The sequence below is a fragment of the Hemiscyllium ocellatum genome, chromosome 28 (assembly GCF_020745735.1).
Source record: "Hemiscyllium ocellatum isolate sHemOce1 chromosome 28, sHemOce1.pat.X.cur, whole genome shotgun sequence".
Lineage (NCBI taxonomy): Eukaryota > Metazoa > Chordata > Chondrichthyes > Orectolobiformes > Hemiscylliidae > Hemiscyllium > Hemiscyllium ocellatum.
This window is the reverse complement of record NC_083428.1, coordinates 32,262,725-32,382,540: the sequence shown is the minus strand read 5'-3', so window position 1 is coordinate 32,382,540 and position 119,816 is coordinate 32,262,725. Positions and strand designations below refer to the sequence as shown.

The 119,816-nt window shown below is 39.5% G+C and overlaps 2 protein-coding genes across 4 annotated transcripts; both read right to left on the bottom strand.

The window, feature by feature from the left end:
- Positions 1-8,460: 8,460 nt before the first annotated feature.
- mrpl54 (mitochondrial ribosomal protein L54) lies at positions 8,461-13,294 on the bottom strand. Its single transcript, XM_060846376.1, has 3 exons — positions 13,158-13,294; positions 11,882-12,038; positions 8,461-9,062 (listed from the first exon to the last, which is right to left on the bottom strand). The coding sequence occupies exons 1-3, from the start codon at positions 13,261-13,263 to the stop codon at positions 8,930-8,932; spliced, it is 396 nt and encodes a 131-aa protein (XP_060702359.1). The 5' UTR covers positions 13,264-13,294; the 3' UTR covers positions 8,461-8,929.
- A 21,554-nt stretch (positions 13,295-34,848) lies between these two features.
- On the bottom strand, positions 34,849-119,148 carry LOC132829234 (phosphatidylinositol 4-phosphate 5-kinase type-1 gamma-like). Of its 3 annotated transcripts, none has more exons than XM_060846601.1 (18): positions 118,790-119,148; positions 72,017-72,048; positions 71,820-71,912; positions 70,145-70,275; positions 67,818-67,935; positions 65,341-65,493; positions 64,338-64,637; positions 63,545-63,750; positions 62,759-62,842; positions 60,051-60,099; positions 59,544-59,628; positions 58,214-58,399; positions 54,496-54,649; positions 50,494-50,526; positions 47,214-47,336; positions 44,347-44,494; positions 40,188-40,271; positions 34,849-35,286 (listed from the first exon to the last, which is right to left on the bottom strand). In XM_060846601.1, exons 1-18 carry the CDS (start codon positions 118,890-118,892, stop codon positions 35,284-35,286), a joined length of 2,085 nt encoding a protein of 694 aa, XP_060702584.1. In that variant the 5' UTR covers positions 118,893-119,148; the 3' UTR covers positions 34,849-35,283. The 3 variants fall into 3 exon arrangements, with proteins under 3 accessions (XP_060702584.1, XP_060702586.1, XP_060702587.1); XM_060846603.1 differs by having other exon boundaries at positions 58,214-58,375; XM_060846604.1 differs by lacking the exon at positions 40,188-40,271.
- Positions 119,149-119,816: the final 668 nt, after the last annotated feature.

Below are 119,816 nucleotides of genomic sequence, written 5' to 3'. Positions count from 1 at the left end.
CTAAAGGACATAAATGAATCAGATGATTAGTGAATGGACAATGGTTTTGAAGACACAATTATTTAGACTACTTTTGATTTAGACTTTGTTCATTGACTTTCATTTGTGGTGTGATTTGAATCCATGTCCCCTCGCATTAGCCTGAACTACTGGATCACTAGTCTAGTGAAATTGTCATTACACCACCATCTTCCCAAACATGCAAATAATAGATTTAATCAGCTAATTTAATTGATCTCATTCCAGGGCAGAGTGGATAGGGGAGACAAGACATGTCAAACTCAATATCCCATTGATCAGGTTTGGAAGTGTCTCAATTTGATCCCTGTTCTGTCAGGCACACATGTTGAGGATAGTGGTTTCATTTTGAATGATGTCCTGACTGAGATAATCTAAGTTTGCACAGGATATCCTCTGATCTATATGGCTCAGCACAGCATTAACCAGTTGAGTCTCTGTAGACAGATGGAAAATGAATAATAATAAACAATTTCAGAGAAACTTAATACAGGCAGAATGAATCAGGAGCTCTCAGGCACAGTTCCTTCATTGCACAATTGTGAAAAACTCAAAAATGTGGAAAAAAAACCAACTGTAACTTGTCCGTTCATTTCAGGCACTCCAATTGGCTGATAATTTGGAGTGTCCAATATGTCTAATCCACAAGTTAAAACAGAACACTTTGGATTGCAAACTTTAGGAAGTTTGTTAAAGAAAAAAGTATAGCTAAACTTGGAAAGATTACTTTACCAGCTTCAACCGGTTTCTCGGTTTGTTGAAATTTAGGTCACGTTCACACACTCAAGTGGTTGATTAATAGAATAGAATCCCTACAATGTGGAAACAGGCCATTCAGCCCAACAAGTCCACACTGACACTCTGAAGAATAACCCAACCAGACCCATTTCCCTGCGTTTACCCCTGACTAATTTACCTAATCTACATATCCCTTAACACTATGGACACTTTAGCATGGCCAATTTACCTCATCTGCACATCTTTGGATTGTGGGAGGAAACCAGAGCAAATGAGGAGAATGTGCAAACTCCACACAGACCGTCACCCAAGGCTGGCATCAAACCCAGGTCCCTGGCACTTTGAGGCAGCAGTACGAACCACTGTGCCACCCACCAATGATTTTGATGTTGAGTGGAGATGTACAGGTGGTTCATACTGCAGAGTCTTCAATGTCTGACTAATCACAAAACCTGACTTTAACCTATGGTGGGCCTTTACGGCAGATCAGAGTCAAGCCAGATACTTTCTAATAAAATCATTCAGAGATGCTATTACACACTTTTGGAGCAAGTGGAACTTGAACCCAGGTCTCCTTGTCCAGAGGCAGGGACACTACCACTGTATCACAAGATGCCACAGAGTCAGGTGAATGTTGACTTAATAATTGATTCTAGCTGTTGTTATGAGGAATTTTAAAAAAATAAATAGATGATCTGGTTATCAGCATACTGCTGTATTTGGGAACTTGCAGTGTGGAAATTGCTTGCTTGCTTTTCCAATAACATATTTCTGAATTATCTTGTTCAGAGATGTTATTTACACACCTCTGGAATAAATGTGACTTGAACTCAAATTTCCTGGCTCAGAGGTAGAGACATTACTCACCACCCCCCAACCCACACCCCCCGATTTTTAAAAAATCAACCTGATGGAGATGCTAATGACATATGACTGGGACAGGTTGGACTTGAAGCCGGATGTTTTAGATTCAGAGGTAAGAACTCTATCGCTGCGCCACAAGAGTGCAATGATTCTAATCAAGCTGCGCTGGCATACTAAAACACAACCCAGGTGCAGGTGGAACTTGAACTGAGATATCCTGGCTCAGAGGTAGGGACCCCACAACTGCGTCACAAAAGCCCAAAGATTCAGGCGATTGCTGACTTAATTTTGTTTTGTACTTCACTCATAGCACATGTGTGTAGCTGGCTGACCAGCATTTACTGACCCCTGCCTAATTGCCCTTGAACTGCCTTCTTGAACCACTGTAGTCTTGAACCTTCTGTGGACTGACCCACAATGCCATTAAGGGAGGGAACTCCAGGATTTTCACCCAGCAACAGTCAAGGAACTACAAAATATTTTCAAGTCAGGATGCTGAGTGCCTTGGAGGGGAACTTGCAGGTGGTGGTGTACCCTCATATCTGCTGCCCTTTTCCTTCCAGATGGAAGATGCCATGGGTTTGGAAGGTTCTGTGTGAGGATCTTTGGTGAACTTCTACAGAGTATCTTCTAGATAGTACACACTGCTGCTACTCAACATAGATGGTGGAAGGTGTGGATGCTTATGAATGTGGAGTTGATCAAGCAGAACTGAATGGTTTCAAGCTTCTTGAGTGTTGTTGCAGTTGCATTCGTCCAGACAAGTGGGGAGTATTCGATCACACTCCTGACTTGGGCCAGCCCTGGAGGGGAAGGAGAGGGAGAATAGCTCGGAATGCGATAGGTAGATGAACGTTGTGGGGTGATGGTGATAGGCTGGAGCAGAAAGGTGGGAAGGAAGATGGGCAGGTAGGACAGTTCAAGAAGGCGGTGCCAGTTTTAGTGTCAGCAGGTGCTGCCATCAAGGGTGCCCTCTCTTGCCACTACTATTTACAGTGGTGATCCCGCCACAGGTAGAAGCCATTCGGACGGATCCCAATATAACTGCCCCAGAGGTAGGGTCAGGCAGGAATAGAATTATCCCCTATGCAGATGATGTCCTTCTCTTTTTAACTGATTTAATGACATCGTGCCCTGCTTAATACAACTGATTAATCTATTTGGTTTGTTTTCAGGGTATAAAATTAATTTCATGAAATCAGAGGCCAAACCTATGTGGGGTCTTACTAGTATATCCAACTTTGGGGATGGAACCCGTTTCCCCTTCCACTGATCACAGGGAGGTTTTCTGTATTTAGGCATTTTTATTATCCCGGTCTTTGATCAATTATATAGAGCCAATTACGATCAGCTACTACGGAAAATCAGGCAGGATCTTCGGCGTTGGGAAGATCTTCCGATATCTTGGTTGGGCAGGATAGCTCTGGTTAAGATGAATGTTCTTCCTTGCTTGTTATATCCCATGAGAATGCTCCCTTTTATGCTGCCTACTGTGCAGGTTTTACAGCTGAAAATGTGTTGCTGGAAAAGCGCAGTAGGTCAGGCAGCAGCCAAGGAGCAGGAGAATCAACATTTTGGGCATGAGCCCTTCATCATGCCCGAAACGTTGATTCTCCTGCTCCTTGGATGCTGCCTGACCTGCTGCGCTTTTCCAGCAACACATTTTCAGCTCTGATCTCCAGCATCTGCAGTCCTCACTTTCTCCTAGAAGGCTTTACAGCTGGTTTGGATTTTTTTTTCACTCATGTTGTGTGCGTGCAGGTGTGAGACACAGTGAAAGATAACAGGTGTACAAATCTTTATTCAAATTTCCACCACTAGGAAGAAAGGAAACACCAGGGTGGCCAGTGACAAGCAGTGCCTTTCTCAGAGGGCATTGCTGCGTGATCAACCAGTGAAGGGGAAGGCAGGGATTAAATCACAATAGAGCTGGAGGGGGAAATAATACACTCCACCAACTACGGTGCCCACTTTTACCTGAAAATCTCAAAGGTGTTAGTGGACCCCACGTGCTCCTTCTCCAGGGACACCCAGGCTCTGACATAACCATGGAAGAGGAACAGGCAGTTGGCCATAATGACCCCCTTCACAGCCCACTGCCTGGACCTGTTTATGGCCAGTTTGGCCAGGCCCAAGGCTTGAATCTTTTATTTGGCATCATATTTTATTTTATTTTATTAGACTTACAGTGTGGAAACAGGCCCTTCGGCCCAACAAGTCCACACCGACCCGCCGAAACGCAACCCACCCATACCCCTACATTTACCCCTTACCTAACACTACGGACAATTTAGCATGGCCAATTCACCTGACACGCACATCTTTGGACTGTGGGAGGAAACCGGAGCACCCAGAGGAAACCCACGCAGACACGGGGAGAACGTGCAAACTCCACACAGTCTGTCGCCTGAGTCGGGAATTGAACCCGGGTCTCAGGCGCTGTGAGGCAGCAGTGCTAACCACTGTGCCACCGTGCCGCCCAGGTGTCATCATAGGTGGTCTCTTATTAAGCTGGATAAATTGCAGCTTCCGCAGGAGAGGGAGGGTGTAGATTTTCTGGATTTTAGGAAGTACCAATTGAGTTCCTTGTTATCCTATGTGGCTGAATGGGCCTGTCACGATCCACGATCAATTTGGCTCAACACTGAGGCCTCCCAGACAAAATGCCCCCTCATTAATTTGTTGTTTATGGACAAGATGAGAACTGTTATGGTTCACTGTAAAAACCCAATTGTCCTAAACACAGTTAAAGCATGGAGAATGATGCCGCAGGGCAAGAGCAATTTACAAAAAAACTTCCCCTTTCACTCCCAAAGCAGGAACGTCTGGATTCCCACCGGGTTCGATGGACTCGGGCTTTAAGCTCTGAGAGTCCAGAGGAATCTCCTGTTTGGGAGATCTATTTGAAGAAGAGGTCATGATGTCCTTGAATAGCTGAGTCAGAAGTTCGAGCTACGTAGGAAGGATCTCTTTTGTTACTTCCAGGATAGACACTTCGTACAAAAAAAGACTACATTGATGGTTAATCTCTACAAATCGGACATGGAGAGGTGAGTGCTCCGTCTATGGGTGCCCTCTCGATTAGCACATTCTATCAACTGTTAGGTGGTAACGTTGCGAAGGACATTGAACAGCTATATATAAAACCTAGACTTGAACTGGAGGTGGAAATCTCCTCAGATAATTGGAAGGATATCTGGGAAAATGTTAGGAAGATCTCGATTTGTAATAGGACCCAGGCTGTTCAACTCAAGGTACTCCATAGGGCTCACCTGGCACCAGAACAGATTGCGAAATTCAAGACAGGAGTGTCCCCAATGTGCCCCAACTGCAAAATGGAGGCTGGTACTCTTACTCACTGCTTGTGGTCATGCCACAAGATCCACAGGTATTGGGATGACATAGCAAGTGCTTTGGTAAAGGTTTTGGGAACTGAGGTTCTCGCAAGGTTTGTAGCTCAGGTTGAGGTTTAGGATGGAGGTTTGCTCACTGAGCTGTAGGTTTGATATCCACACGTTTCATTACCTGGCTAGGTAACATCATCAATGGCGACCTCCAAGTGAACCAAAGCTGTTGTCTCCTGCTTTCTATTTATATCTTTCTCCTGGATGGGGTTCCTGGGGTTTGTGGTGATGTCATTTCCAGTTCGTTTTCTGAGGGGTTGATAGATGGCATCTAGATCTATGTATTTGTTTATGGCGTTGTGGTTGGAGTGCCAGGCCTCTAGGAATTCTCTGGCATGTCTTTGCTTAGCCTGTCCCTGTATAGATGTGTTGTCCCAGTCGAAATGGTGTTTTTTTCATCTGTGTGTAGGGCTATGAGGGAGAGGGGGGTCATGTCTTTTTGTGGCGAGCTGGTGTTCATGTATCCTGGTTGCTAACTTTCTTCCTGTTTGTCCTACGGAGTGTTTGTGGCAGTCCTTGCATGGAACTTTATAGATGACGTTGGTTTTGTCCATGGGTTGTACTGGGTCTTTTAAGTTTGTTAGTTTTTGTTTGAGAGCGTTGGTGGGTTTGTGTGCTACTAGGATTCTGAGGGGTCTCAGTAGTCTGGCTGTCATTTCTGAAACTTCTTTGATATATGGTTAGGTGGTTAGGATTTCTGGCTGTGTTTTGTCTCCTTGTCGTGGTTTGTTCTTGAGGAATCTGCGCACTGTGATTTTTGAGTATCCATTCTTCTTGAATACGTCATATAGGTGGTTCTCCTCTGTTTTTCGAAGTTCGTCTGTGCTGCAGTGTGTGGTGGCTCATTGGAATAGTGTTCTGATACAGCTTCGTTTGTGTGCGTTGGGATGGTTGCTGGTGTAGTTGAGTATTTGGTCAGTGTTTGTCGATTTTCTGTATACGCAGGTTTGTAATTCTCCCTTGTCCTTTCTTTCTACTGTGACATCCAGAAATGCGAGTTTGTTGTAAGTTTCTTCCTCCTTGGTGAACTTTATGCCTGTGAGGGTGTTGTTGATGATGTTAAATGTCCCTTCTATCTTGTTTTGTTTTGTGATGACAAAGGTGTCATCTACGTAGTGAACCCAGATTTTTGGTTTGATGGTTGGTAGGGCTGTTTGTTCTAGTCTTTGCATTACCGCTTCTGCTATGAATCCTGATAGTGGAGACCCCGTGGGTGTACTGTTGGTTTGTTTGTAGTTTCAGAAATGACAGCCAGAGGACTGAGACCCCTTGGAATCCTAGTAGCACACAAACCCACCAACGCTCTCAAACAAAGACTAACAAACTTAAAAGACCCAGTACAACCCATGGACAAAACCAACGTCATCTATAAAATTCCATGCATGGACTGCCACAAACACTACGTAGGACAAACAGGAAGAAAGTTAGCTACCAGGATACATGAACACCAGCTAGCCACAAAAAGGCACGACCCCCTCTCCCTCATAGCCCTACACACGGATGAAAAAAACCCCACCATTTCAACTGGGACAACACATCTATCCTGGGACAGCTAAGCAAAGACATGCCAGAGAATTCCTAGAGGCCCGGCACTCCAACCACAACGCCATTAACAAACACATAGATCTAGATGCCATCTATCAACCCATCAGAAAACAAACAGGAAATGACATCACCACAAACCCCAGGAACCCTATCCAGGCAAAAGATATAAATAGAAAGCAGGAGACAACAGCTTCGCTTCACTTGGAGGTCACCACTGATGTTACCTAACCAGGTAATGAAACGTGTGGATATCAAACCTACAGCTCAGCGAGCAAACCTACACCCTGAACTGAGGTTCGCTTGGATCCGATATCCCTCCTTTTGAGTCTACTAAATCTCCCCTCCCTGGATGTACATGGGAAGAAATTGTTTGATATTCGTTCTTTCTGCACGAGGAAGAACCACATTCTAATGAGATGGGTGTCAGAGAATCCCCCAGGACCCTCAGGTTGGCGTAGGATAGTCATGGAACACATCCCCCTGGACTTCCTTACGAATACAGTGCTCAAGAAAACAGAATTGTTTTACAAAACATGGCGGCCCTTTTTGAACTATATTGATGTAGATATAGTGGCTACATTATCCAAGGCCTTTGTTTAGCCGTGAGGACTGTGTCTGTCAGATTGGGGGCCCCTGGAAGAATCCCTAACAAATACAGGTCTACTTGCTATTGCTCCCAGTGGTGGGCAGCTGTAGTGAGATTGCGCTGAGTGCAGTAATTTAATTGAATATCATTTAAGTTACCTTGTTATAACTTGGTTTAATTTTATTTCATGTGGTTTTTTTTGTTCTTTCCTCTTGGTTATTTATTGAACTTTAGTTTTTATGGGGTTTTTTGTGTTTCTGTAGTCTGGAGTAATAGTTTGTTTCCTATTATTATAAAGTTGTCATACTATTTTGTATTGGATTAGTAAAAAACCTAAGATATTTTTTCAATAAAAAAATACAGTGCCAAGTTGTAGGGTTGGATCTGGGATGGGGGGGGGGGGGAAATTAGGAAACTGGTAAAATGGACATTGATCCCGCGTGGTTGTTGGGTCTCAAGGTGAGGTGTTCTTCCTTCAGGCATTGGGTGGCTAGAATTTGGTGGTGGAGGCGACCTAGGACTTGCATATCCTTGAAGTGGGAGGGGGAGTTGAAGTGTTCAGCCACAGGGTGGTGGGGTTCTTTGGTGTGTTTCCCAGCGATGTTCTCTGAAATTTGTAGTAGTAGAGGAATGGGTCTGGGTGGGATACTCTTCGGAAGGTTTGTTGGACCAAATGGCCTGTTTCAATACTGCAGGGATTCTATGAGAACCGAAACTGGACATTGTTGAGCAAGTTATTTCCCAACAGTCAACAATGATTAGATTCTTAACTGTTTTCAATTCCAGATATATTGTTGAATTTATTTGCCAAGGTGGGCTTCAAAACTGCCACCCTCACCTGATCTGATTTAAATGGGACTCCAAACCCCCAGCAATGCAGTTGACTCTTAATGCACTCTGAACTAGTCTGTCAGTTCATGCAGCAATTAGGGATGGCCAATAAAATCTGACTCAGCCAGCCGAGCCCTCATTCCATGAACAAGAAAAGACTAAGTAAGATTCTTGTGGTCGTTGTAGTATCTATATCTCTGAGCCAGGGCCCAGGTCAAGTCCCACCTGCCATAGAGAAATGAAATAACATCCCTGAACAGGGTGATTAGAAAATATCTAAAATAAAGCTAACCTCTAAGGGTCAATGCCCAAAGACCCTGCACTCTTCTCAGGGTTAAAATCCAGAGTTTGTACCCTTATGAGGGTCAAGGCCAAAAGAAACTGTACCTCAGATCAGCAGAACCTGTCAGCATGAGGGTTCATGCCCTCAAAGTTAGGGCTATTGGGATTGGAAATAAAAAAAAAGAGAAAAAATACTTTTGTAAATTGCTATTTTTATTCTTCATCATTCATCAGTAAATGAAAATGTGAAGCACATTTTTCCCAAGTGTCACTGTCTGAATCACGTTACCCATGTTCAAGGAACACAGACACAATTCCATCAGAATACACTCCTGTGTGTTTGATTGTTGGTTTCAGTGCAAGTAGCTTAAAAATGTGTTGCTGGAAAAGTGCAGCAGGTCAGGCAGCATCAAAGGAACAGGAGAATCGACGTTTCTGGCATAAGCCCACCCGAAACGTCGATTCTCCTGTTCCTCTGATGCTGCCTGACCTGCTGTGCTTTACCAGCAAAACATTTTTAAGCTCTGAACTCCAGCATCTGCAGTCCTCACTTTCTTCAGTGTAAGTAGCACAGGATGTCTGTGAATTGAATTCTCTCCTTCAGACTGCAATCCTCATTGTTGGGAAATGGATCTCCGAGTCCAATATCCTTAAGATTTTTCTAGAGTTTCTTTCCTTTGTGAACTTTGTTGTGTTGCCACATGTGCTGTTTTCTAATCAGTTTCCAGTATTCCCAAGATTCCGGGTCTAGTTCATCCAAACTCTTTGGTGGACCAAGGTGCAACCTAAACAACCTACAAAACATTCATTCATTAAATAAGTCCATTTATTGTCTGTGCAAGGCAATCACAATAAACCAATGCCAGCTCAGGGGCTCCCCCTGATGGAGTAAAGAGGAGATTCATTGCAGCAAGGAGCTGAAGAAGTCAGCAAGACTAAAATTAAATATACACTGAATTAGATGATGTCAGAAAAGAAAACTTCTCAGCGGAGAGATTTTTTTTCAAAAATCTAGATTGTTTATTTGCCCCTGATCAGGGTCATGGTCCCTATAATCTGGCATAGGTTCCCTAAATGTTCTCAGAGTGCTGGAAATTCCATAACTGTTGCTAATCCCAAGATGGAAGCAAACTGAGTGACATTGTGGATCCCTACACAGGACGAGAGGCAACCAAAGAAGGCAGGGGGTGTGTAAGGGACCACATTTCTTTGAGTGAATGACATCAGTCAATCAGTTAAGTATTTTTCGTTCCCTTGATAATTAGCAGGTTTTAAGATTAACTTGATTGACTGAATTCAGGACCCAGGTTCAAGTCCCATCTGCTCCAGAAGTGTATTTTTAATTAACCTTTCAGAGATGGTAAATGCAATACCCTAGCAGTTCTCTCACCAACCTCCTGTAAAAGTCAACTTAATTGTGTATGATCATAAGTAGGAGTATGCTATTCAGTCCATTACATGGCATTTGATGACTGATCTAAGTGTGGGTTTAATGCCATTATTTTGTCTGTCCCCATGCAGTTCCCCTAGTGAATTGGAACCCACAAAGGCCAGGTTAGTCTTTAAATAACGTAATCACTAAGCTACCATATCTGTGGAAACACAAATATCAATAGATATTACAGAAAATATCAATATCACATTCTTACAAATTATATTCACATTCATGTTTCTTAGCACAGTGAGGGATATTTAACACAGAGAAACTGACAAACTAATCGGGGTCAACTTAACATATTATAAAGGCACCTACAAGAATCTTTAGTTATGAAGAGAGGTGGGTTAGACTGGGGTTGTTTGTTTTGGAGTAGAGGAGACTGAGGGGAAACCTGGTTTTGATATTTAAAATTAGACAGGATTTTACAGGTAATTACCTTACCTCTTGTGTCCTTGGTGGAGGGGGACACAAAAAGGTAAGGTAAGGGGCAGGATGTTTCGAATTCGTTTTATCGTATTCACAGGAGTACGATAACTTTATGGCAACATCTTAGGTACAAAGGTACCTAGCTACGGAATCTTAGGTACAAAACAGAAAAATAAGGAAAACAAAGTTTTAAAAGATAAACAAAAGAGAGAAAAACAAAGAAGCCCTGTTAACAGTTCAACATCACAGTCCATAAGCATCTGTGAGAGGGGACATGAGGAAAATATTTTTCACTTCGAGGGTGGTGGGAATCTGAAATTCTCTGGCTATAAGTATTTTAGAGGCAGAGACTCTCTTAACATTTAATAAGTATTTAGATGTGCACTTGCGATTGCAAAGTGCACAAAGTTATGGGCCAAGTGCTGGAAAACAGGATTAGAATTATTAGATGGTTGGTTTTCAGCAGAACAGATTTGATGGGCCAGAAGGTATTCGTCTGCTGTATAGATCTTGATGATTCCAGGGGGGCAGAATCTGAATTAGGCCAATTAAAAATTGGGAAAAACTTTTCCACATAAAGGGTTAATAAACTCTGGAAATCACTGGATTAAATCAGCCATTTAACTGAAGTGCTTAAAGACAAAAGATACACAAACAATAACAAAAGAAGCAGGAGCAGGGACTGGTCAGTTGGTATTTTCAGTCTGCTGACATTCAACACAATAATGGCTAACCTTCTACCTCAATTCTGCCTGCCACACTGTCCCCATTATTGTCCTTAGTATCTAAAAATTCATGAGCTTCTGTCTTGAATCTACTCAAAAATTGAGTATTTCTGGAAATGAGAATTCCAAAGGGTCACAAACCAGTTACTGATGTCTCATCTCAGTTCTACGCTGATCCCTCACACTGGAGATAATGGCCCTATGAATCCCTAATGGGAAACATTTTCTTAGTACTGACCTTGTCAATCCTCTGAGATCTTACGTTCCCATTAGAAGAACTCTCAAATATATTCTTCCATAACTGTACACATCACATCAATGGCCTCATCAACATCATATATAAGTGCTGGCCGAGCCAGTAACATCATATCCCATGAATTAATTTTAAAAATATGGACTTTAACCCAAACCTTCCAGCTCAGAGACAGAGATACTACAACTGCATCACAAAACAGTAAACTTCTAAAAGGTGCTGCAGAGCTGCTTCTTTCATGAAAGTGAATAACTCCCTGGACTATTTCAAACTATTTAAGATTTAAGACCATCCGATGTGGAACCATAAAAGCAGGATTGGACGAGGATTGCAGATTTCCTTCCCTGAGCACATTAGTGAGCCAAAAAGATTTTACCACAATTCGATTGTCACAGCTACTGATACTAGCATTTTAACTGAATTTAAATTGCATGACTGCTACAAAAGAGGATTTCAACTCTTGTCTTTGGATTGTTAGTTCAGACCTCAGGGTGATGAGTCCCTAAGATAACCAATATGTGGTAATTTTCACTTTGTTGAACATATTCAAGTATATATGTGGAGAAGAACAGGGATTGGATTAATAAAATGAAGTTATCACGACTAATAACAAAGAATATCCGCGACAGACAATTATTGGACAAGAGGAAAATAACCCCAAAACCATGACTATGGGCTATTACTACAGTTAGGTCCCCATACGTCCACTCGATCAAGGGCAAAAGGAAGTAAAGAAAGCACAATAAGTGTCTGGTAAGTAACAAAACTCACCACTCAGGGTATTCTGCGTCTGGCCGTAGTTCTGGATCTTTGCCTTGTTTATAAATATTGACTCCCACAGCATGCGTGGTCAAAATTTCAGGATCCTTACAAACCTCTGGACCTTGTAGAACTTCTTTAACTCCCATCTTTCCTTTCCCCTTGACAGCTGCAATGATACAAAGGAAATATCAAGATAGACAGCATCTTCAGGACCTTCTGAAGTATTAATGTAGTTAATGCACTAAGCTAGTCATTCGTTATGAAGTGGGGAGACATGGATATCACCATTACAGTGGGGACACCACCCACCACTGTCTGAGCTATCACTTTAGTTTATTAACCCTTAAACTATCTCAAGCAAGTGACTTAATGTAGTTCTGGGATTTACATATTAAATGAACCAAAACTTGCAACCCATTCTAAAAGATGAAAGACTTAACAGCAATCTAGATTTGTTCAATATATTGTTTCAGTTGCATGACACTAATTTTTTTTGCTATAAATTGTGCCGTATGATCCTGCTCCACAGCAACGTGATGAAGGAGCAGCGCTCCGAAAGCTAGTGTTTCCAAATAAACCTGTTGGACTATAACCTGGTGTTGTGAGATTTTTAAATTTGTTTTGAAAGTTGTGCATTCAAGTTGGATGGGGATTGCTTTCACCAATACATGAATGACCCAGACTGGAGAAAGGCAGAGAGAGAAATCGGTGGGCCTGCTTGGTGTCGATGTCTAATGATTCTGTGCAGTCTTGGGACTGCTCAGAATGTGGGGACATGGAGAATTTAGGCTTCGAGGCTTCATGAGGTGCTCCTGCCATGTTTATTAGTTGGCCGGGTGGCGGGGGAGGGTCTGTGGGCTATGTAGCCCAATGTGCTGCAAGGGGTGGGCACTCTGTACCCAAATAATACCCAGTCTCCAGAAAGTATGATGCTTGCTCCAACACTGAGCACCCTGGGGCAAGGCGTAAAGATGGGTAACAGCAACACTGCCCAGCCCTAAGGGACTGAGAGAGAACCCGGCACCGATCACCCGGGGAGGGGGTTGCAGGAGCATTCACGCTGTCTGAGGCCCGTTCTAGACGCTGTGGAGTGTGAGCTGGTCCCGGCTGACTGCTGGCGGGCGGATAGGGGGTACATTGCCCAGTCCGGGGTCGGTAACCTGCAGCCTCAGGACAGGCCGACATTCAGGGCCTGCAGGCTCACAGCCCGGGGCCTGCGGGCTCACAGCCCGGGGCCTGCAGCCTTACCACGGCTTCAACAGAGGACTGCGCCTCCTCTACTCACCCGCCTTCTTGGCATATCCACGAGCCACGACCGGACACGCTCGGACTGACTGCAACGCGAGCCTCACCGAGCAACACCGCCCTAACCGACCACAGGCAGCGGCCATTACTCCCCGCCGCTCCCAGTCAATCACTCACTGTCCCGCCCCCTCCCAGTCAATCACTCACTGTCCCGCCCCCTCCCAGTCAATCACTCACTGTCCCGCCCCCTCCCAGTCAACAGCGCAGTGCCCCACCCCCTCCCCGTCAATCACTCACTGTCCCGCCCCCTCCCAGTCAACAGCGCAGTGCCCCACCCCCTCCCCGTCAATCACTCACTGTCCCGCCCCCTCCCAGTCAATCACTCACTGTCCCGCCCCCTCCCAGTCAATCACTCACTGTCCCGCCCCCTCCCAGTCAACAGCGCAGTGCCCCACCCCCTCCCCGTCAATCACTCACTGTCCCGCCCCCTCCCCGTCAATCACTCACTGTCCCGCCCCCTCCCCGTCAATCACTCACTGTCCCGCCCCCTCCCCGTCAATCATTCACTGTCCAGTCCCCTCCCCGACAACAGCGCAGATGCCCCGCCCCTTCCGCCAATCACTCTGTCCCGCCCCCTCCCAGTCAATCACTCACTGTCCCGCCCCCTCCCCGTCAACAGCGCAGTGCTCCGCCCTCCCCGTCAATCACTCACTACCCCGCCCCCTCCCCGTCAATCACTCACTGTCCCGCCCCCTCCCAGTCAATCACTCACTGTCCAGTCCCCTCCCCGACAACAGCGCAGTGCCCCGCCCCTCCCCTCCTCTCCTCATCAATCACTTACTGCCCCACCCCCGTTAACAGCGAGTGCCCCACCCCCTCCCCGGCAATCACTCACTGTCCCGCCCCCTCCGCGTCACTCACTACCCCGCCCCCTCCCCGTCAACAGCGAGTGCCCCGCCCCCTTCCCGTCGATCACTCACTGCCCCGCCCCATTCCCGTCACTTACTACCCCGCCCCCTCCCCGTCAATCGCTCACTGCCCCGCCCCCTCCCCGTCAATCACTCATTGAGCGGGAGGGGGCGGGGCAGTGAGTGACTGCCGGGGCAGGGCAATCACTCTGTTCCGCCCCTTCACCGTCAACTGCTCCCTGTCCCGCCCCCTGCCCCCGCCCCCTGCCCCCACCCCATCACTCAAACGTCACTAATACATTCCACCCTGCCCTTAAATTCACTTGGAACATCTCTGAGAGCTCCTTCCCCTTCCTGCACCTCTCCATCTCCATTAATGATAACTAATGCGACACTGACATTGTTTTACAAACCCACTGACTCGCACAGCTACCTGCATTACATCTCCTCCCACTCTACCTCCTCCAAAAATGTTATCCCGTATTCCCAATTCCTCCACCTCCGCCTCCGCTGTATCTGCTCCCAGGAGGACCAGTTCTACCACAGAACAAACCAGATGGCCGCCTTCTTTCAAGACCACAATTTCCATTCCCAGGTGGTTGAAGATACCCTCCAATGCATCTCATCCACATCCCGCACCTCCACTCTCAAACCCCACCCCTCCAACCATAACAAGGATAAACCACGCCCCCCATCCTGACTTTCCACCCTACCAACCTTTGCATAAACCGCATCATCTGCTGACATTTCCGCCACCTCCAAACGGACCCTACCACCAGAGATATATTTCCCTCTCCACCCCTTTCCGCTTTCCATAAAAGACCATTCCCTGCCTACCTAGTCAGGTCCACACCCCCCAACAAACCACCCTCCCCTGCCACCGCAGGAATTGCAAAACCTGCGCCCACACCTCCTCCCTCACCTCCATCCAAGGCCCCAAAGGATTCTTCCACAGCCACCAATGTCCTTTATTATATCCATTGCTGCCGATGCGGTCTCCTCTGTAGAGTCTTTTAGGGAACATCTCCGGGACACACACCAATCAACCCCACCGCCCTGTAGCCCAACATTTCAACTCTCCCTCCCCCACTGTCGAGGAAATGCAGGTCCTGGTCCTCCTCCACCACCAGTCCCTTACCACCTGACACCTGGAGGAAGAATGCCTCATCTTCCACCTCAGAACACTTCAACCCAGGGCAGCAACGTAGACTTCACCAGTTTCCTCATTTCCCCAGCCCCTTTACATTAAAACTGACCCTCATCCTTAACAACTTTTCCTTTGAATCCTCCCTCTTCCTTCAAACCAGAGGGGTGGCAATAGGTACCCGTGTAGGTCTTTGTAGGATATGTGGAACAGTCCCTCTCCCACAGCTACACCGGCATCATTCTCCACCACATTGATGACTGTATCAGCATTGCCTCATACTCAGAGGAGGATCTCAAACAGTTCATCAACTTCACCCACACCTTCCACCCTGACCTCAAATTCACCTGGACTATCTCTGACACCTCTATCCCCTTCTTGGAGCTCTCCATTTCTATCACTTGCAACCAGCAACTGACTTAGCACCAACATCTATTACAAACCCACTGACTCCCACAACTACGTTGACTATATCTCCACCCACCCCCCTTCTACAAAAATGCAATTCCATATTCCCAATTCCTCTATCTCCACTGTACCTGCTCTCAGGATGAGCAATTCCACCGCAGTACGTCCCAGATGTCCTCCTACTTCAAGGACCATAATCTTCCTCCTCAGTGATCAACAATGCCCTCAACCACATCTCTTCCATCTCCCACACCTCAGACCTCAGACCTCAAATCCCTCCATACAATCACAAGAACAGAGTCCCCCAGTCCTCACATTCCAGTCTACTGATCTCCAAATCCAGTGCATCATCCTCTGCCATTTTCACCCCATGCAGACGGACCCCACCACCGATATTTCCTTTCCCACCCCTATCTGCCTTCTGTAGGGACTGTTCCCTCTGTGGCTCCTTCATTAGGTCCACACTCCACAATAAAATCTCCTCCACATCTGACCCTCTCCCTGCTGATGGAGGAGGTGCAACAACTGCCCTCACACTTTGGGGCTTTGGATGGAGGTGAGGGCAAAGAATCATTCTAAGTCCAGCAGAGATTCACGTGCATATCCTCGAATCTGATTTACTGCACCCATTGCTCCCAATGTGGTCACCTCTATTTCAGAGAGAGAGAGCGAAATTTTGGGGACTGATTCAAGTAACATCTATGCTCTGCACTCTCCAATCAACTCCACATCCTGGTTGCCATCCATTTCAACTTCCCCTCCTATACCCCAAACAACATGTCTATCCTGGGCCTCCTCCACTGTCAAAATAAGGCCACATGCAAACTGGAGGAACAACACCTCATCTTCCCCATTGGAAGTTTACAACCTTAGGACCTCAATATAAAATTCACCAGTTTCCAAATCTCTCCATCCCACTCTTGATCCCAGGGTCAGTCTTCCCTCTCCATCCCAACCCTTTGACCTGACCTAACCTGTCCATTTTCCTTCCCACGTATCCACTGCATGCTTCCCACTGAGCAATGTCATTCATCTCCTACCTATATCCACCTATCACCACCGCACCAACCTTCCCCAGCCCCACTCCCCTCCCCTATTTATTTCTCAGCCCCCTTCCCAATCCTGCCCGAAATATTGACTCTACTGCTCTTCTGATGCTGCTTGACCTGCTGTGCTTCTTCTGACTCCACATTTTATCGACTCTACCCCAGTCCAACACCAACACCTTCACATCAGGCCTTCACCTGTCAATCATTCCTTGCCTCGCCCTCTGTCATAAAGCTATACACTCCACTGATGTCAGCAGCCTCTTGCCAATTTGCTATTAGCAGGTGACCATAGAATAGAATCCCTTGTGTGGAAACATCATTTGGCTGAACAAGTCCACACTGACCCACCGAAGAGCATCCAACCCAAACTCACCTTCAAAGTTTGTGAGAAGATTTGTAGCTCGGGTGCTCGTTGTTGTGGTTCTGTTCACTGAGCTGGGAGTTTTGTTGCAAACGTTTCGTCCCCTTTCTAGGTGACATCTTCAGTGCTTGGGAGCCTCCTGTGAAGCGCTTCTGTGCTGATTCCTCCGGCATTTATACTGGTTTGAATCTGCCGCTTCCGGTTGTCAGTTGCTGTCAGCTGCAGTGGCTGGTATATAGGGTCTAGGTCGATGTGTCTGTTGATAGAATTTGTGGATGAGTGCCATGCCTCTAGGAATTCCCTGGCTGTTCTCTCTTTGGCCTGCCCTATAATAGTGGTGTTGTCCCAATCGAATTCGTGTTGTTTATCATCTGAATGTGTGGCTACTAGGGATAGCTGGTCGTGTTGTTTCGTGGCTAGTTGGTGTTCATGGATGCGGGTTGTTAGCTGTCTTCCTGTTTGTCCTACGTAGTGTTTTGTGCAGTCCTTGCATGGGATTTTGTACACTAACCAAACTCACCTTATCCACGTAACCCTGTATTTTCTATGGCTAACCTACACATCCCAGGACACTACAGGACAATTTAGCATGGCCATTCCACCTAACCTGTACATCTTTTGGACTGTAGGAGGAAGTCAGAGCACTTGGAGAAAACCCACGCAGATGCAGGGAAAATATACAAAATCCACATAGACAGTCAGCAGAGGTTGGAATTGAACCTGGGTCCCTAGTGCTGAGGCAGTAGTGCTAACATTGATTAGTGCTAATGCAGACATTGCAGTGCCTCCTAGAGACAGTTTCTATACATTGCAGCATTGATTAGGACAGCCACCCTAGGTCAAGAGTATAAACAGTTTGGAGAGCACAAGGGCTGCTTCCCTAACTTACTCATTCCTTTGTCTGCTTGACTTTCTTTCTCTCGGCACCATCTCCACCTATTTGCTAGCTTTCCCCCCCATCCACCATAAAATACCACCTTTACGAGATCCTGTCACATCTGAAGAACAGTCACTGGCTTAAAATCGTAACTATGCTTCCTCTCCACAGATGCTGCTGAGCTTCTCCAGCAATTTGTTTTTACTGGAGACTATTCCATTTTTCATTGCTGTAAAAGAGGCTCTTGTGGGAGTCAGAAATTCTAACTAAAAGTCTTACTCACCTTCCCCAAAAGTGTTATAATCTTTAAAAGATCATTGATGCTCACTGTGACTATTAAAGTGCGACTTATGATAATGCTGGGAGTGAGATTTTGGGGAATAAAGGAAAGTATGCTGTTCCTTGTGCTCTGAACTGTTTAACATCCAGGAACTGATCCCTATTCTGCTACAGAAGCTAATTATTCAGTTAGTATCTGGTAAATGAAGATAAAATTTATTCCTAAGGTTCATAATATTATAGCAACTAGCGAGTTTGGAGAAAATTTGTAGCTCAGGTTGAGATTCTGGATGTTTCAGATGCTTCATCACCATACTAGGTAACATCATCAGTGAGCCTCCAGTGAAGCACTGGTGGTATGGTCTGCTTTTGATGTGTTTAGGTTTCCTTCACCCTAGGAAATTTCTGTTTTTTCCCCCCTCAGAGGGTGATAGATGGGGTCAAAGTCAATATGTTTGTTGGTAGAGTTCTGGTCAGAATGCTATGCTTCTAGGAATTCTTGTGTGTGTTTCTGTTTGGTTTGTCCTAGAATGGATGTGTTGGCCCAAAGTAGTGCCCTTGTATGTAAGGATACTAGTGATAGTGGGTCATGTCTTTTTGTGGCTAGTTTTCTGCCTGTTTGTCCAATATAGCGTCTGTTACAGTTCTTGCGAGGTATTTTGTAAATGACGTTCGTTTTGTTTGTTGTCTGTATAGGATCTTTGAAGTTCATTAGCTGCTGTTTTAGTCTGGTCGGTTTGTTGGCTACCAGGATGCCAAAACATCAGAGTAGTTTGGCAGTCATTTCCAAGATGCCTTTGATTTAGGGGAGAGTGACTACGGTTTCTGGGCACGTTTTGTTTGCTTGTTTGGGTTTGTTGCTGAGAAATCGACATTGAGGATACCTGAACACAAATAGAAAGCAGGTCATAACACCAGTACTTCACCGGAGGCACACTGATGTTATCTAGTATGTTGATGAAATATCTGAAAACAAACCTTCCAGCTCAGCGAGCAAACTTACATCGAGGACTGTAATTAGTGGTAAAGTTAATAAATATATAAACTCATTTTATTCAGTTACATATTTATGAAGGTAATAGAAACTTTAAGGGCGGAGCTGGCTGATGTGGCACAGCTGCAGTATTTGAGAGTTCCTAGATGACAGTTTGATTTACTGTTAACATTTTGCCTTGCACCAGAGTCATAGAAAAGTATTTTAACATCGAGCAGCTTGGACTCACTTTATGAGCTCAAGGCTTCAGTGTAACAACAGGAAGAGAGAGTTATTTGGTACTTTATATCAGGAGACAGCCACGCCTCATGATTGGGTCGCCTTGTTTAATAGGTTTTCAGGGACAAGAGAGTGTGACTGAAATAGTTAAGGGTCTTCAAAGGGCAAGAGCCCCAGCCTTTGTAATTGTCCAAATGATTTGAGCTTCTTTCTGTGTGGGTAAGCGGGGGCTATATGTTAAAGGAGTAACTAACTATGGCACTGTGGTACAGGAAGCTATTCAAGTAGGGGAAGGGAAAAAGAAGGCATAGAAGGAAAAAGGCAGGTGTGGGGAAGTAGTAAGATCATTCCAGAATCCCAAGGCCAACGTTCTGGGAACATGGGATCAAATCCCACCATTACAATTGGTGAAATTTGAATAAAAAATCTCAATGTCATTAAGCAAAAGATTTGACTCACCAATGTCCTTTAGGGGAGAAAATCTGCCATCCTTACCTGGTCTGGCTGACATATTACTCCAGACCCATAGCAATGCCCACCAAACAATTAGGGTGGACAAAAATGAAAGATTGGGGAAAAAAAGATAGCCGGGAAGAGTATAGTCAGAGGGATTGACACTTTTCTCTTGCAGCAAAGTGCTGGAATCCAGATGGTGACATTACCTACCCAACGACAGGGTTCAAGACATCTGCTCAGGGCTGGACAGGAACTTGAGGTGGAAGAGGATCCAATCATTGTAGTCCAAGTAAGTACTGACATAGGCAGAACAAAAGATCATTTTGAATAATTACTGATGGAAGAGGCTCCACCTCAATTATACTGAGGTCAGTGATTTTGTCAGCTGCATAAGTAGGTAAGTAGAGTGGATTTTGAACTAAATCATGGGGACAAGGAATCAAATTTGGAAAGATGTCAGGAGTAGAACCAAGGACAATGAGAAAGGTATTAAAATAGGAAATGATAAAAAGACAGTAACATTAGGGGATAGAGTAGAAATCTACAAGTACACAAACAGTAAAATTAAGTTACACAAAGAAAAAACAACTCATTAATGAATAAAAATATGAAATAAACAAAAAAGATAATAGAATTAAATATCGTGATGCAGGTAGCATCCAAAACAAAACAGATGATCTGAGAGCATAAATGGAATACAGAGGCATGGCTGCAGGATGACATAGCTTAAGATCTAAATCTTGAAGGGTACAGGGCACCTGGGAAGGTCATGAAAAGATGGAAGGGTGACTCTGTTAATGATGGTGCAAGTGCAATAGAGTGGGGGCAATGATCTAATTTTAGGACACCAGCACATGAAAAATAAAACATTGTTTCAGATCTTCAGGATCTGCACAAACAACAAATTCCTCAAGAAACTCAGGTCTGACAATATCTGAGGAGAGAAAGTAGTTAACATTTCAAGTTCAGTGAACAATGGATGTTGCAGACCCGTCGAGTTTCTCCAGAAATTTTTGTTTTTGTTTGTTTCAGCACATGTAGTAATTTGGAGAGATATACTAAATGATTGATGCAAGAAATCACTTGCATAGAGTGGTGTACAGACCTCATGACTAATTACACAATAAGTGAGGGATAAAGGTAGGAATAATGAGAACTCAATGGGAAGATGCAGTGAGAATTATGAGAGATTTTAATCTACATAGTGACTGGAAAAGTCAGATGGGCAAAGTTGGCCTAGATGAGGCCTTCATGGAATTTTGTTTTGAATAGGTTCTTAGAACAGCATTTTCTGAAATCAACCCAGAAAGCAGGCTACAGTAGTCTTGGTATTGTGCAACAAGATACAATTAATTAATGATGTCATAGTAAAGACACCTTTAGGTAGCAGTGACCATAATATAACTGAATATTACATTTATTTTGAAGGAGGGGGGAGTGGATCAGAGTTTTTTTTACTTATTCAATAAAGGTATTATAAGAGCATAAAAGCAGAGTTAAGATAAATGAAGATAAATGCTTGCCACTATATTTCTATTGAAATTTAACTTTAAATGATAGGTCAGACTACACCAAATAAATACATTCAAATGAGTAAGAAAAATTCAACAGTACAGACCCTCAATCCATAGTTAACTAGAAAGGTTAACAGCTCATATCATACCTAACAATAAAGCAAATAATTGTGTAGAGATAAGTGGCAGGTCACAATGTTTAAAAAAGCAAAGACAGACCACAAAAGAAGAGGTTAAAAAAGAGAAAAAGCAATGCATAAATATAAAAAGATAGTATCAGTTTGCATATTTTAAAAGGATGGTTAACAAAGTGAATGTCAGTCCTCTAAAAAGTGAGTCTGCAACATAATTAAATGGAAAATAAGGAGTTGACAGACACACTGAAAAGGTATTTTGCATTGGTCTGCACCATATAGGATACAAATAAACATTCCAGAAGCAGTTATAGTCAAGAAATCTAAGGTGGAGGGGGACTTGGGTACATTACAATCACCAGAGAAGTCATAGGGAGTAAAATGTTTGGACCTGCAGGCTGACCAGTACTTGGATCCTGATGGACTTCATCTTACTGTCTTAAATGCAGTGCTTAAATGAGAATTGAAGCTTTGGTTTTAATTTTCCAAAACAGCTTTGATTTGGGGCATTTCCCGTTATGTTGTAAAGTAGCAAATGAAACTCCTTTATTCAAATAGTGAAAGAGACAGAAAACAGGGTACTATAAATTAGTTTACCATCTGTCATAGGGAAAATTTTAAATAAACAATGGGCAACAGCTGGTTAGCACTGCTCCCTCACAGCGCCAGGGACCTGGGTTCGATTCCTTGGGTGACTGTGTGGAGTTTGTACATTCTCCCCATCTCTCTGGTTTCATCCCACAATCCAAGATGTGCAAGTTAGGTGAATTCACCTTGCTAAATTGCCCATAGTGTTTTGGGATGTATAGGTTAGGTGCATTAGTCAGGGGAATGGGTCTGGGTGGGATACTCGTCAGAGGGTCAGTGTGGACTTGTTGGGCTGAATAGCCTGTTTCCACACTGTTGGGATTCTATGAAGTCACTTAGATAAGTTCAAGGTAATCAGAGTCAACATAGTTCTGTGGATAAAGATTAATGTTTGGATTTCGAGAATGTAGTTGATAAAGTTCCACATTGCATAAAGTAAAAGCTCCTTCTAGAAGGTAGCATATTGGCATAGTCAGATGTTTGGTTAGAGACAAAAAAACTGCAGATACTGGAATCCAAGGTAGACAAGCAGTAGGTTGGAAGAACATGGTGGCTCAGTGGTTATCACTGCTGCCTCAAAGCACCAGGGCCCCAGGTTCGGTTCTGGCCTCCGGTGACTGACTGTGTGGAGTTTGCACAGTTCTCCCAGTGTCTGTGGGTTTTCTCTGGTGCTCTGGTTTCCTTCCACAATCCAAAGATGTACAAGTCAGGTGAATTGGCCAGGTTAAATTGCCCATAGTATTAAGTGTATTAGTCAGAGGAAAATGGGTCTGGGTGGGTTACTCTTCGGAGGGTCGGTGTTGGGCCGAAGGGCCTGTTTTCACACTGTAGGGAATCTAATCTAAAAAAATAAACAGCAAGCCAGACAGCACCAGGAGATGGAGAAGTCAACCTTTTGGGTGTTACATCATAAACAGAAGTTTGGCTGGCTAGGAAGGGTTTGGAGGGATATGGGCTAGGTGCAAGCAGTTGGGACTAGATTGGGTTGGGATATCTGGTCGGCATGGACGAGTTGGACCCAAGGGTCTGTGTCCGTGCTATACATCTCCATGACTATGACTAACAGGATTTGGAGAGTAGGCACAAAAAGGTTTTTCCTGGTTGGAAATATTAAATGCATGATGTGCCACAGGAATCAGTACAGCGACTGCAACTGCAAGGACAGAAGGTATGTTTGCCAAACTGATGGCACAGATACTGAAGGTGATTGGACAAAGATCTGGCAAATGGAGCAGAAAAGGCAGAGTGAAATTATCCATCTTGACAAGAAACAAAAAAAAGTATTATTCAAATTTTGAGAGATTGCAGTGCTAAGATGGAGAAAGATTGGGGTTCTGGGCATCCTCATCTATATACAGATGGAGCAAGTAATTAGGCAAGGTAATTGAGCGTCACTGTTTATTGTGAAGGAAACTGAATACTGTAGGAAACTGTAGGAAGGTTATGCTTCAGTTATGTAGAACACTAGTGAGACCATATCTTGAGTGCTATACACGGTAGTCAAACATTTAAATGGAAGATGTAAATATTGGAAGCAGTTCAGAGAACATTTATTAGACTAATATCTGGAATAGGTGTGTTTTCTTGTGAGGTAAGGTTGCACAAGCTAGGAATCTGCTTTTTGCCCAATCCTATATCATTAAGAATTTCCTGTTAATCACCATTAGGCTAAGTGAACAGGTTGATTTCAGAGAATATTTAACTGAAAATATTGAATTCAAATTTCAGTTAAAAGACATTTTAAAACAGAACAGTAGACATTCAACAATGTAGTGTTTTATTGTAACATTGACATTTCATAAGAAAAAAACAGCAAGAACAAAGAGCTATCAAATAAGTTCCATCCACTTCACCAACCTAATTGTTTAAATTAGGGTTAAAAATATGCATAAGGAACACAAAGGCTCCATTTTAATACAGTTCATATCAGGTATTCATTCATTTGCGAATATAAATGACCTGCAGTTTAAAAAAAATGCTTTGAGCTTTCAGAACAGACTTCAGCTGAAATCAGGAGTACAGAACAATTCTGAGTGTTAATAAAGACAGACAGAAAAAGAACACTCCTGTGCAGCAACATGATGGCTTAAACACACTACCTGAAAATTCCTGAACTCAAAGAAAGACTATTGTTAGGTCATTGTGTGAATCCACTTCACACTGCTTATCACTTATAACAGGGAATCTGATTCAACCCATTGCATACTACTTGCCAGCTGCCAGGCACTAATTAATATCAAATAGTCTTTGATTTAGAAATACATCAAAGTGGGGGAAATATTTCCATGTATTCTTATGTACAATCATTAACAAATATATACAAAAACTGCATATGTACAGAAAAGAAATTATTGAGCCACTGGCCTGCGATTTAATAAACAATACTATCAGAAACAAAAGGACAACAGCACATCATAGATACTTTATTAATCAGGAATTTTTTGTTGTCAAATAAACATTATGCTATTCATTTAGAATTGCTTCCCTGAAGATTTAAAACCATATTCCATAATTTTAATGTATAAATGCTATATTTTTGCTGCATTGCTCTGATAATGAATAAATCAGAGGCAATGACATTTCTTCGTAGTAACCTTATCCTTCCCACTGAAGTAAAACATTGGTACCATGTTTCAGTGTGGCAATACAAGTAGGAGCTCTTCCACTTCACTCTGTATAAAGTGTGAATGCATAAAATCATTGTGGATAAGGTACAAACCTGTTAATAAGTCGGCCCTATCTGCCTGGTAATGCACATGGACATCATCTGCTATTGTAAAGCTACAGCATCTCTATATACATACAATTTTCACAGATAATTCAAATTTAATTTGTTGAAACATTTAAGAGTGTCAGAAACACTGGAATGTATTAATGATATCTGATTTGCAATATTTAACAAAAAAGGTCCATTAAAGCATTTCAAGTATAGAGTTTCACCACAAAACTCACTCTTTTCACCACCTCTTATAAGTGCTTCTTAATGTGGGAAACAGTTCCACAGTAGTTTTCTGGTAGTTCAGTGTGGAAGCTCCATACACTCATGTTAAAACACTCCCAAGTTATTTGACCATTCACAGCAAAATGCTGAGCTTAGATGCTACCTTCACCAAATATCCATGCTATCCAGAATCCAATTAGTACAGATAAGGGATTTGGATAATATCCAACGTTCACCTCCCTAGTCCAGGGGCACAACATCAATTTTCATGCCCTTGTGCCAGAGATCTGGGTTTGAAGTTAAGATCATCTGGTTCATAATGTTTAATAGTGCGCTGCTTTTGCCATTTGAGCCACTGCTGAGAATCTCATTGCACATTTCAGACTTGATGTTAACCACAGTAGATATTCAGGAGGAAAATTCATGTAGAAATGCAGAACAATAAACACTTATAAAATACTAATTTTGCTGCAAAAAGACATTAAGTTTGGATTTGCAAAATGAGCTCAGATATCACAGTTTATCTGGGTCAGGAACATAAAAATAGTTGGGGAATCTTTAGGCTAATAGAATTAAGGATAATTTTCCAAGGAAGCAGACCAAAGTAAACAGTATAAATGAGATTAGGAGTATTGCCTTTCTAAAGGGATTGAGGGTTGTGATGGGAAGGTGGGGGATAATCTGTCAGCTAGTGTTCAAACTAATTAATGATCACATGGTTTTAGTACCTTCCATATTAAAATTTACGCCAGATAAGGTAACAACATTTGAGATTGGCCATTAAATTACAGGGGATACTTCAGACAAATAATTCTACAGGAGTAGAATCATTTTTCTGGAAGATGTTTCACCCTGAAATCAAGCAGCTTCAAGACCTCCTGTAAGAAGTGCCTCAAATGAAGGCTGTTACTTTAGAATCATGTTCTCTGTTGAGTGTTAAACTATTTTCTGAAACTATTAACATTGCCATTACACAAGATAAAACTCAAAGGTTAGGTACTCTGAGGAACGGGATAGGGCAAAGCTAAATTAACTGTGGGAATGGACGAGTAGAAAGTTTTCGATCCAGTTTTAACTTGACCATTATCCTAAATTTTTAAGTTGATGGCTTTGCTTCTTTGATTCTGCTCTCCTTAAAGTATTCTTTGAAAAATGGGATTTTGATTGTCCTGAATCACTCAACATTCAGAGCAATTTCTGAAAAATTCCTAAAACAATTTCTCCCAACCATCCATTATTCAATATAGTAACAGCTTAAGATCAATAAAAGTAAATGAAACTTGACTTAATCACTGTTTAAAGGGCATTTTGTTGTTCATTAGTTATATCCAGCCAACATTTTAAACTAGGAACTGTCAAACAACAGATAAGCATTAATTAAGATGCAAGCAATTTGACAGTGAATGAAGTAGTTTTGCCACTGGGTTGATTTATTGTATTGGTGGAATTATGCCACAGGAAATATTCAACTTAAGTACAATATATTTCAATGCACTTAGTCCAATCCCTCAAACTGTTCCTCCAGACCTGTAACCACTAAAGCTTCACCCGAGTTCAGTAGTACACACATCTTTATACTCCTGAGATACAAACAAGTTTGGGAGGACAGAATCTGATAGCATTGGTGGCTTCTCTTCGCCTTTCAAGCACAGCCAACCAAAAAAACACACTTCACCAAAAGCCCGGTGACATTGTGATGTGCTGATAGTTGAGTAGATAAACAATGAACTGAGTAAGTCAGAATGATGAGCAATTTTACTGGTACTTATCGATGTGGAAACAATTAGCAGTGTTAAACCTGTCTCTCTAATTATTTCTCCAAACGAACTGTGCAGAAAAAGGTAAAGATAGAGAAATGGGTTTGTTTTGAGGTCAATCTAAGATCTGTGGGCTCAAACAAATCAGTACTTATGATAATAAGTAAAGGTTAAAGTTTCATGAATACCTTCAGCATATGGCTAACTTGAATCAGCTTGGTTATAGCTATTAAACCATACAATATTAGCTATTGTGCTGCATTAATGCCACCATCTCCTAGTATGCTGACACTGTGAAAACACTTGCAACATCAAAGTAAAATTTGCCCAATTTGAGGTAGGCAATGGCAGGTGTACAAACATGTTTGAAATTAGTGGCAAGAACAAACTGCAAACAAATAAAAGATTTGGAAATAGAAATATTTTTGATTATCTATATAAACATTACTGGAGTGCAATCAAGACAGATTATTTAGCAGTTTGAGAATACAAGATTTCACTTTCATCAAAGCATCCAGTCCAAGAAGTAAACGTCAATCAAAAATACACAGACGCCTGCAATTCTAAACTGCAACTTTAAAAAAACTAAACACTACCCATGTAATATTTCTTAAGTTTGCTATTTACTCAAACTATGTACTTGCAGTAACATATTTTAGAAAGATTAAATAAAAATTTTCTTCATGCATTACTCAACAAAAACAACAGGCATTTGAGTTTCAGCAATGTAAGTAAAACAATGTTAAATATGAACATCCAAGGAGATAAATCCATTGTCTATGCTTTAAAATTGTGCAAACAACATGTGTTAAAACTAAACAGGAGAAAAAATGGGCTAGTGAAAAAAAATAAGTTTTTCGTATTTCTGAATATTTCACCTGTCACCATTCTCTCAAGTACAGTACTGTCATTCATAAAAATCACACTCTTTGTTACTAATAACCTCTTGCAGACAATCACTAAATCCACATGTTTACAGTCACTTGTCAGCTGAATGGGTGGTTTGCGATGCAGGGTGATGCCAACAGTGTGGGTTCAATTCCTGTATTGACTGAGGTTACCATAAAAGATTCTCCTTCTGAACCTTTCCCTGAGGTGTGGTGACTGTCATGTTAAACCACCATCAGCTGTCTCGCTCTAATGGGAGAGCTGTGCTATGGCAACTTCACCTTTTACAGGTACAACACTTGTATGATGTGCTGAAAACAATTAGTCTTGAATAGCTCCTGAGCAATCAAACACTTCAAAAAGATCCACTAAACAGAAGTCACAATGGCTCCTCAACACTTAAAACATGAAAAACCAGATGCTATTTTAGGTAGAGCATCTTGATTAGAACCAATGAATGACTTTAAATGAAAATTTTCAAATATCTTTTCTTCTTAAACTGATGACTAACACTGCATTTCAGACCTTTTAAATTTTTGACCATTTGTGCTTTTGTTTTAAAAATGAAAATTCCAAAAGAACAGATAGCAAGGTTAGATCTCATAGAATACAGGGAGAACTAGCCATTTGGATACCGAACTGGCTCAAAGGTAGAAGACAGAGGGTGGTGGTGGAGAGTAATTTTTCAGACTGGAGGCCTGTGACCTGTGGAGTGCCACAAGGATCGGTGCTGGGTCCACTACTTTTTGTCATTTATATAAATGATTTGGATACGAGCATAAGAGGTACAGTGAGTAAGTTTGCAGATGATACCAAAATTGGAGGTGTAGTGGGCAGTGAAGAGGGTTACCTCAGATTACAACAGGTTCTTGATCAGATGGGCCAATGGGCTGAGAAGTGGCAGATGGAGTTTAATTCAGATAAATACGAGGTGCTGCATTTTGGGAAAGCAAATCTTTAACTTATACACTTAATGGTAAGGTCCTAGGGAGTGTTGCTGAACAAAGAGACCTTGAAGTGCAGGTTCATAGCTGCTTGAAGGTGGAGTCACAGGTAGATAGGATAGTGAAGGAGGCGTTTGGTATGCTTTCCTTTATTAGAGTTCATTTAGAGTACGGAGTACAGGAGTTGGGAGGTCATGTGCGACTGTACAGGACATTGGTTAGGCCACTGTTGGAATGATGTTGTGAAACTTGAAAGGGTTCAGAAAAGATTTTCAAGGATGTTGCCTGGGTTGGAGGATTTGAGCTATAGGGAGAGGCTGAACAGGCTGGGGCTGTTTTCGCTGGAGGCTGAGGGATAACGTAATGGCGGTTTCCAAAATTGAGGGGCAAAGTCTTTTCCCTGGAGTTGGAGAGTCCAGAACTAGAAGGCATAGGTTCAGGGTGAGAGGTGAAAGATATAAGAGATTGAAGGGGCAACTTTTTCACACAGAGTGTGGTACATGTATGGAATGAGCTGTCAGAGGAAGTGGTGGAAGCTGGTACAATTGCAACATTTAAGAGACATTTGGATGGGTATATGAATAGGAAGGGTTTGGAGGGATATGGGCTGGGTGCTGGCAGGTGGGACTAGATTGGGTTGGGATATCTGGTCGGCATGGACGGGTTCGACCGAAGGGTCTATTTCCATGCTGTACATCTCCATGACTCTACGAGATGGAACGATTCGCATTTGTCTAGCATTTTATTACAATTCAAAAATCCCGAAGTGCAGCAAGTAGAATTATGTTAATGTGTATTGACAGCTACAGAGGTAAATGTGAAGCCATTTAGTGCACAGCAAGCTCTCACAAACAACATTAAATGAAGTTAATTTATTGTAAATGGGAAAATTTGTTTTCAAAATGTACACTGCACATCAAAAACAAAAGAAGAAAGTGAGGACTGCAGATGCTGGAACTCATGAGGTGAGAGTGCAGTGCTGGAAAAGCACAGCAGGTCAGGCAGCATCCGAGGAGCAGGAGAATCTATGTTTCAGGCATAAGCCCTTCAACAAGGAGAGATTAATTAAGCCTGATGAAGGGCGTATGTCAGAAATGTGGATTCTCCAGCTCCTCGGATGCTGCCTGACCTGCTGTGCTTTTCCAACACTACACTCTCGACATCAAAAACAAAACCAGATAACTAACTGCCTTTTCTCACATTTCAAGCCACGATATGAAATTCTTTTAAAATATTCATTGCTAACATGTTTCATATTAGCTGTTTTCTGTTCCTGATTATTAAGTAGGTGATGATGTTTAATGACATTAAACAATGCATTTTAAAACTAAAGTTGAACCAACTATGGATGTGTTTTTAAAAAGGCTAAAGTCTACAATCTGCTGGTGCACCTATTATTGTTCCTGTTCCCTAGCAATGTGAGCAGGAAACCTGCATGGATACAAAAACATGAAAAAAAATAGCAATAATACCAATACTTTTACATCTGCAATAAATTGCCACCAAGATGGGCAAATTTAGTTACTGCAGTTTATTGGAAGGCGTATTTTCACTTCCATCACTAGTTAACTGCAAAAATTATTCAAGTTCTATTTGATAGGAATTTTACAATAATCAACATTTTAATACTGAACCAGAGCACACTGCCAATCCTAATGAATGTGATAGTTACCTGTGTCAATGGAAATGATTTATTCTAGTTATAGGACAAATATCATCTGACTTTTCACTCCAGTTATCAATAGATTAAGTAAAGACGAAAATGCTAAGAATCTGAAATAACAATTAACATGGGATGTGTGCAGCATCTTCACTATTTTCTCAAAAAACACGTTAATCTTGCATTTTCAATGTCAACTGCAGTTGAAAATAAAGGAGAAAGCAACAAGAGACTGCAATTTCACCATTTTGTTTGGAAACTTAACATTAATGAAGTTTATTGATATTGAGAAAGTTGATTGCAATCTAGTGCAAGCTTAGCTATACAACTTTTTAAGGGAAGACCCTTCTGTTGGACTCACTACCACTTTCCAAACACTGGGCAGCAAGATTCTAAACAAGGTCTTCCTTATTCAATGTGGACATCTTACCCTATCATTTCAATTCTCCCCCCTTCCACATCACCCTCCCAAAACACCAAATGCGATACACAATTATATAGAAATAACTTGGCCTACTCATTGTGCATTTTAGTGGTTGTTAATCATATGAATCCAAATTTGGATGTCAAAAAATAGCAAACTGCAGGGGACAGGATAGCCAAGGCAAATTAAGTCCAAAGACATTTTCCAGCATGAAATACTGTACAGAATTTGAGAAAGAGTATTTGAGAGAGAGAGAAAAAAAGAGTATTTGAGAATATTCTGTCATCAAAATGAACCAAGGACACTGTAGCTGCCTACCTTATGTTAGCTGGAGAAAAAATGTGATGTGAAAGAAAATTCAGCTCTTAACTCCAGGATGAAAATAACCTTTATAAGTGATAATATTACTAAACTGTATTTCTTTTAAAAATAAAGACACTCACCTATCCAGCCATCTCACTGTTTGAAATAAGCAATACTTCATAATTGGTGTAATTTCATTTTTTTTTACCAATGAGCAGAATGCTTCTTTCATTGAATTGCTTGGCATCAAAACTCTTCCACAACTTAAGAACCACATCTCTCTCCATCAAAGCAGGAGGGTGCAAAAACAATTTGGAAAATAAATATATGGTAGAAGATCCAACTGGTGATGAAACAAAGTCACAAGTTGCAATTTAAATAGATTGGGACAGCCAGACAGAGCATTACTTGTACAGGCAATGTGGTCAATGAGTGTAGATGAAATTAAAACAACTTTCATGTTATATAAAGATTAAGTACAAGATATCTCTCAATCATGCAATATGGAAACTACCATGTCAGCACAATGGCCTTCAATAAAATAAAATTACCAATTAAATTCCTTCACAGAGGGACACTTATATAATTTGTGCTGTTAAAAATGACAACATCAGGTTATAATCCAACAGGTTTATTTGAAAGTACAAGCTTTTGCAGCACTATTCCTTCATCAGGTAGCTACCTGATGTTGTGAAAGTTTTAACTTTGTACACCCCAGTTTAACACCAGCACCTCCACATGATAATTTATGCTGTGTATGTATATGTGTGTGTGTGTGTGTGTGTGTGTGTGTGTGTGTGTGTGTGTGTGTGTGTGTGTGTGTGTGTATGTATGAGGGGGGGGCTGCAGGCTCAAATGGTTAGCAGTTCCATCTCTTAATTACTATCCTCAATGAATCAGCGGTAGATTGGCATTGATATTGGAAGGAAAGCAGTGTTAGGATATCATTTAATCTGGAGGAAGTTTACACCTGAAGAAGCTAAGGAAAGTTAGGAAACGAATAATTTTGTAAATCAGTTACATACATATCAACATTTTCAAATAAATTATCTTTTCATTAGGTACATGGACAGAGAAAACGTGCAAAAACGATTTAGTCTCATCATTCCAACATAAAATGGAATGATGCAATTCATATAAACTCAAAGCTTTAAGATGCAAATCTGCCTTCCTACTATTGGGTTTAGATTAGCTGTTCTGGAAATCCAATTTCCAGTGCCTTACACTGCATCAGCAAATTTTAAGCATTGGATAATTCCACATTAAACCAGTTGTCTCAAATTACACTGGATTATTTTTTTCCTGAGTTTCACAACTCAAGGCTTAAATCAGGTCATGGGGACTTAATCCTTTGAGTGGCATTAACTCATTTTCCTTTTGCTTTCACTGAAATTAAGCAATCAACAGGTCAGTTTATTTAACATCTAAAAATGTAACAATATATTTAAATTATACATTAAACACCAGTTAATAGAATAAACTGCATCAGTACATGTCCTTAAATATTTATGAAAATACATCTAATTCCCAGTTGAATGATATGACAGGACATTCGGTACTCTGACCAAACATTACACTCAAGACTTCAAAATCAAGATTCCCCCAAATTCAATGCACTGGCAGTCAGAATTCATAACTGGAGAAAGCAACAACCCAATACTAGAAATCCCCACACAAATCTGACTGCAGTTAGCACCAGAAAAGTTTCTAAGATAAATTTTACAACAATGTAAACCATACCTGAATTTTAAATCAATTTAGGGTACCAGTACTCAAACAGTGGCAATTGCAGTCAGAAGGGATCCACAACAGAAGAAATATATTCAATTAAACTTGCAACACCAATGCAAGTAACTAATCTTTTTGTTTTAAGTTTAGTTTTGAAAATATTAAAGAAACGTGTCTGAGAACTACTATACAATCAACACTGTTCAACTGAAGTCTTACAAATGATCAAATAACTACTTGTTAAAACTTGGTCACATCTGAACTCTTAGACTTCATGCAGTCAGTATCTCAGTACATTTTTGATAGCATAACTTTGTTAGTCCTTCAATGTGATCTGCACTGAATCAACAGCACAGAAAAAGTTGGTTGCTTGGTATCAGCAATCAGCACAAAAAAAAGGAATGGAAACAATATCAACAAAACCTGCAGTACACATTTAAAAAACCCAGAGTGATTTTCAAGTAGCTATTTAACAGCAGCAGTTCAAGCATCTGTTGAAAACCAAAAGACCTTTTGCGGTTTTGGTTTGGAAACAGAAACCTGTATCTATATAATGCTTTTCATGACCTTAGGAAGCCCCAAAGCATTTTACAGTCAATGTGGCACTCTGAAGCATAGCCACTGTTCTAGTGTCAGGACATCAAGACTTCTTGGCTTTCTATTGCATTTGGTCTCATGCCTCTTATCTCCATACAAAAATATGTCCAAACTGACTTAGCGAATAATGATATTTCTCCCCAATTTTTCTTGGTTTTTGATTTCTAAGTAAAGGAAACAATAATTAATATTGGGCATAGCAGACACTTGACACCTGATACTTGCTAGTGATTGAGAACCAATTAGATCGATTACAAAAATTTGCAAGTTTAAAACTTGTTAAATTGTGTACTTTGAAATTTCAGGACCATCTATGGAGTTTAAACCCATCCCTCTTTTTGATAGAATTGTAAATTGTAAGAGCAGAAATTTCAAACAGCACAAATGAGTAAAAGATCTATTCACAAATTGGATAAGTTGTTTGAATATGAAGTGCGTAACTGCCACGGTTAACATGGCTGCAGCTTTGATACCCTAAATTTAAACAGCTGAGTTTTGAGAATGGACTGGAGGGGGACAACTGTCGGTTCTTTATAATGAATAAATGAAGAACAATTCATTTCCATTGCTCATTTCCATTCATTTGTATCTTGATTAGGAACATAATATCATTGACATAATTGCTTTAAATGGAATGGAAAACCTCTGTTTTGATAATTCATTTCATAGCTATCTCAGTGTAATGTTCATAGTTGTAATTCATCATACATATTTTGGATTTTTTTCTTTCAACACAGGTTCATTTTGGGTTGTAACAACTTAAAAGATTTAGATATTACAAAATTCAAAACATTAAATTTTTATACACATCTGCAATTCTGTATTGCAGCTGACATATCTAGAATGGTATAGTCTGTTCAGAAAACACATGCACTTCAGAAACATGATGTGTCACAGAAGCAAAGAAAGTGCTTTTCAAATACTGGAGCTGAGATACATTGTTGGGATAATATAGAGGAAACTTTATTCTGCATTTGACCCATGCTGTACCTAGACCTAGTGCAGTACCTAGTCCTTAATTGGCAACCAACAGAAAGCTTGATATTGCAAGTAGTGTGTGTTGTACCTGACTTGCGACATTTTTGATTTTAAACCTGGGAGTCTGATTTGGGAAAATGCTCTATCCCATTGAATATTTCTCAACCTGATTAAGACATTAAAAACTAAAGCTGTAAAAAGACTTGCAGCTTTGGAAGGCTTTTCATATATATGTATGCCAGCTGATTGATTCCCATCACAAAACTGCTCTGCTTTCTACTCTTTTCTTCCCATAAAAAAATAAATAAAATGTCTGACAACTGCAAATTCAATTGAGGAGAATGCACTTCTGCTATTTGAGGCACATTCACTTTTGAATTGTGCTTCTTTTTTTTAAGCTTTCAGTGCTTCGGTATAACTCAGCTTTCTACTTATATTCACAAACAAATGAATGTTAATTAATACTAAAGCAAAATTAAGCTCAGCACAAACTGAAGAGCTTGATTGCTCGCACATGATTTACACAACTGGAATCACATTGTCTAAAGCTGCATGAACTTTGGATAAACAGAAAAAATGCACATTCACAGAGGTTGATCATGGCACTCTGCAATCTGTTTGAGAAGACAGAATCTAATTGAACAGGCTTCGGCTGGACACAGATTATTTAGCAGTGATTTGTCACTGACAAGTATTGACCACATAAAATCACATGATATGGTTGCTGCATGAGCAGAGTTGTGCAGAAATTTTGTTAACACTAACAAACAAGTTCACCTGCTGCCCCACCACTTCCATTCCCAACAAAGTGTCTTGGTTCCAACTCCCCAACATGAATTCTGTTTCAGATGTTTTCTTTGCCAAGTTTCACAGACTACACAGTGGAACACATGGGGCCCAGCCTGAGTGATATGATATCACTCTGATCCAATGGAGTGAGGCAGCTTCAGACCAAAATATGTTGTTCTTCTGGAAGAACTTTCCTCTTCATTCTTCAAAATGGTCGCAGTAAGTTTTACTGATGAGAAACAAAACACACAGTTACGAAGTGATCAACATTAAGATAAATACCAATATCTGCAAATAGCATTGATTTCCCAGGTATTGGTTCTTGCAGACCTCAATTTCTACTTGACACATCAGTGTAATTTGCAAGTGCCAGTAGACTATATAGTTAAGAATAGCCAACTTAATTGAAATATTTCTGTCCAGATAACTACAGGTGTTTTAAAGGTAATCACTCAACTCCAACAAACCAAATGATTATTTCCCTTCTCAGCTAAAGGGCACCAGCATCAACTGCAGCACCTCTACCACTACCCAAGGTAAGGTCAGCCAATGCAGCATTGGCAAAGGACTACCTTCATGCAATTATTTAAGCCAAACAAATGTGTATGTTGATTTTGATGTAACTACTTAAGCAAATGAATGCAACCATTTACTTAATTGCTGATGTCTGCCAGCTGAGTGGAGTAGCAGGTGTGTGTTGGGTCCATAACCCAAAGGTTGACTGATTGAAGCCATCCACTGACACTTCTAGTTAGGACTTGTATGTGAGACCACCTGGTCAATAGACACTTGAGCTCTTGTGGTAAGTGGTCGTTTCCCTACCTCAGATCCACGAGGTCTGGATTCAAGTTCCATTTGGCTCCAGAGGTATGTAATAACATCTCTGAACAGGTTGATCAGAAATATCTTGAAAGGCATTTGTTGTGCAGTGATAGTGTCCCCAGCTACAAAGGGATGCTTACGTTCAAGTCCCATCTGCCCTGTATGTCAACGTACAAAATTGGAGCAGGAGTAGGCCATCTGGCCCGTTGAGCCTGCTCTGCCATTCAATAAGGTCATGGTCAATCTTTTTGTGGATTCAGCTCCATTGATTCGGCTGCTCACCATAACCCTTAATTCCTTTATTGTTCAAAAACTTACCTTGGGCATAAAAACATTCAATTAGATAGCCTCAACCAGTTCATTCATCAGGGAATTCCACAGATTCACAACCCTTTGGATAAAGGAGTTCCTCCTCAATTCAGTTCTAAATCTGCTCCTGCTTATTTTTAGGCTATGCCCCCGAGTTCTAGTTTCACTCGACAGTGGAAGTAACCTCCCTGCTTCTATTTTATCTATTCCCTTCATAATTTTATATATTTCTATAGGATCCTCTCTCATTTTTCTAAATTCCAATCACTATAGTCCCAGTCTATTCAATCTCTCCTTATAAGCCAAACCTCTAAAATCTGGAATCAATCTTGTGAACCTTCTCTGCACCCCCTCCAGTGCTTGTGCATTCTTCCTCAAGCAAGGAGACCAAAACTGTTCACAGCACTCCAGCTGTGGCCTCACCAACACCCTATACAGCTATAGCATAACCTCCCTATTTTTAAACTCCAGCCCTATAATAATGAAGAACAATATTCCATTTGCCCCTTTAAATTAACTGCTGCATCAGCAAACCAACGTTTTATGATTCATACAAAAGGACACCCAGGTCCCTCTGCACAGTAGCATGCTGCAATTTTTTACCATTTTATAGCCCATTTTGTTGTTATGACTACCAAAATGGATGTCATAATAGATTGATTAGAAATATCAATATCTATTGTGACAAGAGCACACTAAAATTATATCTTTGACAGCTAATATGAAAACAGTTTTAAACCAGTTGTGTCACTGACCAAAAGAGAGCCAATGTCTGTGGACACTGCTCACAACATTGGTTCAGGACAAACATGTTATGACATTCAGCTTACTCCACAACTCTCCACAAGAAACCAGGATTGTTCTTGGTGCATAACTTGACCATGACAATGAAAATTTGTACTCCTTACAGGTTTAAAAATGAAAAATAATCTCTTGGTAATGCAAACTTTGAATACTGCTACAACAAAAAAAACGCTTTTGAAATTTTCCATCTCACTCATCAGAGCACAGAGAAAAAAATACTAAATCACATAGGGAATAACAATTTATTCTGCTGAAGGAACACTGATTCGTCAATTTGCCAAGTAACCAGCACCCTTTTTTTAATGCAGTATACACTGTTGCTTCCTTTGAGATATGGTAGTCTTTAATGTCTCCTCATTGTTGCTAGATAAAGAACTTTGACAGCTGGTGTGTTTTCAAAAAAATTGTAAAAGCGCACTTGTATTTATTTATTTTCAAAGTACTCGATACTATTTACAGCTACAACCATTTTATAAAGCTGCTGACCAAAATAAAAGCTTCATTTACAATAAATGTTAATGTCAATATGAGGAATTCTTGTGTTGGAAAATACAATCCACTACAATCACACATTGCAACATAAAATGTATCCAAAGAGATGCAAATCAACTAGATGCAAAATAAATTTTAAAACTTTCTGTTCCATCAAACACTAGATCAGGAACAGCGTAGGTTAGGTGGACAGTAAAAGTTTCTCTGCTTTTTCAATAAGCAGAGCTTGTAAATAGCACGCACCTCAGCTTTAATATCAAAAAATGTTCCCTTCCTGCAGCAATGCAATATCTTTTCACCCCTGCACCATTTCTAATGAGCATTTGTTAGCAATGAAAACCTAGTCAATGTGGGAATTCACTTTAACTAGGATCAAAACTATCTAAAATCCATGCACATAACCTCTACGTAAGACAAAACAAAACAGAAGCTCATTCTCATCAGCTTGGCTAGATCACATCTCAGATGTTTTTTTTATTCACTGCAGTGTGCACATCCTGCCAAATCTCAGTAATAATGATCTGGATTGGAAAGCCGATCCTTTGGTTAAAGATCGTCCAATTCCGTTGTATTTGTGACCAGAGTATGGTAACTTCACCAACATATATAAGAAGTAAATTATTCAAATATGGCTGGTCAATAGGCAGAGGAAGATATCTCAAATATAAATTTATATTGATATCAACATGTTTGCAGATATCTAACTATAGCTTAAATTTGTAAGGAGAGAAAAGAGCTGACGTTTCGAGTCTAACTGACCCTTTGTCAAAGTTGGCCACCTGAATTTCTCTGCCCCCTTACTCATACCAACCCAGCTTTGACAACGGGTCAGTTAGACTCTAAACGTTAGCTCTTTTCTCTCCTTACAGACCTGCTGAAATTTTCCAGCATTTCTCTTTTGGTTTCAGATTCCAGCATCCGCAGTAATTTGCTTTTATATAGCTTAAATTTGGTTTGCATACTTTTCATTCTTCACAAAGGAGATGGACAAAAAAAATTACTCATGATGTAAGTTTACAGGGAGGAAAAGTTGATGTATTGGTAGCAAATCCACAGGCATTTTGAACTATAAAACAATATAATTTCACAAGCAACCAACGTTAAAATAATTCAAATTGCCAAAACATTAGTTTGCATACTTGGCAGAAGTTGAAAATACTTGTTTGTTGAAAATTTGGATAGGACAATTTGTAAGTGTGCCTTTTTAAAAAAAATAGATTTTTGTTAATTTAACCAGTGAAACCCACAAACTTGTGACCATATTGTTTTACAGAATACTAAAATAAGTTTGTAACAAGATCATTAAGGTACATTCAATATTTCTGCTCAGGCTATCAAATATTTGCTTTACTAATTGCTACAAGGCTCGCAGTAAGTAATTCAAAGTTGCATGATCTCAAATTTTCTACCACAAACATTTAATTGGTCATAACAAGTGTAAGAGATCCAATCACGAATGCACATCTTACATAGTTACCACCAGTCAGAATTAAAAATCACTGTGTACTAGCTGTACATTTTGGCTAGAAAATGAGGCTTGTCATCCAAGACAGAGAGAAAGTGACTGTTAAAGACGTTGTTGTATTCAGTTAAGAACATAGTGTTTGCATTTTGGGAAACAACGAGATTTAAAGACATCTGAATTGCATTTTTAAAATGTACAGTAAGACTGATCTGGAAAAATTGCTTACTATTATAAAAAGTTCAAATACATTTTAATACAAGATTGATATTAGTGAAATAAAAATGAATTTTTCATCCAGAAGAAGTTCAATTGATATAAATGGGATAAATGGATGAGGGAAACAATTAGATGCAGCTCTGGTGAGAAGATGAGAAATTAAGGCACATCGTAAGATTAGATATGGAGGTTGATTTATGAAAAAGGATGTTTTTCAGGGCGAGGATGGGGAGAGAGAGAAAACACCTTATGGTTCTTAAAAATTCTTAATTTCTTGATTGAAGTCTTTTTTGTTGATTACCACTGTCTAATCAGTTTCTAGAGGACTCTGACAATGTGTATAAAAAGTTGGAATAACGCAGCTACTGCAGATACCCGAGCCTCATGGGATAACAGATTTTCAGATAAACCCGTTCAACAGTGTCCCAACTAGAATCACTGGTTTGGTCTTGCAACAGAAAATAACATGATGGTGTACTAAATATGGATGACATCTTTTTGATTGTAAAATTCCAAAAGCTACAAGTAGTTTCAGAAGATTAATCTTCTCAATCAGATATTTGAGTAGAAAGCCTTTTGATATAACAATGATAAAAAAAATGAGATCACCAAGCCTTTGTATAATTTACATTATAAATCGAAGAATAATAGCATAGTAAAATAGCATTACTAAAATACCTTTAAATTTCACCATACCCAAAGCCATGCACCTATGTTAGTGCTGAGTTGAATGTTCATTGTACACAAAATGTAACATTTATATACTTTATCAAGATAAAAGTGGGCGTTTGACAAACACTCATGGAGGGTACAAGAATTATTCCAAGGGCAAGCATTTATCACACAGAGTGTATTAGTTTATTGATTGGAAAAGGCAAAATAATAATCTAATGAATAAATAATTCGATAAATTATTTGCAGTTTAAATTCGACTCAGTACTAATTCTACATATCACCACACCTGCTTAGGTACCTAGTTTTAATGCAAGGTTTTTTTTAAGGAAACAGCACATTACACTTACAGTTTCACTTTCTCCGTCTGAAACTGAACGCACGTGAGAGCCATAGTGAAGAGGAGAGTAAATCCAGACCCTCTCTTCTGCACACTGAATAGGTGGAATCAAGAAGACACAGGCAGAACAGAAATAATGGAAAGCAAAAAAAGGGAGAAAGACGAAAGGCAGTAACTGGTGAAAAACAGGTCATATGTTACATATATATCTAGAGTATGAATATAAGAAGAATAAAATAGAACATGTCAGCAGCACTGCTGATAGCATTGAAACCATTTCATGGTATAGTGGGTTTGCACATTATCCCCACAAAATGCTGAATTCTAGCAGGCTTAGAATTGTCTTAAGAAAAGGAAAAACAATTTGTATTCTGTCTTATTTTGACAGCTGCAATAAAATTGTACAAAACCATTAATATTAAGTCTAGCATATGTTCAAGTTGAAATTAATCTTATCTTTTCCAATCAAGGCACTAAACATTTTGTACCATGTTTTCCATTTCAGTCAACTAATATTACCCCAATGGAAATCAACATCATTAATTAGAAATTATTCCTTGGAAAGAAAATTACTGGCATGAAGAAACTGGTTTGTTAACAGATACAACTGAAACTCCCAAAAGATAGTTAAATCTTTACAATACAGAATTTCTTTCTCATTTGCAAACTATAAAATTCTTTTATAAATTCTTGCTTAGAAAGGAGAAATAAATTCATCAAATTTCTCACTTGCAAAAGCACTCAAACTACAGGCTTTGTTAGGTTAGCTGATCTCAGCAACGCTAATAGGTGAACTAATTTAGTCATGCCTAGATTTGAGACAGATGGGAATAGAATAAATCAGATTTGCATCACTATCTGGTGACCCCTGATGGATGCAATAAGTGAGGAGAGTGTGTGTGTGAAGAAGTGAAGAGGAGTTGAAAATGTGCATGCACGTGACACACTATGTGAGAACAGAATTGAAGAATGTGGTCAAAAAGCCTTCTGAATCACTGTGGTCCAATAGGGCTGATGACGTTGCATGTCAACAATCATATATTGCAATTTGTTCTGTGGCAATGATACCCTTGAAAGGAGGTATCAAAATCTTCAGGGTAGGAGCAGCAAACACATGAGAAAAAATATACTTTTGCACATCATTTTATGTTGTAATATCATTCATGGCAATTTCTTAAATCAAGCTGTCTGAATATATCTAATTAACCATTTTACCAATGCATTGGATATTTTGTCACTTATGTATTTTAGTTAGTAAGATGACATAATTAGCTCATCACTTCAAATCTGAAATATTTGCTAACTACTGGCAAAATGAACCTCTTCTATTGTCTAACCCAGATAAGAATTGATAAAGAGGACAATGTAATAATAACAACTATGACCCAATGTGTTGCCAGAAATAATGCTGCCAGCTGAAATACCGGATTGAGAACTATGAAATCTCTCAGCTAAGGATAGATGAGAAATCCTATTTCAACAACATCTTGTTTTTACATCACCAAACTCTACCTGCTTTTTTTTTTAAAATGTTAAATAGATGTAGGAAAGTAAAATGATGGGGGCTGGTATTTAATCGGGCCCTTAGATTGGGAGATGGTAACAGGAAGGAAAATAAATGGGGAAGAAAAAAGATATGGCTGGAATGTGGTATGGAATTCTATCAGTGGCAGGGACAGTCGCTCCAACCAGTGACCAAAGGGCTCTCATGCCATTGCAGGCTTGTTCAGTGACAAATAGCCTTCATGCATGAATGAGTGTCCATCTATTAAGCCCTAACAGCCCCTCTTTTGGTCAGAGATTAGTGGGTGGAGCAAAGATGGCTAATCCGGAAATGGTTGTCCCACAGCAAATTCCCCTCACCAAACATGTCTCAGCCCCTACATCCTCCACCAGCTACTGGGGCCTACTGTTGATCTGACAAAATGTAGTTGTGAATATGGGAAAAACAAACTTAACTGAATTACTATATAGCTTTGGGAACAATCTTGCTTTTCTTCTAACTTCAACATCACAAATGGCAGAATTTTGCTAAGCCAACTTTAATGACAGACCAATTTTGGTGTTGAAATAGCAACTATTTTCTGGAATGGAAATATTTCTGCATTTATTTTGTTCAGGTCTGTTTTCACTATGAACTTGTATGGACTGAAAACAAGTTTCAAATTTTCTATAAAGACAATATGGATATATAACAATATTAAAACTAAAATTAAGAACACTTAGCTGAACACAAAACAGGTGATGGAAGATCAATTCAGCAACACTGTAGGAGAATCTTTGTTATAAGAACCACTTACACTCTCATCGGAAATTGAAGTAGCTCGAGAAAAACTGCGTTGTGGAGAGTAAATCCAGTAGTTTCCATCCATAAACTGGATGGTGTGATAAAAGCATGACAAACAGGAAAAGGTGCAAGTGATGGTGAAAAGAAAAATATTACAACAATGTAAATGAAAAAGACAAAGAAAAACAAATGCAAAGTGATAATGTCAACAAAAAGTAAAGTAAGATCATAGTAAAAACATCCTAGGAACCTAGTTATAACATTAAATCTTTATTTAACTCTAATTCTTTAAGTTAATTGCAAACATGGTCATCCAGAAACTAGGGCTCCTGGGAGAGAATAATCTGCCTCATTTGAGTAGTACCCCTTTCTACACTTTCTCAACAAAATAAAAAAAGTGGCTGCCAATTTAACCTAATTGCCAAAGGAAGGGCCTGCTCACTCCTTCATAAAACTAGGCAGAAAGAAGATTAAAGGAGGAATCAAGATCTTTAGAAGGTTAAGGGTATTGGAGAAATTAGATTGTCTGTTGACAAAGGAGGAAAGAATTAATACATTTTCAACTATGATCCCTACAAGGAAGCCACAATTAAGTACTCACCTAACAATTAGCTTTTCAACTTTAAAATGATAATTAATGGTTTTGTACAAATAATTAACCTCACTCAGTGGGTGTCTGAAGTTTCATAGAACTAGCATAACAAAACAATTATTGAGAAAAATATCTGAGTAGCTGATTGACGTTTCTAGGTCCCATTAAATTGTTGTTCTCAGTAAAGGCCTATACTGGCCTATCTTAGACATGAGATTATTAAGTCTACTAAAGTGAGTTTTCTCTGTTTCATACATCCACCAAGCACATCACCTTGGAAAATTTTCAAAACCAAAGAAACTTGGGTTTACACCCAATCCTCCAAATCGGACAGTCAAATATTGGCCATCAGACATGTACAAGTTTAAGCCTTCATATGGAAGATAGTTGATACAAAAATTTGGGGCTATTGTGGCCCACAGGTAGCACCCCTACCTCTGATGAGGAGGCCTGTGTTCTAGTCCCACCTGCTCCAGAGATGTGTAACATCTCTGAACAGGTTGATTAGAAGATATTTAGATACCAGATACTTCTCATAAACAACTCAAATATCCATCAAATGAGAGTCAATCTGGGCACTATACTGCTAGATTGAGAGTTGTGATATGAATAAAGACCATGAAAGATGTAAACTCTATATAAAAACAAAGCAAATTTCACTGGAGCCTCGTTCTGTAACAGCAGCTGCACAACAAAATGCAATTTTGTCATGTCTGAAACATATAGAGTCTTTCAGATTGGTTTAAGATTTCCTTTTACCTACCCAAACCAAAAGTTTCTCAAGGACTCCGCTACTGCAGAAGACAAACTAAAGTTAGTTAAGTCTATCAACTTGACGCAAACTTTGATGCATGGTGTAGTTTAAGGAAAGTGATTCACTGATTCAAATGCACCTGATATCATCACTTTGTAAGGAAGAGAGAGGACAAACCAATTCTTAGCCTGGAGGTATTATCACCTGGCTCAAATTTATGTGAGATGCCTTTCAAGAGAGGTCTTCCACATTTGCACTTGCAGGTTTTAGTTGTTTCCTAAGTTATACTGTCACTTTTAAACTAATAAATGCAAAAGTACTTGAGGTACATACAAATATGACCCTTCATAAACAGATAAAGCATTGTGCATGGTATTCTTAAAATATTAATTTTGGAAAAAGTATTAACTTCCTATTGCAAGAGATCTGCTCAACAGACAAAATTCCTTTCTACATTATATCATTTTCTGAAGATATTTCTCCCACATTCATTTCAAAATATTCTTTGTGACAAGGTAGAGGGTTGTTATACTCACAAAATAAATGTCTGATGCTGGAACCTCCTCATCATCATCATCTTCTGCCTCCTCAGATGCATGGCTAGCTGCCTCTGAGATTTGGCTCACAGTGTCTGCTTCCAATGTAACAGTGGAACTTGTACGTGCAGATGCCGAAGGAACTTCCCTAAAATGTAAAGATTCTGATTTGAAAGGTTCAAAAAAGAGACCTCCTGCAGACAGACATGCATACACTGAATTACACTTAAATGTTCTAATGCTCAATTCATTCTACAAAAACAATGAACAGTACTGAGGCTTACACCAATCCCTGCAGAACATGAAAAACAACTAGAAATCGAAGTGAAAGATTCTCTTGGTTTTATAGATCATATCTACACACACACACACACACACACACACACACACACAAATAGGAGTAAAGTACTAATTTGCAAATACAGATGCAGTTATAATGCTGGAGACAATGTACATTGGAATGTACAGGGCATAAGTGAACAGAGTACTAGAGTTAGTATGCAAATATATGCTCACAGTACATTACCACATACCCAGATCAAACATTAAAGGACATTATACTAACATACTGTTACATTGTGGTAGAATCAAGAAACTACATAGATAAAGAAACTAGACTTCCAAATTTAGTTTTATTTTGATCAAATTAACTTATTCAAGGACATTTGTCTCAAATTGCTGAAATACTATTACACTTTGAAAACTTCAGACAAATTCCACTTATTTCTAAAAGATGCACAACTGCACTAAAACCTGAATATGCGTTTGTTTACGTTCACAATTATACTTAATATTTTGCAAACAAACCAGTTTTGAACAGGAACCAAATTAGCATTTTTAAAGATGGGCAAGATTAATACACAAGTGTGTGAAAATGGTTTACCCTTTCAGAGAAACTCTTTAAAGCCAACAATTTAACTGTGCATTATAACCAAGAATCAAATGAGTAAAGCTGATAGATGGTGGAATGAACAAATTTTAAATTCCAATTCTTGTTTCTACTGTTGAGTGCAACTAGTTCAAATGGTTAAAGTGTGTTTGATGGCTCACCAACAGTTATGCAATACCATTTGTCCTGCAGAAGTAAAACTTACTGGTCAATGGAAAATTCTGAAGTGATCAGATTTTTCAGTCTTTTTTTCCAGTGTGACAGGGAAAAAGGTCTGCCACAAAAGCAAGAAGAGTCAAGTTTGATTAGGCAGGACAGCTTTAAGTTGAGCAGCATATAAACTGCACAACAGCAAAACAATCAAAAAGCACATGAATGGATTTACTCATTAGTGGTTTTTATTTTGCATCTGCTCAACTTGCAGAGACCAGGATTCAATTCCCAGAAAGGCAGCAGTTCTTGAGTAAATTAAGAAAAACATGCGCCATAGAAGGGAAGAGTTTTTTTCCCCCAGGAATTTGGGACAAATTTCAGAAAGGAAGAAGAATGGGACTCAGTGACTTTTCTTTCAGAGCCAGTTTGAAAGGATGGGCTGAGCAGCCTTATTAAAACCTCTCTTTACCCAATTATATACAATATAATAACTGGTCCTCAACAATGGTCTGATTTAAGTACGTGGTTGAATGAGCGCAGAAAACAAACAGGATGGCTTGTAATGATTATTTGTCGACAGTCTATCCCAAGAGAAAGCCAGGGAGGGCAACAAAGTATTAGAGATTGCCTCTGTGCAGGAGAGAGATGGGTAGAAACTGGAAGAACTTTTAATTAATTTTTACAGTTCTAGATAAGGACAGAAAGTAGCACTGATACACAGTCATCAACATACCTGGAAAAGAAGAGAAGCAGGATTAAGAAAACAAAAATAATTGCACAGTACGTTCTTGACTGCCTCAATCCTGTCCCTTTCCACGTCGAAATTAATCTGCATTCAATCTCTAACTTCCTTCTGAATAAGAACATAAGTAGGAGCAAGAGTTGGCCATCTAGCCCATCAAGCCTGCTCTGGTATTCAATAAGATCATGGCTGATTCGTGGACTCAGCTCCACTTACCCGCCCACTCACCATAACCCTTAATCATGTTATTGTTCTAAAATCTATATTTGCCTTAAAAACATTCAATGAGGTAACCTCAACTGCTTCACTCATCAAGGAATTCCACAGATTCACAACCATTTGGGTGAAGACGTTCCTGCTCAAGATTACTTACAATGTGGAAACAGGTCCTTTGGCCCAACAAGTCCACACCGACCCACCGAAGAGCAACCCACCCAGACCCATTCCCCTACATTTACCCCTTCACCTAACACTACGGGCAATTTAGCATAGCCAATTCACCTAACCTGCACATTTTTGGACTATGGGAGGAAACCGGAGCACCCGGAGAAAACCCATGCAGACAAGGGGAGAATACGCAAACTCCACACAGACAGTTGCCTGAGGCGGAAATTGAACCCAGGTCTCTGCCGCCGTGAGGCAACAGTGGTAGCCACTGTGCCACCGTGCCGCCCACTCAGTTCTAAATCTGCTCCCCCTTATTTTGAGGCTATACCCTAGTTCTAGTTTCATCCGCTAGTGGAAACAATCTCCCTGCTTCTACCGTATCTATTCCCATCATAATTTTATATATTTCTATAAGATACTCCCCCATTCTTCCAAATTTCAATGAGCACAGACCCAGTCTACTCAATCTCTCAATATGAGCCAATGCTCTCAACAACTAAGCACATTTATTAATATGCATTTAACTCAAAGTTGTTTAGCTGGTTCTTTAATGAAGATGGTCAAGAATGGTGAGATGGTTCTGCACTATCTATCCCAAGGGAAAAAAGTTCTAACTGCCAATATTACTTGAGTAATATGAACTTTGGTATGCATAACATCATAACATTGGGGTATCCCCAGTAAACACATACTAACGTTTTATCCTCTTCCTCTTCTGTTGCCTCTTCCTCAGCTGTATGCTCAGTTTCGATACTGGACTTTGCCTCCAGCTCAACAGTGACCTGCTGGAGGCCAGCTTCTGTGACTATCTCATCAGATCTAAGAGGAGAAAAAAAATTAGCAGAAGGATTCTTGACATATTTGTACTTTTTCCTGAATTTTATATCAGTGAAATTATAAATAACTTTACAAAGATATCTTTTGATTAAGACTGTGCTCTTGCATTCTATTTCAAAGTTCCCTGTTAGCTTAAATTGGAAAATCAGTGTAGAACAATGCTATACTAATCCAGAGATTAGGGGTTAGCAGGATGAAACAGCTTGGGCTCAATTTTGATCATTAACCAGCATACATCTAGATATTGGATGATTTCAGTCTCAGCATAGTTCACATCATCAATGACAGCACAAGAGCAAGGTAGCAATAGGCAGCTGCTATTTCAAAACTGTACCTCACTAACTGCCAAATTTTTCAAAAGACGAGTGTGTCAAAATTAAATCCAGGCAACTAACAAATTTCCAACCACCTCAACTGTTTTGTGATTGAACAATTACAGGCTTCCAAATTGTACTGCAGTAAAAGGATTTATAAGATGTTTTAAAATCTCTAGTTAATTTTGTTAAGATGAACACTATAGATTTTTTTTGTTTTTGGTTTCTTTTCTCTCCACTTGAAGCTTTAAGAAAATATGACACTGTGATGTGCAATAAGCCCAATGGTCACCTTTTATACTTTGTGCCTATGGCTGTGACATTAAGAGTAAGAAATCAATTTGAAAAGATGCTGGCTTCAAATCAGCATTCTGCGTTTTAAATAATTGCATTGCAGAAATAAATTATTTATTCTCTCAATGAATTAATTTCAGAGACTATGAAAGAGACTAAGTGGCATCTTAGATAAATAGCTGTGTACTTGTGTTTCAGATACAAAAACTTGAGTATTCCTGAAAAAGGGAAACATGCCATTGAAGCTTTTCATCTTGTACTCATTAGGATAGATACAAGAATACCAAAATTTAAAGGGGGAAGAACAATTTATACTTCATGAGAAAAAAAGCGTTGATAAGTGTCAAATTATTTAACAAACCAAAGGTTATCACTGTTGATCCTTGAAAAAAGCTCAGTCCACTTCAAATTACCCTGAGTAAGGAATCTCAAAAGCTTGAGCACAGATGAAGTTAATCATTTCACTTGTAGCAATGATTGTACTTGTACACAGTGGCAATACAAGTGGTATTTTCCACTAACTAGACAGTGCCATAAGTCAAAAATGATACATATCCAGCATCTCACTGATGCTGAAATTCACGTACCACACCAGTGAGGTGGTACATGAATTTTAATGTCATTGTGATGTTGGGAATGTAGTCCACACATCCTAACACTGATGGATTGGATCAATCAACACATCCTTTCAGCTGTTAGAAAGAGGCAGAGTAGCGACCTCAACCAATCAATCCATACTTACAAAACTTACAATAGTGTTAACTTTGAATGCAATTCAACAACTGGACAATATTTATGAAAAATTTCAAGCGTGCTAAGTATTAGAATAACGACCAAATTAAGATAATGAGTCAGGTTTACAACATGGTTTACTTATGATTATTAAAAACTACAAAACAACAGTAGCACCCTGTCCTCTGCTAAAAAAACGAACATGTACAGGCACTGGGCCTTCTTCAATTGAACAGAAGTTGGAGGACAGCAGATCCCTAGTGCATTCCCAATCACAATCAGAGTCAGCATGTCTTTCTTGAATTCAAACCAAAGGTTTGGAGACTACTGTTCCCTGGTGGCTTATCCATGGGAATGTCTTGACCAAATCAATCAGTATCTTTCTCTTCCAGAATATAAATTGTCACTTCTGTTTAAAAGTTGGTATTTCACATTTATCTCAATGAATACAAGACAAAAAGCTTCAACCTCATGACTCTCCGTAATACTCAAAATTCTGTATTACCAAGCACTATTAATTTATTAGAACAGTTTACCTCTTGACCCTTTATGGCTGACCTCCACACTGTTTTTATATACTAGTGTGCCTCTCTACTCAAAATGTTCCTGACCCTGGGACAGGCAATTCAAGAAAGAAGGGCTGTTTGGTTTATTGCAAACTTAATTTTTTTTTCTAAGTATTATCAAATTGTGCAGAAATACCTTGTGAATAATTGTTGGTACATAGTGAGTATAAGTTGAGCAAAAAGAAAAAAAAAATTCAAAAGGAGAAGGATGAGTTCCCAAGAGTGGCCAAAAATCCACAGAATGAAGTAGATGGGTTATCATTTGTTACATGATTGACTGTCTTTGTGGTGGGGTTGGGAGTGAAAGCCAGAAATAATTCCCTAGGTATTTCTTGGAATGCATCAGAGAATTTTTTGACAAGCTCTCTTAAGAAATTTTTTAGGTGAACTGGGGGGTGGGCGGCAGGATAGAAGACGTGAAACACCACTCTAAGATGGGATTGTATAGTAAACCAATTGTTTTTTAAACTGTTCTTTCTCAATCTATGAAAATCCAACTGGAAAAGATGTGATATTGTCCCTACGTGTGAACCAGGAGATCTGGATTGGAGCCCCACCTACTCCAGAAATATGTAACATCACTGAACAGGCTGATTAGAAAATATCAACAACAAATCTAAGTCATTGAGGCTACAGGCTTATTGCAGAAACAAATTGTAAAGTCAGTAATTTTTCTTCAGCAAGTCACTGTCACTGCCACTGTGATTTACAAGTTTGCAATAAACTAAAGTCATGTGATCAAACTATGTCCAATTAAACAATGCTTGAATAAAAAATAAAGTGGCATCCAGAGAATATCTGCTCTTGTTTGGATATGATTGAGATGTGGAATACACTCCCTGAAAAGGTGGTGGAAGCAGATTCAACAGTAACTTACAAAGGGAATAAAATTACAAGACCATTGGGAAGAGCGATAGAGTGAGATTAATCAGGGAGTACAGAAACAGCTGGATAGGCAGGAGAACTTTATTTGGTGTTACATGAATTATTTTTTAATACCTAAGTCAGCTCGGATTGGATATTTTATAATGGTGTATAGCGTGGCCAAATTATAAGCCATACCCAAATGAATTGCTCCATGCTATGATTGATGTGACAATCCTCATCTTGATCATAGTGGTAACTAGCTATATAACACCCACCCATGTATCCATTCATTGGCACAACCCTCAGCTTAACAGACAACATAGAAAATAGCAATATAAAAGGAAAATGAGCAATACTGATTCTCACCCAACATCTGCTGCTGACGATAGTGTTGCTTTCCTAACCAGATAGGAAATAAAGAGAACAAATAGTAAATATAATGTATATTAACTTTCCATGTACACTAAAAGACATCTGTCTACATAGAACGAGGAGATCTCAACTTAAACATACAATTGCCCTCTTCTGACAGCATCAGTTCATAAACAGGTCTATATGCAAAACAATCAAGTATCTGCCACTGAGATGAGTTCGTGGGACTCTGGTCACTGAGTCACAAGGTTTGGAGATTAATTCCCACTCCTAGTCTTGAGCACAGGCATTATGGCACAGTACTGAGGGAAAAAACATTAAACAGTCTATTTGTGTACATGTAAAGGATCCTATGACACAATTTTGAAAAGCAGGACAATTAGCTGTAGTGTCTTGGTCAATAATTATCTCTCAAATAACACCACAGAAAACTAATCAGCTGGTCACATAGCTGTTTGTGGGAGCTTGCAACACGCAACTTGGTTGCCATGTTTTCTAAGAGTGACGACATTTCAAAGGTACTTCACTTGAGACATATGGTGGTTGTGAAAACACTGCACAAATGCGTGTTTTTCTTTTCTTTATTAAATAAAGTACATTGTGCTAAAATGCAACATTGGACAAACTGTCATATTGAGATTTATAATTTTTCAAATGACCTTCACTACTGGTAAATTAGAAATGGTAATTTTGAGTTGATGTAAAAGGTGAAAATAATAAATTTTAAGTTAGTGAAGTACAAACATAAACGTGTAATGGGCTGAGAAGTGGCAGATGGAGTTTAATTCAGATAAATGCAAGGTGCTGCATTTTGGGAAAGCAAATCTTAGCAGGACTTGTACACTTAATGGTAAGGTCCTAGGGAGTGTTGCTGAACAAAGAGACCTTGGAGTGCACGTTCATAGCTCCTTGAAAGTGGAGTCACAGGTAGATAGGATAGTGAAGGAGGCATTTGGTATGCTTTCCTTTATTAGTCAGAGTACTAAGTACAGGAGTTGGGAGATCATGTTGCGGCTATACAGGACATTGGTTAGGCCACTGTTGGAATATCGCATGCAATTCAGGTCTCCTTCCTATCGGAAAGATGTTGTGAAACTTGAAAGGGTTCAGAAAAGGGTTGGAGGATTTGAGCTATAAGGAGAAGCTGAACAGGCTAGGGCTATTTTCCCTGGAGCATCAGAGGCTGAGGAGTGACCTTATAGAGGTTTACAAAATTATGAGGGGCATTGATAGGGTAAATAGGCAAAGTCTGTTCCCTAGGGTCGGGGAGTCCAGAACTAGAGAGCATAGGTATTGGGTGAGAGGGGAAAGATATAAAAGAGACCGTAGGGGCAATATTTTCACAGAGGGTGGTATGTGTATGGAATGAGCTGCCAGGGGATGTGGTGAAGGCTGGTACAATTGCAACATTTAAGAGGCATTAGGATGGGTATATGAATAGGAAGGGTTTGGAGGGATATGGGCCAGGTGCTGGCAGGTGTGACTAGATTGGGTTGGAATATCTGGTTGGCATGGAGGGGTTGGACCGAAGGACTTGTTTCCATGCTGTACATCTCTATGACTCTATGATAAATCACAAAATGGCCTCCAAGCTCTAGAATTCCTTCCCTCGACCTCTCTGTGCACTTAATAGGTGAATTACATTAAAATCACTTTGACATAGCTTTTAAGTATATTTCTGAATATCTCCATATGTGGTGCTAAATCTTGTTTGATGATCATCTTGCGAGGCATCTTTAGATACTTTAGCAGGTATAAAGTGAAATATGAATGTACGTTGCTGTTTTACTTTGAATAAAACAAAAAAAAGTACACAAATAGATTATATATATTAGACAACAATTTAATATTTTATTCACTCGTAAGAATGTGAGCATTGTTGACTAGGCCAGCATTTACTACCAATCCTTGATCGCCCTTGAGGAAACGGTGGTGAGCTGTTTCTTGAACTGCTGCAGTCCATCAGAAAGGCTAGATAGACTGGGATCTTTTCCCACTAGACCGTAGGAAGTTGAGAGGTGACCTGATAGATGTTTATAAAATTATGAGAGGTATAGATAGAGTTAATTGTAGTTGTCTTTTTCCCAGGATGATGGGATTTCAAGACTAGGGGGCACATTTTTAAGGTGAGAGAAGAAAGATTAAAAAAAAAGTCTTGAAGGAATTTTTTTTTAAAATGCAAAGGGTGGATCGTGCATGGAATAAACTTCCTGAGAAAGTGGTGGGTGTGGGTACAAATGCAATGTTTAAAAGACATTTGGATAGATGCATAAATAGGAAAGGTTTGGAGGTATATGGGCCAAGAACAGGCAGGTGGGACTATTTAGATTTGGATTACATTCGACATTGCCTGGTTGAATCGAAGAGTCTGTTTCCGTGCTGTATGACTATATGTGCTGTAGTAAACCTACAGAGCCCTATGGAGGTAATTCCAGAATTCGTCCCAATGAGACTAAAGGAATAGCAATATATGGTGAATCGTTTGAAAGAGAACTTGCAGGTAGTTAAGTTCACAAGAATCTTGTCATTTTAGATGGTATTGGTCCTGGGTTTGGAAAGTGCTATCAAAAGAATTTTGATAAATTTCTGCAGCGCATCTTACAGCTGGTATACACTGCAGCTGCTAAGCGCTAGTGGTAGAAGGAGTGGACATTTATGGATGTGGTGCCAACCAAGTAAGTTGTTTTCTTCTGGATGATATCAAATTTCTTGGGCGTTGCTGGAACTGCACTCATACAGGCAATTGGAGAGCATTTCGTCACACTCCATATCTTGTAGATGTTGGACAGACTTTGATAAGTTAATTGCCTAACCTCTGACCTGCTGTGGTAGTCACTGTATTTATATGGAGTATCCAGTTAAGTTTCTGGTCAACAGTAAGCCTCAGGATATTGATAGTAAGGAATGCAGTGATTGTAACATCATTGAATGTCAATGGGCAGTGATTAGATAGTCTCTGGAGATGATCATTATCTGGTATTTAGGTGATTCGAATGTTACTTGCCAGCTCAAGCCTGGATATTGTTCAGGTCTTGTTGCAGTTGAACATGTACTGCTTCAGTAATTGATTAGTCACAAATGGTGCTTGAATACTGTGCAATCATTAGCAAACATCCCCACTTAAGACCTTATGATTCTAAAGGTTAATTAGGGGACGTAGGTTTGTTTGCTGAGCTGTAATGTTCATTTCCAGACGTTGTGTCACCCTACTAGATAACATCTTCAGTGGTCCTCCGGGCTTCTGAAGATGTTACCTAGTAGGGAGACGAAACGTCTGGAAATGATCCTTCCAGCTCAGCGAGCAAATCTACATCCAGAACCTCAACCTGACCTACAAATCTTCTCAAACTCGCTATAAATTAGGGGACTAAATAATTCTATAATAAAAGGGAGGACTTGCAAAAGAATTCCACAACTTGAATTAACTTGAAGAAAACTCAACAATAATTAATATTAAAATCTCTACCATCAACTAAGGAGCTCTGTCTGGGGGCTCCAAAGCTTACATGAATTATGACCTTGGCATTTACATTTTTTGGTACATCTCAAGAGTCGAGATATATAATTCTATGAATTACTGACAATAAGAACATGAATTGACATCACATATGTAATAGGAGACACATTAAGGAAACCTTTCGTTGCCACTAACGTAAACAGGTCAGGAGTCTAAAGAGGAGGAGAAAATTTGAAAAAGCATGAGATACATTTTGTAAGTAAAGTGCTTTCTGACGCACTTTTTCTCAAGACATCTAACATTCATTCAGACTGCCACCTGAACCCCTGGTCTGGCAGTTATAACTGTACAATAGACAACAGACAGAGTGCCTGCTAACAAGGTGAAGAAAGGAATAGCCACGGAGCTGTATTACAATCAGTAGAAACAGCCAAAAATGATATTAATGATATTTTCTGAAGTATAAAATATGCAGATAGACAGACGGATTGGTTACTGAAGCTAAATCTACCCAAAAGATTCAAATTCACGCTACTTACCTGTAGCGGGGATGATGCTCTGAGCTTTCTGATGGTGACTGTTCTGTTATTGACAAGGATGTTGTTGATGATAGAGTTGTTGCTATAGAAGCTGTAGTTGCTTCTTCAAATGAAGGGGGAGTGCAAGGAAGGAGATCTGGCCGGCCCAATAATCCTAAAAAAAAGTTGCCAAATTAAAAATAACTACTAACGCCATCAGAAGAAACCACCATCCTATCACGGCATGAAGATAAATTGTCTCAATTAAAAATGAGTGATGAGGAACCTGTTCAGCTCAATGTTGTGACTATATAACTGCTTTCTGGTCATCCTTTACATAACATGCAAAATGCATAAAATTAAAATAAATCAGGATGCTGGGTCCAAATGACATGCACACAAAGTGATTAAAGAGCTGGGGCACTTGTTTTAACATCTCCTTACCAACATTTCACTAGTAACAGGGATTGTTTCCTTAAATTGCAAGGGTGCTAACATAGTTTTATGTTTCATAAAAGCATGACACATCAGATTAGGAGAAGTGTAGACCAATCAGTCTAAGATCAACTGCAATTAGGATTGTCAAATTGATCATAAGGGATGCTTTTTAAGTTAATTTAGATCAGGAAGTTAATCTAGGCAGAAACAACAGATACTGATAAATTGACTGTGTCCCAGAACCTACAAAAATCCTTTTACTAATTAGCGGGTGGCACTGTCAATATATATTTTCAGAGACCTCAAAATAAGCAACTGTGCAGGCAAGAATTTTGAGGAATCAGTGTTAAGTGGTTAAACCTTAAAGAATTAAGGTTTAACTGTATGCCCATTTGTAGAATACTATTATTCATAGCTGTAAGATCTACTTAGATTAGGTTACTTACAGTGTGGAGACAGGCCCTTCGGCCCAACAGGTCCACACCGATCCACCCAAACTCATTCCTCTACATTTACCCCTCCACCTAACACTACAGGCAATTTAGCATGGCCAATTCACCTAACCTGCACATTTTTGGACCGTGGGAGGAAACTGTAGCACCCGGAGGAAACCCACGCAGAAACAGGGATAATGTGCAAACTCCACAGAGTCAGTCAGTCACCTCAGGCAGGTATTGAACCCGGGTCTCTGGCGCTGTGAGGCAGCAGTGCCAACCACTGTGCCACCATGCCACCCACTGATTAGAGATGTCTCTCAGGGATCAGTGTTAGAATCTTTGCTGTTAACTACCTTCATTAATTTCCTGGACATAGGCATTATGATAATGATCTGCAAGTTTACGGATGAGATCATTTGTGCTAGGAGTGAAGGAGAACAAATTTTTGCAAATAGATTTAGATGTTGGATACAGAATTGGCTCAAAGGTAGAAGACAGAGAGTGGTGGTGGAGGGTCGTTTTTCAGACTGGAGGCCTGTGACCAGTGGAGTGCCACAAGGATCGGTGCTGGGTCCTCTAATTTTTGCCATTTACATAAAGATTTTGATGCAAGCATAAGAGGTACAGTTAGTAAGTTTGCAGATGACACCAAAATTGGAGGTGTAGTGGACAGCAAAGAGGGTTACCTCAGATTACAACAGGATCTGGACCAGATGGGCCAATTGACAACTGCCACTTTTGAGAGTGGCAGATGGAGTTTAATTCAGATAAATGCAAGGTGCTGCATTTTGGGAAAACAAATCTGAGCAGGACTTATACACTTATTGGTAAGGTCCGAGGCAAGTTTGCTGAACAAAGAGATCTTGGAGTGCAGGTTCATAGCTCCTTGCAAGTGGAGTCACAGGTAGATAGTGAGAGTGAAGGCGGCATTTGGTATGCTTTCCTTTATTAGTCAGAGTACTAAGTACAGGAGTTGGGAGGTCATGTTGCGGCTATACAGGACTTTGGTTAGGCCACTGTTGGAGTATTGCGTGCAATTCTGGTCTCCTTCCTATCGGAAAGATGTTGTAAAACTTGAAAGGGTTCAGAAAAGATTTACAAGATGTTGCCAAGGTTGGAGGATTTGAGCTACAGGGAGAGGCTAAACAGACTGGGGTTGTTTTTCCTGGAGCATCAGAAGCTGAGGGGTGATCTTACAGATCACAAAGTCTTTTCCCTGGGGTAGGGGAGTCCATAACTCGAGGGCATAGGTTTAGGGTGACAGGGGAAAGATATAAAAAAAAAAGAGACCTGAGGGGCAATTATTTCACGCAGAGGGTGGTACGTGAATGGAATGAGCTGCCAGGGGATGTGGTGGAGGCTGGTACAATTGCAACATTTAAGAGACATTTGGATGGGTATATGAATAGGAAGGGTTTGGAGGGATATGGGCCGGGTGTTGGCAGGTGGGACTAGATTGGGTTGGGATATCTGGTTAGCATGGACAGGTTGGACTGAAGGGTCTGTTTCCATGCTGTACATCTCTATGACTCTATGTTCTGGAAATTGAGCGAAAATGGTATATGGCATTTAACTTTCAGTACACTGGTATTCTCATTTGAATGGAATAAACACCAGAAGTGCACTTATACTTTACATTGAAAGAAAATCAAGAATTAGTTAAATGATAAAAATTGATACTTTAGCTCTTAATTCATTAACTAATTCTTTAAATTCATCATTCTTCATGACCAACGCCAAGAAGTCACAATCACAGCAAACAAGTTATGTAAAGACAAGGCTTGATTAATTGTTAATTCCAAAAGACTGTAAGCTATGGACAAGTTACTGTCTCATTTTGGTGAATGTTGACACTTTGGCATCCTCAAAGAACAGGTATCTCAAGTCCTGATGGAGCAAGAAATCACATCTTAGAAAAAAGACAAAGTTAAAAGTTTGTGATCTTTTCAGCCAGTTTTGATTGTTTAAGGTGGTCAGAAAAGAATCTTCCAGATGTTCCCAAACATTCCCTGCCCAAAATTAATTCTCCAGTGCTTTAACTAGTTTTGTGCAATAGACATCTCAATTTTGAAACAGGCTTGACAGGATTTTTTATCCCTCCCCATTATAATGTATATTTTATCAAACTTATTTTACTGTCATAACATACTTCTTTATCTCAACATTTTTCACAAGAGAAAGAAAGAAATCAACATGACACATTACACAGTCAGTACTAGTAGAACACATAGCCGGGTAAAATTCTCAAGAATTTGACTCGGTAATTTCCGAGAAGTTGTTTTCCTTGACTGAAAATTCTAGAATCGGGAGGAATAGTCTCGGGATAGTAGAGGTATGCACCCACCTCCCCCCAGCCCGGATACGTGGGTGATATGTTCTAGGACCTACTGCAGATCCCCAAAACCGCAGATAAGAGCAAACCTTATCATTTAAATTGGAGATTTACCTCCCCAGCAGCCCCTGGAATTATTTCAAGAATGTTCCATGTAACATTTTCAGGCTGCGGTAAACCATGGATAACCGAATCTGTTATACAGGGATTCCACTGTATTTTTTTTTTGAGTCCAAGGATGAGTCCAAATTTCTTCACTCTGAGGACTGTGAACCTACACGAGAGGACTATGGATACTCAGTCACCAAATGTACTCAAGGCTGAGACCAATCATTGTTTCAAAGTCCAAAAATATTAAGGATATAGTAATATGGCATGAAAATGGAATCCTGGCAAAAGACCAGTGTGTCCTGCTGGCTGGCAGATCAAACTCAAGGTACTGTGGGGCCTGCATATATTTATTGCATTTTTATGAAAAGAATTATTGATGAAAAATACAAATTTGAAGGGATTTTGTTGTAGGGGCAATTACCTTCATCTTCAAGAGTTGGGAAGCTCCTGGCTCCCCGCAGGTCATACCGTTTATCTTCATCTTCTGTAGGAATCTGACTGGCAGAAAACGCTTGCCCTGGACCAATATATTTAGGAACTGGAAGAGAAGCCCGTCCTTTTTTGGATGGGGACGACTTCAAGGCTGTCGTGTTATGAAATTGAAATGCTAAATGAACGTCAATGAATGAGACAAATCAGACATCAAGTTTAACATAAATCATGCTTAAAGACTCTATGCCACTGTACTGTACTGGGACATGGTGTAATCAAGATTCTTGTTTCAACAAAAGCTAAGATTAATCTTCTTTAGATCTTGCTGCATGCAAAACAGTTGCATTAGATTAACCGAAGTCTAGAAAAGTTACTAATCCTGCATGAAACACCTTCTGACATTTCTGAAGAATGTGATAATAACCACTTAAGTAAAATCAGTTATTTTTCAGTGGAGAAACGTATCAGATTGTACCATACCAATGAAGAAGCTTGATTCTTATCCTGTACTGCAGAAATAGGACTTTAGATCAGCCCCCCTGTTTCCCGTCGTCAAAGATAGGTAACTGTTAGCCATCCTCTTTTGGAGATGGATATATTTGAATAAGATCAAGTTTAGTTGGCATAACCAGATAGTTTTACTATCTGTCGCCTCTGTCCAAACTCAAGCATAACAAATGGTCATTCAGGCAAAATACTGCTGGGCTTCGTAACATGTGGATTCCACAGTGATCTGAGTGTTTTTTTTAAAAAACCTTTCCAAATCATTTCATAGCAATTTTTGTTTGTTGTGAAACTTGAAAGGGTTCAGCAAAGATTTACAAGGATGTTGCCAGCGTTGGAGGGTTTGAGCTGTAAGGAGAGACTGAAAACACTGGGTCTATTTTCCCTGGAGGCCCAGAGACTGAGGTCAGGATAAATAGACTAGGTCTTTTTCCCCCCAGAGGTCAGCAAGTCCAAAACTAGACGGCATAGGTTTAAGGTGAGAGAGGAAAGATTTAAAAGGAACCTAAGGGGCAATTCTTTCATGCAAAGGGTGGTGCACGTGTGGACTGAGCTGCTAGGGGAAGTCGTTGCAACTGGTACAATTACAACACTTAAAAGACATCTGGATAGGTATATGAATAGAAATGGTATATGAATAGAAATGGTTTAGAGGGATATGATCAAACTGCTTACAAATGGGACAAGATTTATCTGGTCAGCATGGACAAGTTGGACTGAAGGGTCTGTTTCGTGCTGTACATCTCTATGGCTGTATCGCTATGACTCTACCAGAATGAAAAACGATCTCTAACTAGAGCATAATCCTTACTTACATGATGTCTTTCTGAAGACAGTGTTGCTCATAAATTTATAAAACCTTTCAGCATAGAAGTTTGGCCTGTGCACTGACACAGTATCCTGTAAAATCAAACAGGAATGATAATATCAGTCAACTGTTACACTTTGTAAAGGAGTAGCTATTCTTAAAGTTAAACCAGTTATAAATAACTACTGCAGAGTTGTACAATCAAATCATTAAAATAGTTAACTATTAGGCACCAAGGTACCAAAAAGACATGAACACTTTGTATGCATGTGCGCTATATCTTCTCTGTGCTAAAAGATTTCAGAAGACTTTTTAGTTTTATTTTTACATTTTGTTTGACAAGCAGGAGATAATTAAAAATGAAATCCTGGATGCAAAACCAGAGCTTCAACTGAAAGTTGCAACTGGTTTTCCATGATTGCCTGTACTTTTATCAGTATACAGGAAATGTTACCATAGAGTGTAGCGTTGATATGAAATATTTCTATTGAAGCATTTTAAGATGAAAACCTACACCATCATGAACAAGTGCTTTCCAAGTGTGTTCTAATTTCTTGATTAATCTGAAAAATAAACATTTGTAAATGAGATTACCATTTGTTTTTATTAAATCTCAATCTATTTAAGTTAAGATGGAAAACATCCTTTCAAAACTAAAATAAACTTTCGCACTTTTGTGAGAACAGAAAAAGATTGTGGCTTTAAGCATTAAATAGACATCTGCATATAATCTGACATTTCAGTGATGGAACTGCTGCATTGATGGAAAAAAGTCATCTTTTAGATGACATGAAATCTAGGTATCCCTTGAAATGAACAGAGAGATCCCATAACACTATTTGAAGAACAGGGAACTGCTCTCTTTACCTTCAAGGGGTATTATTAAACAGATTATATGAATATTAATCACATTCCTTTGTGAAATCATACAGTTGCACAGGTCTGCTACAATTGCCAATATTACAATTTCATCCGTGCAATAGATATGCTCACTTTCTTCAGTGTTAAATCTGATTTCCAACAACAGCACTAAGAGAACAAGCTAAGGTCTAGGAAGAATACAAATAGGGAGAAATGAAAATTGCCATCAGCCCTTAGTGACTAATTTGCAAAACCAATGAGGATCTAATTTACACAGATGGGTAAGGTCCCCAGTTGTATGATTTCTGCTAGTTATCCTTGGCAAAAGTAGCAGCTGGACTCCTTCACTTAGTCTTAATTCCTCTCTTAGACCCTGTGGTCCCATATGGCACTCTGCCACCAGCCTATTTCAATTCCTTTCACTCCAGTCCTGATGCTGTCCCACTCTTGAATTTACCAAGACTCGTTAGACAACATCTTCCAAACTCACGACCAATAACATCTGGAAGGGCAAGGCAGCAGACCCATGGAACACCATCACAGACCAGTCCCCCTCCAAACTACTTTCAATCCCAATTTGGAAACACACTGCTATGCCTTCATTGACACAGTCAAAATCTTGGAACTGCCTTTAAACAACATTGTGGGTCTACCTACGCTAAGTGGATGTGGCAGTTCAAGAAGGCACCTCGACATCTTCTCAAGGGCAATAAATGGTGACCAACCAGTAATTCCTACATCCTATGAATTAATTTAAAAATTGTTCTTAAATGTACTTCACCAAATCTTCTTTGTTAACTCAGTCTTTTTCCAGTCTGGTCCTGTCTATTTAACGGTCACTCTGGCACAACATACCACCTATCACAATGCCCTACTGGCACCTCTGACCTGTTCTGCATGGTCCTCTAATTGGTGATCTCCCCACATGAATACCCAGGATCTTATGTAAGCAATGCTGTTGGAAATTACCTAAGTTATATGACACCTTTGTTGTTCTCTTCCATGTCCCATTGGCATAGATTGCAATTGGTATTACATCAGATGTGTAGAGTTGCAGCTTCATTAAGTGTTGGTGGTGTTAAATGCCCATATCATGCGAATGATTGGAAAACTTATGTTGCTTTGCTGCTTCTTGTATGGACGTCAATCGCTATAATACCCTTCCCTTTTTTAAGGAAGAGAAAGTGACCCACGTCTTTAATATCCTGGGGTCCAATGTTAATGACGAGGGGAGGCTTGTTGCCAGGCAGTGATGATCGTCTTGATCTTCTCACAACAGATGTACAGACCAGCTTTGATGCCACTACGCTACAGACTTGTGGTCATGTCCTGGTGAGTCATTGATTCTTCAGTGAACAAGATGATGTCATCCACAAAATCCAGTTTTAACAACTGGTGTTGTTGCCACAAGATGTTAAAGTTTGCATCTATAATCACTTTGCTCATGATGAAATCAATAACCATGAAGTGCGCTTAACCTTACCATAATTCACTGAAGGAGTCATCTGCCATGCCCGAGCTGATCTTAACGCGATTGCTGGAGTTGGGGTACAAGGCTTTGAAGAAACAAATTCACCATTCCTGCATGCCATACTGCCTTGAAAGGGACCAGTATGACTTCCAATGGATGCAATCAAAAGCCTTCTCAAAAATCAATAAAATTAGTAACAAATGGCTTTTCGTAATCTAGATTGAATGTAAAGAACTGCTCAGTGCATGGTCTGCCAACTTAGAAACCTTGTTGATCTTCACAAATGTTACATCTACTTCTGCTTTCAATCTGTTGAGGAGCACTGTGCTGAAGATCTTGCCAGGTACAGTTGTTCCAGTTTAATGGAAGCTTGACGATTTTCCTTATCTACTCAAATTTCCTCATCATCTCATGAGCCAGGTAGAGTTGAACAAATCTATTGAGAGAGTGTCTTAGTCATGTTTCAGTAGCTCTAATGTGTCCTTCAGGCTCTCGATGGCTCTTTGCACCTCTGATGTGGCAATTTCTCCCAGGTTGACATTCAGCAACTGGGATATAGTGTAGTCATCGAATTCTGGATTAAGCAAACAAAACAGTTCCACAGTTCCAGCATTTTACTGCTATCCAGCAACTCCTGCTTGAAGTATCATCAGGACAAAATTAAGCTTAGCTGCTAATTCACCTTTCACGATTTTTAATCGCCAAACTCAAATGAAGGCTACTTAGTGAGGTACTGGAGGCCATACAAATCTACACTCAAAAACTGGACAGATCTAAAGGAGAAAATAAAATTAACAAAACCAGTGATCTGTATTATATTTTTAATAATACAGTATGTTAAAATGAAAAACCATTCAAACTCCATTCTGCTCTATGAAACAAATGCCTACCTGTAAGACTGTAAAATGTCAATTATACCGATGTACAAGAGAAGTCTCTCTCCTTTGCCATTTATGGCAGGGATACCTCCCATCCTAACACAAAGAGGAGAAAATGTAAATGCTATGTTATAACCTAATGATGCAACATTTTACAGTAATGAACAAATGAGACCAACTTCTCACAGTAACAGAAAACATATTTTTTTCTGAACTTCCTTCTTAAGTTACAAAACTTGAACCTAATTGTCAATTAGTTTCCACAATTTCTTCAACATGCAAGTGCAGATCACCTCACTAAGCATTCAACCTCACTAAGCATTCAGTTGTAATAGACCATTTAATGCTAAAAGATGTTTCTAGTAGTCTTCTCTTGACACATGGATCTTACCTATGTCTACTGTCATTAAGCTATTCATACAATTCCCAGCAGTGTCACCATGATACTTCAACAAGGCTGGGGCCTATGATTGTAACAAGTAACTTTGGACAAAAGTCATGTTGAAGTTGAAATAATCAATTTCAAAATGAATTTAGGTAAAACAAAACTATTTAACCATTTAGCTGTTAGGTTGAGAGTCTGGGGAAGATAAATAGGAATTCTCATTGGTGTAGGAGGGGGCATCTTTTAAAGGCTCAGAATGAAGGCCTTTAATTCAACAATACAGTTTCAAGTTTGATTCATATTGCATTTATTCAACAGCAGTTGATAAAAACAAGTCCAAGTTAATATCATGTTCTGTCATTTGCAAACTATAAGTTAAAATGAAGACTTCTTTTTAAAAATATGTTACATACGTATCATCTGTGTCGATCGATTCACCCCGTGAAGTTCCACCTTGAATAGATTCCATGGCCGTGGAATATAGAGCTTTCTGTGCAATTGGTCGTTTCTCATCAGAGGTACTTAGTAATCCCTCAGCCTGTCTTTCACGTTCTGCTTGGTCCAAATTGTGAACGCCTAACAACAAACTGTAATCCATGATTTTAAAGCTCTCTAGCACCTATTAATATCACAGGGAAGACAGAAATGACAATAATTAATGGCACACCAAACAGGAATAAGAGGAAGTCAAACAATCCTTGAAAACTTGACTGACAACACAAAATTAATCAAACTAGAATTAAAATGTTGCAAAAATATTTTAAAATATACAGTGGCTAAATCAAAGGTACACCACATCTCCCCAAAAGAAATTTTGGTCAGATAAACTTTTCATCAGACACTGAGTCAAAGATTTAGAAGTGTGTTAGAAAACCACTCATTCCAATTTTTACTTATTATTCCCCATTCCAAAAGAATAATCATTCTGGATGGTAACATTCATGGCCACTCAAATCATAACTTCTATGGTAGTGCCAGATCTCCCTTAAAGAAATCTTCTTTAATTTAATTTTGCTTTTTTTCTGTCTCTTGCACACTTTGACATTCATGTTCTTCATCTTTGCTGAGTGTTATTTGATCAAATCATTAAAAATGTATTTTCTAAATCAGCTCCTTGCTCTATGCATTGAGTCTATACTCGAATATTACTGTTAAGTCACATTTCCTTTTTCACTTAAAGTTCTATAATATAGATTCTAGCCTTACCAGACAATCTCTCTGCAGGGTTTTAATTAGAGCACTATTCATGTCTGCGTCTAATAATAAACCATCTGAGAAATCCTGCATAAAGTCCAGGTCTTTGAATGTTGGCCTGCATTTCTCACGCTCTTTTTTTGAAGCTCTCCGTTTGTAAGTTGAACCTTTTAAATCATACTTCAAATGCATCTTCACCACTCGTGGTAACACATTATTCATCACTGCCACCCGGATATTTTTGCCACCAGACTGGACACAATAAAGTCCATAAAACTTTGGCAACAGAGTCCTTGGGTTTTGATTCAGATTCTGGAACAAAATAGAGCAACTACTTTCAATATATTTAGTGTAATAAATGAACTAATATCATCCTTCACATGACAAGAACACGGGATAATGCTCAACATGTGAAGACTTCTGGCTAAATTTTGATTAGAGAGCCCCAGTCCCCATGTTCTATCAGTAACTGATAACCAACTTTGTTAATAACCAGACCAGTCATCAGGGTGTGTGCACCAACAGACTGATTATAAGGTATAATTGGATATCAGCTGCTGAAGGCAGCCCTTGAACCGTTCTCGTCAAAAACAGTCTTGAGGCATGAACATCTCAGCAAAATGTCTGGTAACACAAAGCCTGGTGAGCAACCTGTTCCAGCCTCTGCCAAATTTTCAAATTTATCCTCAAAGTCACTGGATGCCATTTCATTTTAATATTAACATTCAATTTTTCATTAATGGGTAAATTGAAATGGAATAGAAATATTTATATATCAGAGATTGCACGGCAGTTAGGCTGCTGGCTGATAAGTGCAGATTTCACACAAATATGTCTAACAACCTCCTGCCATACGGCACTTCATGCCTCATGTGAGTAGCCGTTGTATGAGGTACCAAAGGGTTATGGTTGTCGATGTTATGGTTATGGAACAACAGTCCAGCAAGGGTCAAGATTTTCATTAGAGGAGCAGATAAAAATGGGGATTGGTGTGATAGAAATAAAATTCACTCACCATATAATAACCTGGAAGCAACTTTTGCAGAAATTCTGCTTCTTTGTTTACAACAGTCTTTATTATGAACTCATCATCACTCGTCACATAAAAGAGAGAACCACTGGCACCAGGATTGGAGAGTTCAATCAAGGGTTCATTGCACAATGAATACTGGGAGAAAACATGTCAAGAGAGCAAACTTTTATTCAGAATCCAACTTTTGATGATACATTTACCACTAATGTACCCAGCTAATTTTTTAATGGCTTGAAAAGTATTTAAACCACAGTATTTCTTCATTTATGAACAACAAAACATTTAGAGGTTTGCTTTGTAAACATTCAGATATATATACCAGAGAATCTCACTGAGTAGGGGTTGTAAAATTACATCTGTACCAAAAATGCTACCTTACACAATGTGCTTCTGACAGGTGTTCCCTTTTTACTCAAGAGGAAATCCTGCCCTTCCCCATCTTTTTTCAGCCCTGACTGAAGCATTTTTACACATTTCTGATCTGAACCTTTCTGCTCCCTCCCTGATTTTTGATAGGTTACCCTTTGCTCCCTTTATACTCCACCAGCATCCGTATTCAAAAGAGTCATCCTCCACCATTTCTGCGATTTCGACTTTGTTAGTGCCATCATCAAATACATCTTCCCTCCTCTTCCATGTCAGAGTTCTAAAGGGATCATTCCATCCCTAACATTTGGCCCACTTTTCTATCACCCAATGCCTCACTCTCCTCCCATTTCAACTACCATGCACTCATTTGGCCCTTTTACACCTTCCCTCCTCACCACCCACGGCCCAAAAACTCTGTCCAGGTGAAGCAGTGATTTACTAGTACTTTTTTCAATCTAGGCTACTGTAATAACTGCTCAAAACACAGTTTTCTTCTGCATTAGGATGAACATAGTCTGGTTAACCATTTTGCAGTCTGCAACAACAATCCTACCATTCTGGTTACTTGCCATTTAATGAATTTTGTTATCATGCTCACATTTCCTCTGTAGAGATACTGCAATACTCCAATGAAGTTTAATACATTTGCAGAACACCACCTCAGCTCAGGCATTTAACAACCTTGGGGACTCAGTATCGAGTTCAAGAACCTCAGACAACGCTGACGTGGGGAGAATGTCTGTGTGGAATTTGCACAGTCGCCTGAGGCTGGAATCAAATTTGGGTCCCTGGTGCTGTGAGGCAGCAGTGCTAACCACTGAGCCACCTTGCTGCCCATCCATGAAGGGCTTATGCCTTAAATGTCAATTCTCCTGCTCCTTGGATGCCGCCTGACCTGCTATGCTTTTCCAGGCCATACTCTTCGACCGACTCTCCAGCATCTGCAGTCCTCACTTTCTCTCATTTCTTTCAGGGAAAATGCAGCACAGTAAATACTAGCCAGGCAATAAGTAGCCAGTAGACAGCTTTCCATGGAATCAAAGAATAGCAGTAATTCCAGCTCCAAAGGGCTGATGAACATTGAGGTTGCAGATCCTCACTGCTGTCAGTGTCACCAGGGGAGTGGCAGCAGCCACTGGCAACTCACCTAAACAAGAAATCCAGACTATGTCGGTTTGGCAGAATAAAGGTCACAAGAGGTCGGCATGGGTGACACACTGGCTCGGGTTTTAGGGCATTTCAGAAGGAAGGAGAGAATGCTAGCCTCACAAATATCAATCTTTTCTGCCTGCCATTTATGTGACTAACCCTTCACCAACCTAGTTGATTGTCACTTTATATTGTTAATCTTGCAACAAACTCAAGAACAGTTGACTCAATAAAAATCTGATGAAAGTGTAAGGCAATGACCTGAATCAGTCTGACAAAAATGGGAGGGAGGGAAGGTATTTGAATCATGAAACCAGTTAGTTCTTTGATACAGTGTCATTTTGTGTTAAGTATAGGAGCTCATTTAAATAACAAACGTAGTTAAAATTTTAATATAAAAAATAAATAAAGTTGAAGATCTCATGTTTTGCTTGTAAGACACTTGAATGATTGACTAGCTTTAGCTTCCAACATGGAAGCTCAGATCACTAATTAGTGAGCAGAATTTAATGTCCTTCCCCAATGCGAGGTTATAAGCATTTTATTGGGTGGGAGAAAATTCAAACGTAAAACCAAAGCACTGAAGTGTTATGATATTCACACTTGTCAGACTAAATTTCACTTTGCATCTACTCCAGGCTTAAAGTTACAGACTGTTCTTCACAGGGCTACACTATTCAAAATACTGGCTCCAGACAAGGCCCAAGTTTAAATTACAATTCCACTATTGTGATCTTGTATGTCACACAGCATGCTATACATATTAAAATAAATATTACAAATCCACCCACAGTCACTGCCTCAATAAAGCCCATGATAACATTCCATGCAATTCACTAGAGAGAATGAGCAAGTATAATTTTGTTTCATGTATGAAATACAATTCAACTGAAAAGGAGTTGTGGCACACAATACCCAGTATTCAAAATAACCAGACTCACCAAATAGTCATCTGGTCGAATGCCAAAGAGTTCCCTAAAGTAACGAAACGCCACTGGAGCATAGGTCTTAAATCTGAAGTCAGGGAAGTGATGTGCTGGAGTCAAATTACTACCTTCACTGCAAATTAAAAGAAAGTCTGAGTGCCAAAACCTGAATTACACTGTATTACATTTACCTTATGTAGCCAAATATAATCCTTATTTATAGTATAGACCAAAAAAGCACCACTGAAATGAAGAATTTGCCTCAGTGCATTTATATTCCCCAACGATTAACTTAAATTTAAACACCAATGATATGGTGAATGCGTGTGTGTGCGGTCTAGGATTCTGGTTTTGGGGTTAATAAACCCTCCAGTGGGATTTTCAGTGTAACTGAAATTTATGGTTAACTTGAGTATTTTTGTAACCATGGCAATTTATTTTAAAAATTGTTTTTGAAACGTGGCAATAGTGAATGGGGTTTGCATACTAATAGACGTTTTGGTTACCTTGAATTGTTTGCAACCCAACATGGTGAATAAAAAGGTCTCAAAAGGTTCATTAAAGTGGTCTGGCACTTTTTAAGCTTAAGGTAAAATCTGAAAGAGACAAACTTTTAGTTTCACTTTTGATTTTGAGGGGCAAATCTGTCACTGGAATGGCTATATTTAGCAGTGCTCCTGAGAAGGGAATGATAGATGAAGTGAATTAGATGACCTTGGAATTAAGAGTTATAGTTAGTCGAAAAACAGAAGTGTTGACATAAAAACCCTGAAGAGGTTATGTAAAGCTGAGTACATAGGAAGCTCAGGTGTGTCGTAGCTTCAGGAAAAAGATATCCAGTTCTAATCTAAACATTGAAGATAGAAGTGATTTAAACCCACGAGCTGTTCTCACTGGGATTCAGGTGTGAGCATATTGCAAGTTGTCCTTTGGGAACTGTATCGGGGTGTGTTTTGGGTACCATACAAAGCGGTTTCATTATGTTTCAATTCATAAAAAAAGTAAGATTTAGGATAAATAGCATCAAGGAGGAGAAAGTGAGGTCTGCAGATGCTGGAGTATCAAAGCTGAAAATGTGTTGCTGGAAAAGCGCAGCAGGTCAGGCAGCATCCAAGGAACAGGAAATTCAACATTTCGGTCATAAGCCCTTCATCAGGAGTGAAGAAAGTGTGTCCAGCAGGCTAAGATAAAAGGTAGGGAGGAGGGACTTGAGGGAGGGGCAATGGAGATGTGATAGGTGGAAGGAGGTCAAGGTGAGGGTGAGAGGCCGGAGTGGGGTGGGGGTGGAGAGGTCAGGAAGAAGATTGCAGGTTAGGAAGGCGGTGCTGAGTTCGTGGGATTCAAAGGAGATGATGTTGAGGGTGAGGACCAGTTCCGTCAATTGAGTGTGTGTGTCAGCGGATAATACCTGCCCATCCACCCAAAATTAAGTGTCAAGTGCTACTGTATGTGGAGTGATAAGTCTCCTTTATTTTTTTTACTGCCAGTCCTTTCAGGTATCAACTAACTGGGAGTAATCTGGTAAACAACTTGTTAAGTTGAAGAAACAAGAGCAAGTGTAAGTGGTATTTGAAAGAAAAGTACTGAACAAAGCCCCTTATTTGATATCCAGTTTTATTTTCCCCAACTTCTGTGATCATGCATTAACACATTAACTGGCAAAATTAAATACATTAATCACAGAAGACAATTGTGATTGAGTGGTAAACCTCTTAAAGTCCAAAAGCACTCGAAACCAATGAATTACCTTAAACAGGAGACAACATTTAGATAAATGCCATAATCAAATTATTAAAAGCAATGTCTTGCACAAAAGTGAGACACGGAAACAACTAATCTTTTATCACAAGAAAGGTAAACCATTCTTGCATCAGATATCAGTCTGATTCAATCAAAGCAGGGTCACCTCAGACTCAGACAATTATAGGTTTGAGGCAAATTAAAAACTTGAGCACATCATTACATGATCACAATGGATTCCATACGCTACCAAGGCAGTCTTCCAGTTCAAACATTTAGCCAAGGCACTGCCAAGGTGGAATTGAAAGATCTATTTGAAGAATAACATGAGTTTCTCTTTGTTCCGGGTATATTGTTCTCCCAACCATTAGTACAGATTAAACCTATCATTCATTTCATTTGATGTCTGTGGAATTTTGCTATGCACAAAATGGCACATTTCCAATAGTGACTTGGCCTTACCTCTGACTAGATTTCAGTGGTCAAAATGCTTTGCAATTAAAACAATAGAAATTAACAATTTAAAAAAAGCATGAGAGCACTAACTTGCTTTAGTCAGTTATCTGTGGTGAAAAGGGGACTTGCAATAAAGACGGACTTACCTAGGGAAGAATATGCTTTCAACGACATAGAAATCTTGCATCAGTACATCTCTTTCAGGTTTTGAACTGAGGTTTCCCACTGTGTATCCAATACCCAGTTGAATAGCTCCTTTAAGAGTGGATGAAGTTGTCTGAAACGTATTTTATAATGATGTGTTGGCTTAACCTTTATCAATATAGAGAAAAAATGACGTTCTGTTCACTTCCTGCCCTGAAGCTTGTCTAGGTTTTCAGGAAGTTCAACAAATACATAAAAAGCTTAAAAAGAAATGTGATTTTCTTGCTTTAAGAACTTTATCAGATGTAAATACATGGCAGATAGTATTCCCAGAAAGTTGATCAGTTTCTACAAATTTCTCAACTGAACATATCTTTAATATAAAGTACCGACAAAAGAAAATTTCCATTGGTAAGTCATACTGGCCCTAGATTTTTGTTTATAAACAGGACGTTCCATAATTATCTTGTTCGAGTCATTAACATTTCTCTTTGAAGGCAAGGTCAAGCTCAAGCATTTGATGGCCTTGACCCCAGAAACTTATTTAGATTATGTAACGAGACTAGCAGGCAGGAAATAATGTACCAAGCTAATAAAGACAGTAGCTACAAATTGGTGTCTCAGCAATATTTCAAACATTTTGATGATATTTTAAGGATAGAAATCAAGCACATGAATCAAAAGTTGAATCAAATTTAATTACTGTACCTCCTGGCAACCAAACAAAATATCTGATATTAGGAGTTCAACATTTACAGGACTTCTTTTAATTAATTACTCAACGCACAACTTAAAACAATAAACATATTCATTTCACAGCACAAAAGTTGCAGGTTTGTGCCTCAGCAAAAGATGGCACTTGCAGAGTTTGAAGAGTTTTCGGGAGGGGCGTTGTTTGCAGACAGTGAATTCATTGCACAAAATCTATCAACTTGCAAATGGATCTATACATCTAAAAAGCAGAAATGACCAATTAAATTTAGACTACCTTACACAAAAGATCCTGACTCTTGTATTGGCGTGGCTACTGAACATCAAGGTTCTCAGCACAATCTCTATTCCATAATATCATGAAATCAGTGTTAAGTAATTGTATTCAGTGAACCTTTTTGACCTTGCCACTACAGAAAATAACTGAAATAAATCAAGGAAAAGTTCTAGAACATAATTGTTGTACCTTGGAGTGACTTGCATGGTTAAAATTACTTAAGACAATTTGTCAGGAAAAAAGGCTGGCCAGAAAGAAATACATATATAGATCATTAAATATTCAACATTAATGCAGGTTAACATTTGAGATTAAAATTCAGACTGAGTTTTGATAAAGGACTTCATTAAAATATTAATTGCTCTCCTTTTTTCAGGTATGGTTTGACTTGACACATACAGCATTTTTGTTTCAGACTTGACCTTTAATCTTTGTTCTATCCTCACTGCTTAAACCACTAACTAGATTTTTAGGGTGTTCAGATTTGAAAGGCAGCAAAGAGCTAATCATTTTCTTTCTTATAAAACACTTTTTATGATAAATTATTACTGATAATTCACAGCTATGACAGCATTCAACATATTCAGCTCTATTTGTTTATGACATGAGAATTAAAACAAGTATAAAGTCCGACTGGGAATCCCTATTTTATTTTGACTACATTTATAAGCAATGCAATGACTGAATACTTTTTTGTATGTAGTTTCTCCAGAAGCATCTACTCCTCTGTGTCCAATTTTTCTGCTTGTCGGCGCATCGATATTTCCAGAAGAAGAGGGCATCTTGAAAAGAATAAGACATTAAATACATTAATTATAATTTTGTGCCAAGTACCAAACATTACAATTATCTGCAAGAAATTTTTAGGGTAGTTATAAAAGCTCACCTCAGCCAAGCATGCTTTTTTACTGTACGATTCTGTAGAGAAAAACAAAAAACATTTGTAAAATTCATAATTAGACTTGAAGAATATAGGAACAAAATTAGGCCATTCATCTTTATAACCTGTTGTGCATCAAATTAGACCATGTGGTCTCTGCCTTTGTCTTTCTTCTTAAAGTGCTGTTGTTTTGATCTTATCTCTTCGCCCGCAGCCCCCCCCCCCACCAAAGTTCCAAAACAATGCAACAGCTTATAAAATAGCAATTACTGCTCCTAGAATGAGGAAATCACCTCCAACGCTGAAAATACCTCAAAAACGAGCAGCTCTTACAGCCACAATCTTTTCCCATCCTCCATCTTGGATTACTCAGAATGCCAACACTTTCCAGCAATTTCTATTTTTGTCTGTAATTCAGTGTAATCCTGGCCTCATCTAATGAGTCCACATGTATAAATATAACTGGATAACAATTAGGAGGAGGAATCCTAGAAGATTTTTCACCTTACTAACCACAGGACCCAGAGCAATTGTATGTCCCTGAACATTTGAGTTGATGCTAGACAATTTAATACAAGAGATATTCTTGAATTGTATGTAACAAACAGAAAAAACCCCACATATTTCAAAAACAATTGCTATTGCTGTACTGCTGATCTCCAAATTGAATTTAGCCCAACATGTAATCGCTTTGGACATTTAACAGAGTTCAATTGTCAAGAATGAAAGTTAGATAAAGCATGGAGAACTTGAGTAGTATTCTGCGTGAAATTCAAAAGGTAAGCATGCATTTAATTTTTGTTTTGTCTTCTCAACCAAGAAATCTGGGAGGAAAACAATTCCATTATTTTGTTATAATCAGGATATGTTTACAAGAAACGTAAGAATTTTGAAACTTTTTTCATGGGAGATGAATTTTGTTAGTTAGACCAGCATTTATATTAATTTGCCTTGTACAAGGTAGGATTGAGCTACTTTCTTGAACTGCTACAATCCTTGGGGTTTAGAACCATCCACATTGTGATTAGAAAGGGAATTACACAATTTTGACTGGGTGGCAGGGAAGGAACAATGATATTGTTTCAAGTCAGGATGGTAAGTAGATTGGAAAGGAACTTGTAGGTGATGTTCCCATGCAATTGCCACCCTTGTTCTTCCATGCAGTCCAGATCCCGATTTTTTAAGGTGCAGTCATTTTCAGCTTCCCACTAGAGTTCAGCTCTAGCTCTTTTGCCCATGTTTAAACCAAGGACCTGAATCACCCAACCTGAGCATCACTGAGCAAATTATCCCTTTGCAAGTACCATTTGATGATACCTTCCAGGTCACTTTCCTGGTGACCAAAGTAAACTGATAGGGTAGTAATTGGCTGTGGTGAATTCATGTAGAAAGCACTAGTGATATGCCCTACTTCCAGAGCACAATTCTACAGTACTATTGCTGAAATGTGATGTTGCAGACCTCAGGAGGAGAGTTAACTGAAGATGGATGCAAATGCCTCAGCCTTGTCTAAAATGCTGGGGTCTGCATCAGAACCTTAAGACTATTTGGTGGTAGTGGAGGGCTCAATCCTAACACATCCTCCACTACCACCTGATGAAGGAGTGATGCTCCCAAAAGCTAGTGTGCTTCCAATTAAACCTGGCGTTGAGATTTTTAACTTTGTACACCCCAGTCCAACACCAGCATCTCCAAATCATTAGAATATTTAAGGAGTTTCCTCCTTCAATAAAGAGTTTAATACACAACACCATTCACAACTGGATGCAGCAGGTCTCCAGAGATAAAATCAGATCCATTTGTTACAGATCATTTAGCTCAGTCAACTGCACTTTGCTATGCGGTAACCTCACCAGCTGGAAATCTCATATTTCAATATGCCTAATGTTCCTTCTGGCAAGCCCTCCTGCCATTCTTCATTGAACCAGGTTAATCTCCTGGTTTAGTGATAATTATAAAATGGGGGCACACGCCAGGCCATAAAGGTTGAAGGCAAGTCTGCTGCTTCTGATATTCCATAGGTCCACAAGGATACCTAGTTTGAGTTGCTCAATCTGTCCCAAATCTATTGCATTTAGCACAGTAATACAGCTACACAACATGATTGAGGGCATCCTCATTGTGAAGACAGGATTTGGTTTCCACTATGCAGTGGTTACTCCAAATGATACTGTCATGAACAGACATATCTTCAACAAACAGATTGGTGGGAGGATTTTCCCATTTTGCTCGTTCCCTTGCCACCTGCCACAGACCCACTTTAGTAGTTATGTACTTTAGGATTTGGCCAGCTTGGTCGAACAGTGATGCTGAGTCACTCTTAAGGATGAACAGTGAAGCTCAGAATTCATTTCTGTGCTTTTGCCACTTTCTTCAGTTTAGGGGAGGTGACGGCAATCAGCAGATTTATTTGTCCATGTTTCACATGATGGCATCAGACTTTTATGGGGCCTGGAGGCAATGTTGAGGGCTTCCAGGGTAACTCCTCCCTGATTGCATATCATTTTGCCATCACCTCTGTTAGTCTGTCCGGCCAATGGGACAGAGCATATCCAGGAATAGAATAGTGTTGGCTGTGACGGTGTGTAATGTATGATTCCACGAGTATGACTGTGTCAGGCGGTTGCTCTTAGTCTGTGGAATAGCCCTTCCAATTTTACCACCAGTTCCCATATGAAATGAAGACTTTGCGGGTCAACCAGGTGCATTTGCTGGCTTTTCCAGCACCTAGGTTGTTGCTGGATAGTCTGTCTAGTTTCTTTCCTTTGTTAGATTCTCAGAAGTATGATACAACTTGGTGCTTGCTAGGCTATTTCAGAGGGCAGTTAAGAGTCAATCACTTTGCAGTAGGTCTGGAATTACACATAAACTGGACCGGGTAAGAATGGAAGATTTCTTGCCCTAAAAGACATTACTGAATTAGATGGGATTTTACTTGGACTAGATTTTAATTTAAGATTATATTGAATTCCAATTTTATCATCTGCTACTGTGGTACCCAAACCCATGTCTCCACAACATTAACCTGGGGTTCTGGATGCCCAGTCCAGTGACATTACCACTACATCATTGCCTCCTGCAAATAGCCCCCCTTGAAAAATGCATTTAGATAGAAACTGGCATCTTTTCACATGCCAAAGGTGAGCTTTTTAAATTAGCAGGGTAAATGATTTTGTTTATGAATGAGTAATATCTTTGCAAATGTTCTCTTTCTACCAAAGGCAATTGTGACACTTACTGAAATATAAATCATGGTGTCATACCAATATAACCTGCCATATTTAAATTATATGATTCATGCTCACGATTCAAGCTCAAAGTGAGAGTTGACAGGGTATTCAATACTGGTTAGGGAACGGGTGGGTTGGAACAAGTGAAATAAATATAAGAATCAAACTTGATCTTTTCTTCTCCTGAAGTGCTCATGTGGGTATCCTTCCAGTGGGTCATTAGACAAATAGCAGACACAGCCAAAACTGCCCCAGCTGACAAGGTAGTTTCTGGGAACACACTAACAGGTTACCCTTATGACTTAGTTTAAGATATTGTCTGCATTGTATAAGACCATAAGACATAGGAATGGAAGTAAGGCCATTTGGTCCATCGAGTCCACTACGCCATTTAATCATGGCTAATAGGCATTTCAACTCCACTTACCCGCATTCTCCCCGTAGCCCTTAATTCCTTGTGACATCAAGAATTTATCAACTTCTGCCTTGAAGACATTTAGCGTCCCGGCCTCCACTACACTCCGCGGCAATGAATTCCACAGGCCCACCACTCTCTGGCTGAAGAAATGTCTCCGCATTTCTGTTCTGAACTGACCCCCTCTAATTCTAAGGCTGTGCCCACGGGTCCTAGTCTCCCCGCCTAATGGAAACAATTTCTTAGCGTCCACCCTTTCCAAGCCATGTATTATCTTGTAAGTTTCTATTAGATCTCCCCTTAATCTTCTAAACTCCAATGAGTACAATCCCAGGATCCTCAGCCGTTCCTCGTATGTTAGATCTACCATTCCAGGGATCATCCGTGTGAATCTCCGCTGGACACTCTCCAGTACCAGTATGTCCCTCCTGAGGTGTGGGGCCCAAAACTGGACACAGTACTCCACATGGGGCCTAACCAGAGCTTTATAAAGTCTCAGTAGCACATCACTGCTTTTATGTTCCAACCCTCTTGAGATAAATGACAACATTACATTCGCTTTCTTAATCACGGACTCAACCTGCATGTTTACCTTTAGAGAATCCTCGACTAGCACTCCCTTGGCTTTATGAATTTTCTCACCGTTTAAAATTAGTCCATGCTGGTATTCTTTTTTATCATAATAAAATATCCACTTAATCTCCATATGCTAATTTAAAGAAATTACAGGAGACACAAAATCCATTTTGAAAAACAAATTACAAAATAATGAATAAATTACATAGGGCATTGGTTTTAAAACCCTGAAGTCTGCAAGAAAGGCAACAAAACAGGCAGCCAGTACTGGAAAAATGAAAGGGAGAGGTAGGCATCGAGGGACCCCAACCCACGTACACGCATGTAGAGAGAAAAGTTACACAATTTGAAGTCTTTAAAGAAAAAAAAGCCACACAATAGAGCAAATTTAATATCAAGTGCAGATATATTCTCACTGTTTCCTTATTAGGCATAAACCCAGTATATGAATTATATTCTTATATACTGACACCCGGAAGCAGCAAGAACAAACCAATATAAATACCGGAAGAAACATCAAAGCAGCGCTTCACACGAGGCTCCAACAGCACTGATGATGTTCCCTAGCCAGGGAACGAAATGTTTGCAGCAAAAACTTCCAGCTCGGCGAGCAGAACCACAACAACGGATACCCGAGCTACAAATCTTCAATCAGATTTTAAATTCTTATGCTTGATACATTATTCCTAGACATACATAAATCATTAAGCCTACTTTTCTGAGTTTCACAGTCAAATGCAAATTTCCAGGTCATATGGTTTGTTACAGTAAATGTGACCGCCAAAGGAATTTTAATCCATGCTGACCCCTGTTACACAAGCTTTGCACAGATGTACTTTTACCCACAACAGAATTTTTTGGTGAGCGCTGGCAACTCCAAGAGTAAGCCAGTAGAATTTTATTCCATAGTGTGCAAGGAGTTAATGTGAGTCCTGTGGCTCAGTGGCAGTGACCCCACCTCTGAGCTATGAGGCCTGGTTCAGGTCTCATCTGCTCCAGAGGTAATATAATGACATTTTCTAATAAGGTTATTCAGAAATATCTAGAATAAGTCCTGTGCAAAGTAAGCACGTATGAACATTCTATGATGACCCAGAAGAATGAACAAGCTTGCCAATGCTCAATGCCAAAGTTCATACGAACAATAATCACATTGGCAAATTAAGTGACAGCAACTTGTTTCCATGAAGCTGCATCTCAAGGACTCAATAATTTCAAGCAAAGAAAATCTGCAGAGGGAATAGTCAGCATTAAAATTAAAACAGAGATTAGCTGGGAAGAATAATGGAGCCTTTTTGTATATATCTGAAGAACACAATCTAACAGATTTTATTTCCTGAATTTGTATTAATTCAGCATTTTCAAATTACATTTACGCTAACTTAATTTTATCAAGTTTTTGACGTCAACTAATTGAAGCTCCAAAATTTAATTAGTATCAACAATGATAGTAAGACAAATAATCACAGTTTAAGCTTGCTACATTTGTAATTTTTTTAAAAGCTACAGCCAACAGTGACTGTTAAATACTGCCCATCATTTTCATGAGCATAAAAACTGGAAGATTTGTTATTCCTTTCTCTACATGAAATGTGAGCAGATTGCACAGCAGATTTGCTATAAATTGACCTGCACAGAAAATCACGGCCTCATTTCCAAGCAGCTCTCAGATATAATAAACCTCTTCCTTATATCACATAAAAGCTGCTTAACCATCACGAGGTAAGACACAAACAACAGCGTTCTGTCTGCAAGTACTTGAGTACATAGCAGTACAATAAAGAACTGTAAAGAAATCCAGATTTTCACTGGGAGGTGTTATCTAAATTATTTTGGTTCGATTAACTTTTCCAAAATGTACTGAAAGTTTTATTAACCACTAATCTCAAATTAAACGTCTAAGATCTTGGCACAATTGCAAAGAATGTTTGGTAAATTCCAATATCTCACAAATAATAGGAAATTTTGCCTAAATTGTTATTTTAATATCTGTTGTATATTAAACCCACTTAGTAGGATAGCACATTCCATTGTGAATGCATCAGAATCTCCTACATTACACTCCATGAAAAACAATAGTTAAAATAGCATCAACAGTTTAATGCCATACAGGCAAGCAGCAATGTAATAGAATCAAACTTTTATATTTCATAAAATGATATGTCAAAACAACGTGTTAACTTGTATCATGAAAATTAGTACTGTAATTACAAAAGGTACACTTGGGGTTCAGGCAACAACAGAACAACCTTTGGTTTTGCATTCTTTGTAATTCTAGTAACCGAAATCATTAAGTCAGCATATGTGCTTGATATCAATTAAAAAAAATAAGGTAAGCTAATGCATTTGACAGCAGTAAAAAGTTATTGCCCTCAGTTCAGTCCATCATGCAGACTAACCATTTCCTACAACGCACTTTCAGTGCAGAAGGTCATCATAATAAACCACCTTAGCCACAAAACCCTCTGTCCCCCACTCACTCTCACCTATCTTCTGCAGCTACTCACCTTGTTGCCCTATAGTGTGCCTCCAAAATAAGACTGCCTCTCATCACCAACTACCCATCAGCTGCTTGACTGCCATTCAGTGGCCACTCAACTTCTCTGCTTGACCCACAAACTGCATTATATTTTTTGTCCATGTCTGAAGTACAGTCCTTTCAACAGATATCATTTGTATTGAAGCCTTTTGTGTCAAATAAACTTTCTTATTCAAAAGGATCCTCCAAGAAACATTTTGGTCTTGCAGCAAACTCATACTGCAGCTCTCAATTCATCAGCATTATAGCCTGCTCCCCACTATTCCCTACTAACCACTCCCACTATTACTGAATTATTTGAACATGCAAACATGGGAAGCAGGGGCAGGAGCATACTATATAGCACCTTAAGTCTGCTTCACCATGCAATACTATGGTTAATCAAATTTTGCTTTCCTATCCTTTCCCACATTCCTTGATTACACACATGGAGTCTCCTTCAGGGTTTAATTGATTTTTTTAGAAAAGAAACAGTAAACTTTCTTATAAACATTTTCTTTCTTCTTATTTTCTCTGTCTTAGCCAATCTTTTTTTTTCCATTTTTTTATCAACCTTTCTCAGTGCAGTTTACTTCACAACCTTCGCAATTTCCTGGTTAAGGAGATGCAGTTGCCTGCCTGTAGAATCAAATCAGACTTGTCCATTTTCTACCATTAGAAAGCTTAATATAATTGAGATGAAATAGGTAAATTCAACTTAAAATCAGTGCCTGTTTACAGCAAAGTATGGGTCATATTTGATTTATTTGCACAGACAAAGTCCACAACTAAAATGTTAACTGCTCTTGTTCTCTTCACAAATGCTGCTTGGCCTGCTCAGGGCTTTTACTATTTTCTTCCGTTTCAAGTTTTCAACATCTGCAGTTATTTCATTTTTATTCTTAAGTATGGATACTTTTTGTTGTAATGTAATAAAAACTGAAATGGGAATACTTCTAATGGAAAGTAAAATTGTATCAAAATACATAACCTATTCTTCATTTCTGGACCTCATTGGACTTTCTGATCCAGACATTTCAGGGGACCCAACCATGGATGATCCAATATTGGCACTTCAATTAGCCCTGCTGCAGTGCAGTCCAGCAAAAAATGATAATGATCACTATCGGAACAGATCTTTGGGACAGACAGTGAAAGAGTTCTACTACAATAGACTGCATATTCATCATATTCAAGTGGTAAGCTCTTGGCAAATGTTTACAAATTTCCAAGAGTGAAAGAGGAAATCAGGATTGGTTCTGGGTCCTCTTTTATTTGTCACTTATACTAATGATTTGGATGAGAATATAGAAGGCATGGTTAGTAAGCTTCCGGACAACACCAAAATTGGCGGTACGGTAGGCAGTGAAGAAGATTTTCCAAGTTTACAAAGGGATCTTAAAACATGGGTCAATGGACTAAAAAATGGCAGATTGTGTTCAATCTGGATAATTGCAAAGTTTAACATTTTGGTACACCAAATAAATGTTGGGCTTATACAATTAATGGTAGGGTCTTGTGTGTCATAGAGCAAATGAACCTAAGGGTTCAGGTACATTATTCTTTGAAGTTTGCATCACAAATAGGGTGGTTAAAAAGGCATTTGGCATGCTTGCCTTCATTACTCCGTCCTTTGAGTATAGGAGTTCGGATGTCATGTTGAGGTTGTACAGGACAGTGGTAAGACCTCTTCTGGGATGCTGTGTCCAGTTCTGGTTGTCCAGTTATAACAAGGATATTATCAAGTTGGAGGAGCTGAGAAGAGATTTACAAGGATGTTGCTGGGTGTGAAAAGCTTCAGCTATAAAGAAAGGCTGGGACATTTTTCGCTGCAGCACAGGAGGATCAGGGACAAACTTATACAAGTTATTAAGATGAATACAGTAGATGGGGTTAATAGTAGTTGTCTTTTCCAGAGGATGGGAGATTTCAAGACTTGGGGAACACACAGTTAAGGTGAGAGGAGACAGATTTAGAAAAAGACATTCGGGGCATTTTTTTTTACACAAAGGGTGGGTTTGTGTGTGGAATGAACTCCCAAGGAAGTGGTGGATGTGGATAAGTACATGAAACAGAAAGGTTTGGAGGGATATGGGCCAAAGCAGGCAGGTGGGACGAGATTAGTTTAGGATTATGGTCAGCATAAGTTGGTTAGACCGAAGGATTGTTTCCATGCTGTATGACACTGAGAGGCATTGAGCACAACAGCAATGTTGCACTTGCAAGAAGCAGGGGAGCTCAGATGGAGTCTGGAGAACTTTCAAAAAAAAAGTAGTCGCATGGCTCAGTTTGACAGTGGGTTAAAACTATTGCATTTTTCTTTTATTTAACTTAACCTGTTCAGAAATATTATTATACATCTCTGGAGCACTTGGGATTCAAACCCAAACTTTCTGGTGCCACAAGAGAGCTCCCCAAATGAAACTAGACAATCCCACTAGAGAGATTTTGTAACCAACCTGTACAGAGATGTTAATGTACACATCTGGACTAGCTGAGACTTGAACCTCAGTCTTCCGGTTTAAGAGACAGTGGCACTGCTATTGTGTAATAATCTCAATGAGAGAGAATATTACTTGTCTGAAGGGCAGCATATCATTCTTTATGTCCATCACAACTCTCTTCAGCAAATTAGTGAGTTGGAAGTGCCCAGAAGTCGACTTGACCACCCATGGAGGATGTGTTGCAATCTAACTCACCATCTACAACAAAGGGAATTCAGCATACTTGAACTGGAGTACACGCCAAATAATTTCTGAATCAAAACATCATTTGGAACAATTAATGACTCTCACTTTTTATTCAGATGAAGTATTTTAAACTTAAAACTCCACAACTTCTTTTAGTTGCACCTTGAATTGTGTCCTAGCTTTCATTTTGAAAAGGGTACGTAAATGTATATTTGCATAATCCAAACTGTTTGATTAAGCTTGTTTTAGATAAAAAACTAATTATTTGTTGTTGACTGAAGAAACCTGACTGATTTGTTCCTAATACTTACCCAATAGCTTGAGACCTATATAAATGGCCATATCACTAACTGGGTTAATTTTAACATTTGTTGTAGCCAGTGGAAGAGCCGGACTAGCAAAGGTAACAACGTACTTCTCCAACCTCCAGTTATATAAATAACAGACGTTTGCCTCAATGCTTTTCATGACTGTGCTGCTGTTAGAAGGAACAAATAAAACCACACTACAGTTGGCCAGTCCTTGCGCAGTAAAAGCTCACCTACAACAAGAGTGTTGCACTTTCAGACAAATTAAATTGATGCCCCATCTGCTTGCCTTGGCCGGTGTTAAACTTCTACTGCACTAAGTAAGGGAAGAACTTACATTTCCAGGTTACGTTGGAACCCTCCAAAGAGTTTCACAGTTAATTATATACAATTAAAATGCATTGCATTGTGGTTCAGAGCAGGAGCCTTTTTGTTTAAAAGTGAGATTCAACAAAAAGTAAATGAGACACATGACCAGCTATTTGGATTTTTAAACCAGTGTTAGTTTATCATCGAGTGTCGGCCAGAAAACAGGAAAGCCTCCGCAGATCTTCAAAAGTTGCCACATCAAAGAAACCTACACTAGTGTCTGACACAGCAGTGAATCTGCACAACTACTGCCTCTGCTGCTCGAGTTCAAGCACCACTGGGCATCAGAGTTTGTTGAAGAAAAATTAACGAACAGCGAAAAATCACAGTTGACCTTGGAGGAGCTGTGTGGGAGAGCTCACACCATGGGAGCAGATAAGTGCATGGTTTTTAAGTATACCTTGCTGCTCTTTTTTTGTAAATCTACAATAGTGTGTACAGTGGGTTCTTTTTGATTATATGTTGTATTGAGATCTGTCTTTTGATTAAGTTTTAAAAATATAAAACATAGGTATGACATCAGCCTGGAGCAGTGCTTTTTCAAGCAGTAAGACTGTGTTATTTTCTGGGTCTGTCGACTGTTGAGGTGCAAAGATGGCCTTTAGCAGAGTGATGTGATCTTCCTGCCACATGTGGGAGATTAGGGAGGGTTTCCAAGTTAGTGATGATTATGTCTTCAGTGAGTGTGTTTGGCTGCGAATCCTATGAGATTGCATGGATTGGTTGCAGCAGCAGTTGGAGGCAATTGAGGAATTTATAGGACCTGGGAGTATGATGGATGGCAGTTATAGGAAGGAAAAAAAATGCAAATACAGTCAGGTTGATGGGTTACCTCCAGGAAAGGTAGGAGAGGGACATAGGTAGTGCATCAGTCTTCTGTGACTATCCGCATCTCAAACAAGTGTGCTCTTTTGTAAAATGTAGGGAGTGATGGACTCAAGGGCAATATAGCATGAACAGCCAGGTTTCTGGCACTAAGACTGGCTCTAATGTAACGAGTGGTACGTCAGGTTCCAAGCAATCGATTGTGATCCGGACTGTCTGGTCAGAGGCACAGACAGATGTTTCTGCAGCAGGGGGCAAGAAATCAGAATGGTGTGCTGTCTCCCTGGTGCCAGGATCAAAAATATCTCAGAGAAAGGACAAAATATTCTCAAAAGGTGAGTAGGACCAGCAGTAGGTCGTTGTACATATTGGAATTAATGACACAAGAAGGAAAGAGGATGAGATTCTGAAGAGAAAATATAGGAGGTTAGACAGGATTTAAAAAGGAAATCCTTGAGGGTAGCAATAGGAGGGCTAGTGAGGGTAGGAATAGGAGGACACAGAGCAGGTTAATGCATGCAGGGGAGAAGGGTTCAGATTTTTGGATCATTGAAATCTGTTCTGGATTCAAAGGGACGTGTATAAGGAGGACTGATTGCACCTGAATTGGAGGAGGACTAATATAGTGACAGGGAGTTTGCTAGAGCTGCTTGGTAGGATTTAAACTAGCAATGTGGAGAGGGTGGGAACAAGAGACAGTGAGGAAAGAGATCAGTCTGAGACTGGTACATGTTAGAAAAAGGAGCAAGCCAAACAGTCAGGGCAGGCAGGAACAAAGCAGAAAATGAGGTAGAACTGATAAATTAAACTGCATTTATTGCAATGCAAGAAGCCTAAGAGGTAAAGCAGATGAACTTAGAGCATGATTAGGAACATGAGATTGGGTTATCATAGCAATTACAGAGACATGGTTCAGGGATGGACAGGACTGGCAGCTTAATGTTCCAGGATGCAAGTGCTATAGAAAGAATTGAAAGGGTGGTGAGAGAAGAGGTGGAATGATGTTTTTGATAAGGGATGACATTACAGTTGTACTGAGGGAAGATATTCCTAGGAATACATCTAGGGAAGGTATTTGGGTGGACCTGAGAAATAAATCCCTTATTGGGATTAACTACTGACCCCACCCCAGTAGTCAGTGGAAAATTGAGAAACAAATTTGTAAGAAAACCTCAGTTATCTGTGAGAATAATAGGGTGGTTATGGTAGGGGATTTCAACTTTCCAAACATAGACTGGGACTGCCGTCACTTAGATGGAAAGGAATTTGTTAAATGTGTACAAGGAAATTTTCTAATTTAATGTGTGCATGAACCTACCAGAGAAGGTGCAAAACTTGACCTCCTTTTGGGAAATGAGACACGGCAGGTGACTGAGGTATCCATGGGGAAGCAATTTGAGGCCTACCACCTTAATTCTACTAGTTTTAAAATAGTGATAGAAAAGGATAGACCAGATCTAGAAGTTAAAGTTTAAATTGAAGGAAGGCCAATTTTGACAGTATTAGGTAAGAACATTCAAAAGTTGATTGGAGGTGGGTGTTGGGTAAAGGGCAAGGCTGGTAGGTGGAGGGAATGCTGGATGACTAGAGAAATTGACGTTTTGGTCAAGAAAAAGCAGCATCTGTCAGGTATAGACAGCAGAGAACAAGATTATCCTTATATAAAGAGAGTAGGAGTATATTCAAGAGGAAAATCAGAGGGGCAAAAATGGGACATAAGATAGCTTTGGAAATAGGGTTAAGGAGAATTCAATGGGATTTTATAAATACATTACAGACCAAAAGGGTGACTAGGGAGAGAATAGGGTTCCTCAAAGATCAGCAAGGCAGGCTGTGTGTGGAACCGCAACAGATCAAGGAAATACTAAACAAATATTTTGCAGTGCTTACCGTGAAAAGGACATGGAGCATATAGAACGTGGGGAAATGGATATTGAAACATGTCCATTTCACAGAGGTGGTGGTGCTGGATGCCTTAACACACATACTGGATAAATCCCTAGGACCTGATCAGGTGTGCTCTAGAACTCTGTGGGAAGTTAGCGAAGCGATTGCTCGTCCCCTTGCCAAGATATTTAGATCATAGTCAAACACAGGTGAGGTGCCGGCAGACTGGAGTTTGGCTGACATTGACCCACTATTTAAGAAATGTAGTAAGGAAAAGTCAGACAACTATAGACTGGTGAGCCTGACTTCGGTGGTAGGCAAGTTGTTGGAGTGAATCCTGAGAGACAGGATTTACATCTATTTGGAAAGGCAAGGACTGGTTAGGGTTAGCCATTGTGGCTTTGTGCATGGGAAATCATCTCTCACTAATGTGATTAAGTTTTTTGAAGTAGTAATGAAGAGGACTGATGAGGGCAGTGCAGTGACTGTAATCTAGATAGACTTCAGTAAGGTGTTCAACAAAGTTCCTCATGGTAGACTAGTTAGTAAGATTAGATTGCATGGAACATGGAGAACTAGCCATTTGGATACAGAACTGGCTCGAAGGTAGAAGACAGAGGGTGATGTTGGAGGATTGCTTTTCAGGCTGTGCCTAGTGGTGTGTCACAAGGATCGGTGCTGGGTCCACTGATTTATGTAAATGATTTGGATGTGAACATAGGAGCTGCAGTTACTATGTTTGCAGATAACGCCAAAATTGGAGGTGTAACGGACAGCGAAAAAGGTTACCTCAGAGTATGATGGAATCTTGATCAGATGGCCCAGAGAGGTGAGAAGTGGCAGAGTTTAATTTAGATAAATATGAGGTGCTTCATTTTGGAAAGGCAAATCAGGGTAAAATATATACATTTAATGGTAAGGTCCTGAGGGAGTGTTGCTAAACAAAGAGACCTTGGAGTGCAGGTTCATAGCTCATTGAAAGTGGATAGATAGATAGGATAGTGAAGGCGGCTTTTAGTATGCTTTCTTTTATTGGTCAGAGCATTGGGTATAGGAGTTGGGAGGTCATGTTGCAGTTGTACAGGACATTGGGCAAGGTATTTTTGGAATATTGTGTGCAATTCTGGTCTCCCATCTATTGGAAAGATGTTGTGAAACTTGAAACAGTTCAGAAAAGATTTACAAGGATGTTGCCAGGGTTGGAGAGTTTGAGCTACAGGGAGAGGCTGAATAGGCTGGGGCTGTTTTTCCTGGAGCATCAGAAGCTGAGAGGTGATCATATAGGAGTTTTATAAAATTATGGATATGGTAAAGAAACAAGGTCTTTTCCCTGGGTTTGGGGAGTCCAGAACTACAGGGCATAGGTTTAATATGAGTGTGGGAAGATTTAAAAGGGACCTAAGAGCCTACTAATTCATACGTGTATAGAATGAGGTGCCAGAGGAAGCCTAATGAAGGGAATTTGCCTGAATTGTCGATTTTCCTGCTCCTCGGATGCTGCCTGACCTGCTGTGCTTTTCCAGCACCACACTCTCATCGAGGAAGTGATGAAGGCTGGTAAAATTACAACGTTTGAAAAGCATCTGGATGGGTATATGAATAGGAGGGGTTTAGACAGATGTGGGTCAAATGCTGGCAAACGGGACCAGATTAGGATATCTAGTTTGCATGAACGAGTTGGACAGTTTCTGTGCTGTACATCTCTATGACACCTCGACCTGTTAAATCAGAAATCAACAATATACTCGACTCTCCATATCACATTGCATGCATCCTCTCACAATGCAGGCTAACTGAAGTGCTCCAGCACTTTGTGTCTTGGTTCAAATTCTCAGCATTTGCATTACTTTCCAGTGTTTTCTAAAAAATAAAAGTTTTGCTTCATAGCTTTTTCCTGTTAACAGCCAAGTCGAACAAGTATACATTTTCCTTCCAAACATCAAGAACGCAGTCAGTTTCCTTTCTATCCAAGAACACTATGCTCAATTGAAACTACTGAGCAAGATTTAAAATTGGAGCTTCGTACACTATGTAGCCAAGCACTACTAAATTATCCTGGAAAAGATACTGAAATTACGTTTTAAGTCCTTCCAGTAAAATATCAATATTCTTCAAAACCAGAACAACTAGTCGCATCAATATACAATAATTCCAACTAGTTTATTTCACAACCATTTCAAACTTTGCTTAGAAAGTACGCAAAATTTTAAATACTTCTGAATCTACCACAGCATAAAAAAAAGATAGAACTGGAAATGTCAAACTTCTCAAAGTGGATTTTAAATAATCCACTGATTTTGTCAGCAATAGTTTGGGATGTTATTTACAGAGTAAACAATTCTAAAGAGTGTATACACTGTATTTCCAAAAAACTTAGATAAGAAAGATAATATTAGATAAGTGTAGCCATTGTCATTCTAAACTGCCACTAAGTAAACCATGGTGTTTGATCAATAAACAAAAAGGCATTTAATAATCCACACAACTTATCTAGGAAAATGTACTCTCAAACTACAGTCTACAGTGAGACAGAAGATGCCATCCAGTCCCTATTACAACATCTTGCATTTATATAGCAGCAGAAACTTCAAATTAGAAAAACATCTCAAATGTAGAAAAATATCCCAATGCAATTCAGATATTTAATAAAGTCTACTGAGGCAAAGAAAGGGAACTAACAAATGTTTGGCAATTCAGATGATTCAAGAAGCATTGGGAGGGGGAGGTGGGTAATTTTGTACATATATATTCATTCATGGGACAAGGGCTTTACTGGTTTGGCCAGCATTTATTGCCCATTCCAGAGGGCAGTTAAGAGTCAAACACATTGCTATGGGTCTCGAGTCACATGTAGGCCTGATCTGGTAAGGATAGTTTTTTTCACTCCCTAAATTATATTAGTGAACCAGATGGGCTTTTCTGACAATCGACAATGGATTCATGGTGATTCTTAGACTTTTCCAGATTTGTATTGAATTCAAATTCCACCATTTGCTACGGCAGGGCTCAAATCCAGGTTCTAAAACATAACTGAGTCTCTGGATTAATAGTCCAGCAGTAATACTACTAAGTATTGCCTCTAGATATCATCATCTTTCCTAATTTCCAGAGTTAGAGGTTGAAGTATCAGCCAATCACAGATGTAGAAGAGGAAAAAAAACAAAACAAATTGGGTGTGGATTGCACATTATACATGGAATTCATAAAAGGAATTAATCACCAAGATATGAACTTTACACTTAGGGCATTAGGAAAGTCAGTGAAGACATTGGTGATCAACGGCCGAGGTCATAATGCCAGGCAGGGCTTTTAATGCACTGAAGTTTACAGTATGTTTAGGATGGGAGGTTCCTTGAAAGTTGGCAAGTGATGTCACAGGGGTACAGTAATAAGGCATTTCAATGAAGGTGACATAAAGTCATGCACTCATTCAGACCTGATTTAAAAAACCAAGGTTGCAAACTTTTGAGGGGGTGGAATCAATTTCTTCAGTTTTCCCATAATTCAAGTGGATACCAGGTAAGAAAACATCACAAGAATATTTTGACAGTATCAAAGAGGAGCTTGCCTGCAGAGGTTGACCCCAATACTGAAGATGATATCATCAGAGGATAACATAAATGAGAAAAAGTGTCAGATCTATGGAGATTGTCAAGATTGGGATATTCATTTTATCGTCAAAGTAGAACCAGGCATGGAGTTTTCCAATGACCCAATACACAGAATAGAGAAATTCAACAAGATTGATAGGGGATCAATTGTTAAAAGACATATTAAGATAGATGATAACTAAAGCACCAAGGTCACAACAACAGTCATTGTTTGAAACTTTGTTTATGCCAGTCTCAATGTTGTGGCAAAGCTAAGATTCTGATTTGGAGGGGTTCAAAAAGGGATCTGAGGGAGCTGGGTACTGCTTTGGAAAGCAACAAGTTAAAAACACTTGGAGATAAAAGCATTTTTGGAATTGGAAAGCAGTTTTCAAGTACAGGATGTGGGGCTATTTTGAAGGGAGTTCGATGACCAGAGTATTGAAAGGGAAGGTATATGGCAACCAAGGCAAAATAACTAGTTATCATATCAACTGACAAGATTTCTAGGAAAGACAATAGATATTGAACAGCTTCATGTAAATGTGCTCAGAAAAATAGGAAGTCGGTCTCACGGACAACACAAGCACACAGAGGGCATTAGACAAAATAGGACAGAAAATGAAAAAAAGAGATGAAAGGGCTGGGTGAAGGGTTGAGATTGAGGTAAAACAGCTCAACAGATGATCTCAACTAAGAAAAGTCTATCAGCTCCTTGCACTTGTTGGAGGAGAGGGTGGATGTGGTGGGGAACAGAGTTTAGGAAGAAAGTAGGAGGAAAGCAAGGTCAAATCTGTCACTCAATTAAATTGTACATTTGAGAATATGGATACCAGGGAGAACTGGGTAAAGCTCATATGCTTGCTTCCCCCAAAGGAGAATAACCTGTTAACACTCAAAGTATAGGTTAACATAAATGGTGATTGAGCCAAGCACAGCAGGCACCCAGGGAACCTCAACACAACCCCTTTAGTAAAGATTGTACAAATAACTTAATCTGCTGAGCTGCAACACCTGTTGATGAAACAAGACTTCTTGATAAGTATATGATTTGAAACAAAAATATACAAATGCCCTAAAACATTGAAATCATAAGTAAATTATGAAAGCACTCAAAGAACAAAGAATTAAAAAAAAGCAGAGAAACAGGCCTTTTGGCCCTCCAAGCCTGTGCTGATAAAGGTAAATGGTTAATCTGTTTACCGCTGACAATGAAGCAACAAGGATGGCAGGCAAATTCTTCCCCAAATCATCTGAGAATTCACTGACCAATAAGAGATAAGTCACTCCAAGCAATGGAGGCAATCTGTTTCTCAAATCAGACTGCTTCTTCCAATACTTGCTGGTAATAGGCTGTCAATCTGCAATGGAGGATGGAGTTCTGCCAACATGGACAGAGGGTGTGCAAAGGGGAAAAAGAAAGCGTGTCTGCAAAGAGGAGGAAACAATTCAAAATTTTTTAGCAAAGGAATACACAGCTAACTAGGAGTAAGAAAACGGAGGTAATGAATTCCTTGCAAATTAATTTGTAATCTCCAGATTAAAGCTGCAAGGGTTCAGGAGCTATAACATAGAGTCATAGAGACGTACAGCATGAAAACAGACCCTTCAGACCAATCCATTCATGCTGACCAGATATCCCAATCTAATCTAGTCCCACCTGCCAGCTCCCAGCCCATATCCCTCCAAACCTTCCTATTCATATACCCAACCAAATGCCTTTTAAAATGTTACAATTGTACCAGTCTCCATCACTGCCTCTGGCACTCATTCCATACACGCAGAACCCTCTGAAAAAGTTGCCCCTTAGGTCCCTTTTATATCTTTCCCCTCTCACCCTAAACATATGGCCTCTAGTTCAGGACTCCCGGGAGAAATATAAATGAATGCTGCTGAAATGAATGATGTTAATTGTATCATTTAACAATGGACTGTATTGCTTCAAAACTTTAATTTATATACACAATATGAGATCTCAAATGTTTCTTACATATACTAATTACCTGAAGTGTAGTGATTGTGTTCAAGACAAGCAGAATTGTTCAAATATCACCTCAACAATTTGCGGAAGGCATGTTTAGGGTGATGGTTTTTGTGCATAAAAGTGTGCATTATTTTTAATATAAAAAGCATTTGCTATGAACTTAAGCCCTATTCCTAGATACACAACGTATATGTGCTTTCCAGTGTGGTGATGATCATTGAGACAATATTGAATTCTTCTGATTCGGCTTCTGAGAGACCAAACCTCCATATATCAACACAAATACAGAAAATATTGTTACTGAGTGATTACATCGCCGACTGAAGGAGTAAGTGAGACCGCAAAAAAGAGATTCCTTGAAACCAATAGACAGCCCTCTGGAAATCCAAAGAGAAGCCCTTAAAAACATATTATTCGGAGCCCTGAAAAAACGGTATGAGATTTTATCACTGGTTCTGTACTTCATACACCCCTTCTTTGTTGAACCTTTTAAAACAACCTAGCACAGGCTAGCAAACGTGGATCATCAAATCCGCTAACTGTCCCTCTACAGAAATATACATTGAGTGCTAACACTGCTTTCCAGCCAACTGAAATAAAGCCCAGCTTGTTTTCAGCTTATATTACATATAAAGGTTAAATTACACTGATATTTAATTCCTATTTCAACAATGAATCACAATAAATCAAGATTGGATTTTTTTAAAAGTCCAACAGAATTGTTGTACAAGAAGAAATGTTTACCACATTGAAAACAGTGAAAATAATTATGAAAAATGGAGTTAATACTGGACAATGCTGATGAGTAATATTGCATTTTATGCTATTATTAGAAGAGTTTAAAAACTTACAATTGATAACTGCACTACAACAATGTCAATCGCTTCTCAAGGTATGAGCAATTAATGTTGGCCTTACCACTGACACTCACATCCCATCAAAGAATATTTTAAAATTGCACCCCTCTAGAATTTGTATTGGAATCAAATTTGTTTTCCTGGGCAAATTTTGTAATTCCAGCAAGTGAACAATTAGATACTCTGTGTGGCTTCAACCCTAAAATGTGCACATAACTTTCACATAGAGGCAAAAAGAGTTCAACAAAATTATTTTTCTGAAACCTCTGTTCTTATACCATGAACACCAACTGGATCCAAACTGCAAGGACAAGTACCAAATGATTAGACTTGCATTAAAACAATTTGAAGGTGCATTTTGGAAGTAATTGGTAGATCAGTATCTTTTCGTTTGCTTCCAAATGCAAAACCGAGATGTTATTATCTCAAAACAACCCACTGAATATCTGCAATGTCATCACAAAGATGACTTGCAGAAGGGAAGATTCTTTCTTTTCAGACAAACATTAAGACTTTAAAGTCAGTGAGTTTTCAAAATTGGTTATTAGTTTTCAGGATTCTCCAATAGAGACCTGTGAACACTGCTAACAAGTATTTTTACATTCAAAGAATACATATGCAGTGCTCCGTTCATGTTCAAATTGACATTAAACAGAAAGTTAATGTTAACTCAAAACACACAAAACATACCAGTGCAAAACTAAGATATACTTTACAATGGTGTCAGTGATTAAATTCAAATACACTCCTCTCAACAGCTCAGTTAGATCATCCAGTCAGAATCATTCAAAACATAAAAGAAAAAAGGTTAAGTGCTCTATGCTAAATCAATTGATCTCCACTGCAGCAATATTAAGACTGAGAGAAGGAATCACAACATCGGAAGGAGACAGAGACAATATAAGTGCCATACTTGTCAGGGTCCCAGCAATGTATGCTTTAGGTATACAAGCAATGACAGAAAATACAACACATTTCTGCTTAGTTGTGTCAGCATCTTAGACTTATATCCATAATCCACTAACATTTACCTGTGTAATGTAAAAGAAACTAGTTATAACCTGCTGAGATGGTAGCCTTGAAAACACAACACTTCTAAATGGAAATGATTCACAAAAAAGGGTTTGAAGATTGCACATGATGGGAGTTGTGATGACTTTGGTTGTCAACTTGTTCCACTGTGGAATTGTACTTGTGAAGAAATGATCTTTATAGACTGTGTCCATGGCTACCTTATATTTAGGCATTGTTCAGGGATCTAAGTACTTGTATCTGCTAATTTCCACTTATCTACTCCATATTTTACAGTACAAAGTCTGTCTAGTTTTCCTCCCTCCTTTGTTGCAGTAATTAGAGTTAGAGGTTTTACAACATGAAAAAAAAAGCCCTTCAGCCCATTATATTTGTGCCGATCATCAAACATCCATCTATTCGAATCTTATTTTCCTGCACTTGGATCACAGCATTGTATGCCAATTACCATTTCAAATCTTTGACGTAGAATATGACAAAGATGCTTACACGATGCCGATTGCTTCAGCTTGGTTATGATGCTCCCAAGAATCAAGTAACTTGCCAATTCTCATCCACAAGACTTACCTTGAACAGTAGCTGCCTGAGTAAGAAACCAGACAGTAAAGAGACAGGTGGAAATTGGCAAGATTTAATTAAACTACGTTACTGCTTCCTGCTTCAAGTCTCCACTTATTTTTCATTCCTGTGCATAATTCAAGCCCAAGTGTTAAGCTTAAAGAATAAAATAAGTACCTTTTGTGTGTCAATGCTGTCTCAAAGAATTCAAGCTGCACTGACCTCTATTCTGTAGAAATAACTGCGTATCAAAGATAATTAAGGAAAAATTGACAGCAATTTTTACACAAATTTTTACTCTTTAGTATTATTCTACCTTTCTTTGCCACTTGGAGGAAGCTTCATCCAAAGCAATTTTCATAATTGGTATTATGAGATGAAATATACAAGCTGAAATGATTTGTTTATACAAGTCTGTCTTGACCTTCACTGCGGTGTTTGTAATTTCTTTAGCCCCTCACTGAAGCTATTATTCATGTGATGTCTTGACAGGATTTGCAAGGAGATTTGTGGCAACAGATCAAACAGTTATTGTGAAATGGATTGTGTATGGTTTGGATTTGGCTAGGAAGGAAAGTTTGTTAAAGAATCTTAGAGGTAATGGAGGTTGATGTTGAAACACTAGAATATTGAGGTTCTACAGACACAGAAAAATGAGTTATTTTCATTTCAATATTTTCACTTTGACATTTATATGTAAATGTAAGGTCTTGAGGTGTTTTGCTGAATAAAGACATCTGGGAGTGCAGGTTCACAGTTCTTTGAAAGTGAAGTCGCAAGTAGGCAGGATAGAGAAGGAGGCACTTGGTATGTTTCACATATCGGTCAGTGCATTGGGAGGTCATGCTGCAGCTGTGCAGGACATTAGCAAGGCCACTTTTGGAATACTCTTCAATTCTGGTCACCCTGCTACAGGAAGGATGTTGTCAAACTTGAAAGGGTTCAGAAAAGACTTACACAATTGCTGCCAGGTTTGGAGCCTTTGAGCGACAAGGAGATACTGAATAGGCTAAGGTCTTTTCCCTGGAGCATCAGAGGCTGAGGGGTGACCTTACAGAGGTTTATAAAATCATGAGGGGCATGGATTGGGTGAATAGACAAGGTCTTTACCCCAGGGTGAGGGAGACAGCATAAGTTTAAGGTGAGAGGGGAAACCTTTTCATGCAGAAGGTGCTGTGTGTATGACTGAGATGCCAGGGGGAGTAGTGGAAGCTGGTAAAATTACAATACTGGAACATTGCGTGCAATTCTGGTCTCCCTCCTATCAGGAGGATGTTGTGAAACTCGAAAGGATTCAGAAAAGATTTGCAAGGATGTTGCCAGGGTTGGAGGATTTGAGCAAGAGGGAGAGGCTGAATAGGCTGGGGCTGTTGCCTGCTCCTCGGATGCTGCCTGAACTGCTGTGCTTTTCCAGCACCACTCTTACCTAGGAGAGGCTGAATAGGCTGGGGGTGTTTTCCCTGGAACATCAGAAGCGGAGGGGTGACCTATAGTGGTTGAGAAAATCATGAGGGGCAGGCATAGGATAAATAGACAAAGTCTCTTCCCTGGGGAGGGGGAGTCCAGAACTAGAGGGCATATGTTTAGGGTGAGAGGAGAAAGACATAAAAGAGACCTAAGCTGCTTTTTTTTTATGCAGAGGGTGATACATGTATAGAATGAGCTGCCAGAGGAAGTGGTGGAGGCTAGTACAATTGCAACATTTAAATGGCATTGGATGGGTATATGAATAGGAAAGGTTTGGAGAGATATCGGTTGGCCGGTGGCAAGTGGGACTAGATTAGGTTGGGGTATCTGGTTGGCATGGACAAGATGGACCAAAGGGTCTGTTTCCATGCTGTACATTTCTATGACTCTCTGACTCTATTTAAAAGGCATCTGGTGGTATATGAGAAGGATAGGTTTAGAGGTATATGGGTCAAATGCTGGCAAATGGGACTAGATTACGTTAGGATATCTGGTCAGCATGGACGAGTTGGACTGAAGAGTCTGTTTCTGTGCTATACATCTCTAGGACTGTTCAAAATGAAATGTGCAATCCTCTGACAATCACTACAGTGTGATGAGGATAACGCACATGATCAAACTATGCTTCAATGTCAATTTTCAAATCACTTCAGAATACGCCATATACAACAGATAAACATTCAATTTATTATAAAACAAAGAATGCTAGAGATTGGAAACAAAAAACAAATTGCTGAGAAATTCAACAGGTCTGGCAGCACCTGTGGTGAGAAAAGGAGTTAAGATTTCAAGTCCAGTGACCAGTAAAGTTATTTCTTCTTTCCATAATTCTGCATCTTAAACAACAAAATATTAACTGTTAGAAACCAACAATTCATCATCATGGAGAAACAAACAGAAGACAACTGGTCAACATTTTAAGTCTCAGGTTATTTCTTAAGAATAAAAGATGCTCTGAAGTTTCCATTTCTCTTTGAAGATAGAGCATTTTTAAATACTAGTAAATTTAAGTGGAGAGAGACTGGGCTTGGCACAAATGATAAATCTATATTTTCAGTATTGTTTTACAACCTATTTGCATTTTGTGTAAATGATGATCACTGCAAAAGCCACTGGAAATTTGTAAAATCCCACTGATATTCTTCAGGAAAGTTAGTCTGCTTTAATGAGGCTAATATACAAATTATTCCAGTCAAACAGTAGTGTTGATTCTTACATCAACGATGCTCAGTTCAATAATTACAATGACGCATAAAGCTCACCCTCATACCCTCAGTGGAAGTTTTTCTCTGGTTAAGTACAGCATGTTACTAAGCAAGGAAAAAAAAACTTTAAATTAGCTACTGAAATTTGGGAAGCAATAAATCGAGGTGAAATAACTAGACCACAATTTTCCCACTATTTGTTGATTCTATCGATGTAAATGGTCCAAGGGCATTGCTTTTCTTCATTGATATCTTTAGTCACGTTCAAAGAAGGTATCATATTGTTACAGATGGTGGAAAATTTCTCAATTGTTTATAAAGAGACTCTCAGATGTAAGGTTTGATGCAATTAACAAATCTGGTAGCCAGTTAAGAAATACAGAATTAGCAGATAGCATTACCTTAATTACACATCCCAGATGCAGGATTAACAAAACAAAAAAGTTTGGCACCAAGCCACCCGAAGAGAGATTCAGGCAGAAGACCAAGTGTTTAGTCCAAACTCTAGTTTTAGACAGCAAGTAATGAAAGAAGTAAACAGACACACTCTGGAAAGGAATTTTCTTTCATGTCTTAAAGAATTTTTACAGAAATTTTGAATTATTGCCGAGACACAATTTTGTAATTTAGATGAATTACAGTGATTCATCCATCTTACCAAAGAGGGTCAGTTCTGGAGGAAGTGCAGTTTAAGGTTGAGTCAAGAGGTGTTTTGTTGATTCAAGAGATATGGCCTTTACTGGCAGTCCATGCAATGTAGGCACACTCTTAATGCTGTTACATTAGGGTTCCAGAAGTTTGACCCAGTGACAATGAAGGAACATCGACATGTTTCCAAGTCAAATAGTGATTGGCTTAGAGGTGAACTTGCAGGTGGCGCCATTCTCTTGTGCTTGCTGCCTTTGTCCTTCTAGATTTTGGTGCTTTGAACGTGCTGTCGAAGGAGCACTGGTGAATTCTTGTAGTACATCTTCTCAAGTCTGCATACTGTTGCTACTGTGGAGTGATGGAAGAAGTGAAACTTTGTGGGTGTGGCACAAATCAAACATGCTGTTTTGCCCTGGATAATGTCCACCTTCTAATGTTGTTGGAACTGCCTTCATTCAACCACAGGGAGTATTCTATAACATTTCTGATGTGTGCCTTGCAGATAGTGGACTGGCTTTCAAGTGTCAGCAATTGAGGTATTTGCTGCAGGACTCCTAGCCTCCAACGTTTTCTTGTAGACACTGTATTCATACGGCTAATCAGTTCAGTTTCTGGTCAATGGTTATGCTAATTATTCGGATAGTGGAGCATCCACTGATAGTATTACCATTGAATGTCAAGGCATGATAGTCAGATTCTTTCTTGCTGGAGATGATCATTGCCTGGCATTTGTGTGGTCTGAATTGTACAGGCCACCTGCCAACCCAAACCTGAATAATGCCCAAATCTTGCTGCAATGGGCATGGACTACATTGTGCAATCATCAGCAAATATTCCACTTTTAGCCTTATAACGGAGAAAGGTAGTTCATGATGCAGCTGAAGATGGAGACTACCCCATTTTCTGCAGAAATGTCCTAGAGCAAAGATGACCGACTTCCTGATGAAGAAATTATGCTCGAAACGTCCACTCTCTTGCTCCTCGAATGCTACCTGACCACACTCTTCAATTCTGATCGCCAGCATCTGCAGTCCTCACTTTCTCCTTTTGACTTCCAACAACCACAACTATCTTTCTTTGTACCAAGTATGAGCACAACCAGTGAAAGATTATGCCAGATTCCCACTGATTGCAGTTTTCTGAGTGCTCTTTGATGCCACACCCAGTCAAATGCAGCCTTGATGTCAAGAACATTGATTTAACCTCACCTCAGGAATTCAGCTCTTTCATCCGTGCTTAAACTAAGGTTGCAATGAATCTGAAATGCTGGGGCCTCAGGTGAAAACCAAGATAGATAATTTACTTGGCATATCTGGCTGAAGATGGCTGTGGATACAATTATTGCAATTGTCAGATTGCAATTTAACCTGCTTGATTTCCTACATTCAGCCACCTCCACACAGATAAAATGCATTTCATGTTGAGGTACTTTAAAACTGATGAAATGCACATAGAACAGAACCTTAAAGTAAACTAACGCCTTAATTATAGGGTTCACAATTTAAAGACATCTGTGATTTGAGTGTCCAACCTTTAATCAGAAAATGGTACCATTAAAAATCTCTAAGGAATAAAACACAATAACCAGAAATTAGGACTTCCATCCATCAAAACAGATAGGAGAAATTTGTTCTTAGACCATTTCATCTTGAGTTACGTTTAAGCCGGAAGCATTTGCTACAAATATTAAAGAACAATTTGCAAGTTTCAATTCTAAAAAGTTAATACAACTCCTAATCACCACTCCGACTATTTAGAAGCTTGATTATAAAATCATACTGTATTAAAATGAGCAGCCATCAATGATTAATGCATTCTGTTCTTAAACCACAAAACCAGACCTCACACCCACTAAAGCTATCTGAGTTACCATAGGCATATTAGCAGGAGAGAGGCTCCATCAAATCAGAGAAAACTTATGGTTGACAACAAATTATACCAATACACTAAGAAAAGTGCTTCCCACCAACCACTCTAATTTATAAACATAAATAATGACATCTTAGGATCTTCAAAGTACAAATAAATGACAACATGAAATAAACAGTTGATCATTCATAACGTACAGAGAAAATTTCATTGCAAAGTTAAAAACAGGACTATCAAGTGGTTATGAAGGACAGATGTAAATCAGTAAATTAGAGATGTACGTAACAAGGGTAAATTCCATCTAAATAACGTCTGGATAAATCTAATGACCATGACTACTATAGAGGACAAATTTCTAAATACGTACAAAATGATTTTCTAGAGCGGTGCTTGATGTATCAATTAGGGACAGTGTACTGTAGATTTAATACTACTCAATCACTAGGGACTACTTAGCTATCTTGCTGTAAAAGGATCTTTAGGGAAGAGTGATCACAATGGGATAGTATTGCCCCTTAACTTTGAAAACAATATATTTTCAGCTGAAATTTAGGCCTAGATGCACTGTAGAAATTCATCAAAAAGTCTTAGACTGTACGTTCCAAACCCAGGACTACTACCATCCATAAAATCAAGATACATTGGAACATCACTATCAAGTTCTCCTCCAAGCCAATCATCCTCCTGACTTGGAAATATATTGCTACTTCTTCCATGTCATTGGGATAACATCCTGGAATTCCCTCCCTAATGGAATTGTGGCTCTATCTGCAGCATATAGACTGCACTGGCTCAAAAAGGCGACTCACCATCACCTCAAGGACAATTAGGAATGGGCAATAAATGCTGGCCCAGTCAGAGATGCACTTTTCCTAGGATCGAATAATAAAAATCAAAGCAAATAAATCTATGAAGCGAACAAACAGACTGTGGGAGTTGGGAAAATATATTAAAATATCAGATGGGAGACACACAACTAGTATTTAAATAATTAATGGACAATTTTCAACTAACATACATCCTTTAAAGGTGTAAGTAGTCAATGGGAAAACGGAGTTGACCATAGTTAACAAAAGAAGTTAAAGGTTGCATTAGATCAAGGATTATGGCTTATAAATGTTGCCAAAGACAAATACTGAGGATTGAGAGCATTTTAGTATTTAGCAAAGGAGGACTAAACATTAAACAAATGTAAAAGCTTCCAGCTGTGAAGAATGGTAAAATAAATGTGAATGAGAGGGAGAGAGAGAGAGAGAGAGAGAGAGAGGGAGAGAGAGAGAGAGAGAGAGAGAAAGAGAGAGAGAGAGAAAGAGAAAGAAAGAAAGAAAGAAAGAAAGAAAGAAAGAAAGAAAGAAAGAAAGAAAGAAAGAAAGAAAGAAGAAAGAAAGAAAGAAAGAGAGAGAGAGAGAAAGGGAGAGAGAGGGAGAGAGAGGCAGCAAGACAGAGAGGCAGCGAGAGAGAGAGGGAGAGACAGAGAGAGAGGAAGCAAGAGAGAGAGAGGCAGAGAGAGATAGAGAGAGGGGGAGACAGGGAGAGAGAAAGGGAGAGAGAGGGAGAGAGAGGGAGAGAGAGGGAGAGAGAGGGAGAGAGAGGGAGAGAAGTACAAATCTGTTGGCCTGATTTCAGTAACTGGGGAAAATAGTTGCATCAAACAGAGAGGAAGTGATAACTGGACACAGAAATTAATTGTGTTTGAGTAATGCTTAAAAAAAACTGCCTTTTTGCCTTGCACTCATCAGGATATTTCACAAGAATCCAAATTCAAAGGGCAAACCCACATTTATACTGCAAGAGAGAAGTGCTAATTGAGTAGCAAGTGAATTCGCATTGGTAAAGGCATTCTGGATTAGTGGTGCTGGAAAAGCACAGCAGTTCAGGCAGCATCCGAGGAGCAGTAAAATCGACGTTTCGGGCAAAAACCCTTCATCAGGAACACAGGCAGAGTGCCTGAAGGGTGGAGAGAGAAATGAGAGGAGGGTGGGTGGGTAGAAAGTAGCACAGAGTACAATAGGTGAGTGGGGGTGGGGATGAAGGTGATAGGTCATGAAGGAGGGCGGGGGAAGGTAGCAAAGAATACAATAGGTGGATGGGGGTGGGATGAAGGTGATAGGTCAGGGAGGAGGATGGAGTGGATAGGTGGAAAAGAAGATAGGCAGGTAGGACAAGTCATGGGGACAGCGCTGAGCTGGAAGTTTGGAACTGGGGTGAGGTGGGTAGAAGGGGAAATGGGGAAACTGTTGAAGTCCACATTGATGCCCTGGGGTTGAAGTGTTCAGAGGTGGAAGATGAGGCGTTCTTCCTCCAGGCATCAGGTGGTGAGGGTACGGCAGTGGAGGCGGCCCAGGACCTCCATGTCCTTGGCAGAGTGGGAGAGGGAGTTGAAATGTTGGGCCACAGGGCGGTGTGGTTGATTGGTGCGGGTGTCCAAGAGATGTTCCCTAAAGCACTCTGCTAGGAGGTGTCCAGCCTTTGGTCAAGACATTGCCATGGAAAATGCACCCATTACTGCTGATTGACAGTTAACAGCCAAGCTTTCTTCTGATGCTAAACCAGACAGGCTAATTGATTTCTGAGGACAATGTCCCAACCAATGAACCAGCAAACGGCAATGTCACCAATGTTTTGAGTTGTAAAGAGCGCAGTGCGCGTACATGTTCTTTCTGACTATAAAGAAAAAGACCCCCAATAACAGTATGAAACATTCAGCTCCCACAAGTATATCACACTATGAATCTGGCCCAGTCAACCCCATATGAATTTTGGTGCTAGTGTGATGCCAGATATGTAGGCCATATGTCCTACAGACTGACAGATCATATCATATCAGATAGCATGTCTGTGTATCTGTTCGCAGTAAGCAGGATACTAATTGCACCCAAACAGGCCATGCTTTTGAAACGTGAAAGACAGTGCGTAATAATTGCAGTGTATACAATTCTGCAATTGGACCATATTTGCTGGATAATCCTCAAAGAAGGAATTGACTTGACAACCAATTTAAGATTGTAAGTCAAGCTAGCAGTTTGGCTCACTTATGTGCATTGAAAGCTAGAGATTAATGCACAGAGCTCTTTTCTTTGCATATACATGTTCTTTGCCTGCAGTGTGCCTATTTCAACTTAAAATAGGTGTCAGTTATTTGTTGGTTTGTTTCTCAGGGCAATGTCCAAACCAGGACATTAAGCAAAGCTTGGTTATTAATAGTCAGTCAATGTTAATAGATGCATTCTCCACGGCAACCCTTTCACTAATCAATGGCCACTTGCCAACCAATCAGCACTTTCCTTTCATGCAGTAAAAATGCTAGATACCCCTTGAATTTGTATTCTTGATAAGTGCCCTGACAAATGCACAATGAAATTTGACAAACAATGTCTTTTTCAGCAATACCTGATTAAACAGAGTAATTGCTGATTTAGGAAAAGGAAATCATTTCATCTCTAAGTTGTTTCAGAACATTCTACCAGAGTAGATACGAAGGAAACAGTAGATGAGTGCATTGTATTTTCAGCAGGCTTCCAATAAGGATGCACATAAGATGACAGCACATGGGACATGGATAATATACTGCAAGTGTGAACAAGTAAGTCATCCTTTGGTTGGCAGACTAAAGTCATTGCTGGGATCACAATTTAGACAGTGTGGATGTGACTACCAAATGCAAGAGGCCTAACAGATATGGCAGATGAACTCAGGACATGATTGGGAACATGGGATATCATCGCGATTGCAGAGACAAGGATAATAGCGTGGTTATGGTAGGAAATTTTAACTTTCCAAACAGACTGGGACTGTCATAATGTTAAGGGTTTAGCTAGAGAGAAACTTGTTAAGTGTGTACAAGAAAAATTTCTGATTCATGTGTGGATGTACTTGCTAAAGAATGTGCAAAATTTGACCTACTCTTGGGAAATAAGTTAGGGTAGGCAACTGAAGTGCCAGTAGAGTTTTGGACACCCAACCATAGGAAAAGACATTGTCTATTCATCCTACCAATGCTCCTCGTGATTTTACAGACCTCCATAAGGTCACCCCTCAGCTCCAACGCTCCAGCAAAAATAGCACCAACCTATTCAGCCTCTCCCTATAGCTCAAACTCTGGCAACATCCTTGTTAATCTTTTCTCAATCCTTTCAAGTTTCACAACATCCTTCCTATTGAAGGGAGACCAGAATTGAATGGAGTATTCCAAAAGTGGCCTAACCAATATCCTGTATAGCTGTACATGATCTCCCAATTCCTATATGTAATGCAGTGACCACTAAAGGCAAGCATGCCAAATGCTGTGTTCACGACCCTGTCTCTTTGCAACTCCACTTTCAAGGCACTATGAACCTGCATTCCGCAGTCTTTGTTCAGCAACACTCCCAGGACCTTACCATTAAGTGGAAAAGTTCTGCCCTGACTTGCCTTTCTAAAATGCAGCACCTCACATTTATCTAAATTAAACCCCATGTGCCACTCCTCAGCCCATTAGCCTATCAGATCAAGGTTCCATTGTACTCTGAGGTAACCTTCTTCACTGTCCACTACACCTCCACTTTTGGTGTAATCTGCAAACTTACTAACCATAACTCCTACATTCGCATCCAAATAATTTACGTATAATGACAAAAAGCAGTGGACCTAGCATCGATACTCATGGCACACCGCTGATCATGGGTCTCCAGTCTAAAAAACAACCTTCTACCACCACATTCGAGCCAGTTCTGTATCCAAACGGCTAGGTCTCCTTGTATTCCATCTGATCTAACCTTACTAACTAGTCCACCATGAGGAATCTTGTCGAATGCCTTACTAAAGTCCATATAGGTCACTTCCACTGCTCTGCCCTCATTAGTCATCATCTTCAAAAAAAATCAAATCAAATTAGTGAAACACTATTTCCAAAATACAAAGCAATGTTTTCTATCCCCAATCAGTCCTTGCCTCTCCAAATACATGTAAATCCTGTCCCTCAGGATTCCCTTTAACAACCTGCCCACCACTGATATCAGGCTCAGCGGTCGAAAGATCCCTTGCTTTTCTTTACCACCTTTCTAAATAGTGACACCATGTTAGCCAATCTCCAGTCTTCCAGCATCTTACCTATGGCAATCGATGATACAAATAATTCAGCAAGAGACCCAGCATTCACCTCCCTAGTTTCCCACAGAGTTCTAGGGTACACTAAAATAGGTGATATCGTGGACAGTGAGGAATGTTATCAAATTGCAGCAGGACCTTGATTAGCTGGGGAAGTGGGTTGAGAAATGTCAAATAAAGTTTAATCTAGATAAGTGTGAGGTCTTGGAATTTGGAAAGTTAAATCAAGATAGGAGTTTCATGGTGAACGTTAGGGCCATAAGGAGTGCAGTGGAACAGAGGGATCTTGGAGTTCAAGTTCATAGTTCTCATGGGTAGACAGGGCAGTGAAGAAAGCTTTTGGCACACTGGCCTTCATCATTCAAGGCACTGAGTGTAGAAATTGGGAATTAGAATATTGTGTTCAGTTCAACTGGAAAGACTGCAGAAGAAATTGACAAGGATGTTGCCTGGATTCAAGGGTCTGAGTTATAGGGAAAGGTTGGACAAGCAGGACATTTTTCTTGAGTGTAAGGGAATGAGGAGGATCTTATAGAAGTATATAAGACCATGAGAGGTGTGGATAGAGTGAATGCACTCAGTCTTTTTTCCCAAGGTTGGGGCATTGAGGACTAGAGGGCATCAGTTTCCGGTTAGAGGGGAAAGACTAAAGCGGAACCTGAGGGGCAACTCTTTTTACATAGAGGTTGTACGCATATGCTTATATTCTTATTTTCAAGTTGTCACTTTACCTGCGAACATCTGCCACAAATCAACCTTTGAAAGTTCTCACCTAATACCATCAAAATTGACCTTCCTCCAATTTAGAACTTGAACTTTTAGGTCTGGTTTATTCTTTTCCATCACTGTTTTAAACTAATAAAATTATGGTGATTAGCCCCAAATTCAAGGCTCGAGGGAAAGTATAGTGGAGATTTACCAGCATGCTGTCTGAGATGGAGGATCTGAGATATAAGGAAAAATTGGAAAGGCTGGGGCTTTTTCCTTGGAGCAGTGAAGCTTGAAAGGGTCCTTAATAGAAGCACAGTATGTGGAATTGCGGTACATAGATCAGGTAGGTAAGAAGACCTTATTTAATTAGTTCAGGGGTCAATACCAAGATTTTTAAAAAAAAGGTAGAAGACTAAAAACAACAAATACTGGAGATTATGGTGGGTCAGACAGCGTCCAGAGAGAGAGAGCAAGCTAATGTTTTGAATGTAGATGACAGGATGACAACAAAGCTAGGAAACAGGATTAGTGTAGTCAGAAAGAGTTTACAAGGATATAGGCCAAATGCTAGCAAATGGTCCCAGGTCTTCTATGGATTACCCAAAATTCACAAACCAGGAGCTCCCCTCAGACCAACAGTCTCGATACCCGGAACACCAACTTACAGATTAGCCAAGGAGTTACACCAAAGACTAAAACACTTAGAAGATTCACGCCACTCCATCCACTCCACCCAAGAATTCCTGAAGAGGATGAAATGATGGTCTCCTTTGATATAACAGCCCTATTTACATCCATCAATATCAAAATCTCCTCTACACTTTCTGACTACGTTATTAGGAGAACCAAAGACACATACACCAAACACTACTAACTTCATCAGCAAGGACAATATAGTCATGCTAGTGGACCTATGCCTTACCGCCCACTTCACCTTTAACAACAAAACCTACAGACAAACCAAAGGAACACCCACTGGATCACCAATATCAGGGTTCTTAGCAGAGGCAGTAATGCAGAGACTCAAACAAACAGCTCTGCTTTGGGTCCGCTACGTGGATGACATCACTAAACAAACTAAATTATAGGAAACATTCAAGACAATCAATAATACCCTTACTGGCATAAAATTCATTGAAGAGGAGAAAAACAACGACAAACCACCATTTCAAATTGTTGCAATAGAGCGAACAGCCAGTGGGGGACTTCAAACCAGCGTCTACAGGAAAACACACATGCAGACCAAATACTGAACTACAGAAGCAAATCATCCCAACAACCACAAATGGAGCTGCATTAGAACATTATTTCAATGAGCCATCACAGACTGCAGTACAGAGGAACTATGAAGAACAGAGAAAAATCACCGACAGTGTATTCAAAAACAACGGGTACGCAATCAACACAGTCTGCTGATTTCTCAGCAACAAACCCAAACAAAATGCATCCAGAAACCCTAGCGACTCTCCCTTACATCAAAGGCATCTCAGAAATTACAGCCAAACTACTCAGACCTCTTAGCATTATGGTTGCCCACAAACCCACCAATACACTAAAACAGCAGATAATGAAATTAAAAGAACCTATACAGACAACAAGCAAAACTAATGTAATTTATAAAATACTGTGCAAGGACTGTAACAAACACTACATTGGACAAATAGGTAGAAAACTAGCCACCAGGATACATGAACATTAATTAATCACAAAAAGACATGAGCCACTGTCACTAGCTTCTTTATATATAGATGAAGGAGGACATCACTTCGACTAGGACAACCCATCCATCCTCAGATAAGCCAAACAAAGACAAGTGCGAGAATTCCTAGAAGAATGGCACTCCAAACGGAACTCTATCAACAAATACATTGATTTGGATCCATTTACCACCCCCTGAGAAAAAGAACAGGAAATGACATCACCGACCTAAGGAAACCGAAACAAATAAAAAGTGGGCCATACCACAAGTGCTTCACCAGAGGTTCACTGATTACATTACCTAGTATGGTGATGAAACAACTGAAAATGAATGTTCCAACTCCACGAGCAAACTTGCATCCAGAACCTCTTCACAAAACTTGGTTGCAGGTCAGATAGGGATGTCTGGTTAGTCCAGATGAGTTGGACCGAAGGGTCTGTTCCTGTATTGTGTGACTCCATCTCTGCTGACTGGCATGGACATGGTGGGCTAAATGGTCTCCTATAAATATCTATGCGCAGATGCTCTCATCTTGCCTCACCTCTAGACTTTTTGTTTTCCTGCTACCAGTAGATTTGTACTCATTGATTTACATTCATTTATGCTTTCGAACTGCTGGCAATAGGAAGCTTAGAACCTACAGTTATAGAGTCACATAGCACAAGAACATATCCTTCAGTCGAATTTATCCCACCGACCAGGTTCCCCAAACTGAACTGGTCCCATTTTACTGCAATTTGCTCATATCACTCTAAATCTTTCTTATTCACATACTTGTTCCAAATGTCTTTTGGAAAGGTTTTAAGCATACTCACCTCTACCACTTCCTTTGGCAGTTCAATCCATATATGCATCATTCAGTGTGAAAATATTGCCGCCCAGGTCCCTTTTAAATCTTTTCCCTCTCACCTTCAATGTATGCCCTCCAGTTTTAGACTCTCTTACCTAGGGAAAAGACATTGGCTATTCACCTTATCTATGCCTCTCATGATTTTATAAACCTCTACAAGGTCACCCATCAGCCTCAGACATTGCAAGGGAAAATAGCCCCAGTCTGTCCACCCTCTCCTTATACCTCAAACTATCTAGTTTCGGTAACATCCTTATAAATCATTTCTGCACCCTTCCCAGTTTAATAACCTCCGTTTTCTGAAATTTTATAGGAATATGCAATACAGATGGTGTTCAGGAATTCTTGGGTGGAGTGGAACAAAGACAACAAGATAAAAGAGAATAGAATAATGGTTTCCTTTGGCGTAACAGTCCTATTCACATCAATTAACATCAGCTTGGCCAAAGAAACACTGACCTCACTACTAGACAAGCCAAGGACACAAATACCAGACAGCACCAACTTCATCAGCAAGGACATCCTCAAGCTAATAGACCTGTGCCTCGCTACCCACTTCACCTACAATGACAAGACCTACAAATCATTGGAACACCCAGAGGATCACCAATATCAGGCGTCTTCACAGACCAGTAATACAAAGAGGTGTGAGAACACCTCTCACACGATCCAACCCAAACTTTGGGTCTGCTACGTGGATGACATCTTTGTCACCACAAAATGGAATAAATTAGAGGAAACCTACAACGTCATCAACAATATCCTTACTGGCATAAATTTCATAAAAGAGAATAACAAAAGTATCCCCTTCCTAGATGTCACAGTGGAACGAACAGTTAACGGAGAACTGCAGACCAGCATCTATAGGACAGCAACACACTGAGACCAGATAGTTAACTACAGAAGTAATCATCCCAACACCCACAAATGGAGCTGCATCAGAGCATTATTTAAAAGGGCCACAACACACTGCAGCACCCAGGAATTACAAGCAACAGAAGAAAAATACCTATATAGTGTATTCAAGAAGAATGGGTACCTGATAAATACAGTCCACCGATTCTTAAACAATCAACCCAAACAAGTAGACACAACATGCCCAGAAACTCTAGCCACACTACCATACAAAGACATCTCAGAGATGACTTCCAGACTACTCTGACCCTCTGCCATCATGGTAGCCCACAAACCTACTAACACACTAAAATAGCTACTGATGAACCTAAAGGTTCCTATACCAACAAACAGCAAAACGAATATCATTGACAAAATACCATGCAAGGACTGTAATAAACACACTACATCGGACAGACAAGCAGAAAACTAGCCATTAGGATACACAACCACTAGTTAGCCACCAAAAGACATGACCCACTAGCATTAGTATCCTTACATATAGACAAAGGAGGCCACCACTTCTACTGGGACAACACATCTATCCTAGAACAGGCAAAACGAGGCATGCATGGAGATTCCTAGGGGCCTGGCATTCAAACCAAATCTCCATTATCGATTTGGACCCCATTTACCAACCTCTGAGAAAAAGAACCGGAGATGATATCGTCCGCCATAAGAGACCAAGACACACAAATAGAAAGTGGGACAGAACACCAGCACTTCACTTGAGGCTCACTGATGATGTTATCTAGCATGGTTCGAAAACAAACCTGCCAGCTCAGCAAGCAAACTTACAAGCTGACACGCTCTCCCTCTCTCTCCCAGTCCCAAACACACATTCCCTCTCCCAAATACACACATACATACAAGTCTATGGGATGAATTTGCATTTGCAGATACATTCTATTTTGTCCAAAGAGCACACAATCTGTAGGCAGTCAGTCCATGCAACATTTTGTAAATTCCTAATTTGCAAACAGAACCAATCGGACCCAAGGTTGGGATACAGACAGATTCTATCTTCACACCTTTAAAAGCATTGTCTGAGCTGAGATGTCACTTTTATTTTGTACTGATAAAACCTTAAGTTACCTCAGGGCCATAACTTGAAAGAAATTCTGGGATTCACATATCAAAACCTGCATCGCTAACCTAAGTGATTAAAGACTTAACACAAATCTAGATTTGTCAATACATCGCAACAGTTATGTAATACTTTGATCTTTTACTATAAATTCCATGTTCTTTGCTCCTGTTCCACTACCTACCTGACAAAGAAGCAGCACTTCAAAAGCTTGTACTTTCATATAAACCTGTTGGACTGTAACCTGGTGTTGTGTGAATTTTAACTTTATCCACCCCTGGCACCTCCATATCATAACAAATTCAGGCATTCATGGAACCACATCACTTAATCTTTCTTTCACTTCAAGTTGAGAGTGGATGATGACAGCAAGTTAATGAAATATATAACTTCATGTTTAAACATTATGTATGTCTGTTGAGAAAAATATCTAAAAGTTTATGGTTGAATTAAATTAAATGCAGTATTCCAAATAGTTTTAAAGTTTCCTATTCCACTTAATCAGTAAAATGAAATCTAAAAAAATATTTAGAACAGTAGCAACTTCATTTATTTGCATTAGTCCTAAGCAGTATACAGTACCATAGAGTGTTGTAAGTCTAGAAAGTCCAGTTTCAGTAATATTTTTCCTTCTAACCCTGAAAGTCATAACTCCTGCTCAGTTATCAGTGGTTGCTACGGTTAACAATATATGTAATACAAAATGTAAACCCAACAAAATGTAAAATCAGTTCATCAATTTATGATCTAATCTTGTTTAAGTAATTATTTTAGTTGCTCTGAATTAACATCTTCAAATTTGTAACTTCTTATCCAGGTGGATTGTCAAGCAGTTGCACTTTTCTCTCAATGTATGTAACCATTTTGTTCAAGTATCCATTTTCAACTACAGAAGGGTCCACTGTCAACATCTTCTTTATGTTTCTTCTGATGTCTTGCAACAAAGCATCGATTACATTCACAGAATGAGAAAAGGTGGTGCATTGTTTATGCTACCGGACTAGTATTCCAGAGGTCCAGGCTCTGGGAACATGGTTTCAAATCCCACCCTGGTTTCAAATCCCACCATGGCTTCAAATTCCACCATGGCATTGGTGAAATTTAAATTCAACTAAAGCAAAACTAACCGAAAACCATCTTTACCTGTTCTGGCCTGTGTACAACTCCAGACCCACAACAATGTGGTTGGCATCTAACAGCCCTCAGGAATAGCTTAACATGTCACTCAATTAAAGGTCAGTTATGGTTGGCCAGCAATGCTCACAGTACATGAAAAGAAAATTAAGATGACACTCCAAGGCACACCTTCCTCTGATCAGCATGGATTTGGCATGGTGCATACAATAAAATGAGATTTTTGTTTCACTTTCCAATTCAATCTTTTTAAAAAGAAAAAAAATTGTCCTCTTAACTTCTAACAGCTCAATACAGCACTGATAGAGGCAACAAAAACAGATATCGCTGGAAAAACCCGGCAGTTCTGGCAGCATTTGTGCAGAGAAATCAGAGTTAACGTTTTGGGTCTAGTCACCCTCTTTCAGAACTGACTGAGGTATCCATAGGGGGTGGCACGGTGGCACAGTGGTTAGCACTGCTGCCTCACAGCGCCAGATACCCGGGTTCAATTTCCACCTCAGGCAACTGTCTGTGTGGAATTTGCACATTCTCCCCGTGCCTGCATGGGTTTCCTCCAGGTGCTCCGGTTTCCTCCCACAGTCCAAAAGATGTGCAGGTTAGGCGAATTGGCCACGTTAAATTGCCCATAGTGTTAGATGAAGGGGTAAATGTAGGGGAATGGGTCTGGGTGGGTTGCTCTTTGGAGAGTCAGTGTGGACTTATTGGGTCGAAGGGCCTGTTTCCACACTGAGTAATCTAATCATTCCAGTAATCTAATCCTCTTTCCAATGAGATGCTAAACAGATAATTAATACCAGCTCTCTCAGAAGGACATCAAAGGTCTCAAGATACAATTCAAAAAGCAAGGAAATTCGTCACGGCAACCTTTAGCCTTCAACTAATATTAAGAGAGATAACCTGGTCATTTATTTCTTGCTCCTTTTGGGAGCGCGCAGCTCACAACTCTAGTTTTTTGTGTTTTCTCCTTCTCTTTTACTTTTCATATTTTTAATACATTTCCAACTTTGAAATATTACTGTTTACCCAAATTCAAATCATTAATATATCAGATGTACTGCTGTGCATAGATTTGGGACACCTCAAGATCATGAAGACACTATTTACATATAACATATCGCACAGAAACAGGCTATTCTGCCTAAGTTTCATGTCAGTGTTTAACTTCAATTGAGTCACCTCTCAGTTTTTCATCAAATCCCATCAACATATTTTCTTTTCTTATCCTTCCTTTGGATTTAATGGAATGTTAGATAACACAATGTTGATCAACCATTTCTGTGGTTGCAAGTTTCACATTCTACCTATTCTCTGGGTAAAGAGCTTGATCCTGAATTCTTTAACGGCTTTATTCGTCAATATCTAATATGTATGACCTAGTTCTACTCTTCCTAGCAACTGGAAACAGCTTCTCTACATCTAAGCTGTTGATTCCTTTTACATTATCGAAAAGTTCTAACTGGTCATTCATCAGCTTTTCCTGTTCTGTTCAATTTTACATAAGTATCAGCTCAATTCTGATTAACCTTTCTGTACCTTTACAATCTTTATATTCCATTCATAATGTGGAGGCCAGAAATGTTCAGAACACTTCAAGTGTGGTTTCTGCGCAAGTTAAATACTAATTTCTCTGTTTTTCAATTTCATACTAATTCTTTTTCCCATTAGACATTAGTCACCTTTGTTGCAGTTCTGAATTATACATGTTATTGCTTCCCCTGTGCCTATTCCTCCATCAATTTAGACACAATATCCCTAGAAGTGATTGATATGCAGCTTAGACACAAACACTAGAAATTACTCCGCCAGCACTTTAGAAGAAAACATAAGTTCAAAAGAAAGAGGATGCAGGCCATCAGATTCAGGGGATTTGTCAATCTCTAGTTCTAGTCGTTTTCCAGTATGTGTTTCCTTGTGATTGTTTTAGTTCCTCCTCCCCTTTTATCTTTTCATTTTCAGACATTTAGTCATTTTTCTGTCTTTTATAGTGAAGACAGACATAAATAACTGTTCAATATTTCTGCCATTTCTTTGTTTCTCATTATTAATTCCTTATTTTCACCCTCTAAGTGAGCATTGAAATGATGTTGTGAAACTTGAAAGAGTTCAGAAAAGGCTTACAAGGATGTTGCCAGGGTTGGAGGATTTGAGCTATAGGGAGAGGTTGAATAGACTAGGGCTATTTTCTCTGATGCAGCGGAGGCTGAGGGGTGACCTTATAAAGGCTTATAAAATCATGACGGGCATGGATAGGGTAAATAGACAAAGTCCTTTCCACGGGATGGGAGAGTCCAGAACTAGAGGGCATAGGGTTAGGGTGAGAAGGGAAAGATATAAAAGAGACCTAATGGGCAAATTTTTCACCCAGAGGGTGTATGGAATGAGCTGCCAGAGGAAGTAATGGAGGTTGGTACAATTGCAACATTTAAAAGGCATCTGGATTGGCATATGAATGGAAAGGGTTTGGAGGGATATGGGCCAGTGCTGGCAGGTGGGACTACATTGTGTTGGGATATCTGGTCAGCATGGACAAGTTGGACCGAAGGGTCTGTTTCCATGCTTTACATCTCTATGACTATAACTCTATGACTTCCGTATGGTATCCTAATTCAGCAAAGTTTACCAATTGAAAAAATAGGGAAAAAAAACAGGAAAATTCGCTTATTTCTCTATCAGAATGTACTACCTCATGCATATCTATAACAAAGTTTGTGAACACAAGGTTTCTTTGTTTTACTAAATTGTCAGAACCATCTCATAAAAAATACAAAAAATGTTCTCCCCTACTCAGAGTCATAGAGATATACAGCATGGAAACAGACCCTTCAGTCCAGCTCGTCCATGCCGACTAGATTTTCCAACCCAATCTAGCCCCACCTGCCAGCACCTGGCCCATATCCCTCCAAACACTTCCTATTCATATACCTATCTAGATGCCTTTTAAATGTTGCAATTGTACTAGTCTCCACCACTTCCTCTGGCAGCTCATTCCATACACGTACTACTCTCTATGTGAAGAAGTTGCCTCTTAGATCTCTTTTATATCTTTCCCCTCTCACTCCAAACCTATGCCCTCTACTTCTGGACTCCCCCACCCAGGGAAAAGACTTTGTCTATTTAGCTTATCCATACCCCTCATGATTTTATGAACTTCTATAAAGTCACCCCTCAGCCTCCAATGCTTCAGGGAAAACAGCCTTAGCTTATTCAATTTCTCGCTATAGCTCAAATCTTCCAACCCTGGCAACTTGCTTGTAAATCTTTCCTGAACCCTTTCAAGTTTCACAACAACTTTCTGATAAGAAGGAGACCAGAATTGCATGCAATATTCTAATAGTGGCCTAACTAATGTTCTGTACTGTCGCAATATGACCTCCCAACTCCTGTACTCAATACTCTGACCAATAAAGGAAGGCATACCAAACATCTCCTTCACTATCCTATCTACCTGCGACTCCACTTTCAAGGAGCTATGAACCTGCATTCCAAGGTCTCTTTGTTCAGCAACACTGCCTAGGACCTTACCATTAAGTGTAAAATTCCTGCTAAGAATGGCTTTCCCAAAATGCAGCACCTCACGTTTATCTAAATTAAACTCCATCTGCCACTTCTCAGCCCATCGGATCAAGATCCCATTGTAATCTGAGGTAACCTTCTTCACAGTCCATGACACCTCCAACTTTCCACAGATAATTTAATGAGTCTATCATGTAAGCAGAGCACAGAAAGTAGGATAGATAATTCCAGGTTTCAATCACTGCTGAGCTCCTGATAAAACAATCTTAATTTCTTGAATGTATTATGCCTAAGAAAAATAATTCTTTGGCAAAGGTAGCCAGTAAAAAAATAACAGATGTAAACTGGATGAGATCAATCTGGCTGGCAAATTGATTTTAAAAAAATTCATAGTGGGATATGGATGCTACTGGCAAAACCAATTCTTTTTTGCCTTCCATATAAAATTGTATACCAGCTATACCTTTTCAGAAGTGATAGAAATTCTCTTTCCAATGAGAAGTTAAATATATATTAAAAGTGTCAGCTCTACCAGATGGACATAAAAGACCTCAAGACACAACTGCTGAAAGTGTGGAGTCACACAAAGACAAGACCTGATAAAAATGGCAGATTTCCTTCCCCACAAGAAATTATCTGAATCAAGCAGGTTGTTACAATAATAAATTGTCATTGTCACTTCACATTCCAGAATCATTAAATGAATTTAATTTCACCAGATGCCATCATGGGATTTGAGCCCTCGAACATCACCATTATGCCAGCATTCCCATCATATTAACAACAATTCAGTAAGTTCCCAGTCACTCTTGCAGAAACTAACTTTATATTCCTGATATATTTAATTATCTGGATTTAAATTTAGCAGCCGCCATGGTAAAATTTGACATCAGGTCTTCAGATCATAATCCATAATTTAGAAGACTAGTAACAGCCAAATGCTACTGTACTATTTACTGACCTTCCCTGTCAAAGCTGATAATAATAGTTACTTGGATGAAATGCCAATCTATAACTGTTATTCAGGGAATTATACCTATGCAGGAAATTCATAACTTCAATGAAATGAGACAAGAGATGGCATGGGGATTAAGGAAGTACTAGCAGAAGAAAAATGCCAAACACTGTTCGAGCAATAGTGGCTTCATTGCAGTTCTTACACAATTCAGGAAGTAGAGCTTTTTAAGTTCATGCAATTCTTACTTCAGTTCCTCTGTGAGTCAAGTAAAACAGAGTCTGCTCTATCATCCACCAATTTGTTGTTGTTCCTGAATAAGTCACTAGTTCTTTCATCCCATATATTAATCCTGACTGCCCCAAATCAAAGATTTTAAAATTTGCTGTAAGTCAATAAAAACAAAAAACTTAGAAAGTCATGAGTCAATCATTATACAAAAGAGAAAGTAAGCTTAAATGTGTCAAGTTTAAAATACTGTGATGTACAATTCTAGCATCCAGAGCTCTCAGATCCTGAAATGTTACCGGTCTTCGACTTTCAGATGTTGATTGGCCTTCTGTACATTTCCAACATGTTACGATATCACAAATCAATCGATACTTTTCAGTCAACTGAAAGTTGCAGGAATTTTTCCCTATTTAATGCCAACTTTCTAACACAATTCACTGCAATCAGATTATTTCATAATCACAAGACCTGGACTAATACATTAAAGAGAGTTAATACTGGAATGACATTAGTCACAGAATAAGGTATTTGTGACACATTTGAGAAATTAAACAATGACCTCTCTCCCCCCACCCTGAAAAAACACACACAGCGATGTATTCCAGTTGACAAAAATGAGAAATATAGTGTCACAGCTGGGTTGTTTTCACAGACGTCCCAAACATTGTAATTTGGCCATATTTGACTTCAATGGTCATTCTAAGATACTGAAACCAGAGAAAAGAGTAGAGGGAGAAATATCAACATGAAGGTTAGTCATGATTCAAATTAATTAAAACCCACTTCCATGTACAAGCTTTGTCAATCATTAAGTTTATTATCCTGACAAGAAGCAGAACTAATTCAACACAACACAAAAAACTTCTAAACATAAGTGACTCTGAAATTAGGATTGTTCAAGAATAAACTGCAATAGAAAACAATGTACAGCTTTGCTGTCATCAATCATTAATTCCTGGAATTCACTTGGAATATGTCACCTATAGCATATCAAGTCTGCAAAATGCAAAATGGAGTAAAACACCTTCTTATGATTGAGTCGGAGCTATCCATTAAATCTTCTTGTTGAGAGCTTTCTGATTTGTTAAATTCATCAGTAGAGTCATACAGCTAATTAATGCAAATGCTTTTTAGCTGTAGCCATAAACTAATACACTTTAATGTTGTGTAATGTGTTTTTCCATGTTGCTCTTCTGTCAGCACCTCAAATCAAAGACAATATTTACTACTATATTGCTAAATGTTTTTTCTTAATGTATACGAATCTCACATGCCAATTACATTTTATTTTTGCTTTAATCAATACGAATACAAAAGAATAAGTCTGCAAAGAATATTTCAGTACAAGAAAACATTTTAAACTAGAGAAATCCAATTAACGGGAGCCAGATTTTTGTCTACAAATCCTGTGTATATGCGTAGACATGTCCATTTAATGAAACCCAAATAAACTTGACAGGAAAAGAGAATTCTATATAATGAATTGTCAGCTGAGTGTTGCTAACTGCCATAATGAAGTGGATGGAGTAAGCAGCAAATTCAGTTACAGTAAACAGGTTCCTCAAATTGAAACCACTCCATCTTGGCACCAAGTCAAAGCCACTATAAAACCGCAATAAATGCAGTATCTGCTTCTCCAGGTCAAGAGACTAACCCAACCACTGCTAAATTTTCTGTAAAATGGACTGGAATTAAAATTTATACAAATGCCAGGCTTAGCTCAAACAGTAGCTGTTACTGTAATTCAAGAGGCTCTGTGATTAAACCCTATTTCACTGAGGAAGTACTGCATTGTCAGAGGTTTCATCATTCTAGTAATGAAACTGAGGCCTTCTCTGTCCTCTGAGGTGATTGCAATATATCCCACACCACTATTCCAATTAGAACAGGAAATCTGTCAATTCTTGACTAATTTCTATCTTAATCAATGTCATAAAAGTATTAAATAGGCATCAATACCCTTATTTCATTGTGGATCTGTGTTTATCATAGTAGCTATATTTTAGAAATAATTAATTAATTGTAAAATAATTTCAGTCATAATGAAAAGACATAACAAAGGCAAGAATCTTCTTTCAAGTGAAATTATGGAAACCACCATACAAATTATTAAAAGTAAAGCTAAAAACAAAACCGCATTCCTCTTAGCAAAAACAAAATCAAACTAGAAAATTCAGTGGTCAGTCAGCATTTGTAAGTAGGTGAACCGTTAACTTTATTGGCCGAGTAACACCCAAAAGGTCAATTTGTTTTTCTTCCAAATACCAAGCAATAAATTCTTGGTAGACATTATTATAAAAGAAAATATAAAACAAAGCAGTCTTTCACAACAATTCTCTTGGAAACGGCTGCCCAATTCTTCCTCTGTGTCTAGCATGGATATCTCCAAAACTGAATGCTAAGAAACATACCCCAACCTTTCCTTCAATTCAGGTTATTGGTAGGTCACTAAAAAAGGAATCGTTTGCCAAGTACTTTTCAGGAAAGCAATACAGCTTATAGCTATCTAGATTTTCACAAATAAGACTCTAATAGCACAACAAGAATTATAGATTATAGATCACAACAAGAAGAAAGTATAAACAAAAATATTATTCCAATTAGTTCACAATATTCCATTACTATAGGTTAAAAAAATATTACATTTGTATAGCATTAGGATTGAGTGGGAGAATGTGACTAATATATAATCCCTTTTAGGTGCTGATGGAACAGTGTCTTGTTATTAATCAGACTTATTTTTCTTCATTAAGAGTGGTTTTACAGCTAGGAATCATAAAGCAGGAGAATGTCTGCATTTGTTGCTTTCACAAATAATAACTTTTCCATGTTTTTAAAACCAAAAATGCATTACCACCCACATCCTGCCCCACTCACCTATCACTCATATCCACGCCAACTCCCTGTTCCCAGATTACATAGAAAATCTCTATCTTGTTTACAAATCTTTTCAAGGCCTCTTCCTTGCCACACCCAATCTCAACTCCCTGGTCCTCGAATCCCCATGCACGCGCTTTGGTCTTCTGACACCAAACTCCCTTTGTTACAGTAGTGGCAGCGGAATGTACAACTCATCACATCTTTTAAACTCTTCTATCTTCCTATCATCAAAAATCCTCAAATTAGCAATATCTGGCAGCTATTAACTATCCATTTATCCTTCTGGAAGCATGCTATAACTGTGACCACCTTAAAAGGTGATTTAAAACAAATATCTAGTTGCTATCAAGCTCACTAAATTTAGCCAATAGTACCTAATTTCTATAGAAAAATCCAAATTAGTCATTTGATTCAACTTTTTTGTTGCTGTCATAATGCCTTTTGCCTGAAGTTCAATCAGACGTGAACTGAGATTTATTTTTCTAATGTGAAAACATCCATCTTGCACAGCATAAAACTGCAAATAGGCTTTGACTATGCAAAAGTAATTACCATATTGTCTTTTGATTTAATGACATAGAAATAATTTTACATACAACTTTGTATGAGTGTTACCTTTTTTGTCAGAAAATTACAACTTTTATAAGAAAAATCACTTCTATGTTTCTCCAATAAAATATCTTTCAAGATTGATTTGAAATAATTATATTGTGCTTTAATACAGGTTTCTAAACTGAGATCTATGAACTCTGAAAGTGTCCTGACTCATTATAGTTTTGCCACTTATTTGCTTACTCGTAGGTTATTTGTTACTGTATAGAAATAGCTGAAGTATTTTTTGCAATTATATCACTATTTGGATGGTTCCACTTTTTGAAAGCAAAAGCAGATAATCCCTAAAAATGCATCAATACTTGCAATATGGTCCATTTAAAAAAAACACAACAAACATACATTTAACATGAGTCCATCTGAAGACGAATTAGTCTTATTTCACAGATCGTAATTCACATTACAAACATTTTTTGATGGGGAGACAGCATTCCACCTGACCTCAACGTAATTCCCAACACCAAACCAGGGTGCCAGTGGCATAGTGCATTCATAAATAATGTTACAAATATGTGAGATGATTGGTGCAGTCCTGATCTCATAATTTCAATAACCTTCCTCCTTGTTTTTGAGTCATTGCTTTGTATACAATCTGGTCATTTTAAAAGTCAAGGAAAGCAGTGTAAGATTGATCCATTTAATTCAAATACTCAAAGCGCTTTTGACGTGAACGGTGTCTAAAGACGATGTGGCAATGCTGCAGAGAATCCCCATTCAAACAGCAGAAGGAGGGAGCTGCGAAACCCCACGTCAACTGTGGCCCCCACAGAAAGAGGCTCAGGGATGCAGTTGACTTTTACATCCTTCCCCTCGCCACTGGTTGTTGAACGAAGTGCAACGAAAACCATCGACAAGGGGGAGGGTGAGAAGCGGGTGTTACACTAAAGAGAATCGGCAAACATTCCATCAACCTTCAACTCCTCCCCCCCCCCAAATGGGGACATGATGGAGAGCAGCCGCAACCCGGGCTAAAGCACCTGACCGATGCCCTTCAGTGTGGAGAGGGGCCGCCTCTGGAACCGAGCCTGCCATGGAAACAAGCCCCTGATCGGACATTGCCCCCACCCCCCAGTAACACCCCCACTCCCCCACCTTACCTAACGGGTGTAAATCGCCCTCAGCTCCTTCTATCGCTTCCTCTTCAGCCGCCGGTACTTCGCTCTCCCCTCCGACCTCGGTCGACGCTCCGTCCGGTTCCATTCAGTCCCCGGCAGGATTAAATATTTAATTATGGGGGAAAATTCCGCGTAGGGAAGATTTTTTTTTGTTTCGCAGATATGAACAAAAAGCAGGATTTGACTGTGAAATGTATGGGGGGGTGCGTGTTTCTCAGTCTGGGGCGAAACGCGCGAGCTGTACTACGGGCCCACGGCTCTTCATTCACGCGCCGCTCAGTAACGACCACCCGGCTCCTCTCACCGGCAACAACAACATCAGCAGAGCCCACAGCCGCCTCGTCACCGCTCTGTGTGCACCCGATGCCGTTGCGTCATCGCGCTGCGCGTGTATAGTTGACGTCATCGCTCCCAAATATTCCTTTTCCCCGATGACGTCATTCCAATTTGAGCTGCTGCACTTTGTGAGTGGAGTTCACTTCTTAGTTTCAGGGGATCTCAATGTGATTTGGGTAGATTACCTGCAGTCTGGTGAGTTAGGGGAATCTTAATCTTCTCACAAAAAAAATATTAATTTTGCTTGTATTTAACTGAAAGTTACTACCTAAATTTAATAGGCTGAGGTAGGGGTAAATAAATTATCCATTGTGGAGCAGCTGATCTTAGTTTGAGGAAACAACTTTGTACTGGCTTTTCTGTAACTGGGGTTTAGCTAACTCTCTCTAGTATTGAAACAAATAAATACAGCATCTCTGCGTGACCCAGCACTGAGTATGACTTGAACAGAGTTCTGGGAGCTTGATGAGTCAATGCAGTTAGGTGAGGTATGGAAGCAGATGCTGTTTGCTTTCTTTTACTTTTTTAAAGTCAGAATTGATTCAATTCACTTTAAGGCATGGGGGTGGGGAGGAGGAGTTGATTGATGTATAACGGTGAGTAATTCAACGTTCTACTCTCTAATCTCCAGTTTAAAGTAAGTAGTCTAAAAGTAAGCTTAATTTATGGCAGG

Coding starts and splice junctions, on each gene's coding strand:
- mrpl54 (XM_060846376.1), bottom strand. CDS start 13,263: ATGGCCGCTGCCTGTGGTCGGTTAGGGCGGTGTTGCTCGGTGAGGCTC. Junction 12,039..13,157: donor TGGATATGCCAAGAAGGCGG/GTGAGTAGAGGA, acceptor GTATCATTGCAG/CTGTCAAGGGGAAAGGAAAG. Junction 9,063..11,881: donor GACGCAGAATACCCTGAGTG/GTGAGTTTTGTT, acceptor AATGTTTTGTAG/GTTGTTTAGGTTGCACCTTG.
- LOC132829234 (XM_060846601.1), bottom strand. CDS start 118,892: ATGGAACCGGACGGAGCGTCGACCGAGGTCGGAGGGGAGAGCGAAGTA. Junction 72,049..118,789: donor GGGCGATTTACACCCGTTAG/GTAAGGTGGGGG, acceptor TTTTCTCTACAG/AATCGTACAGTAAAAAAGCA. Junction 40,272..44,346: donor CAGCATCAGACATTTATTTT/GTGAGTATAACA, acceptor CCACCTATTCAG/TGTGCAGAAGAGAGGGTCTG.